The sequence below is a fragment of the Brassica napus genome, chromosome A9 (genome assembly GCF_020379485.1).
Source record: "Brassica napus cultivar Da-Ae chromosome A9, Da-Ae, whole genome shotgun sequence".
In the NCBI taxonomy this organism is placed as follows: domain Eukaryota; kingdom Viridiplantae; phylum Streptophyta; class Magnoliopsida; order Brassicales; family Brassicaceae; genus Brassica; species Brassica napus.
This window is the reverse complement of record NC_063442.1, coordinates 25,427,059-25,570,938: the sequence shown is the minus strand read 5'-3', so window position 1 is coordinate 25,570,938 and position 143,880 is coordinate 25,427,059. Positions and strand designations below refer to the sequence as shown.

The 143,880-nt window shown below is 34.8% G+C and overlaps 11 protein-coding genes, 3 long non-coding RNA genes and 1 other non-coding gene across 26 annotated transcripts; 7 read left to right on the top strand and 8 right to left on the bottom strand.

Annotated features, from left to right (window-relative positions):
• Positions 1–1,096: 1,096 nt before the first annotated feature.
• LOC125578764 lies at positions 1,097–1,202 on the top strand. Its single transcript, XR_007316847.1, has one exon. It is a non-coding gene; the product is annotated as a small nucleolar RNA R71 (small nucleolar RNA).
• Positions 1,203–20,192: 18,990 nt separating this feature from the next.
• Positions 20,193–21,120, bottom strand: LOC106441555 (uncharacterized mitochondrial protein AtMg00810-like). The gene is made up of 2 exons (XM_013883361.2): positions 20,433–21,120; positions 20,193–20,341 (listed from the first exon to the last, which is right to left on the bottom strand). Exons 1-2 carry the CDS (start codon positions 21,118–21,120, stop codon positions 20,193–20,195), a joined length of 837 nt encoding a protein of 278 aa, XP_013738815.2.
• Positions 21,121–23,771: 2,651 nt separating this feature from the next.
• LOC106441561 (putative F-box protein At1g46984) lies at positions 23,772–27,541 on the bottom strand. The gene has a single exon (XM_048739048.1). The coding sequence runs from the start codon at positions 26,560–26,562 to the stop codon at positions 25,372–25,374; it is 1,191 nt and encodes a 396-aa protein (XP_048595005.1). The 5' UTR covers positions 26,563–27,541; the 3' UTR covers positions 23,772–25,371.
• Positions 27,542–35,915: 8,374 nt separating this feature from the next.
• Positions 35,916–42,299, bottom strand: LOC106441562 (putative F-box protein At1g46984). Its single transcript, XM_048739047.1, has one exon. The coding sequence runs from the start codon at positions 38,009–38,011 to the stop codon at positions 36,821–36,823; it is 1,191 nt and encodes a 396-aa protein (XP_048595004.1). The 5' UTR covers positions 38,012–42,299; the 3' UTR covers positions 35,916–36,820.
• Positions 42,300–43,735: 1,436 nt separating this feature from the next.
• Positions 43,736–46,745, bottom strand: LOC106441563. Its single transcript, XM_048740470.1, has 6 exons — positions 46,257–46,745; positions 45,938–46,075; positions 45,230–45,855; positions 44,860–45,147; positions 44,675–44,780; positions 43,736–44,245 (listed from the first exon to the last, which is right to left on the bottom strand). Exons 1-6 carry the CDS (start codon positions 46,743–46,745, stop codon positions 43,736–43,738), a joined length of 2,157 nt encoding a protein of 718 aa, XP_048596427.1.
• A 2,390-nt stretch (positions 46,746–49,135) lies between these two features.
• LOC106443233 lies at positions 49,136–52,257 on the top strand. Of its 2 annotated transcripts, none has more exons than XR_007316005.1 (3): positions 49,136–50,958; positions 51,084–51,767; positions 51,848–52,257. It is a non-coding gene; the product is annotated as an uncharacterized LOC106443233 (long non-coding RNA). The 2 variants fall into 2 exon arrangements; XR_002653862.2 differs by having other exon boundaries at positions 49,138–50,958; positions 51,032–51,767.
• Positions 52,258–53,742: 1,485 nt separating this feature from the next.
• Positions 53,743–56,978, bottom strand: LOC106435208 (alpha/beta hydrolase domain-containing protein 17B-like). Of its 2 annotated transcripts, none has more exons than XM_013876078.3 (5): positions 56,372–56,978; positions 55,259–55,295; positions 54,805–55,041; positions 54,553–54,600; positions 53,743–54,476 (listed from the first exon to the last, which is right to left on the bottom strand). In XM_013876078.3, exons 1-5 carry the CDS (start codon positions 56,692–56,694, stop codon positions 53,886–53,888), a joined length of 1,236 nt encoding a protein of 411 aa, XP_013731532.2. In that variant the 5' UTR covers positions 56,695–56,978; the 3' UTR covers positions 53,743–53,885. The 2 variants fall into 2 exon arrangements, with proteins under 2 accessions (XP_013731532.2, XP_013731536.2); XM_013876082.3 differs by having other exon boundaries at positions 55,264–55,295; positions 56,372–56,450.
• A 23,802-nt stretch (positions 56,979–80,780) lies between these two features.
• LOC106435222 (glycerol-3-phosphate acyltransferase, chloroplastic-like) lies at positions 80,781–84,732 on the bottom strand. 3 transcript variants are annotated; one of them, XR_007316003.1, is made up of 14 exons: positions 84,375–84,729; positions 83,946–84,043; positions 83,755–83,841; positions 83,567–83,664; positions 83,407–83,464; positions 83,215–83,316; positions 83,075–83,136; positions 82,854–82,964; positions 82,692–82,770; positions 82,486–82,605; positions 82,292–82,405; positions 82,041–82,191; positions 81,864–81,949; positions 80,781–80,939 (listed from the first exon to the last, which is right to left on the bottom strand). XR_007316003.1 is itself a non-coding variant. In XM_048739045.1 (13 exons), the coding sequence occupies exons 1-12, from the start codon at positions 84,640–84,642 to the stop codon at positions 82,057–82,059; spliced, it is 1,332 nt and encodes a 443-aa protein (XP_048595002.1). In that variant the 5' UTR covers positions 84,643–84,732; the 3' UTR covers positions 81,679–81,949; positions 82,041–82,056. The 3 variants fall into 3 exon arrangements, 1 of the variants encoding a protein (XP_048595002.1); XR_007316004.1 differs by lacking the exon at positions 80,781–80,939 and adding an exon at positions 81,331–81,602 and having other exon boundaries at positions 84,375–84,730; XM_048739045.1 differs by lacking the exon at positions 80,781–80,939 and having other exon boundaries at positions 81,679–81,949; positions 84,375–84,732.
• Positions 84,733–86,132: 1,400 nt separating this feature from the next.
• On the bottom strand, positions 86,133–87,922 carry LOC106435230 (dolichyl-diphosphooligosaccharide--protein glycosyltransferase subunit DAD1). 2 transcript variants are annotated; one of them, XM_013876104.3, is made up of 5 exons: positions 87,695–87,922; positions 87,573–87,620; positions 86,985–87,072; positions 86,852–86,895; positions 86,133–86,369 (listed from the first exon to the last, which is right to left on the bottom strand). In XM_013876104.3, the coding sequence occupies exons 1-5, from the start codon at positions 87,776–87,778 to the stop codon at positions 86,286–86,288; spliced, it is 348 nt and encodes a 115-aa protein (XP_013731558.1). In that variant the 5' UTR covers positions 87,779–87,922; the 3' UTR covers positions 86,133–86,285. The 2 variants fall into 2 exon arrangements, with proteins under 2 accessions (XP_013731558.1, XP_013731554.2); XM_013876100.3 differs by lacking the exon at positions 86,133–86,369 and having other exon boundaries at positions 86,488–86,895; positions 87,695–87,872.
• Positions 87,923–87,976: 54 nt separating this feature from the next.
• Positions 87,977–89,770, top strand: BNAA09G24540D (uncharacterized protein At1g32220, chloroplastic). Its single transcript, XM_048739046.1, has 7 exons — positions 87,977–88,231; positions 88,378–88,456; positions 88,546–88,634; positions 88,721–88,776; positions 88,848–88,994; positions 89,085–89,210; positions 89,299–89,770. The coding sequence occupies exons 1-7, from the start codon at positions 88,143–88,145 to the stop codon at positions 89,586–89,588; spliced, it is 876 nt and encodes a 291-aa protein (XP_048595003.1). The 5' UTR covers positions 87,977–88,142; the 3' UTR covers positions 89,589–89,770.
• A 16,217-nt stretch (positions 89,771–105,987) lies between these two features.
• Positions 105,988–110,481, top strand: LOC125577590 (zinc finger MYM-type protein 1-like). Its single transcript, XM_048739044.1, has one exon. The coding sequence runs from the start codon at positions 108,066–108,068 to the stop codon at positions 110,397–110,399; it is 2,334 nt and encodes a 777-aa protein (XP_048595001.1). The 5' UTR covers positions 105,988–108,065; the 3' UTR covers positions 110,400–110,481.
• Positions 110,482–116,192: 5,711 nt separating this feature from the next.
• Positions 116,193–117,985, bottom strand: LOC125577589. Its single transcript, XR_007316002.1, has 3 exons — positions 116,843–117,985; positions 116,612–116,701; positions 116,193–116,519 (listed from the first exon to the last, which is right to left on the bottom strand). It is a non-coding gene; the product is annotated as an uncharacterized LOC125577589 (long non-coding RNA).
• Positions 117,986–123,744: 5,759 nt separating this feature from the next.
• On the top strand, positions 123,745–127,532 carry LOC106435255 (inactive poly [ADP-ribose] polymerase RCD1). 7 transcript variants are annotated; one of them, XM_013876121.3, is made up of 8 exons: positions 123,746–124,046; positions 124,200–124,327; positions 124,686–125,857; positions 125,964–126,211; positions 126,546–126,628; positions 126,722–126,880; positions 126,961–127,056; positions 127,144–127,532. In XM_013876121.3, exons 3-8 carry the CDS (start codon positions 124,797–124,799, stop codon positions 127,204–127,206), a joined length of 1,710 nt encoding a protein of 569 aa, XP_013731575.2. In that variant the 5' UTR covers positions 123,746–124,046; positions 124,200–124,327; positions 124,686–124,796; the 3' UTR covers positions 127,207–127,532. The 7 variants fall into 7 exon arrangements, 5 of the variants coding, with proteins under 5 accessions (XP_013731575.2, XP_013731589.2, XP_048594998.1 ...); XM_013876135.3 differs by having other exon boundaries at positions 123,747–124,046; positions 126,546–126,616; XM_048739041.1 differs by having other exon boundaries at positions 123,786–124,046; positions 124,442–125,857; positions 126,546–126,616.
• Positions 127,533–128,408: 876 nt separating this feature from the next.
• On the top strand, positions 128,409–129,146 carry LOC106441564. The gene has a single exon (XM_013883367.2). It carries the CDS (start codon positions 128,409–128,411, stop codon positions 129,144–129,146), a length of 738 nt encoding a protein of 245 aa, XP_013738821.2.
• Positions 129,147–130,431: 1,285 nt separating this feature from the next.
• LOC106443234 lies at positions 130,432–138,099 on the top strand. The gene is made up of 5 exons (XR_001287984.3): positions 130,432–131,758; positions 131,951–132,034; positions 136,842–136,933; positions 137,039–137,119; positions 137,226–138,099. It is a non-coding gene; the product is annotated as an uncharacterized LOC106443234 (long non-coding RNA).
• The last annotated feature ends 5,781 nt before the right edge of the window (positions 138,100–143,880 follow it).

Sequence of the window (143,880 nt, the reverse complement as noted above, 5' to 3'; positions counted from 1 at the left end):
TCGATGGGAGGTGTGTTGTGACTATCGACGTCGGACTCACTCTGTCGATCGATGGTCGGCTCAACCGATCGATCGATGGTTGGCTCAACCGATCGATCGATTTTATCATAGAAAGGGGAGGGTGGGTGAGGATGCTTAGCTGTAAATTCTTCATGAGCTAGAATTCGAACGCATTGCATTCAGTCGATTTAGCAGACGACGTCGATCGATGACTGGAGTATTTCGTCCATCGATTTTCATCATGGTCTGTCGATCGATGCGAGTTCATCGACATCGGTCGACACCATTGGGATCCGCCGAGACTCATGGAGCTTTTGATTTCGAAGTCTCCTTCCTCAAGCTTTTCATTTCTCACCACCTGCCAGAAATCATCATCTATGATGGCATTTACGTGGTGTTTCCCTTTATCAGCTCCTGCCTCTCTAGCGAAAGCTTCTTGCCTCTTTATAGTCTCCCCGTCTGAATTACTTGGGTTTCAATTTTTCTCACCTGAGTCCTTAAGGTCTCGATTTTGGTGCTCAGATTGTTGTAGGCGGAGTCTATTTTACCGTTGAAATCCACGGTGATTTGTTGTTGTCCCAACAGTACTCGATCAAGCATTTCTTCGATCTTGCTTTCCTGAGTCTGGGGTGGTGCATTTTGGTAGTAAGAGTTCGAGTAGCTTTTGCTGTTGTTGAAGGGTTTTTGAAATTGTGAACTTTGGTTACTTCTTTGACCATTTCCAAAGAAGCTTCTGTTTCCGCCCTGGTTTCCAAATTTCTGGAATCCGGTACCTCCTATGTAGTTCACATTTTCTTCTCCTTCCGTATCTGCTACTTCTCCTTTAGCTGAACTGACTTGCTTCCCAAGAAGCTCGTGCACCACATCTAACTTAGCTCTTACTTCGTCCATCTGTTCCTTCCCGATAGAGGCTACAAACTTCTTCCGTTCAGAGTCAGTGTTTTTGGTGCTGCTGCTCTTAGCAAGGTTTTCGATAAGTCTCACAGCTTCCAACGGATTCCGAGTAGTGAAGTTTCCTTCACTCGCCGTATCAAGAGCCATTTGATACTGTATGGCGAGACCTCGGAAGAAAGTTCTTAGCAGCTGCACTTCGTTAAATCCGTGGTGTGGACAGTCTCGCTGGAAGAACCTAAATCTAATCCACGCATCTTTGAAGGACTCCCCAGCCTCCTGCGAGAATGTGGAAATTTTGTTCCGAAGTTCTTCAGTGCGCGCCTCATCGAAGAAGTTTCGTAAGAAAGCATTCTTGATGTCGGCCCATGATGTTAAAGATCCTGTGGGTTGCTGCCTAAGCCAGTGTATCGCTTCTCCATTCAGCGTGTATCTGAAGAGCTTGCACACTAGGTAATCTTCGGGGACTCCTTCCACCCGAATAGCAGCGATTAGATCCTTGAACCGTTCCAGATGGTCCATAGGATGCTCGTGCGGTAACCCAGAGTAGGGTATCTGCGACACTAGAGTGTAGTATTGAGGCTTCAGCTCGAAATTCTGCTTCTGGATCTCCGGAAATCGAATAGCTGATCTGTTGGAATAGTACTCATCTGGGTGATTGTAGTCGGCCAGTGGTTTCGATCGAGCGTCCTCATCTACAGGTTGAGCAGCTCCTGTAGCATCAGCATCAGGGATTGCAGTCCCCTGAGCATCTATTTTCTGACCTGTTGCATTACGCAGATGACCGGTCTGGTCATACAGGTTTCCGTTCTCGTCCTATGTTAGAATAATAATGTTTACCATTTTTGACGACACGGTATCGATCGACGTATGTGGTGTAGTATCGATCGTTGTCGAACGATTGGCATCGATCGACGATGATGGTCTGGTGTCGGTCGACGGTTGGTTGTGCGTATCGATCGACGACGAAGTTGTTGCGTCAAGCGATGTGGAACGTTGACCTCTACGGATGGTGCGTTCCAAATGAGCAGGATCGTCTGAGAACATCAAGTCTTTCTCCTTGTTGCTTCTGGTACCGTTGGGCATGCACCTGAAAAGACAAGAAAAATATTATTAGAAAGGGGGTAGATAAAAGAATAAGACTCAATAAAACTAAATCTAATTGCGATTAAAGCTCCCCGGCAACGGCGCCAAATTTGATACCACTCAAATTACCATAAGGAGTGTTACTCTCATCAAAAGAGGTTCAGATGTAGTACTTAGGGATCGAATCCACAAGGAGCTAGGGAACAATTAAATCTAGTGTTTATTAATTCTAAGGGTTTGTAAATGTTTAAATGAAATAGCAATAGTAACAAGCGAGTAAAGAATAAATGTAACTTGGTTGAAAATGAAATTAGATGCAGGACCACTATTCAGGTGTTAGAGATTATAATACCTATAGATGCCTATTTGTTGCATGCATGATATATTAGAGCTCAATCGCTTAACTCAGTGATCAGCTGTCGCATGTTTCACTGGTTAACATACTAGATCTCGTGTCTCAACGGTTAGTATGTCGACAACGAGAGAGTGTCGATCGATGGTCTATTAAGACGTCGACCGATACACCTTTGCCAACGTCGATCGATAGTCAGTTGAGGACATCGATCGACGGGTTCTAGCCAGGCCTATGCGCGAGTATGATATGCCCTATTAAGATACTAAATTGGCGGTTAGCCCTCTCTAGCAGTCCTAATATGATAGATAGATGTCAGGATGGGATAACAAGGGTGCTTGAGTATGCAATCCTATGATCAAGTTCTAGTTAGCAAGGCTAAAACAAGCAATGAATACAAATCTATCATGAATATCACAACAACGCAGATCTATAGTTTGGGGCTAATCTCACAAACCTATATGAACCCTGGATCTAATAATTGAACTACTCAGACATAGCAAAGCAATTCATAACAATAAAGATATAGAAACTCATAGTATAGATGAAAAGAAGTGAAAACAAGGAGTTCTAATCACAAGTGATCTTCTCTCCAAAACTCTCTTCTCTCTCTCTCAAAATGAAACTTGTAACAAAACTCTCTCTTCTGCCGTCAAAACACTTAGGCAATATATAATCTACTAGGTTAAAAACTCGTCAGGGCATTTTGATAATTTGGCTTGGCCTTGGGTTTTAAGTCTGCTGAATCCAAATGTCGCGTGTCTGATGTCTCGACATCGATCGATGGTACTTGTATACATCGATCGATATTAATCTTCATCTGTCGAGGCATCTCCTGGTATCGACTGACAGCACTGATGTGCATCGATCGATTGTTCTTCCTCTCGTCGACCTCTACGTGGTCAGCTCGGGTGAAATGTCCTTTAAGCTCCAAAATGCTCCAAAGTCATAGCTTTACTCCGAAATGCACCTGAACCTGAAAACATACCTAGAAGAGTAGAAAACATAGATATATATAGTAAAATACTTATATACCATTGATGAAAATGGGTCAAATCCAAGGTATATCAGTCACTCAAAGACATAACACCGTATGAGGCGTTTCACGGCAAGAAACCCAATATAAGTCATCTGCGTATTTTCGGCTGCATCGGTTATGCAAATGTAGAAACACCACACTTAAATAAACTTGACGACATGTCAAGTATACTGGTTCATCTAGGTACGAAGCCCTGGTCAAAAGGATAGTGTATGCTTGATACTAAGACTCGTAAGGTTATAATAAGTCGAGATGTGAACTTTGATGAATCTAAAGACTGGAACTGGAGTCAAAATCTCGATGAACATACCAGAGTGGGAAGCCTTACGATCACGCTTGGTGAATTTGAGAATCACGGTATACAAGTTGATGAAGTTCGTGATAAGAAGATCGATGAGAAACGAGAACATACATTAATAAATACTGAAGATGATGAAGGAGAAGATGCAACTAGAGAGATCATCGAAGAAGTAGAAGAAGAAGAGATTACTTCGACCTTAAGAATATCACAGAGAGAAACAAAAATGCCTTGATGATTATATATTACTCTTCAAAGAAGAAGAAGAAGAAGAAGAGCAGCTACTTATGTTAATAAACTGCGAACCTCAAAGCTATGAAGAAGCACAAGAGTTAAAAGAATGGAATACAGCTTGTGAAAAAGAGATTGCATCAATAGTGATGAATGGAATGTGGAAACTTATGGATCTCCCACACGGAGTCAAACCATCGGCCTAAGTGGGTGTTTAAACTGAAAAGAAATTCAAATGGTAGTATCAACAAGTATAAGGTGTGTCTCGTGGCAAAGGATTATATGCAACAATATGGCATAGAGTTTGATGAAGTCTTTGCACCAGTAGCCAGGATTGAAACAATTCGACTTCTTATCAGTCTAGCAGCTTCGAGAGGATGGAAAATTCATCACCTTGACGTTAAGACAGTGTTTCTTCATGGAGAGTTAAAGAGAACGGTTTATGTTACACAACCTGAAGGCTTTATTGTTGAGGGATCTGAAGGGAAAGTTTACAGGTTAAAGAAAGCCTTATATGGTCTTAGACAGGCACCTAGAGCATGAAACAACAAATTAAATCAGATACTAAAGGAGCAGCAATTCAGAAATTGTTCAAAGGAGCAGTCGGTTTATAGAAAGATGGTAAATGGAAATCTACTTCTTCTTGCGGTATATTTTGATGATCTATTCCTAACTGGCATAAGTGTGAGTGTCCTTTATGAGTTCAAGGAAGATATGTCATGTAAATTTGAGATGAGTGTCATTGGAAAGTTATCGTATTATATCGGAATTGAGGTTTAATAACATGAGGGAGGAATAACTTTAAATCAAAGACGCTACGCCTTAATAATCTTGGAGGAAGCAGCGATAAAGAACAACAACTCATGTCACATACCAATGGATGCAGGACTTAAGCTGTCGAAGGCTGTTCATGAGAAAGAGATCGATGCAACGATTTATAGATGAAACGTCGGGTGTTTGCGGTACTTGCTCCATACTCGACCAGAATTATCATACAATGTGGGTGTCTTAAGAAGGTACATCCAGTCACCATGAGAGTCACATGGAGCAGCTATGAAGAAATGCTTAAGGTATCTATTGAGTACAACTACTTACGGCATAACGTTTCATCGCAGCAACTCAAAACCAATGAAGATAATAGGATACAGTGACAGCATTCATAATATTGATCCTGGTGATGGTAGGACCACCACCGGACATATATTCTACATTGGTGATAGTCCTATTACTTAGTGCTTACAAAAATAGGAGACAGTGGCATTATCCTCATGCGAAGCCGAGTTCATGGCCGGGACAGAAGCAGCCCGACAAGCCATATGGCTACAAGATTTGCTCATCAAAGTTATGAGAGATACTGGTGAGAAAGCGGTTATCGGGATTGATAACCAGTCGGCAATTGCTTTGACAAGGAACCTTTGTGTTTTATGGTAGAAATAAACACATTCACACTCGATATCCTTTCATAAGAGAATGCATAGAGAATGAGCAAATATAAGTAGAGCATGTTCCTAGACATGAACAGAAGGCGGATATCTTGACAGAGGCACTTGGAAGAAAAAAATTTAAGGAGATGAGAGATCTCATTGGAGTTCAAGATGTGTTGATAAAAGACTTCAAGCTTAAGGGGGATAATGTTAGATTAAGCTTGAAGGTTACTTGAGCTGCAAGTTTATCATAATCCTACAGAGTTATGGAATTATGAATATGTTTAGGATTTATCTATATATATTACCTATTAGGATTACGAGTTACAAAATCTCTATATAAGTAGATGCAAACATGTTGCATAACTTAAGAGTTTAGAGCTTGTTTTTGAGTGCTTAAGATTTTGAGTTATTTTCCTTAAGAGATTAATAAAGAGATTTATTCTTTATTGTGATTCATATTCAACCTTTGAAGTTCTATAGATCTCCCCCTCCCACATCTAAACTGGTATATAAAGGGGTTAGAAATCCTTTTTGAACAAAAAAGATTCATTAATGTAGTGGCCAAAACCACCCACTAAAATTTTCTGATAAACACCCCAAGAAAAAGCCTGAAAAATCAGAAACCGCGGTGAACACAATAGTTACTAAGCAAAGGAAATGGAAAAGTGTAAATGAAAAATCGACAAGGAAATCGCACTCAGAGCCATTTTCTCCATGATTTGAATATTCAGTATTTTTTTTTATATTTGCAAAAAATAGGGGGAAAAGTATTAAAATGCTAAAATATTTTTCTTATTTAAAATTTAAAATAATATATTTTCTAAAAATCCTGATTGAAATAAACCTATAATTTTGAGAGTCTAGACATATTTTTAATGAAATATTGTGATATCATTTAAAATTATAAGAAAACAACTATAATAGTTATAAATGAGATATATCAATACTATTAAAACTGAAGAGCCTTTTTTGAGATACCCTCCTGTTTTAACAATATTTACAAGACACTGCCACTATAAAATTTTTAAGCTATGATTTTAATTAGATTCTGTATTTTTTGAATTCTTTTTTATTTTAACAGCAAAAATCCTTTTATTTTAAAAACAATATTTACGTTTAATTAACTATGTCTTCCTATCAAAACATAATGTATCATTACGTATCAACAGCTACGTTAAAAACAAACTTCAATTGCTACAACACACATTTTTATTTCTTAGACAGTCTATGTACCAAATCTTTGTATATTGATAATAATGTTCTATTGACACCGAAGTGAATTCTGCAAGCTGCTAAATAAAACAATACATTCTGTTAATATCAGTGTATCATCGACCATTTATCACTTCTAATCAATGTTTTGGTTACAAACAATTGCACCAAAAAAACATACATGTTGCATTATTCAAAATATATAAAAAATCTATCATTTTAATTTCAAGATTCGTTTTTATATATTTGTAAGCTAGCATTTTTATATGTATAGTAAGAGATACAAACGAACCCATAGCCCCGAATCCTTTTTTATATTTTAATTTATTAAAATAAGCAATGTCATGATACCATCTTTTTTCAAATCAATCACCATAAATATCTATTCCAATAAATAAAAACGCAAATTTAAGCAAATAAACTAATCAAAACAATAAACTTTTACATAATAAATACACATAATTAGAATCCTAAAACCTAAACCACCGTCCAATATAGTCGACCAAATTATTGGATTATAAAGCTTTTCAAATCAATAACAAAAAAATATAAACCACTAAATCAAAAGCTAAAATTTGGCAAAAAAACTAGATTTTCGGAAGTTCCATACATAACCATATCCAATATACTAGATCATAAATACCAATCTTTTTCAAATCAATAACCATAAATACCTATACCATTAAATAAAAAGCTAAAATTTAAGCAAATAAACTAAATTTCAGAAGTTGCTTCATGTTTTCTTACTTGCAAAAAATAAACCGTAATCTAATTATATGTGATTTCTTACTTGCAAAAAAAAACTCACACGGTAAATATTCCAATTTCAAACTTAAAATATAAAACCACCAAATCTGAAATTTTTTTAAACTCTAATAAAATATATTCTGTTTCAAAAATATTTTGTTAATCAATAAAGAAGTATATGCCAAGTAATATTATTTATTCACCAATTACCAATTATTAACAAACCCTTAAACCTCCTACCGAAATATCCGCCATCCTAACAAATTTACTGCCAAATAACGACATTCACTTATTTTAATAACATAACTAAGATATTCTAAAGCGATTTACATTGTTATTATGTGGGAGAAAACTAAACTAAAAATAATCCGAATATTCTTTCAAAACCTATCTATTGTAAGCTATATATAACTACCGTAGTCAAACAATCATCCCCACACACAAAATTTCTTTTTGCTCTTCGAAAACTTAAAGAAACGCAAAGAATGAAGAAAATTTATTACCTTTCAAAACTGAAACCTAACATAACTGATTGGTACATCCAATTGAAAGTAATCCACACCTGGGAGCAAATAAACTCGAAATTTGGTGAAACGTATTCGTTGACAAGAAGGTAAACTGAAAAATGCATAGTCTACTCAATTATATTGTTTCAGGTACATCTTGATTTTTTTCTCTGTGTATAGGTGTGGATTTGGTTACTTGGTTGGACTTAGCCTCATAACTTTCATCATCATACGTGTAGACTTTGACTGTAAGATTACGAAAAAAACATTAGTTAAATTTAGATTTTACAAATATTAAATATATTATAGTTATTGTAAGCGTTGAAATTTTTATGCAATTGTATGAAAACTTATCTTTTCTCAGGTTTGTTGCTTTGTGATATTGGTTAGAGTCACATGAATAAAGCTCTGACTATACAAATGTCACTGCACGGCCTGCACATGAGTAAATATATTAAAATTTCAAACAAAAATGAGTAAGATCAATCAAAGATCATATACCACCATTTCAATATGAACGGAAATATATTATAACAATTTGTTTGGAAAGATGTGAGAAAAGTGGAAGACTCATCGCTCGACATGAAACAAATTCCAAAAATAGTTAAAAAAACTTTAGATATTTATTTTTTAGTGTTTAACTACACTGGATTAACCAACTATATAACGAGTAAGAGAAATATTTGAAAGTCTATTGACCTGAAGTGATTGATGTTTCTTGATCCTTTAACTTGAGTTCTTCGTTTTGTCTTGAGGGATACTTTTTCAGATCTTCTTCAGACATATACGAGACAAACAGAACTAACCGATTAATCGGATCATTCATTGGATTCGACATGCAATCCTTAACTGAAAAAATGATTTTTAGATCGTAAGTAATGGTATCGATGAGCCTATGATATATTAATCAAAGAAAAATAAGTTATTGGAGATATACCTTCAACCATCTGTGTTGATGGATCATGTTTCATCATGTTATCGAAACATTTTGAGAGAGAGAGAGATGAACGCCTTTTTCTGAGGAAGCTTATTCTGGAAAGGAAAAAAGACAGGTCGTTCTTCTGTCAGTTGGTAGTGATGAACCATGGGCCTGAGTGATATTGAAAAATATCAACATAAATTATAAACCCAACTTACACTAACATTTTATTATTCTCATTTTGAGTTTCAGTTTTTAAAACCCAGTTGTATTCGATTAGTTTTTATTTTTAAACATAAAAATGGAACTTCTTTGTTTAATATTAATCAGGCCCAAGGAGTTTTTAAACAATTTTAAAATAATTATCAGAATGGTCAACATATCTAGAATGTTTTTTCCCTTATATTAATTTTAATTAAGAGCATTTTAAAATTGCAAAAGTATTGTTTTAAAAAAATACAATCATCTTTTGTTTAATAAAATTATATGGAATAAAGTATAAGTTTTGTATAATGATCAACAATTATTTTAAATTGCAATTCATTTTCTTCCGACAGAAAAATACAAGTAGCAAAATTTTAACTTAGTTAGATTTTATTATAGACAAATTAATATTTCATTTATACATTTGTCCTTAACAATTATTAAAAATCAGTTATTTATCAAATGCAAAACATATTTTAGAAACAAATTTAAACCTCGACATATAAATAGAGAACTTAGCGGTACTCTATTTTCCCGTATAGATCAGATCCAGCCGGATAAAGCCTCTCTTCGGAACAAGTCAGACCCGCCTACCACTTGATCTTAGAAGATGGGCATCGTAAAAAAATAGAGAACTGAATGGGTACACAAATATCCAAAACTAACCAAACCGAAGTCGAGCCCAAATTCATAAATAATCAAACGATTTTTATCACTCAAACCGAACAACCATAAACCACAACTGAACCGAAATCAAACTGAAAACTCAAAAAATAAAAATGAAAACGAACCTAAAATCAATACAACAAGACTAAATTTATAACTCAAAACAAACAAGCGGGTAAATAAATGTAAAAACAAAAACTAATTCACAAAAATAGTCCCGCGCTTTCAAAGCGCGGGTCAAAATCTAGTTATATTGTTATAACAAAAGTTGGATAGATAAGTAACATAAGAAAATACAGATAAGTTTCACATAACTTATTCGTTTATATACGTTTTTTTCATCAACTGGACAGACTCAAATAAGACTGTGCAATCAAAACCGAGAGCTATGCTTCCATATGAACGACAACTGGAGAGACTGTCTGCCTTCTTGTTCTGCGTTCGTGGTAATGAATGAGCTCAGGATGAGTGAAGCTTCTTCTCAGGAGCTTGATGCCTTCTAGATAACTTGCAAAAATTGGTCATTCCTCTTGTTCCGAAACCATCTTCACCAATTGTGAGCAATCCATTGCAAAAGTAACATGATATTGCCGTAAATTCGTTTATATACGTTAAAACAGAGAAACAACAAACAAATTAAAACAAACTGCTAAAAATAGTCATCATTAACTTTACTATATATATCACCAAGACTAACACAATATTACCACACAATCATCTTTTCAGGATCAAAATTATACTACACTGTAATACTCATTTCATATTTGTTCTACTAAAATACATTATGACGACTCAAACTTTAAAAGTAGCATGCACTATTTTTATGATTGTAGCTATATGTACAGTGATGCTTTCAACACAAAATTCTCCTTCAGCCAGAGTTGAAAAATGTGTCAAACACTGCATCCCGAACCAGTGTATGAAAGTAGCCAAAAAAGCTGATCTGACTATTTGTGAAGAATCTTGCAAAAGGTTTTGCAACAAACAAGTACCAAGTCATGAATAATATATTGTTCCTATGGGTGGTGGTTTCATCTGCAACTATTTCTGGAAGTGTGTTTCGTAAATATGTTCAAATTTGTAAATTACTATTATTTGCGTATTCTTATATATTCAATATATTTTCATATATAAAGTTGGGTTTTCTTCCTTTCTAGGCTGTTCACGTAGGCGGACACATCACCAATTCGAGTCTTGAGAAGTCGACACGTGTCCGCGTCCAAAACATTGCGTTTCTTTAACTTGGAGTTGGAGATCGTGTAGGCTTTTGGTGTAACTCATAAACATGCGAAAATATTGTCGTGTGGGCTTTAGATCAATTTAAAAATAACACTTTTAACAGTATACTATTTATATTTAGTAAACAAATAATGTCGTGTTCTTTGTCTTATGAATACGTCATAAAAATAGCTCTTATCATATTGTTGATATTCAATCCGATAATTCCGGTATGAAAAATTAATATAAATCAACAGAACCGAGTATGATGATTTTAATTGGATTTACATGTGTCGAAAATACAATAAAATATTGTTTTTAATTTCAATGTGTAAAATAGCCCGTAAAAACCAAAAAAATAGATGAACCAATAGGTTTATAGTATATTAGGGATCGTACATGTAAAATGTATAATATTATATAGTGAATACAAAATTGAATTTACTAATTTTATATACATATACTGAGCATTTAACATATGAATAATGTTTTAGCAAAAAAAAAAACATAGGAATAATTATTTTTTTACCCACTTACATCAGTTTATTTTTAAGGTCAATGATTTCACGATAAATAGTGCTCCTATGATTATTTTCTTTATCCATTTACATCAATTTATTTTTTAAGGTCCATGATTTCACGATAAATAGAGCTTCTAACATCTTCTTTTTTTCATACAATCGCGCAAACATATTATTATATATTACTCCTACTTAACTATTTGAATAAACGAACACTATGATATTTGAAATTTTTTAACGATTCCCTTTGTACGGTAAACGGTTTTATTTCAAAGTATTAATAAACCAATGCAAAAATATATTTTGCAAGATAATTACACGCATCTGTAGCATATGCTCTTTATTACATACGAACATGGATTCTATAAAAACTTTCATGCAGTATTATCATTTAATTTAAATGTATTGTTAATTCATAACGCAAGTTTCCACAATATTAATAACTTCTAAATTAATAGTAAAACCTATCTAATAAATTCTAAACTTATTTAATAACGATAAACAATATTCAATTTAAAGAGTGGCATGGAAATTGAATTATGACTCTCATTAGGAGAAAACTATCATATTTTAATTAAAAATACAAAGACCAAGATACTCACAACATAAGGTTGTTTTGGCTTAGATAATATAAGCTTTTCTTTAACATATTCCTCTGGCATGATCATTGTATAATTATATGCGGCCATGATTAATCTTATTATATTAGATTGTTCTTCATAGAATAATGAAAGTTATTGTCATTTTAATTCAGTCCAAATTTTTTTTATTAAATATAACAACATTATATCCGAATTTTATTTATTTATTTTTGTTTATAATATCATTTTCAATCTACAATTTTTTTTAAAAAAAAGCTTCATAAAATTAATGTAAATTCATATGGGGGCAGCGCTGGTAGCATGATGGATCTGGGATTTCACGGCCTTACTTCTGCTGCAGTTTTAGTTATGTAATCGCGAAGGTTGCGTATGTCCGATTTTTTTTGCCAGCAGATTCATATGGGGGCAGCCTGTCGGCGTTTGCTGCAAGTGATCGCGGTTTGTTTTTCGGCTAACTCTTCATGTTCGACCCAATAGAGGTTTTCCTCTTCTTCCGTCATAGGTTTATCAAACGGATAATCTTCCTGAGCCGATCGGCTTCTAGTTCTTCTTGGATGTATGTTAGCGTCCTCTTCTGTATCGTTGGAGACGTCGCTGGGATCCAAGTCGACATGCTCGACTTCATCGACCTCTGTGTCCTTTGCAGGAGATAGAGGGTTTTTAGAGTTCAGTTTCTCAGCAGGAGATGTTTTCACTGGGATTTTGACCCGAAGGACGTTCCTGTGATGTTCCAGGCCTGTCGAGTAGAGTTGCGAAGTCGAGTTTTCTTCCACGGATTTTTGGAGATCCGTGAGGGAGGACTGCACGGGTTCTTGTCGTTAAGGTTTCGACCTTTTTCATCAAGGCAACCACGAGCTTGTCCTGTTCTTCTGACCTCTTTTCGTAGGCAGAGAACATTTTTTTGAACTTCTCGAGCGTTGCGTTGGCCGCGGACACGGCTGCTACTGGAGTGTTTTGATTGTCGTTGCTTCCTCTGTTGAGAGGAGTCTGCATGTTATTTGTGTTGTCGGTTGACATGTTTGGTTGAGCGTGTTGTGGCAGAGAGTTAGATTGATTTGTACCCCCTTCTTCTAGCGCCAAACTGTGGGAACCGAAATTCGTACTGTCGATTTCCATTTAAATAAGGAAAGTTAGGAAAACCCTAATTTCCCAGAGGTCTCAGATATCTGCTAAAGCACACGCCAAGCAATCAGAACAAGAAATAAAAACAAGAAAAATAAGAAATCGTAAAGAGAGCAAAATAGATCTTATTCCGAATTCGAGTTTGAGCGTTACAACAAAGTAAGAGCCTGGGCTAAGAGAGCTGTCGGCGAGATTCGTAGTTCTAAAACCCTAAGACTGCAAGACCTAATTGAGTCGCAGCTCGAATAACAAAAACAAAAAATTGCCAAAAATTGCTTTAAGTGCTAAGTTTGCTCTGAAAAAGTTCTCTCTTTGTGCCTCTCTCCTAGGACTCCTTATATACTCCTCCAAGGTCGGTTTTAGCTTTTCCCTTCCTGCCCTTAAGCCGTCTTAAACAAAAAATGGAGATATTCTGTTTTTCTGATTGTCATGTTTATCCGCGGAAACTTAACATTTTTCTCCGCGAAAACTTATCTTTTATAAACGGCCATAACATCTACGGGCTCATTCTTAAATAATTGTAAGTGGGCTTGTAGTCACGTTTTAGACCTCGTTTGGCCGTCTTTCGACATGAAACGTTATTTACGATTTTCTTTTCGATAAAAACAAGTTCTTGTGCTTTTATCGTAAAGTTTCAACAGTTATTCTGATTGGAATAATGTTAGGAAAGGTATGACTGCGACACACGGGAGCTAGCATTGAGGAACATATGAGAATGCACGGTCTTGGGACATACCCGTTGATCGATGTCTGAGACAGTTCGGTCGCTACGTAGCGACCATATCCGTGATGGATCGGTCGCTACGTAGCGACCAAACGAATGGCTTGGTCGGTTGCATGGTCCGGTCGCTACGTAGCAACCGACTCGTACGTGGTCCGGTCGCTACGTAGCGACCAACTAGATGGCTTGGCCGGTCGCTACGTAACGACCGCCCGGATGGCTTGGTCGGTCGCTACGCAGCGACCAACTCGTGCGCGGTTCGGTCGCTACGTAGCGACCGACTCGTGCGCGGGCCGGTCGCTCCGTAACGACCGACCGAGTGGCTTGGTCGGTCGCTACGTAGCGACCGACTCGTTTGCGAGTCGATCGCTTCGTGGCGACCTTGTTTGGATCCTTTTCCGACGTTTCATAAACGTGTTCTTGGTCTACGAGTGTTTAGTTTCAATGAATGAACCAAGATTAGTGTAATATTTCGCCGCAAGATTCTTCGTAAAAATAATCTTTTCGAAGAATACTTTTCGTAAAAACGTTTACGTTGATTTTTATGGATATTTGGATGTAACTTCGTCGTGTCCGTTTTTGGTCCCAACAATGATTTCACTAAGAATTCAAACACAATATATGAATTTGTTTTTTTTCAAAGTTTGAATATTTTTTTGCATTGTGTTATATATATTTTATGCATTAGTTAGACATCTGAATTTTTTTTTTGGCCATTTCCCCACAAAATAACAGTTGTATTTAGAGTTTGAATATAAAATCAATTATAAATAATTTATTTTGATAATTGAAATAACTGATTTTCAACTTCAAGATACATGCTTGTATCATTTCTGCAACGTTTTGATTTCCAAGGTATGATGATGCATGTGGAGAGATTATTTTAAAAAATAAATATTGATGCAATTTTCACCAAAGTACATTTATTTTGTTGCCTAATAAATGAGTTAAATATGTCTGAGTTGAAGAAATTTAAGAATAAATGGCATATCATGAAGTCATTTCGTGTGAGGGAGGATAAAACATATATATGAAGGTCACATGGTCATCGCAAAGTCCATAAATAAGTTTTTAGGCCTTAGAAAATAATGCATTGGCCAAAAAGTATGCATCAGGCCTATGGATGGTGCAGTTGGGATGTTATGAACGACATAAGATATAGTCTCGGGTGACGGCCTGTGCAACGAAGGCGGTTTGTGAGCGGAGGTGAGTGTAACATCCCGATATTTAGAAAAATAGTGATTCATGTAGAGAAATTTTTAATTTATTTGACTGTCTATATTTCAAAATGCATTTATCTTTTCGGTCACTCTTTTGTAGAAAATTTCATATTTGTGTATGCTTGAGTTTGAGCAATCATAGTATGAGTAACTTTTCATGAAGTAATTTTTGGTATGTGTGAGCGACTGCAAAATAAGAAAAATATCATGTAAGTAATTTTTGGTAGGTGTGAGCGACTGCAAAATAAGAAAAATATCATGTAGTGATTATCGAGGTTGTAAATAGGTCTTTACTCTTCTAAATTAACACCATGGTAGTCAGACAAGGGTGTTGTCCATGGGTAGAGAGCATCTTTGGGCCCACACTGTATGTGGTACCGTAACCAAATCTATATATGTATGGATTCATGTGGGGCGACATCATCACGGTGAATGTTTTTTTTTGCTATGTGAATGAGGGTGATTCTAATGTCCCGATTTTTAGAATAAGGTGATACATTTCAAGAGACTTAATTAAAGATAGTTGATTTGGCAGTTTATGTCAGTAAAGTGTTTATCATTTGATCATTTATTTGAAGAGAACTTTATAGTTACATGTACTCCAGCTGCAGTAATATAAAGATGGGTGACTCACTAGGAACAGATTCGGTTGATTCGTAAGAATTTTAGATAAAACAAAGCATTATGAAAAGGTTGTGGCAAACTAACTAAATTTGCTGATGCAAAAATAATACCATGGGTTGCTTGGAAGTGATTAATGTATCTAGACAAGGAAGGGAGAAAAAGATTTGAGATCTTGAGATATTTAATGATGTATCCGGATCCTATAAAACCAAAACCCCTTATTTTCAAAACTCTGGAAGGCTCGTTATTTCAGTAATGCCTAAGTCTTAGAAGCAAACACCAAAATAGAACCAGTCTTGTGGTTGGTCATCAATCTTAGCATGGTTAAGGCTCCTAAGGAAGGGACTACACTTCATTTCCAATCAATCTATATGAGGATCATTGGTTACCAGCCACACCACCACCAAGGAACAACGATTTCATAACAAGAGAATATATGTTTCTTTCCTTATTCAAATGACATTATTATGAAAGCGGGAGATTCTCTCATAGTTAAAGATATGGATGTAATGGCTAGTTTACATTTAACACATGAATCACATCCATACAAGGTCATCTGGTGTTATGATAAAACATGAGATTTCTCTGGTTACTCAGGCTATAGAGTAGCGACAGAGTTAACTAGGCGTCCAGTATATCCATTGAGGTTGCAATTACTACCAAAATTGAAACATTTTATTTAGAGGATTTTATCATCTGCTTTAGGGATGCAACGAGATTGAATACAAGAGGAATTTAAATGGACAAAACTTGTTATGCTGCTAAAGAAAACATCAACCACTTTTTCACTTGTCCAATTTTGGAAACTACATGGAGGTATTATCATACTGTGAATGTCTTTGTAACCGTATCAGGCAACTTGGGGCACATGCAGGGGCGAAGCCACCTTATACTCTATGGGTGCATGTGCACCCGTAATAATATCTATCTTTCAAATTTAGTGAGAAAAAATAATATAGATTTGGTAGATCTGATGGTAAAACATAGGTTCTGCACCTTCTTACAACCCAGGTTCAATCTCTTCTTATATCTTCCTTTCTTTTGTAATTAATAGTGCACCCACTATACAAAAGTCCTAGCTTCGCCCCTGGGCACATGTAGGTTATGTCATAAACTTCCAACTGACCTACGAGAGTGAAGAACAACGTAATATTTTCTTTTGGTTGAGTGAATAATATGGAAATCAAAAAGCAACCAGATTTTTAAATAACAATATGTCAATTTGTAAGGTTGTCAATGGAGAGGAATTGTTAAAAGCAACTGTGAGGGTCAGATATGACACATGTCAGAGAAATCCCTTGGAAACATTCTACCGATGGACTCCTAAAGTGTAATTTTCATGCAGCATACATTACAAAAAAACAAACTATTCTCAACGACCATATCCATCAGAAAGTTTTTGGGAATGGTCTTTCCCGACAGATTTTGATGAACAATGTTTTTTAACGTTTACTGTAAAAAAAAACGTTTACGGTCGTCGAACTTTTCATTTGGGATCTGTCGGGAATTACCCGTCGCAACCTTTTTGTAAATTTCTCGTCGATAATTCACTGAAAAAAATTCCATTAGAAATTGTCGGAAATATTTGAAAATCTACAAAATCTAGTAAATTTCAAAACATTTTAAATTTTTAATTTTGTTTAAAATAATAAAATTAAAAAAAATACCAAAAATGTATAAAATTTTCAAAAACCTTTTTAATAATAAAAATAAACCTTTTTAAAATATACAAATAGCAGTAATTATATATAAATTCCTAATCTAACAACCTAATCTAACAAATACAGTTTAACATATCCTAAACTAACAAAATTTTGAAACAAATATTTGCCAAGTTTGAAAAAAAAAAAACAAAACCAAGAAGTTTTGTAAAACGTTTTTTTATAATAAAATATTCATATAATGTGAACTCTATTTTTTTTTTGAAAAACGTTTATAAATTTATAAGAATATAAATACGTTTTAAAAATGTTTTTAGTGACATAAATGTTTTAAAATAGAAAAACATGTTTTTATCTATATATACGTTTTTAGTATTTCACACACACAATCAGTAATCCAAAAACTAATATCCAAATCCTTAAAAAAACATTCAATCCTAAAACTAACAACCAAATCCCTAAAACTATCATCTAAATCCCTAAAACTAAAATTTAAATCCCAATAGTCAACAACCTAATATAAAATAAGTTAACAATCTAACCTAAATAAAAACTTACCTGATAGAAGGGTAAGGAAGAAAGAGAGGTAATTTTGAGTGTGTTATTGAAGAGAGAGGTTGTGGCAGACTAAATTTTCTGATGCGAAAATAATTACATGGCTTGCATGGAAGCGATTTGTGTATCCATATAAGGAAGGGAGAAAAAGATACGAGATCTTGAGATATTTAATGATTTTTTTTGTTAGCAAGATAAGCATGGCGGATCCTTTAAAACCCAAACCCCTTATTTTCAAGACTCTTGAAGGCTCCTAATTGAAATAACGCCTATGTCTTAGAAGCGACACAAGAATAGGACCAGTCTTATAGTTATGGTTGGTCATTAATCTTAGCATGGTTAGATCGCTCCTAAAGAAGAATACACTTCATTTCCAATCAATCTATATGAGGATCATTGCTTACTAGCCACACCACCACCAAAGAACAAGGTTTCATAACAAGAGAACATTTTGCTTGCCTTATTCAAAGGACATTATTATGAAAATGGGAGATTCTCTGATATTTAAAGATTGGGATTTAATGGCTAGTTTACGTTTAACACATGAATCACATCCATACAAGGTGTCATCTGGTGTTATGATAAAACATGAGATTACTATGGTAACTCAGGCTATAGAGTAGCGACAGAGTTAACTAGGTGTCCAGTATATCCATTGAGGTTGCAATTACTACCTAAATTGAACATTTTATTTAAAGGGTTTTATCATCTGCCTTAGGGATGCAACAAGATTGAATACAAGAGGAATTCAAATGGATAAAACTTGTCAACTTGTTTTTCTGCTAAACATCAACTACTTTTTCACTTGTCCAATTTTGGAAACTACATGGAGGTTTTCTCATACTGTGAACCTTATCAGGCAACTTGGAGCACAATGTAGGTCATATCCTAAACTTCCAACTAACCTATGAAAGTGAAGAACAACATAAAAGTTTCTTTTGGTTGAGTGAATAATACGTAAATCTGTTAAGAGATGTAAGGTTGTCAATGGAGAGGTGTATGAATGGTTAAACGCAACTGTCAGCGTCCCATATGACACATGTCTAAATCATCTCTTGGAAACGTCCTACCCATGGACTTCTAAAGTAAAATATTTTTATGCAACATACATTACAAGAAAATAAGCTATTCTCGACAAAGATATCCATCGGAAAGTCTTTGGGATGGTCTTTCCCGACAGATTTTGATGAACACGTATCTTCAAAAATTCACGATACTGTTAACCAAAGAATTTTCAACGTTTACGGTCATTGAACTTTTCATTGAGGAATTTCAGGTGGCCACCTTGTCGAGAATTCACTGGAAAACTTCATTAGAAATTTGTTAGAATGTTTAAAAATTTACAAAAACTTTAATAAATTCAAAACATTTTTAATTTTAAGCTTTATTTAAAATAATAAAATTTAAAATATACCAAAATCTATAAAAATATATAAAAAAATTAATTATAAAAGTAAAGAATCTTAAATATACAAATAACAGAGATTATATCTAAATTCCCAATCTAACAACATAATGTAGCAAAACCTAATTTAACATTTCATAAATTAACACAATTTTAAAATAAATAAATAAATACTAAAAATAAACTATTTAAAAAAAAAATATTTTTAAAATTTAAAAGTTGTATAAAACGTTTTAAAAAAATAGAAATTGTTTACCAAATTTGTAAAAAAAAGGTTTTGTGAAACGTTTTTTATAATAAAAATATTCTTAAAATATGAAATCTGATTTGAATTGAAAAAAAAGTTTATAAATTTGTAAAAAAATAAATAATTTTGAAAATGTTTTGTTAATTGCTTAAATGTTTTAGATTCAAAAAATCATGTTTTTAACACTGGATAATACACATTACATCACATAATTTAATTCTATTACATATGATGATCAACTACTTGCAACATATTCAATACTAATGAACAATTATACGGATAATGATTCCACAATGAAGCTTTCCCTAAAACACTTGGATCGATGAAATGTTTTGCATGTATGACATCTTTGATGGACATGCTCTCTCTGCAGCATATGACCACAATGAACGGCTCTGCCTGCAGTACTCTGGAACCTCCGATAAACTTTTGCATCCAAAAATCTGCAAGAAAATCTGCGATAAACATATGCACAACTAAGAACTCTCTTAATAAGAATCACTCTCTTATTAATCTCTTAAGGAAACTCACTCAAAACCTTAAGCTCTCTCAATCACAAAACTCTTATTTTATGTCACACTTTGATATCTCTATATATATAAGAATATAAAGTCCTAAACACACTAGATAATAATGTTTAGATAACTCCTAAACACTTAAGGACTTTCCTATTTCCTATTCCAAAACTCGGTAGGAAATATATAGCTTGTTGCTTACGTTATTTCAAGCTTGGTCCAACATTCTTCCCCTCAACCTCAAGCTTGAAATCTCCAATATTCAACTCTTGAACCCCAATGAAGCTTCTCATCTCTTTATACTTCAGCTTGCCAAGGGACTTAGTTAGTATATCGGCCTTTTGTTCCGTACCTGGTACATGATCCACTTCTACTTAATTGTTCTCTACACATTCTCTTATGAAATGAAACCTACGGTGTATGTGTTTGCTCTTTTCTGCGACCATGAAATATTGGATTCTTGGTGAGTGCTATAGCCGACTTGTTATCGATTCGGAGAGTCACCTTTTCACATCTACTTCCGGTTACTTCAGCTAGAAGGTCTTGGAGCCAGATTGCTTGCTTTGCCGCTTCTGTAGCAGCCATAAATTCTGCTTCACACGACGAGAGATCCACTGTTTCTTGCTTTTGTGAACACCAAGTAATAGGGCACTTCTCAAGGTAGAATATGTGACCGGTTGTACTCCTCCCATCATCTTCATCAGCATTATGACTACTGTCACTGTATCCTATCAGGCTCATGCCATCAGCTCGTTCATATGACAAACCATACGACAATGTGCCTCGTAGGTACTGCAACACTTGTTTGAGCAACACATTGTGAGACTCTCTCGGTTCATGCATGTATCGACTAAGCATACCCAGAACAAAGGAAAGATCACGCCGTGTAAGGAGGAGGTACCTCAGACAACCAATGCTTCTTCTATACTCCTTCTCACCAACGTGTTTCTCGTTTAATCCCCTAGACATCTTCACATTCAGTTCCATCGGTATTTGACATGAATTGCGATCACCCATTCTTGCTTCTTCAACTAGCTTGGACACATATCTTGCTTGGGACAATGTTATACCATCTGAGTGTTGCGTTACCTCAATACCAAGATAGTATCTTAGCTTTCCAAGATCACTCATATCAAAGTTTGTAGCCTCTCCTCCTTAAAATCATGTATCATCTCTAGACTTGAACGCGTTACAAGAAGGTCATCCACATAGACTGCAACAATCAATAGATGATCATTCTCCTTTCTTCGATAAAGAGACGCCTCCTTAGAACACTTAACGAAGCCAAGCCCTCGTAATATGCTGTTGAGCTTGATGTTCCAAGCTCTAGGGGCTTGCTTAAGCCCATAAAGTGCCTTGTTCAGTTTATACACCTTGTCTTCTCTTCCTTTAACCTCAAACCCTTTTGGTTGCCTCACATATACTTCTTCTTTGAGCTCTCCATGAAAAAACGCGGTCTTGACATCGAGATGATGAACCTGCCAATGATTTGTGGCCGCAAGAGAAAGGATGAATTGTATCATTTCAATTCGTACCACCGGCGCAAACACCTCATCATAGTCTATGCCGTGTCTTTGTACATATCCTTTAGATACTAGTCTTGCCTTGAACTTGATTATGCTTCCATCAGGGTTTCTTTTGATCTTGAAAACCAACTTTAGTCCGATAGCTTTAGCTCCTAGTGGTAACTCGACCAAGTCCCACATTTTGTTCTTTACTATGGACTCAATCTCATCCTCACACGCTACCACCCATTCTCTGTGAGCTTTAGCTTCTTCAAAATCCCAAGGTTCTTCAATGATCATGATCAATATTCTTTCGCATTCAATCTCAGCAAGACAGATATACTCACTAAGGTAATCTTGTTTTCTTCTAACTCTATCTGATCGTCTAGGACCGTCTTCTTCGTCATCAACCTCATCTTCTGTTTCGCTTTTCTCCTTACTTTTCTCGGCTTCAGCATGACTCTCTGGTTCGTTCATAACTCGAACTGAACCGTTGCCTTCTCCTTCTCAATCATCAACCTCATCTCCTCTACTTACGTGATCTCCAAGTCTCTCAAAAATGTAGGTTAAGCATTCCAGAGTTAATATCTTCCTTTTTGTTCCAGTTCCAGCCTTGCTCCTCATCACATATTACATCCCTACTAACAACTATTCTTTGTTTAGTTGGATCAAAGAGACGATATGCCTTAGAACCTGGTTCGGTTCCAAGATGAACAAGAAGTTTTGATCTATCGTCTAGCTTCTTTCTCCCAGCTGCTTCTGTTCTCGCATATCCTAAGCACCCAAAGACACGAATGTGCCCAAGGTTAGGTTTTCTTTGTCGCAAAGCTTCATATGGCGTCTGTGGAGGAATTAGTGACCTTGTCGCCACGCGATTTATAAGATAAATTGCATGTCTTATATCTTCTCCCCATAGATAGTTAGGCATATCTTTATGGTTAAGAATGCTTCTTGTCATCTCTAATAACGTCCTATTACGCCTTTCTACGACTCCGTTTTTTTGCGGCAAATATTGGTCTGTAAGATGTCTCTTGATGCCATTGATCTCACAGAAATTTTGAAATTCTTTTGATATAAATTCTCCTCCTCTATCTGTCCGGAATGTTAGAATCTTGGTTCTTGTTTCTTGCTCGGCTTGTGCCTTGAATATTTTGAACTTATGAAACGCTTCGTTCTTCTCTTTTAGTAGAATGCTCCACATGTAGCGAGAGTAATCATCAATGATCACGAACACGTAACTCTTGTGTGCTGGTGTAGATGGTTTAATTGGCCCGCAAAGGTCTCCGTGTACCAGCTCAAGAGGTTGTGTAGCTCTGTATGTGCTTGCCTGAGGGAAGCTTTGTCGTGTCTGTTTGCCTCGCAGACAGGAACCGCACGTGTCTTTCTCTATGAACATCTTTGGTAGGCCAACTACAACCTCCTTGTTAGCCATCAACTTCATAGTCTCGACATTGACATGTCCCAGTCGGGAGTGCCATTTATTTCCTTCATCCGAGCCTATCAGTTGAAGACACTTGATGCTATCCACGTCTATGGTCACCTTATATAACCAATTCCTGGATCTCTTAGTTTTCACTATTAAATTGCCGTTTCGATCATATATTATTAGGTGATCATCTTTCATAGTAACTTCACACCATGCTTCAGTGGCCTGTCCAAACTTATAATATTGCTCTTTAAATCAGGAATAATGTATATGTTATTAAGAACCTTCTTGTCGCCATTCTTGAGTAAGAAATGTATTGAGCCTTTTCCTTGTATCTCTATTCGAGAATCATCACTGAATTTTACCATTCCTTTGATTGTTTCATCGAGCTCAAAGAAGAATAACCGATTCCCACTCATATGATTGCTGGCTCCATTGTCAAGGTACCATAAGTCGAGTGAATCTTGATCACTTTCAAACGAACTTGGCTCGACCTTTTGTTCGTTTAAGAACACCACTTCATGTAACATCAAATTATCAGCCACTTATGTATCCTCTTCCTTCTTCTCTGTTATTTCCTGAAGAAGCTTAAGTAGCCTATCTGGACAATCCGTCGCATAATGCCCTAGCTTATCACACCTTTAACACATTATCTTGGAGTCATCTCGCTCTTGTCTATACCACGGACCATGGCGACCACGACCTCTACATCTCCAGTACGATCGACCACCGTATCCTCTTCCTCGTCCTCTGTTTCTTCAGTGATTCTCTTGAGGACGCGAATCAGAATTCGCAAACATAAGCTTGCGTTGATCATCCGTTTCTTCTTCCTCTTCTTCTTCACCAATTCTCTCTTCATATGCTTTTAGCCTCCCAACAATATCCTCAAAACTTGTGATATTAAGATCAAGTACTTGTTCAAGTGCTGCAATAATATGTATATAACGCTTTCGTGGTAGACTTTTCAGAAACTTCTTAACAAGTTTTGGTTCATCAATGACTTCTCCAAGTGCAATTGATTTCGAAGAGATTTCTGAAAGTTTTCCCACAAACGCATCAATCGTATCTGATTCCTTCATCTTGATTCTGTCAAATTCAGCCATTAGCGTTTGTTATCTCGCCTCCTTAACCCTATCAGCTCCAACATGTCTAGCTTGTATGGCTTCCCACACGGCCTTTGTGGTATCAAGGTCTCCAAGTTTTAGAATTGGTGCTTCTGGTATAGATTGGAACAACAACGCAATCGCCATATTGTTTTTGTCTTCGTCCTTTGTTCCAGACTCTATAACCTCCCACACCTTGTTTACCTTGAGTGCAATCTTCATCCGTATGGCCCATACTGTGTAGTTTGCAGAATCAAGCATGGGACACTTAATTGAAGATGGTCCTATCTATTTCAATTTCATCATGACCTCGTCTTTCTTGTTGTCGCTCATGGTGTGTATCTGATCACAATAACTCTCGCTTTTTCGCACCTAAAGCTCTGATACCAAATATTGAAACTCGATCTCAAGAACACAACTAAGAACTCTCTTAATAAGAATCACTCTCTTAAGAAAACTCACTCAAAACCTTAAGCTCTCTCAATCACAAAACTCTTATTTTATGTCACACTTTGACATCTCCATATATATAAGAATATAAAGTCCTAGACACACTAGATAATAATGTTTAGATAACTCCTAAACACTTAAGGACTTTCCTATTTCCTATTCCATAACTCGGTAGGAAATAGATAGCTTGTTGCTTAAGTTATTTCAAGCTTGGTCCAACATTTATCACGTATCTGCACTGTACTGTTATTTTTCGGGTTGTAGAGCAATTTTACTTGTACAAGTGAGTCCTACAAATAATAACTTGTCTGCACAACCACATTCCTTTGGAAAAGTGGCAAAACTTAGATAAACTTCAACCATTCTTGCTTTTCGGCATCGTCAAAACCTCACAGCTCACGATGATTTTGGTGTTGGAGCTAATCTTTTTGTAAGTTATATCTAATACTCCATCTGTTTCATTTTAAGTGTCACTTTGGGTTTGTGCACACAGATTAAGGAAACAATTAATTTTGTATACTTCATATATAAAAACACAATTATTTATACACCTAACCATATTTCAACCAATAGAAAATTAATTGTTAAATAAAACTAATAAATTTTGCATTCAAAGTTGAAAACAACACTTATTTTGTAACGAAACAATTTCTCTACAACGACACATAATATGAAACGGAGAGAGTATCTGTTACTCAAGCTTTAGAAATCTTTAAGTGATATAAATGCATAAAACAGAAGTAGCACAAATAAATCAATGTCGCTGATAATTAGAAACAAAACAAATCCATAAGAAAGAAAATTAAACCACAAGATTCAGAAATGGTCTAGGCATCAGACTTCAGCAAAAATAAATATAAAAACAAAGAGAGCAAAGACCCCGCGATCAGCCACGGATTTATTGCCGAAACATCAGATTCTCAACATGGTTTGGGAAGGTGAAGACTTCACCATGGTGTGCAGCTGGATCCATAAAGACCTTCTCTTCAATTCCTTGGATCTCAACTCTTCTAACACTCTTTCTCTCCACATTGTAATAGTAAACATAGAATGGTTTCTTCCAACGCCACTGCGCCCAAACAACTTCACCTGTATCAGTTCCCCAGACTGATTTTATGTTCCAGAAAATCATATCTGGGAAATACAAGATATGCTTTGTCCATTTCCCTTTCTCGGTATCATCTAGAACCCATAACTGATTATTGTCACTATAATCACGGACTAAGACACCTAATTTTCCCTTGTAGTTTATCAACGTCCAAAAGTTGAAATCTATATGTATAAACCTAAACTTTTCAGACTTAACATTAAAGCATGCTATCACGTTAATAAAGTTGTTATGAGCTGCATAATACAATATCCCGTTGATGCATATCCCCTTTCTGTAGTTCTGAGGAAAATGGGGAAACTCACATTCTATCTTTCTCCATGATGGGTTTCCTTTCCCTAGCGTCAAGACGTGATGTTCTCTGGAGTTTATTTGTCTTCTATACTTTGTTACGGTCATGCACAAAACCTTGAATTGCTTCTCGATAGGATCATACCCAAGGAAGCTTCTTAACTCATTATTCTTAGCTCTCACTTTAGGTAGAGGTATTTTCTGACCCGTGCTAGGGTTACATAGCACAGGAACCCTTTCCATCTTTCCCTTTAGCATCTGCTTTTCGTAAAGATAGACAAAACCGTTGGCGGATAGACAAACTTCTTTGTACCAATCTCCAGAGACACCCATATGATAATCCGGTGCTACAACACTTATGTTCTCATTAAAATGAAGCTGAGGGGATGAAAAGAAGTGCCACTTGCCTTTGAATTCAAACGTGAACAAAAGTTGTGGCCGAGTGGATGAACTCGTCAGGAACGATTTTGCGAAATGTGGACTGCAAAGTATGGAATCCCATTCCTTCGAGACACATCGACATAGTGCAATGGCTTTTGCTGGTAGTCTCTTGAGGATCTCGATGATGAGATCGATGGGAAGCGTCTCCGAGTTTCCTCCTACATACGTTGAAGAGTTTTTTGATGATTGTATGTGGCCTTTGATGATTTTAAGGTGTTTCACCGGATTGTTGTATTTCTCTAGGCTCATGACGATTTTTGCTATGGTCTGGGAATGCAGATAGCTAAGACAACAGGAGGTAATATACTATAGGCTTATCGAAATACATATCCTGATATTTTACATTATATTTTTAAAATCTTTAGTTTCCTTTTCTTTTTAATATGGAATCTTAAGTATCCTATTGTGTCTTTTATTTTTCCACCATTCATGAACCAAAATTTGAATTCATATGGCAACAAATATTCTTTTTAGTACCATAATCTTATTAAGATGTTGAATTCTCTACTTGTTAGTAAAAAGAAAATTACATTTTAGGGGTCAACTGATTCATCCCCTAAACCCAAAAAACTCAGGTTTTCTTGTGAAATACCAAATAGTGATAATCTCAGTAATTGTTCCTATGATTTAATTCATTATCGAATCCATATCCATATAAAATTATCATCATTAACCGATAACAGTTGACTTATCTTCTTAGTACATTAATAAACCAATGACTTTTACTGTGATGACGATAAGACTGGGAGAAAGAGGTGAGTGGAGGATTGGCACTGAAAATGGATTTAGCGGGGGTTGGAAGATTGGTGGATGCCGATTTGAAAATATGCTATCAAAGTTGATGAAAGACGGAAAAAAAATATTCTCGAAGTGAAGGACCTTGTATATAAGAGCGGTGGGCTTCTGTGGAGGATCCGACGTCGATAAAGGATGAGAAAAGAAGGATAAACTAAGACATCATTATCTGGAAATTGTTGGGGTCAAAATCGGTAATGACGAAATCAATGTCCAAAAGTTCTCGAGAAACCTTTTTGTGAAAAAAATAAAAATATGGAAAACTAAAACTTCATATTTTTAAGAATATTTGCGCGACAATGTCCTCGGAAGGGATCATTCAATCTCTCGAATAGATGTTTCCAAAGCATCAAGACAAGCAAACCAGCATCGTACGACCTGCCATCGGGCAAATTGGATAAGCCAAGTCCAAATCACCATTGAGAGTTCCGGAGACGAGAATGCGTGGTTTGGGACTGACACAACTCGCCCACGTCCAATCCAACTCGCCATTGGGCGAGTTGGATGCATCATGTCCAACTTGCCCGATGTCGAGTTGGATCAGCCTTGTCCAGTTCGCCATTAAGTGAGTTGGATCAGTCCCACACCATGCATTCTCGTCTCCGAAACTCCCTCTTTCGGGTCTCGGTCAAACTGTCTCTTGTTTCGTCCCGATCGGAGTTACCGTTAAAACTTTACGATAAAACGACGAAGACTTATTTTCTCATATAAGTTCGGATCGATCGTATAAAATGATAACGCTTAGCTTAATATAATGGTTATCTGAGATATACTACTGATTTCCGCTATCTCGTAAAATCGACGTCGTACTAAAGGCAAATTCGGAGATAAATGTCAAGTTTCAAGGGATAATCATCAAGATCGGAAAAAATGGAATATTCCTGCGAGAAGATAAACTCTGCCCAAGGGCAGAAAAGGAAAGCCCAGACCGACCTAGAAGGAGTATATAAGGGACACGAAAGCGACAGGCGCAAGAAAGAACTTTTACACACACAGCAAACTTAGCACTTAGAGCAATATTAGGCAATTTTCTGTTTTTGTTATCGAGCTGCGACTCAACTAGGTTTCAAGTCTTAGGTGGTTAGAACTAGGAACTCGCCAACAGCTCTTGCGACCAAGGTTTTACCTGTTGTGAACGCTTATACACAAATTTGGAATAAGATCTTCTTTGCTCTCTTTTTACTTTATTCAAGTTATCATTTTCGTCTGTTTATGTTATCTGATTGCTTGACGTTTGGCTTAGCAGAAATCCGGGACCTCTGGGAAATTTAGGGTTTCCTAACTTTCCTTATTTTATGGAAATCGACGGTGCGAATTTCGGCTCCCAGAGAAATCTTGGGTTTTAACTCTTTTTAACAGTGTTCTTCTCCAGGTGGAAGAGCAATATCAATTGTATACAAAGTATAACTTGCTCTGACAAACCATATTCTTTCAAAAAGGTGGCAATACGTAGATAAGCTTCGGTCACTCTTGCTTCTTGGCATGGTCAAAAACTCACAGCTCACAAGGAGTAAGATGATAGAGCTCATCTCTCTATGTAAGATCTGTTTCTCAAGTCTACGTAATATTTATGTGATATGAATGGATAAAAAGCAGTACTAGCACGAAAATATTAATGAGATCAATGTCGCAAAGATTTATGAAACAAACAAAAAAATCAATAAGAATAGATCTTAAGAGCATGTCCATCTGTGGGATGGACAAGAGTTTCTCAACTCTTAGAAAAAAAAATGTCAAAAGCGAAGAGAAACTGTCAAAAAGTATCTAGAGATGTTTTTAGAACTCTATTTGAAACTGCTTTGTCAAATGTCATTACAGGATTAGTTAGATTTCTGCTATCACTTAAATTTTAAGTCAATAATCTATTTAAATCAAAATTGTTATTATTATAAATTTTAGATACATATTTACGTTTCTAAACTGTTAGATATGTTTTTAGGACAACCTTAACAGCAGTATTTAACCAGTATCTATGTATTAAACAAATTAAAAAATTGTTAAAGGTGGAGAGAGAACAAAAATAAATTCTCTGTTTACATCCTCAACAAAAAAAAATTGCGATACTTTGACATTGTGTGTCATTCCATAATTGGTTTTACTTTCTTTATCTGTTTTAAAATTTAACCATTAACTGAATTATAGTAAGATATTAATATTTTACATGTTAGATACCCTTGTTAGAGCAGCTCCAACCATAATATTTGGAAGGAGTTCTAAAACTTAGGCCCTGTTCGTTTGCTCACCTAGGTGATCCATCTGGGTGAAGATGCAAATTGATGTTCGTTTAGTGCATTATAATACTACATCCAGATGGATCACCCAGCTGAATTTTTAAAAACTCATCTCAAATTCTCACCTAAATGAAGGTGAGTCTTGATAGTGCATCTGGATGCAGATGCATCTAGTTCAGTCCAAAATGATAAACGACAAAAATGACCTTTTAAAATCAAAATATTATTTTCAAACCGTAAATTCAATTTTTTTTGCATATACTTTTTCCACTATAACCAAAAAATACATTTTCTCGGAAAAACGGAAAACACACTTTCCCGCCAAAACCACAAGATGCATTTTTCCGCAAAAAACATAAAACACATTTCCATTAAAACACATTTTTTCGACTAAACCAGTAAAACCACACTTTTCGACCAAAACCCAAAAAACGCATATTCCTGTCAAAACCGGAAACAACACATTTTCTCGCCAAAACAAAAAAAAATGCATTTTTTCGCTAAAACCGAAAAACACAATTTTCTCGCCAAAACCGGAAAACAGAATTTTCCTGCCAAAACTGAAAAACGGAATTTTCCCACCAAAACCAGAAAACGGAATTTTCCCACCAAAACCGGAAAAACGCATTTTCCCGCCAAAATTGAAAAACACATTTTTCCCGCCAAAACCGGAAAAACGTATTTCCCGCTAAAATCGGAAAACGTATTTTCCCGCTAAAACCAGAAAAACACATTTTCCGCCAAAACCGGAAAAATGTATTTTCCAGCCAAAACCGGAAAAATATATTTTTCCGCCAAAACCGGAAAAATATATTTTCCCGCCAAAACCGGAAAAAAATTATTTTCCCGCCAAAACCGGAAAAATGAATTTTCCCGCCAAAACCGAAAAATGTGTTTTTCCGCCAAAACCGGAAAAATGCATTTTCTCGCCAAAACCGGAAAAATGTATTTTCCCGCCAAAACCGGAAAAATGCATTTTCCCGCCAAAACCGGAAAAATGCATTTTTCCGCCAAAACCGGAAAATGTATTTTCCCGCCAAAACCGCAAAAATAACTTTTCCCGCCAAAACCGGAAAATGTATTTTCCCGCCAAAACCGCAAAAATAACTTTTACCGCCAAAACTGGAAAAATGCATTTTCCCGCCAAAACCGGAAAATGTATTTTCCCGTCAAAACCGCAAAAATAACTTTCCCGCCAAAACCGGAAAATGTATTTTCCCGCCAAAACCGCAAAAATAACTTTTTCCGCCACAATCATGAAAAAAAACTTTTCCCGTCAAAAACACTTTTCGCGCCAAAACTACAATACACACTTTTTCTGTCCAAACCGCAAAAACGTATTTTTCCGCCAAACCCATAAAACATATTTTTCCGCCAAAACCATAAAAATGCACTTTTTCGCGAAAAACACATATTTCCTCAAAAACCGCAAAAATATTTTCGGCCAAAACCGTAAAAATGCTATTTTTCCGCCGAAACGTAATAAATTATATTTTAGTCATCTTATTAACAAGTCCACCTGGATGCAGATGGAAGTTAAAAAATGAAAAGCAAACGAACATAGTTGCATTCAGATGATTCATCTGAATGCATGAACGAAGTGAAGAAACGAACAACACCCAGATGGAGCATCTGGATGAGACATCTAGATGGATTATCTGGATGCATCTTCGAGGTGTACAAACGAATAGGACCTTAAAAGAAAAGATAAAATCAGAAAAATAAGAGGGAAAGTTAGAAAAAGTTCTCAAAAGTAAGACTTTTTAGGACCTCTTAGGAAACTAAAGCAAGAGATGTCACTTTTCTAATTTTTTAAAAGTTCTAAAAATAAATATATAATTACATGATTAGCATACTAATATATATTTTTTTCTTTTAGAACCCTTCAGCACTTCCACCGTATATGTTGCTCTTAATATACTTATGGTTGGACATGCTCTTAGACTTCAACAAAAAAAAATTAAAGTAAAATAAATACTGTGATCAGCTACGGATTTATTGCCGCATCATCAGATTCTCAACATGGTTTGTGAAGATGAAAATTGGTTCAAGGGCATCTCGACACATCAATTTCTCTTCAATTCCTTTGATCTCAATGCTTCTAACATTCTGTCTCTCCACATTGTAGTAGAAAACATAAAATTGATAGGTCCAAGGACTTGGCGCCCAAACAATTTCGCCCGTATCAGTTTCTCAGATTGATCTTTTGGCCATGAAAGCTCAAACTGGCAAACAAAAACTATGCTTTGACCATTTATTGCTCTTGTTATAATAAACGTCACCATCATCAAAGACTAGGGCACCTAACTGTCTCTTGTAGTTTATCAACATCAAGAAGCTAATCAACACAGAGCTCTCTTCCTCTATTTGTAAAAACCTAAATTTCTCAGACTTAACATCAAAGCATGCTATCACGTAAGTTAACTTGTTAAGAGAAATGTAACACAAAATCCCGTTGACGTATATCCCGTTTTGGTGCGCCTCAGGAAAATGCAGAAACCCAATTTCAATCTTTCTCCACAATAGTTTTCATTTCCCTAACGTCAAGACTTTTACTTTGATGATGATAAGGATAAGACTGGGAGGAGGAGGTCAGTGTAGGATTGGCGCTAAAAAAGGAATTAGTGGTGTTTGGAAGATTCATATTAATGAAGATTGGTGGATGCCATGAAATTAAATCGCCCTCGGAGGGAAGGAACATTGGAGTGGATATAAGATAGAAGTAGCATGAAAAAAGTCAATGTCGCTGATAATTAATAAAGAGAACAAATCCATAAGCAAGAAAATTAAACCGCAAGATTCAGAAAGGGTCTAGGTTTTTGACTTCAGCAAAAATAAATATTAAAAAAAAAAGAATAGCAAAACCTTATCGTCAATTCCTTGGATATAAACTCTTCTAACACTCTGTCTCTCCACATTGTAATAGTAAACATAGCATGGTTTTATCTAAGGCCATTGCGCCCAAACAATTTCACCCATATCAGTTCCCCAGACTAATTTTATGTTCCAGATAACCATATCTGGGAAATACAAGAAATGCTTTGACCAATTCCCTTTCTCGGTATCATCTAGAACCCGTAACTGATTATTGTACCTAAAACTATCATTGGAGTGGATATAAGATAGAAGTAGCATGAAAAAAGTCAATGTCGCTGATAATTAAGAAAGAGAACAAATCCATAAGCAAGAAAATTAAACCGCAAGATTCAGAAAGGGTCTAGGTTTTTGACTTCAGCAAAAATAAATATTAAAAAAAAGAATAGCAAAGACCTTATCGTCAATTCCTTGGATATAAACTCTTCTAACACTCTGTCTCTCCACATTGTAATAGTAAACATAGCATGGTTTTATCCAAGGCCATTGCGCCCAAACAATTTCACCCGTATCAGTTCCCCAGACTGATTTTATGTTCCAGATAACCATATCTGGGAAATACAAGAAATGCTTTGACCAATTCCCTTTCTCGGTAAAAAAAAAAGAATAGCAAAGACCTTATCGTCAATTCCTTGGATATAAACTCTTCTAACACTCTGTCTCTTTACATTGTAATAGTAAACATAGCATGGTTTTATCCAAGGCCATTGTGCCCAAACAATTTCACCCGTATCAGTTCCCCAGACTGATTTTATGTTCCATAAAACTATATCTGGGAAATACAAGAAATGCTTTGACCAATTCCCTTTCTTGGTATCATCTAGAACCCGTAACTGATTATTGTACCTAAAACTATCATCTAAATCCCTAAAACTAACATTCAATCCTAAAACTAACATCCAAATCCCTAAAACTATCATCTAAATCCCTAAAACTAACATTCAAATCTCTAAATCCAACAAACTAACATAAAAATAATTTAACAATCTAATCTAAATACAAAAACTTACCTGATAGAAGGATAGGGAAGAAAGAGAGGTAATTTTGAGTGTGTTATTGAAGAGAGAGGCCTTTGCGCCCAAACAATTTCACCCGTATCAGTTCCCCAGACTGATTTTATGTTCCATAAAACCATAACTGGGAAATACAAGAAATGCTTTGACCAATTCCCTTTCTCGGTATCATCTAGAACCCGTAACTGATTATTGTACCTAAAACTATCATCTAAATCCCTAAAACTAACATTCAATCCTAAAACAAACATCCAAATCCCTAAAAGTATCATCTAAATCCCTAAAACTAACATTCAAATCCCTCAATCCAACAAACTAACATAAAAATAATTTAACAATCTAATCTAAATACAAAAACTTACCTGATAGAAGGATAGGGAAGAAAAAGAGGTAATTTCGAGTGTGTTATTGGAGAGAGAGAGAGAGAGAGAGAGAGAGAGAGAGAGAGAGAGAGAGAGAGAGAGAGAGAGAGAGAGAGAGAGAGAGAGAGAGAGACAGAGAGAGAGAGAGAGAGAGAGAGAGAGAGAGAGAGAGAGAGAGAGAGAGAAGAGAGAGAGAGAGAGAGAGAAGAGAGAGATCTAGAGAGAAGATCTCTCTCTCTCTAGATCTCTCTCTCGAGAGATCTCTCTCTCTCTCTCTCTTCCTCTCTCTCTCTCTCTCTCTCTCTCTCTCTCTCTCTCTTCTCTCTCTCTCTCTCTCTCTCTCTCTCTCTCTCTCTCTCTCTCTCTCTCTCTCTCTCTCTCTCTCTCTCTCTCTCTCTCTCTCTCTCTCGCTCCTCTCCTCTCTCTCTCTCTCTCTCTCTCTCTCTCTCCTCTCTCTCTCTCTCTCTCTCTCTCTCTCTCTCCTCTCTCTCTCTCTCTCTCCTCTCCTCTCTTCTCTCTCTCTCTCTCTCTCTCTCTCTAGAGAGAGAGAGAGAATCGAATGGGGGAAGGAAAAGAGATCCGAAAATTTAACTTTAAAATTTTTTGATGGACCTGCATCCGTTGGGAAGCCATCATGAATTTTTGCTTTATGATGTCCTCAAAAATATTCCCGATTTCTTTTTCAGCTAAATTTTGAGATTACAAATGGATTCTCGACATAAGACATATTCCCTCGCGAAATCATCGACAATTTTATTTTCAGCCAACAAGACCATAAACCTTGAATCATCAAATATTCATCCAAATTTCTTGAAGGATTTACGATAAATTTCTGATGGATTCCCGAAGACTTCATGATTAGGGTTACCAAACACAAAGAAAAACATATCAAAAATATATGTATACAATATACATAAACACATCAACGATATCCGTATACATACGGATTTCTGACGAATTCCCAAAAATGTCTGATACATTTCCAAAAAAAAATCCTTTAAATTTAATATAATTATATATTTATTTAATTCTATTGAGAATTCTTCAAAAATGTCCGATGGATTCCCGATTAATTTATTAAACTAATATTTAATTAATTCCATCGAGACTCCGTCAAAATATCCACGAGAATTTGTTTGAAATTTTCGTGAATTACCAATAGCTTCATGTTGAATTAAAGAAATGCTCATCTTTATTAAACTCGTCGAAATCCATCGAAATTTTCTGAGGATTTCCGTTAAAGTTTTTTTCTTGGAAATTCAGAAATGCGTTGGAAATTCCTGACATATTTAATTCCATCAAAAAAATCTGTCAAAACTTCCTATGTTTTTTGTAGTGATACCACAACTCCAATAAACTTGTAACTTGAGGATGAATATTACAAGAAGATTTGGGAATAGCTAGATTTTGGTTCAGCAAACTTAAGAATTGCACTTTCTCCATTTGAAGCCGGATCCAATAATTTTTTTTGTAGCAATTTAAATACGTTGAAGGAGACTAACAAAATCTGGTATAGAGTATCAATACTAGGTGAAAAGATTTCAACATCGAGAATGTTTGCAGAGATACTAAAAGCAGTGGTCTTGAAAGTCACCGATAAATTCATTTACACATATATCACTCCAATCAAATGAGGTTGCACATCATTTTGCGTAAAAATATCATTCAACCAATTGTTTCCATTCAAATTGTAATTTCCATGTTATATTTAATCTGTAAATTTTATCATGATTATGAAACTTCACAGTTCATCTAATATATAAGTTTCTTCGTAAAAAATACGAAACTTGATTGTTTGTTTCATTACTCAATTCCTTATACAATATTTACTTTACTTATTTAATTAGAAATTTTATGTAATGTTTCTTATGCATCATATATTTTTGATTTGTATTTTTTTTACACTTGCTCGGTCTTTTTTTGGAGAAAAAACTTGATCGATCAAATTTAAACATTGTATATTCTTTGGCTTTAATGATTTTTTTGTTGACGTATTTCACATTCGAACAACATATGTGGCTATTAAAGTTTGACTTATAATCGTTATACAACTTCTGGGTTCTGGTAAATTGGTATTAGAAATCAGATTTCTCAGAGTCAGAAAACAATCGTCTTTCGTCGTTCACATGGATGCAGAGTTACCAGTTTGGTTCGCAGAGTCTATATGAGTCTGTTTGTTGATGACAAAAAAAAAAAAAAAAAAAAGAAATCAGATTTCTCTATTTTGAGAATAAGATATATATATATATATATATATATAAAAAAAAAAAACATTTCAAATAAGAAATATGAATAGTGTTTGTACAAGGTGAAATCTTGGATAATTTTTGGAAATATTTTTCAAAAGTTTTGAAGTTAATAAACATTGATGGGATTTTATATTTTTGGTTAGGGTTTAAGTTGTTTATGATGTTTGCATTATAATCTAGATTCCAAGAGATTAAATTACGTTATTAAAGGATTATGATTTAGGTTCATATATACCGATGACAAAACTTTTCTTTTGGGATGTCATTATTATTTATGTCTATGTTTCAGTTTTTAAAAATAAGTTTTCTTTATCTTTGGCATACTATAAGTAGTTTAGGCATTGTTGGAAAAAAACCTAAAAATTGTAAAAATATATGAGTACATTTTTTGTTGCCTTTACTCAATTTTATGTACAATGTTTCTTTTACTTTACAGCTGAAATTAGTTATATTTGAAAGTACATTATTTGTTGAATTACTGATCTATGATCAAGTAGCCAAGGTCAAAGTTTCAATATGACTACTGAAAGAGAAGACCAAACTAAGACTTTATCACGTATCTGCACAGTACTGTTCGTTTCCTGGTTGTAGAGCAATTTTACTTGAACAAGTGAGTCCTACAAGTAATAACTTGTCTGCACAACCACATTCCTCTGGAAAAGTGGCAAAAATTAGATAAACTTCAACCATTCTTGCTTTTCGGCATCGTCAAAACCTCACAGCTCACGATGATTTTGGTGTTGGAGCTAATATTTTTGTATGTTAATCTAATATCTGTTACTCAAGCTTTAGAAAACTTTTAAGTGATATACATGCATAAAACAGAAGTAGCACGAATAGATGAATGTCGCTGATAATTAGAAACAAAACAAATCCATAAGAAAGAAAATTAAACCACAAGATTCAAAATGGTCTAGGCAATAGACTTCAGGAAAAATAAATATTAAAAAAAGAGAGCAAAGACCCCGCGATCAGCCACGGATTTATTGCCGAAACATCAGATTCTCAACATGGTTTGGGAAGGTGAAGACTTCACCATGGTGTGCAGCTGGATCCATAAAGACCTTCTCTTCAATTCCTTGGATCTCAACTCTTCTAACACTCTTTCTCTCCACATTGTAAAAGTAAACATAGAATGGTTTCTTCCAATGCCACTGCGCCCAAACAACTTCACCTGTATCAGTTCCCCAGACTGATTTTATGTTCCAGAAAATCATATCTGGGAAATACAAGATATGCTTCGACCATTTCCCTTTCTCAGTATCATCTAGAACCCATAATTGATTATTGTCACTATAATCACGGACTAAGACACCTAACTTTCCCTTGTAGTTTATCAACGTCCAAAAGTTGAAATCAATTTGTATAAACCTAAACTTTTCAGACTTAACATTAAAGCATGCTATCACGTTAATAAAGTTGTTATGAGCTGCATAATACAATATCCCGTTGATGCATATCCCCTTTCTGTAGTTCTGAGGAAAATGGGGAAACTCACATTCTAGCTTTCTCCATGATGGGTTTCCTTTCCCTAGCGTCAAGATGTGATGTTCTCTGGAGTTTATTTGTCTTCTATACTTTGTTACGGTCATGCACAAAAACTTGAATTGCTTCTCAATAGGATCATACCCAAGAAAGCTTCTTAACTCATTATTCTTAGCTCTCACTTTAGGTAGAGGTATTTTCTGACCCGTGCTAGGGTTACATAGCACAGGAACCCTTTCCATCTTTCCCTTTAGCATCTGCTTTTCGTAAAGATAGACAAAACCGTTGGTGGATAGACAAACTTCTTTGTACCAATCTCCAGAGACACCCATATGATAATCCGGTGCTACAACACTTATGTTCTCATTAAAATGAAGCTGAGGGGATGAAAAGAAGTGCCACTTGCCTTTGAATTCAAACGTGAACAAAAGTTGTGGCCGAGTGGATGAACTCGTCAGGAACGATTTTGCGAAATGTGGACTGCAAAGTATGGAATCCCATTCCTTCGAGACACATCGACATAGTGCAATGGCTTTTGCTGGTAGTCTCTTGAGGATCTCGATGATGAGATCGATGGGAAGCGTCTCCGAGTTTCCTCCTACATACGTTGAAGAGTTTTTTGATGATTGTATGTGGCCTTTGATGATTTTAAGGTGTTTCACCGGATTGTTGTATTTCTCTAGGCTCATGACGATTTTTGCTATGGTCTGGGAATGCAGATAGCTAAGACAACAGGAGGTAATATACTATAGGCTTATCGAAATACATATCCTGATATTTTACATTATATTTTTAAAATCTTTAGTTTCCTTTTCTTTTTAATATGGAATCTTAAGTATCCTATTGTGTCTTTTATTTTTCCACCATTCATGAACCAAAATTTGAATTCATATGGCAACAAATATTCTTTTTAGTACCATAATCTTATTAAGATGTTGAATTCTCTACTTGTTAGTAAAAAGAAAATTACATTTTAGGGGTCAACTGATTCATCCCCTAAACCCAAAAAACTCAGGTTTTCTTGTGAAATACCAAATAGTGATAATCTCAGTAATCGTTCCTATGATTTAATTCATTATCGAATCCATATCCATATAAAATTATCATCATTAACCGATAACAGTTGACTTATCTTCTTAGAACATTAATAAACCATTGACTTTTACTGTGATGACGATAAGTCTGGGAGAAAGAGGTGAGTGGAGGATTGGCACTGAAAATGGATTTAGCGGGGGTTGGAAGATTCAGAAAGAAGATTGGTGGATGCCGATTTGAAAATATGCTATCAAAGTTGATGATAGACGGAAAAAAATTATCCTCGGAGTGAAGGACCTTGTATATAAGAGCGGTGGGCTTCTGTTGAGGATCCGACGTCGATAAAGGATGAGAAAAGAAGGATAAACTAAGACATCATCATCTGGAAATTGTTGGGGTCAAAATCGGTAATGACGAAATCAATGTCAAAAAGTTCTCGAGAAACCTTTTTGTAAAAAATTAAAAATATGGAAAACTAAAACTTCGTATTTTTAAGAGTATTTGCAAGACAAGGTCCTCGGAAGAGATCATTTAATCTCTCGAATAGATGTTGCCAAAGCATCAAGACAAGCAAACCAGCATCGTACGACCCGCCATCGGGCAAATTGGATTAGCCAAGTCCAAATCACCATTGAGAGTTCCGGAGACGACAATGCATGGTGTGGGACTGACCCAACTCGCCCACGTCCAATCCAACTCGCCATTGGGCGAGTTGGATGCATCATGTCCAACTTGCCCGACGGCGAGTTGGATCAGTCTTGTCCAATTCGCCATTAAGTGAGTTGGATCAGTCCCACACCATGCATTCTCATCTCCAAAACTCCCTCTTTCGGGTCTCGGTCAAACTGTCTCTTGTCTCGTCCCGATCGGAGTTACCGTTAAAACTTTACGATAAAAACGACGAAGACTTATTTTCTCATATAAGTTCGGATCGATCGTATAAAATGATAACGCTTAGCTTAATATAATGGTTATCTGAGATATACTACTGATTTCCGCTATCTCGTAAAATCGACGTCGTACTAAAGGCAAATTCGGAGATAAATGTCAAGTTTCAAGGGATAATCATCAAGATCGGAAAAAATGGAATATTCATGCGATAAGATAAACTCGGCCCAAGGGCAGAAAAGGAAAGCCCAGACTTACCTAGAAGGAGTATATAAGGGACACGAAAGCGACAGGCGCAAGAGAGAACTTTTACACACACAGCAAACTTAGCACTTAGAGCAATATTAGGCAATTTTCTGTTTTTTTTATCGAGCTGCGACTCAACTAGATTTTTAAGTCTTAGGTGGTTAGAACTAGGAACTCGCCAACAGCTCTTACGACCAAGGTTTTACCTGTTGTAAACGCTTATACACAAATTTGGAATAAGATCTTCTTTGCTCTCTTTTTACTTTATTCAAGTTATCATTTTCGTCTGTTTATTTATCTGATTGCTTGACGTTTGGCTTAGCAGAAATCCGGGACCTTTGGGAAATTTAGGGTTTCCTAACTTTCCTAATTTTATGGAAATCGACGGTGCGAATTTCGGCTCCCAGAGAAATCTTGGGTTTTAACTCTTTTTAACAGTGTTCTTCTCCAGGTGGAAGAGCAATATCAATTGTATACAAAGTATAACTTGCTCTGACAAACCATATTCTTTCAAAAAGGTGGCAATACGTAGATAAGCTTCGGTCACTCTTGCTTCTTGGCATGGTCAAAAACTCACAGCTCACAAGGAGTAAGATGATAGAGCTCATCTCTCTATGTAAGTTCTGTTTCTCAAGTCTACGTAATCTTTATGTGATATGAATGAATAAAAAGCAGTACTAGCATGAAAATATAATGAGATCAATGTCGCAAAGATTTATGAAACAAACAGAAAATCAATAAGAATAAATCTTAAGAGCATGTCCATCAGTGGGATGGACGTGAGTTTCTCAACTCTTAGAAGAAAAAAAAAATGAGAGAGACTGTCAAAAAGTATCTAGAGATGTTTTTAGAACTCTATTTGAAACTGCTTTGTCAAATGTCATTATAGGATTAGTTAGATTTCTGCTATCACTTAAATTTTAAGTCGATAATCTATTTAAATCAAAAAATTTATTATTATAAATTTTAGATACATATTTACGTTTCTAATCATTTAGATATGTTCTTACGACAGCCTTAACAGCAGTATATAACCAGTATCTATGTATTAAAAAAAATTAAAAAATTGTTAAAGGTAGAGAGAGAACAAAAATAAATTTCCTTTTTACATCCTCAACAAAAAAAATTACGAAACTTTGACATTATGTGTCATTCCATAATTGGTTTTACTTTCTTTATCTGTTTTAAAATTTAACCATTAACTGAATTATAGTAAAATATTAATATTTTACATGTTAGATACCCTTGTTAGAGCAGCTCCAACCATAATATTTGGAAGGAGTTCTAAGACTTGAAAGAAAAGATAAAATCAGAAAAATAAGAGGGAGAGTTAGAAAAAGTTCTCAAAAGTAAGACTTTTTAGGACCTCTTAGGAAACTAAAGCAAGAGATGTCACTTTTCTAATTTTTTAAAAGTTCTAAAAATAAATATATAATTACATGATTAGCATACTAATATATATTTTTTTCTTTTAGAACCCTTCAGCACTTCCACCATATATGTTGCTCTTAATATACTTATGGTTGGACATGCTCTTAGACTTCAGAAAAAAAAAATTAAAGTAAAATAAATACCGTGATCAGCTACGGATTTATTGCCGCATCATCAGATTCTCAACATGGTTTGTGAAGATGAAAATTGGTTCAAGGGCATCTCGACACATCAATTTCTCTTCAATTCCTTTGATCTCAATGCTTCTAACATTCTGTCTCTCCACATTGTAGTAGAAAACATAAAATTGATAGGTCCAAGGACTTGGCGCCCAAACAATTTCGCCCGTATCAGTTTCTCAGATTGATCTTTTGGCCATGAAAGCTCAAACTGGCAAACAAAAACTACGCTTTGACCATTTATTGCTCTTGTTATAATAAACGTCACCATCATCAAAGACAAGGGCACCTAACTGTCTCTTGTAGTTTATCAACATCAAGAAGCTAATCAACACAGAGCTCTCTTCCTCTATTTATAAAAACCTAAATTTCTCAGACTTAACATCAAAGCATGCTATAACGTAAGTTAACTTGTTAAGAGAAATGTAACACAAAATCCCGTTGATGTATATCCCGTTTTGGTTCGTCTCAGGAAAATGCAGAAACCCAATTTCAATCTTTCTCCACAATATTTTCATTTCCCTAACGTCAGTCAAGACTTTTATTTTGATGATGACAAAGGAATTAGTGGTGTTTGGAAGATTCATATCGAATATTGGTGGATGCCATGAAATTAAATCGACCTCGGAGTGAAGGAACATTGGAGTGGATATAAGATAAAAGTAGCATGAAAAAAATCAATGTCGCTGATAATTAAGAAAGAGAACAAATCCATAAGCAAGAAAATTAAACCGCAAGATTCAGAAAGGGTCTAGGTTTTTGACTTCAGCAAAAATAAATATTTAAAAAAAAAGAATAGCAAAGACCTTATCGTCAATTCCTTGGATATAAACTCTTCTAACACTCTGTCTCTCCACATTGTAATAGTAAACATAGCATGGTTTTATCCAAGGCCATTTCACCCAAACAATTTCACACGTATCAGTTCCCCAGACTGATTTTATGTTCCAGAAATGCTTTGACCAATTCCCTTTCTCGGTATCATCTAAAACCCGTAACTGATTATTGTACCTAAAACTATCATCTAAATCCCTAAAACTAACATTCAATCCTAAAACTAACATCCAAAACTATCATCTAAATCCCTAAAACTAACATTCAAATCCCTAAATCCAACAAACTAACATAAAAATAATTTAACAATCTAAGCTAAATAGAAAAACTTACCTGATAGAAGGATAGGGAAGAAAGAGGGGTAATTTTGAGTGTGTTATTGAAGAGAGAGAGAGAGAGAGAGAGAGAGAGAGAGAGAGAGAGAGAGAGAGTATCGAATGGGAGAAGGAAAAGAGATCGGAAAAATTAACTTTTAATATTTTTGATAGACCCGCATCCGTTGGGAATCCATCATGAATTTTTGCTTTATGATGTTCTCAAAAATATTCCCGCTTTCTTTTCCAGCTAAATTTTTGAGATTACAGATGGATTCTCGACATAAGACATATTCCCTCGCGAAATCATCGAAAATATTATTTTCAGCCAACAATACCATAAACCTTGAATCCACTACAGGAAATGTGGGTAGTAATAGCGGACGGAAAACGCTATGAGTCATGTATAATAGTGTTTCCTTGTCTGCTCTGACAGCGCCCGTTATAATAGGTTCGACCCTTTTAATAGCTGTTTTTCTTTGTGCTATAATTAAGCGTACAACAATAGCGCGTTTATGTTGGCAAATGTTAATATTTATAATAATGTTACAGGAAATGTGGGTAGTAATAGCGGACGGAAAACGCTATGAGTCATGTATAATAGCGTTTCCTTGTCGGCTCTGACAGCGCCCGTTATAATAGGTCCGACCCTTTTAATAGCGGTTTTTCTTTGTGCTATAATTAAACGTACAACAATAGCGCGTTTATGTTGGCAAATGTTAATATTTATAATAATGTTGTACCAATGTTATTAAAACCTAATAATTTGATTTTCCCAATAACAAAGATAGCAAATGTTTCTGATGGGGGAAGGAAAAGAGATCGGAAAATTTAACTTTTAATATTTTTGATAGACCCGCATCTGTTGGGAATCCATCATGAATTTTTGCTTTATGATGTTCTCAAAAATATTCCCACTTTCTTTTCCAGCTAATTTTTTGAGATTACAGATGGATTCTCGACATAAGACATTCCCTCACGAAATCATCGAAAATATTATTTTCAGCCAACAATACCATAAGCCTTGAATCCACTACAGGAAATGTGAGTAGTAATAGCGGACGGAAAACGCTATGAGTCATGTATAATATTGTTTCCTTGTCCGCTCTGACAGCGCCCGTTATAATAGGTCCGACCCTTTTAATAGCAGTTTCTCTTTGTGCTATAATTAAGCGTACAACAATAGCGCGTTTCTTTTCGCAATTGTTAATATTTATAATAACGTTGTACAAATGTTATTAAAACCTAATAATTTTATTTTCCCAATAACAAAGATAGCAAATGTTTAGTGTTATTAATTAGTTTTTAAATAATCAGAAAATTTATTAATAATAATTATGAATTGATTTTTTGTGATAATTAATTCAAAAATTTGTAATAAAAAGAATTTAAATTATTAAAAATCCAAAACACTATATAATTATTTAAAAACCCATAATACAACAATATCACATTCATACAAACCATCACACAAACATACAACCTATCAATCTACCACTAATAAACCTTCACAGTCAGCCCTAACATAAACACTATCATCATCCGAAGCTTCATCACCCATATCATCAACTTCTTGGACACGCAAAGGTGCACCACCTAAATCCTCTTCTGTTTCCAACTCATGATAACCTCTAGGTGGTGCTCTCATAACAACATACCAATTTGAATGATCATCCTCCCTAGAGTAGAAAACCTGTTTCGCTTGAGAAGGTAGAATGAATGGATATTTCAAATAGGCTGCTTGGTTCATATGAAGGTTAACAAGAGTGAAGCCATCTTCTTCCTTCACACCATTCCATGTGTTTGCCCAGTTGCATCTAAACAATGGCACTTTGAACATGTGATAGTCGATGAGTAAAATCTCCTTTATCACTCCATGGTATGTAAGCATATCAGCGGCCTGTCTCATATCTCGAGCACTTGATCTACACATGCTAAAGGCTTCATAGGTTACTCCACTGTTTTGTGTCTTCAGCTTGACCGCATCAGTATGAAACTGTTGCCCATTAATGATGAATCCTTTATGTCCTAAAGCAACATTTCTTGGTCCAAATGCCAACCACCTTATCTCCTTAGAATGACTATCCGTTGAGTTTTAATGAATCTGCCGCAGGAAATCAGAACATGATCATGAAGCCAGAGGTCGTAAAATGATAATCAAAACATTATAATATGTACCACGAAACCAATCATCAATCTACAAGCTAACCAGTCATCAAAATACTAAAATCCAGACAAGTTCATCAAGCTACAAGCTAATCAGTCATCAAGACACAAGCTAGCCAGTCATCAAAATACTAAAATCTGGACATGTTCTTCAATCCACAAGCTAACCAATCATCAAGATACAAGCTAACCAGTCATCAAAATATAAGCTAACCAGTATTTACAATAATAATCAAGAAAAGAAGATGGAGTTGGAAACCTTATTTTTAAGCCATTCTGCAAAGTGCTCAGTATGGTTTCTCCATAACAAAGTTTCATTTCTAGCAAATCGAGCATCCTTAACTTGTAACTCTTCCAAATGCATCCTGATTTTAAATTAAACAACAGTATATGAAAATGAAATTATAAGTAAAAATAGTAGATGAAACATAGAGAATAACTTACTCAAGAAAGGGATCCAAAGATGCCATGTTCATTAGCACATAACGATGTGCAATGTCTCTATCTTTATCTGAAAGGGCAACCTCTATACCCTTATGCAGAGGTTGGCCTTCAACCACCATTCTGTCAGCCTCAACATCTTCATTACGATTAACTGCTTCTTGAACTGGTACTGAATCTTTAAGGAACTCTAAACAAAATGCAACGCATTCTCCAGCTAAATACGCCTCAGCCATACATGCTTCTGGCCTTGCATAATTCTTAACAAAAGTCTTTAGTGTTTTCATGTACCTATAACTCAAGTCAGGAAATATGAATTAGTCAAACATCATTGCGGGAAATACATATATTGAAGCAAATGAGTACATCAAACCTTTCGAAGGGATACATCCCGCAGAAGTGTACTGGTCCTCCCAAGCGTATCTCTTTTGATAGATGTATTGGAAGGTGGAACATGATATCAAAAAGGGCTGGAGGGAAGAAGCGCTCCAGTTGACACATTGTTTCCACAAACTCTGTCTCCATGGATATAAGTTTCTCCGGGTCAATGATGCGCTGACACAACCTGTTTAAGTAACTGCATAATCTATTTATGGCTATCCTAGGACCCCTATGTAACAACCCTCTTAATGCAGCTGGTAACAAGTTATGTACTAGGACATGATGATCATGCGACTTTAAACTACCAATATTTGGAGGGTTAACTGAAACACTATTCGCAATATTGCCACAATAACCATCAGGACCTCTACACTTAGCTAACCTTTGGCAGAAAATGGTCTTCTCTTTCTTCGATAACCAGTAGGCAGCAGGAGGTAAGTATGTTTTCTTTCCCCTCACTTCTGTGTGCAAGTGCTTTCGGATTCCAATATCTTCTAAGTCTTTTCTTGATTTCAACCCATCTCTTGACTTCGCACTTTGCATCAAGAGAGACAATAAAGCATCCGATACATTCTTTTCTACGTGCATAACATCAATATTGTGACGAACAAGCAAATCCTAACACATTAAACAAGAAACTGTTAGGCATATTCATATACAACAATCACATAATATAGGTCAGTTAATTACTATACTTTACATTCCAGTAAGGTAGTTCAAAGAATATTGATCTCTTCTTCCACCGCCATAGTTCATTTGATTCTTCACACTCTTCTTCTTGAACCCTCTCATCATCTTCCAACTCTGGTCTTTTCCTTTTTTTTCCTTCTCTAGAGGTCTACCAAAATCATTCCTAAAAGCTTGTAGTGTCTCATATATCTCAGGCCCAGTTTGTATCCTATTTGCATTCCCTTCCTCCACAGTGTTGTCAAACCAAGTTTTTTTTATATCTGTAACGAGGGCCAGGCGAACTTGCAGCTAAACTTAAACCACCTTGCAGGTGTATCCTTTCCACATACAATGCAGGCTTGTTTCCCCTTTACTTTACATCCAGACAGTGTTCCTAAGGCTGGATAGTCACTGATACTCCAAAGCAGCAAGGCTCTGAGTTTGAAATTCTCCTTCGCAAATGAGTCGTACACTTCAATACCCTCAGCCCACAAATCTTTTAGATCGTCTATCAGTGGTGCTAGGTAAACATCTATGTTATTACCATGAGCTGTTGGACCAGGGATTAACAATGTCAACATTATATTCTCAGCCTTCATACACATGGTTGGAGACGTGTTATAGTTCACTAACAACACTGGCCATGTGTTGTGATTGGTGTTTTGCATGGAGAAAGGGTTCATCCCATATGTAGAAATCCCAAGTCGAAAATTCCTTGGATCAGCAGCAAAGTCTGGCCATTTATCATTCACGAGTGCCCAAGAAATAGAATCAACGGGGTGTTGCATTGTACCATCTTCAGTGGCATTGGTATAGTGCCAACGCAGATCTTCAGCCATCCTTTTTGATCTAAACATCCTCCTAAATATGTCCTTGATTGGAAAATATCTAAGGAACTTTGCTGGAATTCCGACTTTTATCTCATTACTGTGCTTATCCATTTCTCATCTTGAAACTTTGCATTTTGGACAGCTTTCTAGGTTCTCATACTCCTTCCTATACAGTATGCAAACATTCTTGCAAGCATGAATATTGTCGTAGCCAAACCCAAAGAACTTCAGAAATTTCTTGATTGCAGCTAAACTCTTGGGAAGGACATTGTCTTCAGGTAGCAAATCCTCAAGTAAAACCAACAGCTGATCAAAGTAGTTCTCCGACACACCACTTTCAATATCATTTTTATAGTGACCAAAATTGCGAAATCAAGACAATTAGGGCATTGGGTATACGTTTGTACTTTAGGGTTTAGGGTTTTCACTTTAGGGTATAGGGTTTTAATTTTTGGTCTTATCGTTTATGGTTTTAATTTTTAAAGCTTATGTTTCAACGTAAAATTATGCACTTTAGGCTAAGGGATCATAATATTACACATAATATTTGTTTTTGTTTGTTAACCATAACATAATATTACACATTATTTAACCGAGCATATAAGTACTTAAACATTCTATCACATACTAGAAATACATAACCGACATAACAACTTGAAAACTGTTTCAGATGACAAGTTTTAGACGAACTTGATTTTGTCATTTGGCCATGCCACAACCGAACCTATTGCATCAGACATGTATCCATTTATTTTCTAATGCTTTGCAGCCAGTTGGTAAATCTGTTATGTACCATGTATAATTTTGCATGATAGAATCAAATTCACTCCTGACAGCTTCGTTCCAAAATGGAGCTTCTGGTGAAGCCATGGCTTCTACCAAAGTTTTTGAAACATTTTCGACTAAAAATGCCATTAGAAAATCTTCACCAAAAGATTTTTCCTTTCGAGCTCTTTTGCTTCTTCGAGGTTCATCTTTTTCTTCATTTTCGGAAATATTATTTATAGAAATCTCGAAGTTTATCTTAGTTTCTGAGTTCTTGTCATTGTCTCTTTCTTCTCGAGTTCGTTTTGAACCTTGTTTTTCTTTATATGGAAAAATATTTTCGGAAAAAAATGCATTTCTTGATTCCATGACTGTTTTTTCATGGCTGTCTGAAATTTCAGATTTATGTACTAGAAATCGATATGCATTACTATAATCTTCATATCCGATGAAAATGCAATCCACAGTTTTAGGTCCAATAGTGATTTTTTTTTGTGGCGGTACCGCAACTTTTGCCAAGCACCCCCACACTTTGAGGTATTTATACGAAGGTAAATTACCTTTCCATAATTCATATAGAGTTTTTCCAGTTACTTTGTGTAGAATTTTGTCGAGGATATAATTAGTGGTGAGCAACACTTCCCCCCCCCCTCCCACATGTTTTGGAGTAACCCAGATTCCTGCAACATTGTATTCATCATCTCTTTTAGGGTTCGATTTTTGCGTTCGGCAACTCCATTAGATTCTGGTGAGTAAGGAGCTGTAGTTTGATCGATTATTCCATGTTCTTTACAAAATGCATTAAATGGACCATCATACTCACCTCCTTTATTACTTCTAACTACTTTAATAGTTGTTTTGAGCTGATTTTCGACCTCGAGTTTAAATTCTTTGAATTTTTCTAAGGTTTCATCTTTTCTATGTAATAAATATACATAATAATATTTTGTGCAGTCATCTATGAAGGTCACAAAGTACTTTTTCCCACCTCTAGTTTGTATGTATTTTAAATCACATAAATCGGTGTGAATTAAATCTAGAGGTTTGTTAGTTCTTTCAACACGAGGTGATAGCGTTTTTGTGAGCTTAGCCTTTACGCATACTTCACATTTTTGTTTACTTGTTTTGCATTTAAGAATTAGATTTAAATTCATTAATCTTTGTATAGATTTGTAGTTTACATGGCCTAATCTTTCATGCCATATATTAAAAGAGTCAACCAAATAAGCAACTGGCTTTTTTTTATTTATTGAAACTTTTGGAGCTACAACTTTCGGAGGGACTGTCATTACATTCATCTTGACAAGTCCATCCTTAACATACCCCTTTCCCAAATACATCTCATTCTTCTTAATCACGAGCTTGTCCGCCTCAGGACTTGTGGCGAATCCATTCTTGCTGAGCAAGGTTCCCGAGACCAAGTTCTTCTTGTCAGGCACATGCTTCACATTCGTCTGACTGACTTCACGTCCAGATGTCATCCTCAGAATCACATTGCCGTGGCCTTCAATCTTGGAGACTGCAGTGTTTCCCATGAACAACTTCTCCTGCGTCTTGCTTTTCTGATAAGTGCTGAACATCGCTCTATCAGTGCAAATGTGGGTGGTTGCTCATGTGTTATGCCACCATTCCTTGGGGTTGTTGCCTTCAACCATGTTGGCCTCAGTCACCATTGCAACGAGATCCTCCTCAGTGAGATTCGCTTGATGTTTCTTATCTCTGATCTTCCTGCGACACTCAGCAGTCTTGTGTCCCACTTTGTGGCAGTAGTGACACTTCCCCTTGAATATCTCCACATTCGCATTGATTTCAATGCCTTTGTTCTTGAAGTTTTATCCAAAAGCCTTCAGGGCTTCAGCAGTTTTGGAAGGCTTGGCAAGAGAATGGGCGTGTGTCTTTCCTTTGCCTTTGTGCTCAGCCATATTGACACTGTGCTCGTTAGCAGTGACCTTGTCAGCAGTTCGGTTTATGGATTCCATCTAAAGCCTCATTATGAGCTCCTCGAGCCCTGGCCCATCTTTTTCTTTTTGTGCTTCAAGTAGTTCTTGAAATCTGCATAGCTTTGAGGAAGCTTTTCAATGAAGCTGAGAATTGTGAATGTCTCGCAGATGGACATTCCTTCAGCAGCGATTTCATGGCAAATGAGCTGAAACGCTTCCACCTGATCCATGATGGGTTTTGAATCCACCATTTTGAAGTCGTAGAATTTTAAGACCACATACTTTTGGCAGCCAGCGTCCTCACCTCTGTACTTCTTATCTAGGGATCTCCACAGCTCTTTCGCACTGGGAATGTCACAGTAGACTCGGTACAATGGGTCAATGAGACGACCTAAAATGTCTAAAAATAATCTTATTGGACCGGGGACCCTCCACCAAGACCCACGCCCACGCTTGAGCCGAGCCGGCCGGATGGCGGCGGCACGTGCGTGGGGAGAAATCCTATCCCCTGAAGCCGTTTAAGCAATGATAGTAAAGGAACATATATATATTGCTCCATTTTTCTCTTGCCAGGCGACGTGGGACTTTGCTCCACTTCTTCGTTCATTTAACTTAAGCAAACAATGTTTTTTTATTAAAAACCTGTAGGTCCATTTCGTTTTCACATTTGACCATTTATTATTTAAGCCAATAGGTTAAATAATTAGGTGCAACATCATGTGCTTTTATGGTTGTCATCAATGCTTCAACCTCCATTATATTACGGTTTGAAAGTATCAGGTAGGCACTGCCGCATGGACCTCAGACTTTCTTGAGTCCATTGTTTCCTTATGGGCCTAAAGGACACTAGACCGGGTTCTCAGACCGGGTATGTAGGCGGAGTGAAATTCTCCAACAATAGCCCCACCTCCCCTCCGAAGTTCGGCGTGACTCAGGTCGTCAGACAGGTTGTGGGTGTTGATTCCGACGTGGGTGATGTATTTGAGACTGGTGGTCTATGTGTTTCAAGGTCCAGTTCGAGATTCTGGTTTGGCGAATTAATTACACGATTTGGTTGATGTAAATCAACGGATTTGATTTTCCCCCTTAGAAAGTGGTTGTAACGTGGCAATCATTTCTTTTTGCGGTTCCCAATTTTCAGAATATAAACTTTATGTCTTCTTTTTTGTTTGTCACTTGCATTTGCTAGAGAAAACTGAAAATTGTTGTTCCTAATTTTCAGAATGTAAACTTTATGTCACTCTCTATTGTGCGGCACTGTTCTTGTCCGGTTTCCTTCTTGATTTTCTGTTTGATTTTACTTTTTATGTCATAATTGTTGTTTTCAAGTTTCACCTTTGGTATCTTGCTCTGATTTGCCATAATCGCCGTCTTCTTCGTTGAGACTTATTGTTTTGTGAATACGATTGCTAGGATTTTATGACGCGAGTGCTTGCTCTGATGATCAATTTTGTTGCTTATCTTATGTTTTTTTGTAGCCGAGCCAGTAGAATCTTCGTATTTCGTATCTGTCTTTGGTGAGTTTTTTTTTCTGCTTGTCTATTGTTTTGTGTTTCTGACCTTACAAGTATTTTATTTTTTTGGTTTTAGTTTCTATTTTGTCATTATGCGTACAACTGTTACAATCTCCAACCTTGTTCAGAAGGCGGCTGAATCTGCCAAAGAGAGAGAGAGAGAGAGAGGGGAAAAGGTAAAAGCTGCTCGGGAAGCGGCAGCTCAAGAGTTTCACTTTTAATATGGAAGTTCGGGAGGCAGTTCCTGAAACAATTCATGTCATGGTCCCTCCTTATGAAGCCGCTAAGCTTAGTTCTTCGGTACAGGCCGTCATGGGAAGTTGTGACAGACGCGGCTTTGATGCCACCTCCGGTTCCTCTGACCCTTCTTGTTTTAAGGTTTGTTGTCGATATCTGTGGCGAGAGAGGCTGGTTTAAAACGACTGGTCGTCCTCCGGACGAGAAAGATATATTACTCAGCTCAGAGATCTTCGATGGATTCTCCTGCAAATACAATGGATAGTTCCGATAAGGGGTGCCGGTTGATTTTGGAGACAAACTCTAGAAAGCGCTCTGCTCCTAGTTCCGGAATCGGGATCTCGTTGTCTTCAAAAGGCCTGGGGCGGACGATGGGCCGAGCTCTCGACCTTCTGCGTCGAAAGGGCGAGTATGCTTTTTCCTTCGAGTTTTTAGACAACATTCATCTTGCTAATGATGGGAAAGCTTGCTCGCGTCTCCATTGTGAGATCTGCCTCGCTGGTGATCTTAGTTTTCCAGAGAAGATATTTGTTGGGAATGACATTTACGAAAGTGTATACCGATATAATGTTTTGGTAAGGGCTTTAATCTTCTCGAGGTTATTTGGTGAGGCTATGCACTTTTCGTGTTGATTTTATTACTGATTTTTGTTTAGTTTATTTGTTGCATATGGGCTGGGTGATTCGCAACCTGGCATTCTACGAGTACAAGATCCGAGAGGTTCGAGTTAAGGTCGTCATTGCGGAGAAAGAAGCCCTTCAATGTAAAGATGCATTGAAGGCGGAGCAAGCCAAAACCCAGAAAGTGCTCGTGCTAGGACTTTGTTAAGTTAGTTTTTGCATTGTGCTAGGGAAACGGCTTATTCATGACCACACTACGAAGACGGAGAAAATACATACCCAAACTACATTAACGTGCCAAAATATTTTCAAACTATATAAAAATTCGAATTGCTTACATAAACTCACAATTAATAACTAAAACATGCCTCATAACTGACACATGTCAGTCCTTTCTAAAATGTGTTGATTTATTTTTTTAATTATTATATTTTATTCTTTATCATTTTAGTTGTTAGTAAAGTGCCTCAAATAATTAAAATCATCAAGTTGGCTTATTTATAATTTCAAATTTTAAAATATATTTTAATATATGGTGATATATAAAATAAAAATATGTTTTTATCAAATAAATTAGATTTAATAATATAAATATATTATTATTATTTCATATTAAAATATTTGATACAAAAAAAACTTTTAATCATTAGAAAACAACATAAAAACAGTATCATAGTTTAGAGCCTAATTTAATCTCATTAAAGTTCTTAAATTTTATAAAATAATTTTCTATATTTTCTTAGATTATTCTAATTGCAAATGCTATTATGTGCTTGTGTGATATATATATAATATAAATAAAATTACTTATTTATCAAAACTAATATTAATTACGCTAGGCGTAACGCGTGCGCTTGACCCTAACCTATCACTGAATCAATTATCCGGTAATTATACGAGGATTAATCGAGGAATAGTTTTGTAAACTTTTTGTGTATTATTAATATTACATATTATTTTTGTAGCAAAATAACAATAATTTAATATGGTATAGTGGTTTTGCGATATTTTTTTTCTTGAGATGCTGCGTTCGTAACTATATTTGGTTAACTAGCCATTCTTTTTTTTATTAAGTAAGGGTAATATTATTAAACATCTCTACTATGGAATAAAATTTCTAAACTCAAATTTCTAAAGACTATTTTTAGTTATGTTGATTAAAATTTGAATGACTATATTTTTAATGAAAATCTTATATAAATGTAAATTGAGTGGTATTTCTTGTAAATATTACATATGAATAAGATTATCTATAATTAATGCTCATGATTTAATAAGGTAAATAGCATACTTTAATAACTAAATTAATTAATATTTGTATATGATAACTATCTAAATTTCAACTAAATAACTAAATTTAGTATTTAAATTTAATTAAAATCAGGTCAAAAAATAAAATTGTACTTTTCAAATTAAAAATATAAATACAATGAATTTGATTAGTTAAGTTATTTAAGGCGTATTAACAAAAAATAAGAATTATAGGGTCTAAACTACAAAAAATTAAAATAAAAAGTAGTCCAAATCATCCTATAACCGGCTATATGCATGTTTTACCTATGTTTTATGAGTTTAAGTATGTCATTTAAATTTTTATTTAGTTTAGGTATGTTTTGGCCCGTTAATATAGTTTGAGTATGTATTTTCTCCGTCTTCGTAGTGTCGGTATGAATAAGTTGTTTTCCCAATTGTGCTATCTCAGCTGCTCAATCTGTATTTGTATTGAATCTATCACCTGCTTTTGGATGTGTTTTGCCAGCAAGTTTTGGCCAATGATAGAATTTTTATATCTTTTTCCATTTCAAAACAGAGGACGTTATAGTTTATATGTTGTGCTAAACCATGAATAACTTTACATGTTACAGAAGACACTACTTATCTTCAAGAATGACTAACATGATATTGGATTTGTACTAAGATTCAAGATTTCATTTTATCAACTTTTTCCTCATGAAATATTTTGTTTCTCAATATGATAATAGAACTTTTCGCCTGAAAACTCAGTCTCTTCCCATAAATGTGTTGTACCGAATCTTTGAACAGAATCTATACAAAAATATCGAAATACCAATATTACCCTTCACGCTTGGCCACCGTAGTTTCTCCTCCTCTCGTCTTTAACTCCTTCCTCTTCCCTCCGCCGCAACAACAGAGCCAGCTAAAGCAACCGGCACAGCAACAACTCCGACAACACTCGGACTCGGAGCACTTTAGACATTTCCAACAAGAGCATTTCGGATACGTAGGCTTCCCAAAGCAGTTGCAGCATTTGAACTTGGGACAGCAACAACCAACACAGCTCGGTTTCTTACAGCAAGAGAAACATCCTTTCAAAGACAGACACTCACACTTGCAACAACCGCATTCACCGCAATCGCAACTAGGTTTGGGACACGAAGGGCATTTTGGTCTACATAGTTTGAAACTACAACATCCTTTGGATTCATCTCGCCTACGGATCTCTTGCCAAATCTTCTTGAGACGAGACTTAGTGGTTGTATTCTCCATGTCTTGTATAAACCGATAGAGATGTCTAATGTAGTCCGGATAGATCTCGAGGTTGCAATGTCCACCACCTTTAATCCAAAGCGGTTCGTATGGTTCTTTCGCCATTTTCCATAGCCTGTTTCCGTGCAGCCAGTTTACAACATCATCTTCTGTTCCCTGCGTAACGTTAAGTAGTAATAAGATCAATAACGTTTCACCTTCTTGATATAAACAAGAGACAGATTCTGCTTACGTGTATGACAAGAACCGGGCATTTGACCTTCTTGATCTTTTTTACGTTCTGCCATTAAACAAGAAGAATCAGTAAAAGGACAAATACTAGAACCACCCAAGACCGGTTAGCTTCCAAATTAGCCATCGCCACTTCTACAACGGCTAGATTCCAAGTTAGCCACTAACATAGGCTATCTAAACTCAATCTACATGTCATATGCTAAATGTGGTTCATGTAACAATATCAGATTAAAGCGAAAGGGATGTTTACCGGATAAATATCACAACAAAACTTGAACTTGACATGACATAGAACACGAAGACCAGAGAGAATGCCGCTATGAAGAACCACACCTCTAAGCCGAGGAAGCTTAGAGGCAAGGTGCAGCGTCGGTCCACTACCAACGGATTGACCATACAAAATCAGATCTTCTTGTCCAACACCATATTCGGTCTGCAAACACTCGTAAACCGCCTCTATATCCGCATATGTATCATACTCACTCGGCTGTAAGCACAATTTTTATAAACCACAATTAGTCACAAAATGTGTAATCAAAATATTCAAATATACGCTTGATCAACCATTCCATTAAAGATAAAGAAACATTCTGAGGCTCTAGGAGATTGATGCAGAACATCCCAACAACCTAACTACATAAACATTTATGTTCTTGAGCTTAAAATTATTCAAAAAATAATAATAAAGGAGACGCATTACATACCTTACCGGTAGAGGCTCCGTAGCCCGAATAGTCATACCTGAAAATTATAACAAAAAATAAATTAAAAACTCTGAGGAACGAAACTATAAATGAATCATCATAAATTGACCTTTATTGACTACTCGAATAAAAAGTTACACCTTATAGTAAATACTCCTTCAGTTTCATATTGTTAATAGTTTTAGGAAAAGTTTTTTGTTTCAAAATGTAAGTATTTTTCATATTTCTAGGTAATTTTTACATTTATTGAATAAAACCAATCAAATTAAATAGACTTATTTTTTATTGAATAAATTATATCTAACCTATTTATTATTTTCAAAACATAATAATTTTCTTAATCTTTGTGTTTTTAGCCAAAGCTACTTATATTATGAAACAGAAAGAGTACTATTTACCAAACATAAATTAAAAAAGGCAAACTATAAATGAACCATCATAAATTAACCCTTATTGACTACTCGAATAAAAAGTTTTTTTTTGGGTAAAATGTTAAGTTACTCGAATAAAAAGTTACACCTTATAGTACATACTATTTACCGACCCATCTTCCGATTTGAATCAAACGTTCTAAAAGAGTGACTACAAACTAATGGTGGTAGGTGAGAAACTCTAATTAAATTTCTGGGGTAAACAAAAGGTCATAATCAAAGAAAAAAACGCCAAAAGAAAACACTAAACATTTTACAAAAAAATGAGAAAAATATACTCTAAAAGAAAATTTGTCGGAAACATCACCAAATCTGAGCTTTTTAAGCAACGAGACAACAACCCATTTCCCAAAAGCGTGAGCTTTCTCAAGAGATGTAACGACAACACAAAATCTTATTGAAGGAGTAACCAAAAAAAAAAGTAGAAACATGTACTAAATATTTTTTTTAAAATCAAAAGACAAATTAAAAAAATAAGAAAAAGTATACTTAGTTTAATTATAGTTAAACTGATATTAAAAAAAAAAAACTGTCTACATACACAGAACTTGTAAGCCTTAAATATATAAACAATTCAAAAAAAAAAAAACTTATTAAGCCATTAGTAGTAAGATATTAGATAAACACAGAAACGACAACGTATTGTGAAGAGTATGAACATCTGAGAGAAAGACAGACAGACCCCATAAGATTAACTCGGAGATTGACTTTGAGTTGAACGAAGAGATCAACGAGTTGTCCCAAATCTGCAGCATTTCCATGTGAATAGAGAAGTGTGAGCCTCGCGTTTGGGTTTCTCAGGTAGAAAGCTGCCACTTTGTTTCCGCGTCTCGTCTTCACCACTCTAACGTCGATAGATGAGTCTCCGGCGGCGGGAAAAGTGGAGGAGGAGGAAGCGGAGACGGCGGAGAGTTTTCCATCGGGGTTTTTGGTAAGGTGGTAGGTGGGAGGAGAAGGAGGGAAAAAGGCGAACTTGGCGGCGAGGTGAGAGAACATGCACCCCATTTATTCACGGCGGAGAATACAAAGCTGTGTGCATATCAGTCCACCGTTAGAGAGAGAAACATGTGAGGAGAGAGATGGAAACACGGAGTGCAGAGAGACTGAAATAAAAAGACTACAAGAGGGAGATGAAGGAGAAGTAAGAGGGAGAAAGAGAGGAATGCTCTGAATATGAAAGAGAACAGCGGAAGAGGGAGAGATGTGTGTGTGAGAGAGAGAGCGTGTGAGAGTGAACGTGCGTTTCCTAGGTAATTGGTTAGTGCTCTGTCTTACTGTTTCTTCTTCATTTCTGTTTTTACTATTTCTTTCACTATTTATTAATTCACGATAATATATTTTCTCAATATAATTTTTCTATATGGTTATAATTTTTTATTACCATTTGCCAACCGTAAAATTTATGGATATTTTAGCAAAAAGTGGCAATGGCCTTCACTTCATTGCTTTGCCGGCTTCCGCAAGCATTCTTTTATGGTTTTTTTTTAACATTACATTCTTTTATGGTTTGCCAATCTGTTTTTATTAACACTATTTTAACTAATTTTCTTGAAAATTTTCTTTTAAACTAATTTTAGGGAAATTCTATAAAAATACCCTAACTTAATTTCATTAAACCTTTTAATACCAAAATATTTCTACAACCCAGTTTAATACCTCAACTAATTATTTTGTTCATTTTAATACATACTTTTAAAATTGTGCACATTTTAGTACCCAAATTTTGTTTATTTTAATTAAATACTAATGAATTTCAAACAAAATTTAAAAAGTCTCTAAAATTTACAAAAAAAAAATCAGGAAATCATAGTTTTTCAAATTTTGAGAAATAAAGTAACCAAATTGTGTATAACCTTAAATCCTGAAATAAAATTTATAAGTTTTAAATATTAAATTTAGTTTGTTTCTGAAATATGAAACAAATTTATTTTTTCCTTCACAATTAATTTTTTTAATTTTAAAAATTTCTCCCTAATTTATTTACATTCTTTCCTAAATTTTAAAATAAAATTTTATATTTTTTTCTTAGATTTGGAGATTTTTTAAATTTCATTTGAAATTTATTAATATTTTTAATTAAAATAAACAAATTTTGGATATTAAAAGGTACAATTTTAGAAGTTTGTGTATTATAATATACAAAATAATTAGTTGGGGTATTAAACTGAGTAACAAAAAAGTTTAAGTATTAAAAGGTTTAATGAAATTTAGTTGGAATTTTACTCTTTTTTCTTTTAAGTAACTATGCTATTTTGAGAATCAGACTCAAATGATCTGCAATAGCGCCAGAAAAAAAAAAAAAAAAACGGTCTTTGCGTAAAAATTATATGTGATTCTTCTTGTTATGCTAACATTATGTTGGCGAACTATATCATGAAAACAAAGTGAGCTTCTTTCATGTCTTAGCTTAGCTGACAGCTTTATGTTTCCATACTGAAAAATATACTATTCTTGTCATACTATAGAATAATAATAAAATTGCTATGTAATACAACTGGATAAAAATAAACGAGGAAAATATACAAAAAGTAGCATATCAGTGGTGAACTAATCTAATTATGTACAACTCTGTTTTTTTTTTTTTTGGTTCAAAATACAACTCTGTTATTTCTTTGCCACTTCAAACGAAACATCTCAAAATATAATCGTCGAAACAAAACAATATTTCAAAATTATAAAATAAATTATTTGCAGTTAATATATATAAGTTGCATATTTCTAAGACAACTCTATGCGTGGAACCTTTTTCAACTTTAGTATGACATACACAATACAAATATGTTCAAAAAATGATTTTTTTTCTTAAGTGACTTTCATATTAAATTAAAGAAAACAAAGTTTACAAAGGGAAACAAATCAACAAACTAAATTTAGAACAAAAACAAGGGTATTAAAAGAGAATAAAGGAAGAAGGTCACAATGGTTTTTAAGACCATGGAAGTGGAAAAAAATTGTGCAACAGCATAGAGGATGCACCTTTAAACCACAACCCAGGGCGCCACCAAACTCAAACCAGGATCTGATGCAGAGCTATGCTTGTCCTTAGCCTATTTGATGACTTCTCAAGATAACATCCAGTGTGATTTTTTAAGACTATTATGGTAACAAGCATTACGCTCTTGCCAGATAGCATAGATAAACTCATGCCATAGTTGAAGCACATCCACCAATTGAGCATGAGTAATAGAAACATAAAATAACTATTGAAGCACAAATTCCCATTGAACATGAGGGATAGTAAAACCAAATACACCAATAGCAGCTTTCCAGACAAGATAGGAGTATGGGCATAGGAACAACAAATGGTCCCTTGATTCGGGAGCACTTCTACAGAGAAGACGGCAGTTCTTCAGATCATATCCCCAAGGTAGTAAGCGGTCCATAGTCGGATTGCGGTTCAGAATGAACAACCATGAAGTAATCCTATGCTTAGAAATAATAGCTTGATTCCAAATTAATTTCGCCGAAGAAACTTGTGGTTTAACCATCTAATCGATGGTCAAATTGCCTTGGTAGAGAATTTCGTGCAAATTCGGTCTCAAACTTTCCATATAACCGCATCTGACCCACGAGAAGGAGCGAATGAAGTGAGATAAACGTGAAGATTTATCTGTCTTTCAGACCTAGCTGGCCGTAAACTCCAAGAAGAATCGTGAGTGATAGACGAAACCAGAGAATCTAGAGGAATGTCCAAATCTGCAGGTCCCACAGGGCCCAAGTAATCAATCAAGACACCAAAGGCGTCCAAGGGTCAAACCAAAAGAAAGTTTCTTCTCCTCCACGCACCATGATACATAGAAAAAGACAAAGCTATAGGCCGGAGCTTTAACAACCTTCGCAAAGTCCATGTAATGGAATAGTTTCGCGAGTTAAGAGACCAGAAAGAACCTCCCTATATGTATTTGCCCAAACCCAAGCAACCCATATAGAATCGGCTCATAAATAAAGCATCCAAATCAACTTGATACCAAAATAGTGTGTTCCAAGATGAGAGTCCCATGATGCCTAGACCTCCTTCATTTTTAGGGAATCATACTTTTACCTCTATATTTAGAGATAGAAATAACAATTCTCTACATTTTCTCCTATAAATATAAAAACTCTGTTATATAGGCATACATTGGAGCAAATCCACTTCAATAATAGAATTTCTCTATTTTAGGAGAAAACATATAGATGAAAATAAAAGTGGATTGTAGATGGTCTAAGTCGTCTATTGTTTTACAGTTATTCAGTATGACAACTTCGGACAAGTAAACTCGTATTATACTATGTTACTATGCACAATGGTCGATTTCCAAAATGATATTATTATGGTTAATGTAAGTTCAAATAAAAATCCAGTGCAATGACATTTAACCAAGATTGTGTGGGTGTACACATACCGAATTAAACCGAGATTGTTGGGTTTTTATAACAATGACATTGACAGGTTTATGCTTAAAGAAGAATGTTTTGACGATATTAATGGTTGTGAGTGATTGTCAAGGTAAATTTATGATATTAATTGGCATATATTTTGCAATTTATGTTATGGCAATATATTAATTGATGAGTGATTTGCAAGGTAAATATAACCATTTATTCTCATATTTTTCGAAGATATTATGCAACTCGAATTAGGTATATCACATATTTGGGAAGATTGGGGTGAAGACCATATGTTTGTGGAAGCATTATTATGCTGCTGGTAACCTAACGATTGAGATGGTTCTAATCAACTCTAACGTAGACACCCTTTGATCTTCATCTTACTATATTATATAAACTTTCGCATGCTTTTGATTTCATTAACCGGACAAACTAAATATGGATTTAGAATGATAATTATATTTTAGGAGATTAAAAATCAAAAAACCAATTTAAAACCGAACCGATATTCAGATTAACAGATCTAATGTCTTCTTATTTTAAAAAATAATGAATTAATAATCTCATATCGCACAAAGCGTAGATTATTACTTAGTCATATATTATAACAATAACCATAACAAACCTGATTACTTTAACCAACTAGACATCACAATAGAAACAAACTAATTAAGCTAAATGTAAAAAAACTGATAGTAATTAAAATTTTAGATCATATATGATCAACATTTATATCTTTTGATCTACTTTAGTCAAATTATAATACATTAGCAATCCAAGATTTACTTCAATAGAATATATAATTATTTGTCTTGATTTGATGAAAAAAAATATTTACTGCGTTTTAACGCGGATTGGATCTTAGTATTCTTTTATAATTGATGTCGTAGTAAATAAACTCGCTGGTTAAAATAGCAAACTAGCTTATATTGTTGCTAGTTTGATGATATAAACCGAGTGACAGCCCCACATTATTAATGTTATCTGAAGAGAAGCATGTAACGGGACCTTTCATCGTTCACCTATCCTCCAGACACATGCAATAAGTGCATGTTTTTGTCTTTCTCATTACAATAATAATGAAATAAATCCATCCAAGCAAAACTAGTTATTGTACAACTTTACAATCATATATAGTTTGATGGAAGCTACTAATTAAACAGTTCAATTCAATTTTGTGTAGGACTTATATACTCAGTTTTTGTAACATATTCTGTAACATTAGAAGTTGATAGTTCATGCGTTGATACTACATTCTGGAAGACAATAAACATACTATCCGATACTTCAATTCCAAGTTCGAAGAAGAAAAAATTAATACTAATGAATAAAACTTGGACATGTCACCGATCACCATGAAGGATCGACGGAGACGCGTGGGATTAACGAGGAGCTGCAGCGCGTGGATTTTGAAAGATGAAACAAGTGTTCAATTTGGAGTGTTGGGATGTTGTTTGACTTCGGGGCAAAGAAGAGGAGAGATCTCTATGACTCGGGTCTTGTAGGTTAGGTCCCACCACCACAAGCTTATCAGTTTGCTTACTATTTTAGATTTTGTACAAATCTGTTTCTCTTTTGTGGTCCTCTCCTTGTTTTCCCACTCTTGCTATGCCACGTGATACACTCTATTCAGCTCATTTAATTTTAAAGTGCAAATCGTTTTTAAATAACTTTAAATTTTGGCCTTGGTCACTCTTTTTTTCTCGTCTCTAAACATGTTGTGGACAGTGGAGTCGCAAACACAAATGGAAATGAAGTGTATATTTGGGTGACTAGTCTGTAGTGGATTATAATAGGGTATAGGAATCGTAAGTATTATTAACAGAGGAAAGCTCTGATATATACAGAGTATATCATGTACAAGAAAGGAAGTTTAGAATATACGACATTATGGACAAGAATATGAACGTTAGTGATTGATCTACTTTCTATATCTAATATGCCCCCTCAAGATGGACCGCCATTGGTGAGTCCAATCTTGATGCACAAGCTGTTGAAGCGTGGACGTGGAAGAGGTTTAGTGAGGGCGTCAGCGAGCTGGTCTGCAGATGAGACGTGTGAGACGCGCAGATGACCAGACTGAACATGATTTCGGACAAAATGATAATCAAGTGCCAAATGCTTCATTCTAGAGTGAAAAACCGGGTTGGCAGCTAGGTAGGTTGCTCCAATATTATCACAGTATATTGTAGGTTTGATTGTGCTGCGGAGACCAAGTTCACTGAGCAGAGAGATCAACCAACACACCTCGGCTGTTGTTGAAGCAATCGAGCGATATTCTGCTTCTGTTGAAGACCTTGCAACTCCTGTTTGCTTCTTTGATGACCATGCAATAGGATGTCTCCCGTAGTAGACAATGTAAGCTCCAGTGGACGTGTAATCGTCCTTATTGCCAGCCCAATCAGCGTCAGTGAAGGCATGAAGAGATGGAATGTTGTGACGCGGAAAGAAGACACCTTGAGAGATGGTTCCGGATAAGTAGCGCAAGATTCTTTTGACTGCTGTCCAGTGCTCATCTGTGGGTTGATGCATGTACTGAGACATTCTGTTGACCGCAAAGGAAATGTCTGGTCTTGTTAGAGACAAGTATTGAAGACTTCCAACGACTGCTCTAAACTGTTTAGGATCATCAAGCGGGTGGCCAGACTTGAGCGTGAGCTGCTCGGTGGAACACATCGGTGTAGCTACTATCTTGGCATTAGTCATGTTGTTCCGGTGAAGTAAATCTGCAATGTAACGTTTTTGTGTAAGTAACAGACCAGTAGATGTATGAGTTGCTTCAATACCAAGAAAATATGATAAACTGCCAAGATCTTTAAGAGAAAAACGCTGAGAGAAGGATTGAACAAATCTGTTTATGTGATCAGTGTTATTGCCGGTGAGAATGATATCATCAACGTAGACCAGCATGTACATCAAGACTCCATTGGAGTTGTAGATGAAAAGACTTGCATCCGCATATGAGTTCCTGAAACCACAAGAGAGAAGATAAGTTTTAAGTTCATTATACCAAGCCCGTGGGGCTTGTTTTAAACCATATACAGCTTTTCGTAGTTTGCAGACAGCAGTGGGATTATCCTTGTCTACGAAGCCTGGTGGCTGCATCATGTAAACTTCATCAGTAAGATGTCCCTGCAAGAAAGCATGGTTAACATCAAATTGTCTCATTTGCCAGTTGCTAGACACGGCAACACTGAGAACAAGTCGGATGGTTGCTGGTTTCACGACTGGACTAAAAGTGTCATGATAATCAAGCCCTGGTCGCTGACTGAAACCTTTAGCTACAAGCCTCGCTTTGTAACGTTGGACAGATCCATCAGCATTCCGTTTGATAGTAAATATCCATCGACACCCAACAATATTGTGTGCAACAACAGAGGAGACTAGAACCCACGTTCTGTTCTCTAGTTGAGCATTTATTTCCTCAGCCATTGCTTTGCGCCACCGAGGATCTTTGAGAGCTTCTGCTACAGATGTGGGAATTTTGTCCAGGAGAGGGGTGACTGTGGTGCATAGATTAAGTTTGTTGACTGGTTTTCTCTGGCGAGTGGATACTCTAGTTGGAGCCGGTGGTGGAGTTGTGGTGTTCGGAACCGATGTGGCTTCAGTATTGACTGCAGCGGTTGGTGATGACGTAGAGGGGATAGGTGCTTGTTGCTGGGTCGTGACAATGATAGGAGAGGTGGTCGCACTTGGCAATGATTGAGCTGAAGCTGGATCAGGCTGTTCAGGTTGATTTGTTGCAACCGCTGGAGAAGTTGTGGTCTGAGCAGGAGAGGTTCGTAACGGTATCACCGTCACTGCTGGCATTGCCGAGGTTGGTGCATCTGCTGTATCATCATCACTAGAAGAAGTAGTTAGAGGGTTAGGCAAAGCAAAGGGATAGACATACTCATGAAAGACAACATGCCTAGATGTGTAGATACGAGAAGTGGTTCTATCTAAACAGAAATAAGCACTTTGGGTTGTTGAGTAGCCAAGAAAGACACATGGTGTGGACCTCGGATCTAGTTTATGAGAAGCATATGGTCTTAACCATGGAAAACATAAGCATCCAAAGATACGAAGTTTTGAAAAATTAGGAGTTTGCCCAAAAAGTATTTGAAAAGGAGATTTTAAAGAAAGGTTTGGAGTGGGCATTCGGTTTATAAGATATACAGCCGTTGCTAAAGCATAAGTCCAATATGACTTAGGCATGGAAGCATGAGACAGCAATGATAAGCCAGTTTCGACAATATGCCTATGGCGTCGTTCAGCTATACCATTGTGTTCCGGCGTATGAGGAGGAGTTGTAAAATGTGAAATTCCATGAATTGATAAAAAGGATTTTAAAGCAATGAACTCTCCCCCATTATCTGTATAAAGAGTTCTCAGCTTGGTTTGAAATCGATTTTCAACCAATGCTTTGAATCTCGTAAAAACATCAAGAACCTGAGATTTTTGTTTTAACGGATAAAGCCACGTATATCGGGTAAAATGATCAACAAAAATTACATAGTACTTGAAACCATCTATAGAAATCAATGGAGAGGACCACACATCAGAGAAAACTATATCTAATGGACAAGTAGAGACAAGAGTAGAAGTTGCAAAAGGTAGTTTATGCATTTTATTAATTGAACAAGCAGTGCAAGGTTTGTTTAATAAAGCCTTAGAGGAAATCGGCAAATCATAAGAAGAAACCATAGTTTGAAGAATAGAAAAAGCAGGGTGGCCTAATCTAGAGTGCCAATCAGATAGAGTAGTTCTAATAGCCGAAGCATAAGACAGAGAAGGAGGCTTGGCATGATTCCGACAGGGCCACTGGTACATTCCATCTTTAGGTGTTCCTTGAAGACGAAGCACCCCCGTAGTCAGATCTTGGACCTGGAAATATGTTGGCGTAAAGGTTACAGAAACATTATTAGCTGAACATAACTGAAAAACTGAGATGAGATTCTTATCTAAGGATGGAACATAGAGAACATTATTTAATAAAAAAGGATGTTTGAGTGAGGGAAGAGATAAAGAACCAGTATGAGAGATGGATAGACCAGAACCATCTCCAAGTAAGACATCATCGCCTCCATTGTAAGGAGCATGTAAGGACAAATTCGCAAGGTCTGATGTCATGTGGTGGGATGCACCAGAATCTAGTAACCATGTAGATGTGTCGCCTGTCATCATGGCTGCATTTGCCCGAGGATGCCACTGCTGTTGTTGGTGTGGTTGATACGCGTTTCCATATGGCATGTTCTGCCAATGTTGTTGTTGATTTGATTGTTGCTGTTGAGATCCACCACGTATGATTCTGAACTCTGGACAGTTTTTGGCAGTGTGACCTTGTGTCCCACATGCTTGACATCTTCCAAGATATGGCTTGGACTGGCGATTGTTGTTGTTGAAGTTTCGGTTGTTGTTGTTGTAGAACCGCGGGTTGTTGTTTCTTTGGTGTGGACGCCAAGTGTTCTGTTGTGCCTGAGTTTGAGTTGCATTAGCAGTGATGGGAGTTTGTGTCGCTGCAGCTGGTTCCTTGCAAAGGATCATGGCCTCACGATTGAGTAAGCGTTCGTGGAGTTCATGAAAAGCTATTGGCGTATCACGGCCGTTGACTGCGTCAATCTCTGGTTTGTATTCTTCACCCAAGCCAGCAAGTATTTGCTCGGTTAGATCTTCAGGATCCAGAGGCTTCCCGAGAAGAGCTAAGTCATCTGCTTTGGTTTTGATGGAACGAAGATACTCAGTAATGGTGCTTGTACCTTTAACAGTAGTACGGATCTGATGCTTTAATTGTTGTATGTGCCCTCTGGTGGGTTTTCCGAATGTTGTTGCCAAGATTTTCCACACTTCAGATGTGGTAGTCGCCATGGAAACCAGAGGTTGGATCGGTAATGAGATGGATCCAATGATGGCACTGTAGAGAAGACGATCTTGTCGTCGCCATGGAGCATAATCCGGGTTAGTTGTTGTTTGTCCATCGATGAGGATGGTAGGTGTTGGAGTGATAGTTGTTTCATCGATGAAACCATGAAGCTCGTGTCCCTCAAGTAAAGCTTTGACTTGTCTGCTCCACATGATGTAGTTGAGATTGGATAGCTTGGTAATGTTCGACATGTTGATGGAGAGAAGAGTTGAAGCAGGATCGCTAGCATTGTAAACAGAGGTGGAAACAGAGACATGATTAGAAACAGAGAGCAAAAAGAAAACAGAGAGGAGATTGTAGAAGAAGAAAGAACAGAGAAGAAGAGGTGTGGGCGGCGGAAAAAAAAAAAAAAAAAAAAATCAAGAGCCTTGCTCTGATACCATAATAGGGTATAGGAATCGTAAGTATTATTAACAGAGGAAAGCTCTGATATATACAGAGTATATCATGTACAAGAAAGGAAGTTTAGAATATACGACATTATGGACAAGAATATGAACGTTAGTGATTGATCTACTTTCTATATCTAATAGATTAACAAGTAGAAACAACAAAGCAACTGTAACATCATAGTATAAGATTAGACTACAAAGGATAATATATCACCATGATGAAGTATATATTACTATATATTCACTTTTACCAACAAAAAAAGTATATGTATTCATTTAAAATGGTAGAAATAGAAGTGAAAACAAATGTGTGGAGATTAACTGAAATAAATATTGGGACCAAAAAAATCTGAATGTTTGGTTATAGTTTACTAATATTGAATTAACAAATAGTATATCAAGAAAGGGCACTAAGGCTAATCAATTTTATCAGTACATATTTCAATATTTTAGAAAGTTAAAATTGATAATGATAAGTAATTATTAGGGACTTCATGAAATAAAAAGATGCCAGATGGTGGAAAGCACAATTACTAATCCAACGCAAATTAAGTGGAATGTTATACAAATAAGAAACATATTCTCACTTAATTACCGTACTATTATTTGATCAAATCATGCTTTATATACTGATTAGAGCATATATCATAATTATGTTTACAACAGTCTTTATAAATTTTCAAAAACGGTGGCCGAGATTGAGACAGTCCTGAACTTTACATATTTTGTTTACATCAATAATCATCTGAAAAAACGCAACAAAATCGATGTTCGATGTACTAAAACCATCTCTGATGGCTTTCTATTTTCTTCTTCTATAATTTAAACCAAAATAAAATAACTCTCTTATAAAATAATTTTTGTACCAGTAATATTACTATATAATATAGTTATTTTATTATTAAATAGAATATAGAAGAATATCTGTAAAAGTATAATAAAATGTGATATTATTCTATATTCCACAATATAATAGAGTAATTTTATTATAAAATAATATTATTAAAATTAAAATTATTTTATTTTAGTGTAAATAATAGAAAAAATAATAGTGTATCATTGGAGATGCTCTGATAAATTATCAAATAATAAACCTTAGTTTTCTAATACGTAAACAGTTTATAATTATTTCAAATTTACCCTAAAACGGTAATTTCCTTATGTCGATATTCATTTATTTGAAGATCAAAGCATCAGGTTATGCGAAACTTCATTAGTAATAATAAGTATCTGGTAATTTTATTAATAGTAACTTAATGCTTTTCTAACTATTTTAACATTCGTTCTAAAAAAAACTATTTTAGCATTAGTAAACTTATTTGTTAGTTATTTCTCTTAGATTGATTGGTATAAGGGGTTATCAAAGTGCTGGTTAATACCAATGCTAAAATTGTGGATTTATATATTACATGTACATTATTCTCTCTATTTGCCAAGTAATGTTGATCTACAATTTATAGAAATAAATTATATAATGCATTCATTTTAACCATAGCATATTTTTATAGTTTCATAAAAGTATGTCAAAATTGTAAAGAAAAACTCTTTAAAATAAATAAAGTATACAATTTTATTAAATTAATTACAGAAATGAAACCATAAGTTTTGACCCAAGGTCAAGAAACTAGAAAATAACTACTCTGTAATTGACATATAGAGGAAACTTGGAATGTTTGAAATACCAAAATTGCAAAAAAAAAAAAAAACATTTCAAAACAACATAACAACTCATTTGTAATACATACATATGTTATCTAATCGCATTTGAAGCGCTTTCTCATTTACATGGAGAATGGTTGCACTTGCATCCAAACTACATTACTGTTTATAACTTTGTTTAACCCCATCAAAACTTAAATGCATCGCTGCCACAGTTAAATCAAAATAACACTTTTGTAAATAAAATCACACTAAGTGTGTAGTGTTATTTTGAACCTAATAGCTCTTGTGTATTGTTGTATAGTACTTTATTAATAACTCAAAAAACAGAATTAAATTTTACTCTATTAGCTAAAATATAATAATAAGTAAAATGTGAGATAATACATATACAACTTTAAATCACATAACTATTAGGCCATCTTTAACCAAACACCAAAACATTAAATTTGATGTAATTTTATCTCTAACAAAACATCAATTGATACAATCCCACTAATTACATAAAATTTGGTATACCACTACATCAAATTTAATGTAATTTTATCTCTAACAAAACATCAATTGATACAATCCCACCAATTAAATAAAAATTGGTATAGCACTATTCATCACATCAAATTTGATGTAATTTTATCTCTAACAAAACATCAATTGGTACAATCCCACCAATTACATAAAATTTGGTATAGCACTATTTATCACATCAAATCTTTAAAATGCATATTTTATTATGTTTCATTTAATAAGATTTTTCAAGTACTATCAAATTTGTAATTAAACATAAATATATTGTATTATTTTTATTTTTAATTTATTTTCACATAATTAAAATTTTAAATTAAAATTTTTATTTATAAAATAAATCAGTAAATGACTATTATAATTTATCACTCACAAATATTAAAAATATAAATTATAATCTAGATGTGATAACAAAACTATTCATCAATTATAAATAAGAAAAAAATTAAAAATTTACACTGAAAACATTAAATAATATATAATATTACTCATGGTATAAAATTTGATGTCATTGTTAGAGATGTCAAAAGAATTTGACACCAAAACACCACAACAATGTTATTTTTGGAGATGTTTTTTAGCAAAAAGAAGTCAGCAGCTATGTAAAAATGAGAGTATTTATGTAAAATTAGATTTAGTGTATTTAAGATTCTAAATTTCTAATTATGGTTCCTGAAGAAAAAAACATAATTATGGTCATATTGAATAATATATTTTCTCCGTTTATAAATAAGTGTTATTCTGATAGTTTTCACACAGATTAAAAAAGTGGCGAAAATATTGTAAGTTGTTATTAATTATCTGACAAATAATAATATTTCAGATAAATAAAATTATTTATAAAACCAATACAGTTTCAATTAATTTTCAACTGAAAATAAATACAATTTACATTTGAATTATAAAACGATATTTTTTGTAACAAGAAAAAAAAATAAAATAAAATTTATGAGTAATTAGTTGTCTGAGAAGGCTTAAACGTCACGCTTCTCCTTGCAACGTGGATTCTAACATCGATGCAGTTGTTTTTTCAAAGAATAATCTGCAAATACACAAACACAAACAGACTAAATAAATTAACCAATCGATAAACGAGTTAATAAATACTTCCAATTTTAAAACTGACAAAAGACTATAAACAAATTTATACAAAGGGCTGAGAATGTGAAACGATTCGTGAGCCACGTGCGATGAAAATCGCATTAATTTAAGGAACTGTGTACAAGATTAAATAGGAAATTAATTGGGTTGCATGCCCTTCGCTGGGACTCGTGCACCCAAAATTTCTACACGCCAATCGCCATGATTTATCGCCAAAGACGAGAGGACAAAACAAAGGTAGCTTCCTTTTTTTCAAAAACAAAGTTTTTTTCATTGAAAAAGAAATTCAAAATCAACTAAACTTCAAAAACAAAGTTAGCTATTTAATTTACACACAAGCAACGTTAAAAAGAAAACCTTAAAATTGTTGTTTCAAACAAATCAGATCTAGCTAAAACGTATATACCTTTTTCTTAGCAAGACAAATTAACCAAAATCACTATAGTTTTAAATTGTTGTCAAGAATAACACCTTTTGCTTACATAAAACGAAAGAAAACAAATAAAAAGGAATCATTTTTGTTTCTTGAGGTTGACACAAAAGGGTTGATTGCACTCGTGATAAGAGCATCTCCAAAAAGGAACTCTATTTTGAAGTTTCCAAAACTCTATATTTGAAGTTTCAATGTATTCATCTCCAAAAGTAAAACTTCAAACCTAACTTCAAAATTATTTATATTTTACACTATAGTCCTTATATTTGTCATAATTGATGTAAATTCATAAAACTTCTATAAATAACTAATACATATATATAAATATTACAAAAATATTAATTAAAAAAATTACACTAAAATATAAAATTATAAATAAAAGTACATAATTAAATATTAAACTGCAAATAAATACTACATTATTCCATAAAATTATTTTCGTAATGCTCTCATATATGATTAACTAGTGCATTTCTTATACCCGCTGATAGTTTGATATCATCAAATGAAAAAATCTTTGATCTTTTAAACGAAAGTACAACAAGCAGGAAAAAATGTCATGAGATGATTGAATTACGACTGCAAAATAAAGCAAAAAAATTAGCTTTTAAAGAAGTAAAAGAGAAAAATAAAATATTTCAAAAAAAACTTAGCTTCTATCGATGATACTAATATTCATGAATACATTCGATCTGAACAAGAAAAAATCGTACGAAAAGGCGTCAAGAGCAACAACAACAGTCATCTTCGGTTACACAAAATTTGTTTGGACAATATTTTGGAGATTTGGGAGGTTTTGGAGAAAATTTACCAAACTATTAGTGTTGTTATAATATTTAAATTTGAGTAATAATTATGTTTTCATGTGTCTTTTTAATAAGTTTTTATTATGGTTTTTTGTAATATTCTTGTTGTTTAATTCTAGTTTTAAAATATGATAAATCTTGTTTTAAAATTTTTATTTAATTTCATGTGTAAAACTTAAATTTATAAAACAAATTTAAAATATTTATGAGATATAAAAGTTTTAAGGATTAAAAAAATAAACAAAAAAATATTTAAGAATTATAAATATGATCTATAATTGTAAGGACCAAAATGCAAATAAAAAGATGAAACTTCAAATTTGAAGTTTTGAAAAGTGAAACTCTATATTTGAAGTTTCACTCTTCAAAACTTCAAATTTGAAGTTTTGAAGTTTCTTTTTGGAGAGCAAAAAACTCTATATTTGGAATTATAGAATTTCTTTTGGAGATGCTCTAAGTGATAACCATTTGTGGATATTGGGCAGAGTAAGGTGAAAACCACAGTAACTTTTCACTTACCTGCTCAATATTATTGCACTGGAGAATCATAATGGAATAGTGGAACCGAACGAAACGGGTAGAGTCATGGATCCTTATAATCATTTAACGAAAACATTTGGAAGTGTTTTTTTTCTTTTGCTATCTAGAAATGTAAATATTATTATCAAGATAATGAACAAGAGATTACAAGGGACAATACAAGCAGTGAACCTTGAGAATCCGGGAAGCTTGAAGAAAAGCACACAAATTTGTACAAACTCCCAAAAAAAAAAGACAAAAAAAAGATTTGTATAAACAAAAAGGAATTGTTGAAAGTGTATTTTAAATCCGACGCGGTTGTTGTGTCACAGTGGTTCCAAATATCTTTGATCCAAGACCGAATTTGAGATTTTAGGAGGTTGAAACATTTTTAAGAACTGTAGTAAAAATCTTTTTTCAAAACTTGGAGACATATACCTATTGTAAAAGCCTTCCAAAAATTTTGGGAACCAAAACCAATGTTTTACTGACATGGGTCCTATCCGGCTCTGGCTATATCTGAGGTGGTTGTTGTGTCACGGTGGTCTCTGACAGTGCTTCTATCTCTGGCTTCATCGCTCTGATCTGTGGGGTTAGGTTCGACTTTTGTTACCCCAAACCGACTTCGGTTTTTTTCGCAGATCCACAGCGGTTCAATTTTCTCCGATCTCGCGGCGTGTCGGTGGAAGGTTCCCAGTGACGAGATACAACATAGAAGGTGAATTAAACCTCAGATCTGAACCGTTGGATCCCTCCGCTATTATCAATGCTCGTTTCAAGGACTACATGTAAACTTAGGGTTAGGGTTTTTCTGGTAGCGGTGGAGGCGAGACTGTTTAAGTGTACAACCTAGGTCAATCCACTTGCCATTTCTGAACCGGTGAAACCGTTATATATGTTGTGTTTCTTCTACTGCTGCGCTTCTTTCTCTCTTTTTGTGTGTTAGTGGCGATGGCTGTCTTACTCTCTGCTTCTTCTTGTGTAGATCGGTTGTCTTCTCTCGGTGGAAATCGCTCAGCTACTTGGCGTAGCTCTTTGGATTCCTATCTGGCGGTGGGCTTAGTCGACATGGCCTTTTGGTTCCGGCTAACCCGGTTTGGATGAGACCGATTTCTTTTGATTTATTATGGTTTTTTGTTATTTTCTTTTATATTCCAGTTGTCTTATGTAAAAAAAAAATTAATACGAAGAACCTTTAAAAAGTATTTTAAATAGTAAATTTTTCATACTAAATTTACAGTTATTTCAACTTTGTAATAAAACTAGTTGTAACATGAATTGTCATTTTGTATACCCTCTTTACAAAAATTAAGAACTTTTTCTCACAATTGTTTTTCTCTCATCAAGAACACATCCTTTGAGTTTCAGCTCTAACAAATTTTATAACACCATTATTTATTTGATTTTTCATTTAGTTTTTTTTTTTGTTTTTTTTTTCCTTTTCTCTCACCAATCTCTTAGAGGCCTTTGTATGTGTTAGCATAAATTTAGCTATATATACAGTAAACAAATGAATATATATATAATTAAAATTGATAAAAAAAACTAAATGATTGACCATTTAAATTACAGTATTTATTTATTTATACAACTAAAGTCCTAAATTTTATGAACATGAAAAAATGAGAATATAATATGAGAGACAAAAAGAGATTTCTAATATTTTTTTCTTAAGAAAATTAAATAAAACTAAAAGTAAAACGAATGAAATAGTGATATTCAAACATTGATTATGAAATATTAATTTTAATAACAACTGAAAACATATTAATTATGTGTTAGATTTTTTAGGACCGAGTTTTGAAGTTAACCTCGGTTACCGGTTTCAGCCGGTTTCACCATTTTTCTCAAATATGGGTTTTAAATTGAACCAGACTTAGCTTTTTCAACTAGTAACGGTCGGAACAGTTCGACTGGCCGGTCTGGTTTTCAAAATACTGATCTTGACATAGAAAAATTATTTGTTTGTTAGGTTAAAATTATGTTGTCTAATTGTATCTTGTATCATGTTAAAAAATATATTTATATGCTTTCTCTCTTTTTGGTATTTGTTTATGAAGATATTATACCATAATGTACTATTATTTATAAAGTGGATTAAATAGATTTTCATGTTCTTTTTTATTTTAGATAATTTTGTATATTTTCATGTTTTCGATAATTTTAACTAATAGTATTGTTTGATTTTGCTTATTTGTCATGTTCTTCATGATTTTAGGTAATTTTGTTTATCTGTCATGTTTCCAATAATTTTAGTTAATAGTTTTACTAATTTGTAATATTTTTAATTGCTTTTACTCTTGTTACGAAACTCGCTAGGGTGCGACCGACCCGGGCCTTGAAAACAATTGGGGAGTACGCAGGGATGTTATTATCGTTATTATCGGTGTTTTTTATATAGAATATAAATAGTAAATACAAACAATGAATCGATGTAGTCCAGCGACTAATGGTATCAGAACGCGGTTCGACGACCCATTAGTTCTTTTTTTGTTTGTTAATGAAGGGTATAGAAGTCATGTTCTCTTCATCTTCCTCATTGAACCTGCAACCCTAATATCCGATGTTTCAGATTTTTCAACATAATTCTTTAATTTTCCGGTAGTTCGCGTCGTTTAACATTTTTTTCTTTGTTATTCAAAATCCAAATATTTTTTCCCCAATTTTATGGCCAAATAACATAGAATCGCCAAGGTCAAGGTTTGTGGAATGCTTTTTCGCCGCGTAATTGGCTAAAATCGTCGCATTTTAGAACAAGGCTTTTTTACCTAAATCATTAGTTTTAGTTATCTATATTATTATATAATATTATTTGTGAAATATTTTTTTACGTTCGAATTCTCATGTTAAAATTTAAACAGGTTAAAGTCTTTGTACTTTTAATGAATATTTAAATTTATTTATATATAGTTTTAAATAGAATATACAAATTAATACATATAAACCATTATTTATTATATAATTTTAAAAGGGTTTAATATTAATCTACGTAGTGTTTTTTTCTTAGTTTTGGTTTAAAAATATTATTCCAAACATACGAAAGTTCTACATATGCTCTTTATCGTTTTTTGACATATTTATTGTTTTCTGAGAATCTCTTTATCGTTTATTTAATTTTACTTTTCATAAGTTCTTTTTTTTTTGGAACACAACTTTTCATAAGTTCAATTGCAGAAATATGAATGTTTTTTAATAGGCATGGTTATTATTTGAACATACGTTTTACTAGATAATAATTATGTATTAAGCTATAGTTTAGCAAATTAGTTTATTACATAACAATAAGCTATTGTATATCAAATTTTCATTTAAACTATCCATAATTATCGTAAATCACAAAATAAAAGCGATCAAAAATAGTATATAACATACCTATAAAAGCATATCCAACCCACCTCTATAATAGAAATCTCTAAAATAAAAGAAAAAAATAAAGATGAAATTTTTGCTCCACTATGTTTTTCTATAATAAATATAGAGATAAAAATAACATTCTTCTATTTATAGAAGCAAATATAACAATTCTCTACCATAGAAGAACACATTAGATCAAAAACTTTATCTCTAATTTTTTTGGGGAATTTTCATGTCAAAGTAGTACCATTATTTATGTTTACCATCAGTAAAGAGACATTTTCAAAATACATTTTTCATTAAGAGGCAAAAAACTCTTATATTATTACTCAATATATAATAAATAATAATTTAAATAAATAGTTTTTTAAACATAAAGAAAATTAAATAAATAAATAAAAAATAAAAATAAAAAAAATTTAAAATTTATAAATGTTTTTGAATTATAATTTTTCAAATTCAAACTTTTTTTTATAAATTGTTTTTTTTTTAATTTTTTTCGAATTTGTTTTTCAAATTTTCTTTTTAAAACTATTTTTAATTAATTTAATTTTTTTTAATATATTTATTAGAACCCTAAACGCTACATTCCAAAAATTCTATCCCACCATTTAACTCTGAACCCTAAATGGCTAAATCTATATTAGTTAACCATATGGTTATAAATGTCTTTTTTCCTTTTTTTAAAAGTGAGAGCAAAACTAGTTAAGACAAACATGAAAAATGTTACTAAGAATGTGGTATTTTTGGTAATTTTTCATTTTTTTTTCTATTTTAGAGATCTCTATTATAGAAATGAGTTGGAGATGGTCTAAACAGATGCAAGGTTTAATCAATTCTCAATATAATACATTCACACTTTTATTTTTTTTTCATTCTTTATAAAATACAAAATTTCTTTGATTTTCCAAGTCAATTGTACTACCTTTAACCCAGTAGTTATATATCATTTTATTCTATTTATACTATTATTTTCAGAGAGTTTTTTTTTGCTTGAACTTTAAGTTAAAAATTAGAATAGCCAAAATGTTTGGTAATTTAATAAATAACTAAATTTACTAATATTTAATTAATCATAAATTAAAAGAAAACATTCAAAATATTTTGATAATTATCTTTATCTAAAAGTATTTACAGTTTATCCAAAAATATTTCCTATCATAACTTTTTTAAATTTAAGAAAACAGATATAAATATCTATATATATATTTCTTCAGTTAAAAGAAAAAAGTAGTTTTTTGAATAATATAAAACATTAATATTTTTTGATAATACATACTTATGCATGATAGATAAATATTATCATCTTATCATTTTATTGAGCTTAACATTAGGTACATTCACGTTACATAAAAACGGAAGCACACATAAACATTAATAAAATAAAGTACATTATATACTATTTTAAAATAATAATTGTAAAACTTAATTATATTTGTGTTTTGATAAATTTAATTTACTTCACTTGTAGTACATATTTGATACATATACCATTTTAGTTTGAGAAAATTACAGTCAAAGACATTTTTTCACTTTAAAATTTCACTTTCAGACGCATAGTTTGAAGAGCTTACTAACATACCCTTTAACCAAATTGGTCTCTTTAAAGTAAGAAAACAATTATTTTTTTATCAAAAGAAAACAATCTTTTATATATTACTTTTTTCTAGTAAAAACAAACTAGAAATTTTTTTTTCTAACCAATCACATCTGACAAATTTCTTTTTTTTTTTCATTTCACTGAAACCATCTTTATCTCTTTGGTATCACCTAAAACATTTATATTTCTTCCTAGAAAATAATTGTTTATCTCTTTGGTAAAACTCTATTTTTTAAGTTCCAATTCATATTAAATTCTAGTGTCAACGTAAATTTATCTTTTTCATGTGGTATATTTCTTTTTTTTTCATCTGGTATATTTGTAACGAACCGTAATTTTTGTCGTGTAAGGTTTGTTTAGTTGGAATCCTTCTAATTTGCTTATTGTTTCACATATTTAGTACTTTCAATTGATTTACTTTTTTCTCGGATCTAGATTTTTCTAATATATTTAGCTGATGACATCCACAACTCGGAATACAACTCGTACACAAACGGCATTCACACCTTAGCATCTACAACTCGTCGTCCACAAATTCACATATCCACAATATGTACAACTAGTCGTCCATAACTTCTTCCAAAATTCGTCCATCCTGAATATCAGTTTATTCTCCTCCAATCCATGAAATTAATCACATATCATTACACATTAAGGTCATAAACTGAAACATCCACAACTTATCTTTATATACTTTTTGTCCACAACTCATCTGTCCACTACTTTCTTGTCCATCAATTACTTGTACACACAGAACTTGTCCACAACAACAATGTCCATATCGCACATTCTTCTTTATTGTTGAAGTTTTTTCCAGAAGTTAGATTTTTTAATTACTAAAATATATCAATATGCATATTTGTCCATATGGATGTCAAAATATAGAAACAAAAAAATTACAATTGATTATAGCAACTATATTTGTTTTTGTATTTTTAAATTTGAAATTCAAACAATTTCAGATTGATGGGGTGGATGAATAATAATAAAACAAAAGGAATTTTAATATAACATATATTATCCAGCGTTGAATATAATTTTTCTATGTAGATCTGATGGCTTAGATTTAAACTCATCAACATTTTTCATCTAACTATTAAATGCCCATTTAAATTTATTTATTTACGGTCACTTTCTCATTAGTCTGAATTGTTTGTGAGCATATATCATGTCACGAACATGGCATTTTCGTCATCTTTTACCTAAACAGATGCATAAATTTTTCTTCAAGTGAAATATGTCTTTATATGTAAAAGAAAAGTCAAATGTGTCTTATATGGTAACTCACTCTTTTAGTTTTGGTTTACGCGTCACAAATACATTTGGATGTGATAGACATTATAGAGACTATATAAATTATATATATATATATATATATATGTGAATATTTTCATGTTTATTTTGATAAAAAATTTGTCAAACATAAAATTTTTGATACTTAAGTTATTAGTAAATATTTCAACACACGACTGTTTTCACATTTATTTTACGTAATAATATTTTTTATGATGTGATAAAAAATTTCGTCATATATAAAAATTTTGACGTTTAATTTATTACTAAATATTTTGAATAAATAAACAGTAACTTATTATGAAGATCTTGTAACTGGTAATATATTTACTTATAATGATATAAAATATTATATCTAGATATGCGGACAAAACATATAATATTTTTATTATTATTTTCTTTTTTTGTAAACTGTTTTTTTATTTATTATTTACCGGAGGTTTTGGTGAAGCTTTAGTATCCCCTGTTGGTTTTATATCCACAAATCATGATTTTATCAATTAATTAACTTTTTAAAGGACTTCTCAATAAAATTGGATGAAAGAAAGAAAAACTTATTACTTTTCTAAATGATAGACTGTTGTTGTTGTATCAAGATTGGTTTCTAGGTTATACACTGATTAATGTTAATACATTATAAGTTTCAATATATATTAATTAATAATATATATTGAACTATTGTAAGTTCATACCCATGGAAAATGTTTAGTAAAAAAGTTATGATTTATAACTAACTCCATTATATATTAATTGAGTAGCATTACAACCTTTGAGTATAGCCTCGTGTCATCACTATGATGATTATTAGAATTCTTAAAAAAATATGTTGGTACATCTAAATACATATTATACTTTTTATTAAATTAACTATCAAATTGATTAGAAGTGCATAAAATAATATTCTCTATTTTTCTTTAAATAAAAGTTACAAATTACCTAATATGATTAACATATATACAACAATTAATAATTTTGAATAATAAAGATTTGATAATAGTTTTTGTATCCTCCATCATATTTTGTTTATATATTATTAAAAAATTAAACAATCACATTAACCATATAATATAAAAATATATATATATTTTCTTATATGTTATATTTTAAATTTTTTAAAATGACTATAAAGTACCAAAACTTTTAAAAGTTCTATAATGAAATTTTGTATCATTTAATAGATATTCATATATATATATATATATTATTTAAATTAAGCATACTATATAAAATACATAAATATGTTAATTTGAAATTTTCATTGAAAAAGTATTGAGAGCTGAATATTTTAATTTTGAAATTTGCATTGAATTTTTAAAAATGATTCTAAATTACTAAAACTATTAAAAATCTCACATTGAAAATTTTGTGATCAATGGTTTAATGTTTTTTGTTACAGCAAATATAAAAATGTTAATAAAATTATATGAGTAGAAACTAAGTAACTTTAATTGAATATTCATATTAAAATATACTTTAAGAGGATTTTGGAAATAAAGTATTAGAGATTAAATATTTTTGACCTGATTTTGGAAATGCTTTAAGAGGATTTAGGAAATAAAATAATAGAAATTAAGTAAATCAAATTGGTTATTTGAGAATCTTAGTAAAATATGAAAGGTCGTATTATTTCAAAAAAAAAAATCTATTTGTAGCTATAGTTAGACTATTTTTAAATGTGAGTAGTTAGAAATAGTATAAGTTAATAGAATTATAGAAATTATAGTTAAAAAAAATATTCTACCTAGAATCAATTTGGATCCAATTTTATGATTTTGTTTTAATAGATTGTAAATATTAAGATATATGTGATGTAAATAAGATAAACCAAAACCATTTTGAACAGATAAAATGGTAAATACATTTTTTTTAGAAAGATCGGTGAACACACATTCCCCTTCTATATCATATTAAAAATATATCACATTATTATTAGTGTAAATGTTTTTGTGTAATTAAAAGAAATGTACAACAGAAAAACAAACAAAATATACATAATATGCCATTCAAGATTTATACATGCTTTAAACAATAAAAAATATTTACACAAACAATCTAAATGCTTAATTTGAAAACAATAACTATTGTAATCTATCTATATAAAAATATGTTCGCCTCTCTCCTATGATGCCACGTCATCAAGTCATGCGTTATGGAGGTGACACGTGTCCCATTTTATATTTGGGTCAAAATAAAACAAAAAGATCTCAAAGGTAATTGAACCCATCACCTCCAGCACTGGTAATTTCTCTTAGAACCACTAGGCTAAAGTCACTTTTTATAAATATGTGGCCGCGAAAATACTTATTATCATGTCGGCTGGAAGCCCATACTTCTTTTGCTTGTGTTCAGGACCGGCACTGAACTGACGTCAAGATGAAGATCATGAAGTTAAATTTTTTGCTCAAAACAGTTTTGCAATGTTTTCAACCTTTATAACTTGATGCATATAATATATATCAAAATACATTTGTTGTACACGCTTTTATTAGTTTTGCTTTTAAAAGAAAGTATTTGCAGTTATAAATGTTTTGTGCCAGTGAAGTAATGATTGAAAAACCTCTATACATATGTCATTTTAAAATAACACCCAACTTCTATATATAGTCAATACATATGTCCATGTTATATTCTAGACTAAATATTTTCTATTTAAAAAATATAGAAAACATTTTTTTTAGTCTACAAGCAAATGTTGTAAAGCAAGTATGCATTATACAAAATAATATATATTTAAAATCCATACGCAAAAACATAAAAGTTGATATATGCCTCTTTCTGACATATGCACACTCCACTATGAATAAGAATAAAAAAAAACAGTATTGTCATCAAACTTTATCACAAATCCACATTTGTACATCTATAATTATGAGTTGGACAATTAGTTAATTTGATACAATACCAAAGCAAGAATAATTGAAAGACAACTATACCACCGCATACTAATAAGTAACACATAACAGATAACCAAATTCTTGAATCTTAAAACAAATTTCGACACAAGCATTTAGTGAATATCAAATTAACTAATATCCCGCCCGTAGGGCGGGCGGACCCTAGTTGTATAAATTTAAGTTTCAATCCTGCGCATGGTGCGGATTATCACCTAGTATTAATTACTTTAAATTCATGTAAAAACTTTGGAAAACAGTCAATTATTCATTAAAACAGAATTAAGTATATTCTGTGTGTGTTTCTACAATTCAGAAACTTATGTATCTACTTCATATTAGTTAAAATCTCACAATTAGCTTGAATACGAGCTCCGTCTTCGGTCTGTTTTATAAAGACTTATCTGCGTTGGAGTTTAAATCAAAGAAAAAACCATAAAGAAGAATAAGGTACGATAGCGAATCAAATAAACTGGCATATGTATGCAGAAAAACAAGGAAAAGAAGAGACAGATTTGATAGTTGTTATTATTCATTGATCACACGATTCTTTTTATTTCACATTTATATCATCTCCAAATTGAACTAATATCACATCAACTTGATAAAAGAAAATTGGAATGATTATAATGATGAGAAAAAGTTGTAAACCAAAACGTTAAAGAATTATTAATTAATTTTGGATCACTAATGAACAGTGAAAGAAAGTGGTAATTGTTGACTAAAACAGATTATTTGAGTGGTGTTGTCGCTTTCAATTATAATCCGTAATTACTGAAATGAACAGAATCCAAGTTTGAATATTCGCTAGTGTAATATCGCCGGCCAATGTCAATGGGAAAATAAAGTAATGTTTTCAGGTAACACACTGATATTACTTTTATGAGCTTGAGTGTTTCTTTCTGAAAATCAGAAAGTGAGAGAGGAGACACGTGATATAGAGACAGAAGCCTGAGACTTTTGTGACATTAAGATCCAAACAGACCGGACACATCCACTCTGTCAACTTGCCAAGTAACCAGATAGTACAACACACACTCTCCCTACGTGGTCTTAGTCTCTTAGAGCTAATAAAGACAACAACAAAATTGTTTCTACGTGGTCTTAAAGTTAATAAAGATCACAACAAAATTGTTTCATTAGTTAACTGAGAATATAAATAAATTTATTTGATTTAGTGGCGGATTCATATATATATATTTAAAAACAAAAAATAAAAATACAAGAAAACAAGTTTTAGTTTGTTTTGGTCACTGTAAAGTCCACAAATCTGAAATGGAAAAAAAAATCATATCGCATAAGCCTAGCAAGAGTATGCAAAAGAGTACCTGTTTCTTTGTTTCTGGGATGACAGGCTTTGGAATATAATTTTTGAAGATGGCGTGGGAGAATATGTTTCCATAGATTGTGCATCCTGCAGATACAGGAACGATCTTGTTCTTGTATGGGTTTTTTTCTTATATACAATTACAAACTTGTTGAGACAAAAAGGTTTATGGGCTAACCCTAAAAACTGAGAGACTAATTCCAGGGTTGTGACAAGGACACCGTGGAAGTTGATGCTTCTATTCCTCTTCCGTGATTGATTGCAGAGTTTAGAGTCTTGTATTGTTCATTGACCGACTTGTGCATAGCTTGGCTGTATGCTTCTTTCGCCTGCCAAACAATAAGAAGAAAGTAAAGAGATATTCATGAACTGAATGGTGAGATAGAGACAATGGACTTTGATTTTGCTGATTTGAGTAATATACAAGACCTCGTTAGGGTTGTTGCAATCTGCCGTGACATCTGAGAAACTGATCTCAGGAGCTATTGATAGTCCGGTACCATGAAACCCAACTAATCTTTTCTCCCCAATTTCTTTCTCAACCTGTAGATGCAAACTGAGGTGATGAGAGGAAAGAAAAACAGAGAAAACACAAAACGGATAAATGAGAGCGCTAACAATACTTTGGGTGGAGGAGGCATGATGTCATAGCAAAGCAAAGACATTGGATAGATGTGTCCAGGAGCACCAGAATGTTCAACCAGTCTTCTCATGTTGTCCACCGACGAAGGATCAAAGGGTGCCTGAACATATTTTTATTTTAGATCAGTATCTTATGATATCCACCAGACACAGATAAGATCTCTGCATTTACAGTAGGCAGACTTACAGGAAACCATTCTCCAGTAGAAGGATCCGGGCGGTCCCTTCCACCGCTTGGTGCAATCCATATAAGTTGAGAGCCAGACCTACAGTGCGGTTCATGCTACATTTAGCAGAATAAAATCAACCTAATTCCTTTTATATTCCAAAGTCTATAGTTCTAATAGACCTTAGCAGTTTAGCCATCTCCTTTAAGCTTCGTGTGTTTGCTTTTCTTTTCATATCAACAAGCTCAGGATCATCGTTCATGTGCTTTTTCGAGTAAACACATATGAGATTCCTGAAAGAAAAGCAGGAGAAAAAACCCAGAAGTCGTCAATAAAAGTTTACTTATATTACACTTCAAGCCCATCATGAAGCAGAGCATTGTCAAAAGAAAGGTTGAGATACCTTCCCATACTGAACGGCTTACATAGAGGATCAGTGATGACTCTATCACCAGCCACACATTTCTGGAGCAAAGAAAAGAAGAAGGGATAAGTATATAGAGAGAGTAGTGTAATAGCTCAGAAGAAGGTTGGAAGGCTTACGATGTTCTCTCCTATGTATGGACACTGTGCTTCAAGTAAGAGTGAAATGACAGCTGGATCAGCTTCACTTTGATGATTTGATATTAGCACAATATTGTGTCCCTGAAATCAACCAATTAAAACATTGAGGTCCAAGATAGAAAGGAATTCAACTACTGATGGAGGGGAGGCAACATGTTGTGTTCAATTAACCTGCCGAATCTTGTCTTCAAGCTCAGAGAAAAGAGAAACATTTCCAACGTAAGAATTTCTGCAATGAAAAATAAGTTAAGGAGGTGTTAGAAGAAGAAGAAGAACACTTGATGCATGGCAAGAACAAGAAGAATGATAGATGAATAATGTCAGAGCTTACTTGAAATCAATGAGGGGACGGATGTATGTATGAACAAACTGGTAGTAGTCAAATGGTTCTCTGATAGCTTTATGATAAGGATTGAAAGTAAAAGGATGCTGAAAAAAGAGAGAGAGAGAGAAGGATTATAGACAATGTTTGTTGTAGAGAAACCATTAGAAGCGAATAGATAGATGGAGAAGAAGTACCTCGACACCAAGAAGCATGCGATCAAAAGCAACAGACATGTTGGATATAACAGTGTGAGCTGCCCTGGGAGCTCCACTACTCAACACCTAAAAAAGCATCAATAACAGTTTATTGCAATTGAGCAGACACACAAGTCGTACAAAAAACAAAAGGGAATGGTTTAGGTTTAGAGAGAATATATTAAATTAACAGCATTTTTGTAGTTGCAGAATAACTCTTCCATCCCTGAAGCAACATTGGGAGGCAATCTTCCAGCTTCTATTTCCTTCCTTAAACCAGAGATAAGATCTGAAAATGCAAAAGGAGTAGAGTTAACAAAGGCGTTGTTGCTACACTATAATAACCATTGCACGAGACACTCTTTAGGTGACTATGGTTGGAAAAGCTCTCTAGCGTGACTCAGTGTTTGTTTATACATGATCATAAGCAAAATGCAAGAGAATAGGAGAAGAGAAGAACCGTAAGCAGCGAAGAAGAGCTCAATTCAATAACATTATCTAGTCAAAGTCTAAATACGATTTCGCCTATTAATATGAGAGCACAAGCAATCAACCTCCCTATTTCTACCGCAAGCGAAAGTACGGAGTCAATTTCAAATGAGAAGAAGAAGACTAACAACCTTCTTCAGTTCGTGCATCCAAGAAGGTACGGGAATGGTTGAGCTCAGTCGGCGTCGTATTACTGAAAGAAGAAGTGGTAGCAGCGACGACTGATTCCTTATCCTGAACAAGCTCTGACATGGCTCTGACACTGAGGGCACAACGAAGAGGAAGCTTCTTGAAGCCGCGAAGAGAAACGAGCGAAAACCTAGGGGAGGAAGTTACGGTTGCAGCAGCAGCAGCAGCAACGGCAATGGACGAGGAAAATGTGAGAGGCATTAGTGTCATTAAATCGTGTGTGTGCGTAGGGGGGAGATGACTTCTTCACCTTTTTATTTTTCTTTTTTTAATTTATCCTAGGAGGACTGGACTTCTCTTCATCCTTCCCCTATTTATTTTCCACGGTCTTATACCAAATTAAAAACAAATAATAAATCTGTTATTTTTCCACTATTATTAGCAGTTGCGTGAGTAAAATTTTATTTGGCTCTGTGTGAGTTAATTTCTAGTTACAGTGTATTTATCTGAACAACTCACATGATTAATGGTAATATTTGGTTTTATCCCCAAAAAACAACAACTCACATGATTAAATTAAAACTCCGAATGGTAACTGCGGTTTGGTTTGAGCGGTGCGGAACAAGCGGTTTAACTGCGGTGCGGTTTTAACAGTTATAAAAACGTATAGATATATAATCAGAGGCGGAGGCAGTGAAGAAGAAGTGGGGTCAGCTGACCCCACTATTTTTTTAAATATATTTGTTTTTGTTTAAGAAAAAAAATATTGACTTCATTAAAATATAAAATTTGACCCCACAAAAGATATAATCCTACTAAAATAATTACAATACATTAAAAATTAAAGTTATAATTTGTAGTTTTTAATGGTTTATAAATTATCTTTTGAAAAAAAAATTATGACTCCGGTATAAAAAATTTCTGGCTCCGCCACTGTATATAATATATATAGAGATTTTTGTTACTGTTAACTGTGGTGCGGGGCTGGGCGGTTCGTAACATTCGAATTCGAAGCCTAAGTGTGTGTACATGATGTAAGCATAATTATAAACTACTTAAAATGTGGAAACAGGGTCAAGATGACCTCTTCTTTAAATGTTTGCCCTTTGTTTCTTGAACAAGTCATATTTATTTGCGTACACATTGTGATAACGACATTTTAAATATAAATTATTTTACGTCAAAAACAAACCATCACGTAAATTTTACAACAATCACGTAGATCTCTAATTTAATGAATTCTCGCAACCAAATTTGATTAAATAAACTATATACGTCTTATTTTTCCTTAGTTGTGTCAGTGGTTCAATTTGCTGGCTTTCTTCATGTAAATCAAGAAGAGAGTTATTTGACGAAATCATGTCTGTGTAGAGACGTAACGATAATTAAAAACAATGTGAAAAATATAAAGTCTAAACGGTAGTTAATTGACAAAACAAGATATTGTTATGGTTCAAAGTCTGAGACGTGTCAATAATAACAATCTTCAAGTCTAAACGGTAGTTAATTGACAAAACAAGATATTGTAAAACAATATGTACATTTTTTTCATATATTCATATTTTCAAACGAGTAGATAAGTTTCAATTATTTTAAGATTCCCTCTTTTCTTATCAAAAGTGTCGGTCAGTGAATTTGTTGTTGTGTGCCCTGAACGGCACAGAGGCCACACCAACTTGAAGATTGTTATTATTGACACGTCTCAGACTATGACTGGTCCGGATATAGGCGGACCAATTCGAGTCCAGGGTCCCCATCAGTGCACGAAACAGTGTTTATTGGAGAGCCGAAAAAGTTTTGATTCTTTTGACAAAAATATAAAATTATCTCAAAACTACAAGTTCTGATTCCAAAGTGACATCTAAGAAACTCCATAACATGAAAGCAACCTCTGGAAGATAGGAGAGGAAAACCTATCCGAGGAAGTTGATGATCACCAGGTGGAGGACCAAGTTGCAGAGTACAAAATCTGCAAATGCTCGTTCTGGTGCCAAATCCTGTAAGAGTGATCCAAGTAAGAGCCAAGAGGTGGGTGATTCTTGATAACTATAATAAATGCAATGCATTGCAGGAACCTAATGATGAATATAATGACAATATTGATTGCGTTGGCTGTTGGGAAAAGAGACCAATTGATTCCCATCCCATGTTCACAGGTTATTTTCAACATCTATATATAAATAAAGATGATGTATATTTCTTCAATGCAATCGATGTACAAAGACCTAGAAACAATGCATAGTGACGAGAATCTAACTCTCCCGCAAACCCCAACCCCTAAAATATTCTCCAAATGCCTAAACTGCTATCACAAACATAGCCACAATCCCGCGTAGGTTTGTTACAACTGTTTTGTGCTACACTAACGAGAACACCTTCTCATTATACAATTCGACTGTGTAACTAAGGTATATGTTTGAGTTTGGATTGTAATGATATAAATGAAATTATCATATAAATTTTGTTCTGAAATAAATACCTTGAATTCCTTGTTTTCTTTGTTCACTTGAATCCGGAGGCAAACTATAAACAAGAAAACAAAGAAGTTAGTTAGTTTCATAAAATTCACAAGGTACATGTATTCTTATGTTGCCCAAAATGCTAAAACTTACCAGCAAGAACTGCCGTCCCGACACAAGAGAGTACTCCAGACAGGAATGAATTAAACGGAAATGATCCCACCAAAGCCATATAAGCCACCTGTTGAGTCAAAAAAAAAAAACATTAAGAGAAAGCTCACACTCACTTGCTAGGTGCTCAATCTTTCGGCAAATTCCACAGCTAGTAAACTAAAGAAAATGATTTAAATGCTACACATGCGGTAAGTAGAGAGAAGTCAAATTACTTATCCATGATCTTTTCTCTGCTAATCAAGACACAAAGCGCAAGAGACGTTTCATTCTCTCAGATGATTGGAATATACATCATACTTTACCATTTCATTCGAGTTTAAGTGAAACAAGAGACTGATGCGTAACCCATTTGCACAACAAACAATGCATTGCAATTTAAAGTTATAGGTGGGTTCATAAGCAGATTCTTAGATCTAAATCAATTACCTATCCAACAATATCTGATCATGAAAAAAAAAAACATATCGGGACAATCTAAACTTAGTAAAACAGATCCATAAGCAATCTAAAGAAACGACTCGAGAATCGCAGATCCAGAAGCTATAATTCGAATAAGGTAAAGAGTACCTGAATCAGAGCAGTGAAGACAGCGAAAACAACGTACAAGTCGATGATCTGCCAAATAAAGGACGAAGAAGGACATTCAATATTCAACCCGATTCGCCAAAAAAAATAAAGAAAGTGCGAACCTTCAGATTAGTTGGAGTAGCAGAATAAGCGGAGTGAAGAGAACGGAATAGATCCTGAGCATCCTTACTTGTCGACTTCACCATTCTTCTCAATGACCAAACCTACAACACACAAATCTATCTCTCTCTTTCTTCACGAGTCTCTTGAAGACTTATCACTCTCCTAATCTTCACGGCGTCGTTTTGTAAGTGGGCCGTTCTTTCTCTTCTTTGGGCCTTGTTTAATATCCTCAACAAGCGTCTGTTTCATAAAACGGATTTAAACCAAATAAAATAGAAATATAAATTATTTTTTTCTCGCTTCAATTCCGCCGCGTCAGTTGTTGTAACCCACACACACTTTTCTCGCTTCTGCCGTCTTGTCTGTCTCTCCACCGATTTTCAGACACTAGTTTCTGTCCGAAAGAGTTTCTTTTCCCCGTTATTATTTAAACTACAAAATCGAATAATGTCATCGTTTCTCAGTTTCCCGGCCATTTCACCTCTCCCATCTGCTTCCTCCGGCGCTTCATTTCGTCATCGCTCTTTATCTCCCCGGTCATCCTCTCTCTCTTTATCATCTATGTTTGTTCTTTGAGTGGTTCTATGAAAAAGACTGATTCTTTTGGACAACATATACTAATGAGAACTTGGCCCTCCTTATACTGTGAAATGAAGCTTTTTGTGTGTATCTGTTTTTACAGATTGTTCAAGCCTTGTGTTAAGTGCAGCTATGCAGAAGCAGCTCCAATTGACATTGTAGCAGATGTCAGATCTGAAAGGGTACGGAAAGAGCAAGATAATACTTGTGTGTATATAATAAGAATATTTTATGTTTCAGTTAAGAAGGTGTTTTTTTTCTCTTTAGTTAGGTTGTAGTTCTTGGAGGTAATGGTTTCGTTGGCTCAGCTATCTGCAAAGAAGCAATCTCCAAGGGAATCGAGGTTGTTAGTGTCAGCAGGTAAAACAAAAAAGAGAGTAGAAATACAGTGATGGCATCAAAATCTTTACCTTTTTGACCCTATCAACCTCGATTGATTTCTTTAGGTCTGGTCGTCCTAGCTTGCAAGATTCATGGTTGGATCAGGTTACATGGGTTACTGGTAAGTACTTTTGCTTCATTAGATTGTACATACCCAAGTTTGGTTTCTTAATGTGGTGTCCTCTTATGTAGGTGATGTTTTCTATTTGAACTGGGATGAAGTACTTCTCGGTGCCACTGCTGTAGTTTCGACCATTGGTGGTTTTGGAAATGAAGAACAGATGAAAAGAATCAATGGTGAAGCAAACGTTATCGCTGTGAATGCTGCTAAGGATTTCGGTTAAGTATCTCTATTATAGCTTAAAATTTGAGTTAAGTATGTCTCCATGTTTTTTTTTCTTCATTTTAATATCTTTTTAATGTGTGTAGGGGTTCCTAAGTTTGTCTTGATCACTGTTCACGACTACAATCTTCCACCATTTGTTCTATCCAGCGGTTACTTCACCGGAAAACGTAGCGCAGAGGCAGAACTCCTCTCCAAATATCCCAACTCCGGTAAAAAGATAGATCCAGCTCACCTTCTTGATTTCGGTTTAGTGTAAAACACTACTCTTATCAGAAACTTAACCATATCTCTTTGTAGGAGTTGTGCTGAGACCAGGTTTCATATATGGGAAAAGAAAAGTGAACGGATTTGAGGTCCCGCTTGATCTGGTCGGGGAGCCACTAGACAAAATCTACGATGCTGCAGAGCGGTTCATTAGACCGTTGAGGTCTCTCCCTGCGTCTGATCTCATCTTGGCTCCACCGGTTAAAGTCGATGATCTAGCACTTGCTGTGATTAACGCCCTTAAAGATGACGATGTCTTTGGCATTTTCACTATTGAACAAATAAAAGAAGCAGCTTCAAAAATGAGAGCCTTGAGCTACTAAATAGCTTCTTCTGTTCCTCTCCTTTTGCATAATTTGTAACCGTATATATATTTGCTTGTTCCCCGACGAGCAATCGTAAAATTTCGGGACCGGAGATTTCTCTATTAACTAGGCCTTGTCCGCGTTACCGCGTAAATGATATCATAAGAAAATTCATAAGTTAATTTATATGTTTTATCTTATTGTATGTTTTATCTCACATTGGGTAATTTTACAATATTCTGATCGTGACATAGTAGCAACAGTAAATTCACTGTGAAACTGCAGTTACTAACTACTAATAGAGTTACTGGTAATTTATTGAATGCGTTCAAAGTTGTTTATAGTGTGTTGAGCTAAATATATTTTTTGAATGTTTAAAGTTGTTTTTTTTTTTTTTTTTTGGCAACCAGTGACTATTCTATTACTCAAACTTGAGGTGGTCTAGGTAACCAGACCGAAATAGAACAACCAACAAAACACAATGATCTATGAAAAGAACGGGCATTCCTAGCTAGCGAATCAGCAATTCCATTTTGCACCCTTGGGAAGTATTGAATTTTGAAGTCTGGGAAGCACATCTTAAGAATCTGAATGACCTCCAGCTCTGTTGAGAAATTTGGCCATGCCTGTGGGTCAGTCACCATTGCAATCAGGTCCTTGCAATCCGTTCTAAATTTCTGACATGTGGAGTGTTGTAGCATGCTCTCCATTGCCCATCTTAATGCTTCCAGTTCAGAGTGTAGTGACGTCTCGCGCCTCCTTACGTTCCTTGTTCCCATTAGTTGTATCTTCCCTCTGTCATCCTTCCATACCCATCCAATCCCACTGAATTGATCCATAGAGGTCCATGAACCATCCACCATACAAATGTTCTCCAAGCTTAAGGCTTGTGTCTCCTCAATCATGTGTGTCTGTGGAGGAGTAGGTGTAGAATCCTTTGCACTATACCATGCCTGGCATTCACTCTCTTCATATCTGACTAATTCCAAGGGATCTCTATCTATGCCTCTGAATAGCTTATCGTTCCTCGCTTTCCAAATGTACCAAATTATCCAAGGATATGGGTCTCTGTCGTTATGTGGTTCCATAATACTATTCTTCCTCCAAAAAAGATAATCCATGTTGGCGTAGATACTCGAAGTAGGAAAAGTCTGAGAGCTCGATGGTGTTGATGACAGTGCCCATGCTTGTACTGCCGGTGGGCACTCAAAGATCGCATGAGTAGCCGTCTCTTCCGACTCTCCACATCTTGAGCAGTAGAGTTATCACATCGCATATTGCGACGTACCAGATTTCTTATGACAGCTACGTGCCCAGAAATAAGTTGCCAAATAAGATGACAAATCTTTTGTGGTGCATTGACTTTCCAAGCAAAGGCTTGAAGCTTGGTTATACTGGGCTCAACAACTTCTTTTTCCTCCACATTTCTCAGAATATTTGTCGCTACCCAATATCCAGATTTGACAGTATATTGTCCATTTTTGGTATAGCTCCAGCAAAAAGTATCACTTCGATGAGTAGAGCTTATGGCAAGACTCTGAATCATCGATATATCCTCTTGGTCGACATATTGTTCCATTATGCGAATATCCCACTCCTTTGTTTCAAAATCAATAAGATTACTGACTAACATGTTTGGACAGAATGTTTAAAGTTGTTTATAAGTGTACTATAAGCTGACTTTAGGGATATTTGGTTCGATTTAAAGCGTGTGAAAATTAGATCAAATGCGTCAGCATTGACTTGGTCGAATTTGGAGGAGATAAAGATTAATGATGGTTTCTGGTAGGAAAGGCAATGTAAGAGTTGGACCACGGGCCTGGCCCGTAAAAACTTGCTGCAGAGTGGAATTGAAATAGGTTTTAGTAGGTCCGAAAAAAGCGGGTCTCGCGAGATGGGACTTTGAGAGATCGGACCGAATGCAGGATGTGCCATAGGTTGACTTGCAGGAAATTGAATACCCGCAACCTAATCCTCATTTATGTCTTCACCTGCAAAAATGAAAGAGATAGAGAAGGTAAAGAAGGTGATTCGGTCTTAGATGTTCGCCGACGACCTATGGAGCTCCGGTGGCGGCGATTTGAGGGTCGGTGATGCTTCCAGACTCCCATGTGTCTTCCATCTCCAACAGTGGAGTTTCTTTAAGCCATCGGGAGAAACCTTTGAACTCACTTTCCGCAGAAGACGAAGATTCAGCTCCAGCAATGGGTTCTTCAGCGATGGTGACTGCATGCCTGTCACAGGTAAAGAAAGATCAATCTTGGTTTGTTGTTGTTTTATATGTTCTCGGGTCTAACACTCTAACTCTTTATTTCAGGTGGGTTCTCTTCTTCTTTTAGAGTTTATATACTTGACTGCTTCGATCCACCACCAGAGCTTTTATTCTTCTAAGATCCACCGCCAGAGCTTCTATTCTTCTAAGATCCACCACCGAAGCTTCGACTTAGCTGCATGCATGGTCGTCTTCATCTCTAGTTCAATCCTCACGTACTGATGTGTACTGATGTGTATTGATGCGCCATGAAGCATCTGAAGCGTCCTCAGCCATGTCTTGAAGCGTACTGGAGCTATATATCCGTTTGTAATCCATTGTCCGCGGACCGACCCGCGAAGGCCTACATGTTTTGCGGTACGGGTTTGTTTAGCCATTCTGAAGACCGCAGCCCGCGTGGGACATGCTCGCTGTGACCCGCTCGACGATGAACCAGCTGCAGTTTGGGACGAGACTGGAGAACCCAATTGCCATCTCTTATTTCCGGCTACAACCTTTCATCCGGTATGGACCTTTGTCTGGATTTTCCTTGGATTTAAGGTGCATTGGAAGCACATACTCCTTCTGTTTCTCAAAAGAATATGATTTTAATTTTTTTACTTTCTTTATAAAAAAACATCATTTTATATTTAACCATAAAAAACAACATTTTATATTTGCAATACATAATTTATACAAACCAAAGGTTGTGGCCATTGTTGCAGCTAAGGCCCTGTTCGTTTTGACATCACCGCGACTAAAAATTAGTCATGATTTTCTTCTTTACTGGTTTCCGGAGTTTAAAACAAAATACACATAAACAAAATAATGAAAGGAATTCAGTGTTTCTGTTTTCGCTAAAAAGAGCGACCTTATTCATATGTTCTCTCTCTTCCTATTGACAAGAAACACAAAAATTCCTTCACCTCATATTTTATTGAAACATTTACACTATCAGACACTTTCCTACTTTATATTACAGTATCAGACACTTTCCTATACTGAGACACTTTCCCTAACAGCTCTTGTCCCATCTAGTTTGTTTCCTAACAAACATATTCCCTTTTTCGTTACAGTCCAAGTGCTCAGCTTCTTCCCATTTGTCATTTAGGCGGGATTAAACCCTAGCCGTCGATTTAGCATTTTAGTCAATGGCTTAGATTTTCTTACCCAGATCTAGACAAGACACATTACTTTCTCTAAATATCTTCTTTAAACATCAACCATTAGATCAAACCTAGTACATTGAACGGCCGAGATTTGTTGCCGCAGAACCACCATCTTCTTGGTACCTTTTGTCGTTCTTTCTAAGAACATCTTCAGCTTTACCTCATTCTGTCTTCAGAAACTAAGAACATCATCAATCCCCTGAAAGGGGAATCTTCTTATCTGTACGACAAGTCGAGCTTGGTTAGCTAACTCACCACTTTTTTTAGGTCTTCTTATCACGTTATCTCCGACTAAAGGAATATTTATCCTATTTGTTGCAGGCAACTACCATGGCCGACCACTGTATGATCATTGCCGGCGAATGGAAGACCTCCGGCGACGGTAGCTGGAACTTCTCCATCGACAAACACCAAATGTCGAGGATCCTCACCCTTAGCCCCTCCATGACGTTGCTAGAACTTCAAAACAATGTCTTGGACGAGTTTTTCCCTCACACCCAAACCCGCCCAGAAGCCTCTTTGAGCTACTGGCCTCCGAACTCCAAAGAACTGGCAACTGGGATCTCAACCCACCTGTCATGCTCACACACGATGGTTCTGTTTCTTTCTTCTACCGGCATTTCGAGGTACAGAAAGCCATGAACTTGTTTGTGACGTTCAACCATCTGTCTGACCCCGTCCACACGAGTCAAGTTGCTGAAAATCTATTCCCATTCACCACTCCCGACCAGCCTATCACCAAACCCCCCCATCTACTCAACCGTTATTCTGGTCCTCGTCCTCCAACATCCGGACTATCCCCGCCATCTAAATTTCCTTGCTTTTCCCTTTTCCCTGATGGTGATTTATTTGGAGCCAGTCCTTCTAAGCCATCTAACACAACCAACAGCCCTCACTCAACTCCTTCAAAGACCCGGCGTTTCTCGCTTATTGATGAGACTGTTCTTTGTAGCGATGATATGCTAGAAGAGATGTTCAAATCAGACTCCGACAACATCCCCGATAGTTGGCGAACAGAAGCTGAGGAGGAGGAGGTTATCGGTCCTGACAGTCCCCTTCCTCCAGGCTTTGAAGAAGTTCAACCACGCGGTTATGACCACGAGTTTTGGGACCCTTTGATTGCAAAACATCTCGGTGGATCTGATGCGGAACAGGTGTTTGCCGGCATTGATGTTCCCAAAACGGCTCCATACAATGTCGACAACACCTATGCCTCCACTGAAACATCACCCGCAGTGCCACCAACCACCCAGAAGCCTGATCCTGAAGACCCTACCTCAGACCATCACAGCTTCACCCATGTATACCCTAATCCGATGGACACAAGCACACCTCAATCAGTTCCCTCAACCACCACACCACACCGGAGGTATCCACATGGACAACCCGCTACACCTTCAGCCGGAGCACAACGCCAGACAAATCCACATGGACAATCTAATTTTATTCCCACCGGTGTACACAAGTCATCTACTCCACATGTACACCCAACCTCAAATCCGTGTACACCCACACCTCGTTCCAACAATCATCCCCCCCAAGTCCCTCCTTCCACTCCGCCGCCGCGCGAGACCAGGCCACTCTCAGAGATCAGTGATGAGGAATTCGACGTCCCACCACTCTTTGACGATCTTTCATACGAATCTGAGGATGTTCCTGACTTGAATTGGGAGGACAGCTGCGAGGAACCATTTGTGGGGAAACTGTATGCAACTAAGCAGGATTGTCAGATTGGCCTTGCTATCTATGCAATCAAGGAGCGGTTCTACTTCAGGCAAACCCGCACCACAAGGCATTCCTTTGTGCTTAGTTGCCATGATACTAAGTGCGATTGGCGCATACTGGCGAAGGAGCTAACCAATTGTGGTTACTACACAATCAAGAAGGCCCAGCTTGATCACACCTGCACCATCGAGACACGCAACCTATACAGGAAGAAGGCCACATCCAAAGTCCTTGCCCACATATACCGCTCTCGCTACACTGAACCCATCAATGGACCTAAGTCACTTCAGCTTCAGCAGATGATATTGGAAGACCTTCGCATCGACGCTTCCTACATGAAATGCCACAGGACCAAAGAACAGGCAGTGGATAGCACTGTTGGAAATGCTGAGGATTCATTCCTCAACATCGCTTCCTACTTTGAGAGGCTCAAAGCTACGAACCCAGGGACAGTTACTGCTATTGAGACCGAGCCCGACATTGAAGGCAACACCCGTTTCCTCTATGGATTCCTTGCCTTTGGTGCTTCTATACAGGGGTTTAGACGCCTACGCAAGGTTCTTATTATTGATGGGACACACCTTTCCGGGAAATATAAGGGGGTACTACTCACGGCTAGTGGTCAAGACGGAAACTTCCAAGTCTTCCCTCTTGCTTTTGCTGTTGTTGATGGGGAAACAGAACATGCCTGGACCTGGTTCCTCACCAAGCTTGAACGGATCATTGCAGACTCAAATTCACTCACCATCATATCTGATCGTCACTTATGTCTCATCAAAGCCAAGCTTGCAGTCTTCCCCAAGGCACATCATGGAGCATGCATAGTCCACTTAATGCGCAACGTTATCTCACGGTTCAAGAACAAAGGTCTTGCAAAGATGGTATGTGAGGCAGCATTCTCTTACCGGCGCAAGGATTTCGATCTCAACTTCACCAAAATCAGGCAGGCCAATGGGGAATGTGCCACCTACCTTGAAGGGATCGGGACTTCAAAGTGGTCTAGGACTTACTTCCAAGGAGATCGTTACAACCTACTAACCAGCAACACTGCAGAGCAGCTCAACAACGCTCTCAAGAAATCCAGATCTTCACCCATAATTGAGTTATTCATGTTCATCCAGCGCATGTTGACTCGCTGGTTCTCTGCTAGAAGGACTAAATCCGCCAAGTGTAGGGGTTTTGTAACACCAGAGGTTGAAAAGGTTATGCAGACACATATCAGGCTCACCAAAGGCAGCAAGATAGCTAACATCAACACCTGGAGCTACCAAGTTAGAGGCCTTTTCGGGCATTCCAACACTGTCTCTTTAGAAAACAAAGTCTGCACCTGCCAGGTCTTCCAGAAGCTTAAAATCCCATGCGGTCACGCTCTTCTAGCTGCTGATTCCATCGGTCTCCCCTATGTTCAGCTTTTTGGTGATTGCAACAAGACACAGACATGGATTGAAACATACGCTGGGGTTATCTACCCTGACGCTCCCATTGGAGACTTCCCCATCCCAGAAACAATCACTTCTGTGACGTTGTTCCCCCCTCTGACTCGTCGTCCATCTGGACGCCCAAAAGAAAACCGCATCGCCTCTACCGGCGAGATACCGGTAACAAAAACAATTTACTCCCTTATGTTAGACACATACTATAACTCTCCTCTCTTTTAATGGCAGGCACCCAAGAAGAAAAAACTTGTCCCTAACAAATGCGGACGTTGTGGAGGCACGGGTCACAACCGGACCAACTGTGTTCTACCTATCTGAATGTGGTGAATACTATATCCACGAGTGTTCTCTCATGGATAGCGAATTCACCATCCTTTTGTTTTTTGCTTTATCAAGCATTTTCACATGTAATAACTTTATCTAGCATGTGATGCTACCAACGTATGTACTGTCCCTTTTTGGATTGTCTACCTTTGTTGTTTCGGATTATCTGTATGCGTTTTGGGGGTGCTTATCGACTTTTCCACGCGTACAGTCAATTCTGTTTTGTCCATCTGTACACCCGGCATTCCTAGACCAAAAAAATTGTCTTCCAACCAACGTATCTTCTTAACTTTTACCATACTAACTACAAACAACTGATTCATCCTAACATTTATACTTGTATAACATCAATTTCAGACATGTCTACACCCACTACAATCGTATTCACATAAACATAAAAACAATCTTTTGGTTCTACGTTGTACACGTGAACAATCACTCTAATATGTATCCACATGTACAACCACTCTAATATGTATCCACAACACTAACCCCCAAAAACTAATTTTCCTACAAAGTTCATACTAACACCTTTACATGTTAAACATCATTACAATCTTCGGTGTTATCTTCTACACGTGAACAAGTAATCCAACATGTATCCACATGTACAATCTTTGCAAATTTTGTTCTGTACAAAACTTCAGAGTTATCTTGTACACGTGAAATTCCGTAATATGTATCCACATGTACAACCACTCTAGTATGTATCCACAACACTAACCCCCAAAAACTAATTTTCGTACAAAGTTAATACTAACACCTTTACATGTTAAACATCATTACAATCTTCGGTGTTATCTTGTACACTTGAACAAGTACTCCAATATGTATCCACATGTACAATCTATGCAAATTTTGTTCTGTACAAATCTTCGGAGTTATCTTGTACACGTGCACAAGCACTCCAATATGTATCCACATGTACAATCTTTGCAAATTTGGTTGTCTACAAATCGCTAACCCACACTAACTAATTTTGGTACAAAGTTCATCCTCACATCTTTACATGTTAAACATCATTGTACCAGCAACACATACGTTCAAAATATACGAAAACCCTTGCTCCCCTTACGATTTAACTCAATACAAGCAGAAACATAACCCACGATTCACAAAACCTCAAAACGTTAGTATATATTCACATGTAAAACTGCATTAAGCCGTGTTTCACAAAAACAAAAGACAAAATCAGAAACATAAACCGGGAATCACATAACCATAAAAAATCAGCAACATTTGTATCCACATGTACAACTTGGTCGGACATTTGTTCTACGCAAATGCCTAGCACCATATATAACAACATCGACCTTGCAACTACAACTTATGACACAAACCAACAAGTCTCACAACGTGAATATCTTTTCACATGTTAAACTGCATTAAGCCGTGTTTCACAAAAACATAAGAAAAACTATCGGCTTATTCTTAGTACACGTGAACAACGCTTCCTATACGTATCCACATGTACGTCCAGGTTCTCAACAATATATTCTCATATCCACATGTACACGTTTGCGCATTGGGTCATTCAGCCTAAGAAGCAAACAACGCAATTCACCTTCATTACGTTAATATAATACAAACACAGCATACTTCTTAAAACACGTTCAATACATAACCCTAAGTTTCACTTATATTACGTTCACGTCCACAAAACACACCGAGACCTTAAAAAAAACAAAGACAACATCCAAAACACAACATCCAACAATACATAAACTCTCACATTCACTGGTTCACCTCTCCCACATACACAGGCAAAACCCAGTCCTTGTACAAATCCATAGCCCACTGCTTCCTCATTATGTCCACCAACTCGTCTGTCAAGCCATCCATTCTTGGGTTTGGGTTCCCCAAAGCATGCATCTCCATGAATTTGACTGCTACAGGTCCGCAATCTCCACTGCGGCGGTTCTCGTAAGCCCCACCCATTCTTTCAACCGTAAAAGGATCCAAAGTATACGATCCATCTCCAGGTGGGGGACAAACATTAGCAACCATGTAGGGGAGCATCTTCGACACAGTTCCCATTATACCCCACACAACTGACATGTCTTTCAGCCCTGGGTTTGGGTCCAACACCAACACACGCCAATCTTTCAGGCTGATGCATAAACCAACCCAGTGGTTTCCATCCCAAATCATGGGAGCATACAACGTATCAACATCAGCTCCCCACCTTCTCCCTTCCTTAGTTAAAAACCCTGAAAGCCGCCCATCGCCCAACACCCTTCCCCTGTTACCCCTCGCTGCGTTGAAAGACCGGGCCTTGCCTTGCAAATGTCCAACAAACCATGGCGGTAGAAACAGGCACCGCCTTTCTTTTAGTTTCTCCTCATGTCGCTTAGCTACGTACTCCACCAAAACTTCGATATGCTGTATCCACATAGACAATAAGCTACACCAAACAACCAAAAAAAAAAAAAAATATTTAGGCACAATACCTGAGTCGATACCCATTTTTGGGGGACAGCAAGATCAAGGAAAAATTCATTATCCAAATCAAATTTCCCCGCATTCAAATGCAACCTGGCAACAAAAGAAACACACATCAGTCCAAATCCACTATCATCACAACATATTTCCCAGCAATCAGAGGCACTTACACTTTAGGGTTCTCCGACAACACAGTCTCGAAAAAACCCTGGTCTACATCTTCCACAGTCGGAACAAACTTCTCCATTGTAAAGGACTCCTTAGCCAACAGCAAGGCTGCCAACTCCGCCTCCCTCTCCACTGGTTTATGTTTCTCGCTCCTCTGGCAAGGCGAAGAGTCGCTTAACTCCATCAATTGGTTCTCTCCATTTCCATCGCTATCCGAAGCTGTTCCCTGCGAACACCCAATAATATAACTATCATCCCACAACCTTTGGTGTACACACGAACAAATCTACTAGTTGTACATATGTACAACTCTACTACTTGTACACCCGTACAAGCGTCCAATACAGTGCAAAATCACAAATATGATATAGTTGTACACACAAACAATCGAAAACCCTCATGTCCAAACCTGCTCTTCGGCTGTTTTATTTTGAACCTTTTTGTCCGCTTCTAAGCCAGAACCCAATGACCCATCTCTAGAATCTAAAACTGCAACACCCTACATACCCCATCAAAAGAGAAAACGAAGTGTCAAATGTAGATACATGTTCAATGGTATTTAAATAAATAAAAACCAATTAAGCTCACCGTATCCATTGGGTTGTCGAGTACGTCATTCTCACCGTCACCATCCGCTTCTTCATCACCACTAAGGACATGTCCGTTCTACACAAAAACACACGTGCAAAACAAATTAAATGAAACAACTCAAAACCATATAAACATTTTAACAATGGCCGCAATTTATCATCAAAGTTATTTTTTACCTTCACGCTAGGCAAACCCATCCTATCGCCATCCCCTGTTGAATTGCCCTCACCTTCCATTCTCTGTGGACAAACATAATCAAAGTAAAGCTCCACTTTACTTGCACAGTTGTACAAACTAGTTCGCTTGTCCATATGTACCAGGTTTTAATTATTACCTTTACATCAATGGCATTCGTTGCTTCCGGAGACTCCGAACCCTTGCCAACCTCTTCCTCAGGCATCTCAGTCACCTCACGGGTTATAACACCCACCAGCCTATTCAATTCCCCAAAATCCTGTCAAACCATGTAAAACATATTAGAGAAACAAAAAAAACACAAAGGCAAGTATAACACGAAAGAAAATTACCACTTCTGTCCCGCAAGGGCCATCAGACCCAGATATCCCCTTATTAGCAACCACATCACTCTCCTGCTCAACATAAGATAACGGGTAAGCGTTGCCAACAACCAGCCCCCCAGTTTTGCTGCCTACCTCATCCTCAGTTACGTAGAATGTGTTGCTCCCACTACCATATAATACAACGTGTGGCTTCTCTGTTTTTTCCCCCTTCTTAGTATATAGCAAGGGAACACCATCTCCTTCCTTCAAGCTTTTTTCACCAACGGGGTCTTCACCCTCCTGTGCCCCCGCTAACGAATCCAAATCCTCCATGCGGTCCTCATCACCGTCATGGTCGCTTCTACCAAAAAGATTGCCTACCTCCAAAGAAACACCGCTCTTCTTTCTCCGACGTAACGATCCCAATTTAGCAGTTGAAAACTTTCCACCCGATTTGGACTTATACTTCTTCAGCATCCTCCCTTGCTTCTCTACAACCTTGTTTAGCTTTTCAAGCTCTTTTTTAAGGCCCTCAACAACACCAACCAAAGCCTCGTACTTATCTTCCCCAACCTCAGCTTTCCGGGTAAAGTATCTGCTTAGCCTCCTCTGTTTCATCAAAGCCCCTGCCTCCTGTTTGTGCGTTAGTTTCCGGATTTTCCGTTTAACCTCTGCAACAACTGGGTCGTGGACATAGAGTGGTTCTTTAGCATCACCACCGCCCCACTCCCCTTTTTGAAAATTGTACCCCTTCTTCAAAAGCTCAACCATATACGTCACTTTCCGGTCAGAGATTTCACAATCAAACACACCCCATCCATCATCTCTGTCCTCATCAACCTCCATCATTGGCAGAACCGTCAACTACATCAAAAACATTGCAACATGTTAGAGTCTATACTTTACCAATTGTCCACAACTACAACAGGCGCATGACTTAGTCCTAATTTTTAATTGTCCACAAAAAAGGATTAACAAAAAATATCCATACGTACACTGCCACAAGCTTATCCATACGTACTACTTAACCCTCACATATCCACATGGACCATCATTTCTAACCCTACTACACTTGTCAGCATGTACAAGCAAGAATCAATTGACTACCAAATGCCTGTACTGACCTTTGGATTATGCTCCGCCGCAAGGACATCAGTGAGGACGAGCCCCGTATGTGTTGGCAACTTGTCCCCAACATAGCTCAATAGCGTTACACTATCGTCGCCTCCTAAGCGGTCTAGCAAAGCAGGGATGGCTTCAAAAGCCCACAGCTGCAGCGCAAGCGGGAAACCCAACAGGAATTTGCTCTCCTGCCGTAAAAGGGAACAGAAAAGCCCCTCTGGGTCATCGCACTTTCCTAAAACCTTCTTTGGCGGTATCATGGTGCTAATTGTCCACCAAAACGACTCACGCCCCCACTGAAAAGCGAAAAACTTGTCTAACTTCTCCACCAATTTAACATATTTCAGCGTCGGTTTCGGCTTCTGCGTTTTAGGCATCAGCACACCATCAACAATGATGATCAAACATAGACGGAGCTTCTTCCCCGGAGACATACTGTCTTCAGTTACCACCATGGCGGCAAGATCATCTAAATTGAGATTGCGCCTCCCCCCAAACAACTTATCCCAGTAAGCATAGTCGGTTTTCTTTGCCTTCAGTTTGTCATCTACCTCGTACCCCGCTTCAAACTCTCCACAAGTAAGCCGGTAACATGGGCAAATTCAGGAAGCCCGAAACGTATCGGGAAACCACCAAATACAGGCCACATCTCAAACCTTTTTTTCGTCACCAACTGTCTAGAAAGCAGACCATGCACCATTTTCCCAGAAAAAGCGCACCTCCTTACCGGCAACCTAAATAGCGAACCAAAACAGGAACACAATACCCTCTCCATCTCCTCAGAACCTTCAAGGACATCCCTCACCAGCAGCAGATACTCGAGCGATGCGTAACAGTTGTTCCGGTTGCTAGGGTATCGGTCGGTGGCGAAGAGCCGAGATGGAAGTCTATCGTTCACCGCCACAACATCTGCCGGCGCGGTACCTGAACCACAATGAACCATTTAAACCGGATAAGCTTCAAGAAACATTGACAAAAAGAACATATACAAAGAAAAATCACCGTCATCGATCGCTTTCCCAGCTCTCTTTCTCTTCGTCGACATACCCTCACTTCGTCTCCCTCTGCAACCGTCGTTGCTCCGCAGTTTTTCCGTCATCAATGTCGCCGGCGGTTACAAGATCGAGAGGTAGAAACCGTAAAGAGCAGAAAGTTTACAGTTTCACCTTTTCACGGGCCCTAGGTGAGAAAATAAAACGATGATAACTGCTCCCTTTAAATCCGCCAATCACAATCCACCAGTTTCGAATTTCGAAACCGCAAACCAGAGTAACCAGAATTGTATGTCCAGTTACAAAAAAACCCTCGACTGATTAACCTTTTTTAAGGGCATCCACGTCTTTAGCCACAACATTGTGTGTTGGGAGCAATAAGTGTCTATACATGTAATAAATTGACAACAAGTGTCTATATATGAAAATCACTCTATTTTATTTTTCCTTTATAGTTCCGTCTTTGTTCTTTTAATTTTGATCGCTCGTCCCTAACAGGATGATCTCAAAACAAACTTGGCCTAATTTTAACTTCCATTCTTCTCCGTTCTCTCTCAACAATCTTTTACTTAGACTTTTGAAACCTTTCCTTGCTTGTAATAAGTAATCTACTTTCTGTTGAAACATTTGAGTTTTTTTAACATTCACTAGAAAGTCTAGTTTTTTGTTGCAACAAGTAGGTAGATCATTACTACTTTATTTTAATATTTATTTTCTTATTATTCTCACTTTTTACAAGATTGTGAAGCGGTGGTTACTCAAACATGAACCAAGATAAGGTTTATAATAAGAGCACTAGATTAAGACTCGTGCCTTGCGCGGGATGAGCATTATATATATAAATTATTTTATGTATTTTATGTTTTTATATATTATAAAATAATAAATATATATTGAATAATTAAAAGTCAGTAACTATTACATATATAATTAAATTTGTGCAAACATATAAATCAATTTTATTAATCCAAACAATATTTTTTTCTATTCGATAAGATATATAATTAAATTTAAATGATATTAACATTCATAGTCTTTTTTTAATATTTATGTCTATTAAATGATTCTTTCTATTCATAAGGTTTTTTTGATCATTTGTATCTTTTATAGCAAAAAATTTAAATTACTGAACAAAATTTTTATTGTGGGTTTAATAGTTTTTGTAATTTTTAATTTTTTAAAAATTAAGTTGTCAATGTTTGTTCAAAGCTTTTATCAAAAACAATTGTTCAAACTAAATTTAAAAATTAAATATTTATGTATTTTATATGGTATATAGTTTAATTTAAAACAATATATATATATATATATAAATACATATATATATATATATATATTAATCTTAATAGTTAATTAAATTAGACTTTTTACTTATATGATTTTGTAATCATTTGTATTTTGTTATAACAACAATTTAAAATCATGGACCATAAAATTTGAATGTGAGACTTTTAAGAATTTTAGTAATTTATAGTCGTTTTTAAAAATTAAAAATATAACCTATATTAAAAATCTTAATTTTGTTATATGGTTAATATAGTTGCTTAATTTATTTTTACAATTTAAAATTTAACAAATATGGTAGAAGATACACTAATTTTTATTAAATATTTATTATTCAAAGTCATTAATTGTCATATATAGTTAAGCCACATTTGGCAGTTCCGTAACTTTTATTTAAGTAAATAATAAAGAACATTAATAATGAATTTATTGTTAGTTTAATAAAAATTTATTATATAATTAGATGGACCAACTTATTTTCCTAGTGATTCTAAAAATCATCTTTGTGATGGCACATGGTTACAAAAAGAACATGACTACAAAAAGAAGTAGCAATGTTTCTCAATTAATATATAAGAGATATACAAATAGATTATTCTGCAAGCTTTGAAAATGATTAAGGTATATATTAAATAATCTCTTTTTGTATCTTGATTTTTCATATGAAAAAGAGTTTCCAAAACTATTTCAGCCTTTTCAACACCATGAATTATGGAGTACTTTCACTTAGATTCGCCATGCGAATTTGAAAGGTTTAACATTGTTGAGATTAGATTACTGATTTTAGTTATAGAATCCATAGTTTTGGTGAAAGATAAGTAAAGAAGCTGAAATTTTCTTGAATGGTTAGTAGAGTGATTATTTCGACCAAAAAAAAAAGGGTTAGTAGAGTGATTATGTCTATGTATAAAGGCTTCAAGCGTAGGTTTAAGGGTTTCAAATATTTTAGGGTATATAAAAATATTTACAAATCTTTGTTTGTTACAACAATACAACTGTTAAAATATTATTTAAATGCACAATATGATATTATAAATATTTAGATTCAAGTATTTCGGAAAATTTCTATTTTTTTATCATCCGCATAAACAAATTTGATTTAGACTTTATTAACCAAACAAGGAATTCTACGTTAATAAAAATTAAATATGGTGGTTGACTACAAGCACCTGGTGCAAGAGTGTATGTCCTTGTGTTCTGAGTCCGTGACTGATGTGAAGCTTTCCTTCAGTCGTTGGATTCCTTCTAGGTATGTTACAAACGCAAACTATTTTTCTGGTTCCAAAACCATCTTCACTAATTGTGAACAATCAGTTGCAAATGTTACAAAAAATTGCCTAAGGTTTTCATACACTCTATTGCCCAAATTTAAGTTTCCATTTCCACGTGAAATTGTTAAAGAATAATTAGATTTTATTTATCAACTAACCGTAATTATTTCCATTTCAAATAGTTTTCAACTGTAAAAATCTTCTTTAAATGCACGGTAATGATATTATAAATATTTAGATTCATATCATATTCATTTCAAAATATGATACCATACATGTCTATAAGTATTTTTATTGTCAAAAAAGTTAAACTATTTTATTTGGAAATATAATAATAACATATTGTTTATATCTTTCAGTTATTCAAGATTTTTTTTCATCTGAATCTGCTTAAAATAATAAAATATTTTGTTTGAATGTCTTTTTGGCATATATACTTGCAATAAATGCAAGAATCCAGAATTTTGTTCATCTGAATTTGCTAACAATAATAAAATATTTTTTAATGTCTTTTTGGTATATAATATTCTTACATATATTGTCACCAATAAATGCAATAATCGGGGATTTTTTGTTCCATCTGAATAAAAAAATATTTGTTTTTCATATCTTCATGGCATATGTTATTGCATATGTTGTTAATGTAAATTAGATAGAAAGGGTAACCAGGCAGTTTCATATTCTTGCATATATTGATACAATAAATTATTTTAAAATCATAACCTAACAATTTAATTAAAAGAATATCATTTTATTTTATAAAATATACCGAAACCACGAGTAGAGTACAATTAATGATAACCTTCTAATCAAAACCCTAAACCCTGATAATTATACACTGAATGAGAAAAAACTGTGATAAATATAACTAATAAAATTAGAAATTTTTGTGTTACTATTTCATTTCACTGTTTATATATATGCCTTCGCATTTTTTAAAGATAATTTCATAAAGCATAGATTTACCTTTCATCCTACTTTTATTTCCTATAAAAATACAATAAAATGTATAAAGTATAATAGTATTTTAAAATGTATTATTAAAATTATTTCATGCAATAATTTCATAAAAAGAACAATATTATATTTTTCAAAGTAGAAGACACATAATCCTTTTCTAATACTAAAATAGACTAAATAATTAATTAGGTTAGATAACAATGTGTATAGTTAATAGTAACTAATGTAGTAAAAATTGTGTAAGGCTTAAATTTTTTTAAATATTATACATGACTAACAGTTAAATGTGATTATGTTTTAATAGTACTGATAAATATAATGAATAACGTTTAAAAAATAATAATGAAAAGATCTCTATACAATCCCTTATATATTAAAAAGTTTCATTGTCATTTAATGGTTTCACACTATATTGGACACGTGACATCTTCACATTAATTTGAAAATACGGACGTTGGCGGGTCACCTTGATAGAGCTCTTCACAATTATGTTTCCTATTTTGATTACAATTAAACACAAGGAAGTCATATCCTTTAGCTCATACAAAAGGATATGACGCAAAGCTCATTTAGCTCATACCAAGTCGCAGATCATCTGGCTCAAATTGAACTAATTTTTTTCATAACACTTGATAACTTCATTATGGTAAAGAAGACATCTCAATCTCGATTAAAGGTACGAGAGAGAGGAGAGAAATTGAGTCTTAAAAAAGGCCGAAACATATAAAACAACAACAGATATAAAGAGCTCAAAACATAGTGCTTTATTAAAAATAAAACAGAGGCCATCACACCTCAAGAGAGCCTACTACGTTAAAAGGCTTCGAGGAGTCTCAGTCGGGTGCAACATCTACAGTTTCTTCTTATTGGATTGATTGGTTCAACCATGACGGACCAATACACACTATATACGACTGATAACATGATCTGGTGGAAGTCACTGTGGTGGTGGTGCGGTCTGGGTGTTCTAGAGATGGGCGTTCAGAGGGCATTTCTAGAGATGGAGTGTTGCAAAGCACTCAACTGCCCAAAAAAACTTAGAAGGTCTGCCTCTAAAGCGTACGATACCCAATGATACTTTTGAGAAAGCTCGACGGCCATAAACAACATGTTGTTCCTTGTGATCGTGTTACTAGCCATGGTACTCCACATTTCACATTAGTGTTTATCCAAGACTAGCTACTATGAATTTAACAAAATAGTGACATGGTTTTCGCCATCCTACGAGCGATGAGAGACAAGAGCTTACCTGCTGCTCCCCGATTTTGTTATATTGAATTTGCTTCCATCCAGACTTCAGCATCTCTCCTTCGCAGCAACCGCAAATAAAGACATCTAATAAATGAAGTTCTCGACAACTATGTCAGTGCAAGATTTCGATGATGTTATAGCTGATGATCCTAAGTGCATTATTTTGTTGATGTTATACAAAACTTGGCTTATGTCAGCTAAGAAGTCAAGTTCTCGCGACAGAGGGCACAATTGTTTGTGTCACAGCTTATGATAGTATGTGCAAGATTTTGTTGATTTTATACATTTTAGAGTTCGGTACAGAGGCGGAGGTACGTTGTGGGTTGGGGGGGCAATTGCCTACCATGAAAATATTAAAATTAGTTTAGTTTTATAACAAATTGAAGTTATGCCCATGTTGTTATATTATTTCTTTGCCCCCTATACTCTAAATAATTACCATAACTAAAAATATTCTAATTCATATAAATATAAAACAAAAGTTTTTATATCTACAATCTCATATTTTAGTGAATTGGGCTTTATTTAGTTTAGCAGATCTAATCCATTTTAAATAAAAACAGTTTTTATTAAATAAATAGAAAATATGGATATTTGTTTTAGGAAAATCAACTAGGTCTACGTCTTCTCAACTTCTTCTGTCGTCTTCTTCCCCTGCAATTTTTTTCCACCGGCTAGAATCACTCGCGAAATTTTCTGTCCATGTAAGTTTTTTTTTTCTATTTATTTAATTAGTTTATATGATTATATCTATTTTAAATGTTTGTTTGATTCTCTTTTTATTGCTTTCTATCCCAAAATTGTCTAATGATATGCTTTAAGGTTGTGACTTGTGATGTTAATGTAGAATAATTTTAGACTCATCCAATATTATTATATATGATTTTGATTTTAACGTGAAAAACTGATTAGCTAAATATGATGAATTGTGTTTAGTTTAGTAACATGTTAAAAGTCTTAATGTAATTGACTTTATAATAATATACTATTTCTACTGATTTGCAGATAAATGGAGCGATATTATAACAAAACGAGTGCTTCAGATTCTAAAAGAAATTTGGATAAATTGGATAACTCTGATGATTTGGATTCTTTGCCATGGGATCCAGCTGAAAGAAAAAAGATATCGCAGTATCTTCCGAATCAAAAAGACGAAGTAAGGCGGAAATATTTAACTAGAGGTCCTTGTCAGCCCTATGGTCATGTTTTTCAAAAGAAGAAGTTTGGAACAACAATGAGGCGGTTTAATCCAGCTTGGTTTGAGAAGTATGGTAATTGGCTAGAGTACAGCGTCTCCAAAGATAAAGCATTCTGTTTGTGTTGCTATTTGTTCAGAGATGACATACCAAAACAAGGTGGAAATTATGCTTTTGTGACTGAAGGTTTTTCTTGTTGGAAAAAACCCGAGGCTTTATCTGAGCATGTAGGTGGAATTAATAGCTTTCATAATATTGCTGTTAAGAGATGTGATGATTTGATGAATCAAGGTCAGTCAATTGTGCATGCTTTTTATAAGCAAGACGATGTGGTGAAAAATGAATATCGCATCCGGTTAAATGCTTCAGTTGATGCTTCTAGGTACTTGTTACGACAAGGATTACCTTTCCGCGGTCATGATGAAGGAAAAGATTCTGCTAATAAAGGAAACTTTGTAGAGCTTTTGAAGTATACAGGAGAACAAAATGACGCTGTAAGTAAGGTTATTTTGGAGAACGCTCCAAAAAATAATCAGATGGTTTCTCAAGTGATTCAGAAAGATATTGTACATTGTTTTGCTCAAGAAGTACTGAAATCTATCATGGAAGAAATCGATCATGGAGTGTTCGGTTTGATGGTCGATGAGTCTGCAGATGTTTCTAACAAAGAGCAAATGGCTGTTGTCTTTCGGTTTGTTGATAAAAGTGGATTAGTTAAAGAGAGATTTGTGGGAGTTACTCATGTAAAAGAAACGTCTTCTTTATCTCTGAAATCTGCAGTTGATGACTTGTTTGCAAAACATGGATTGAGCCTAAAACAGTTGAGAGGACAAGGTTATGATGGAGCAAGCAATATGAAGGGACAGTTTAATGGGCTGAGAGCATTGGTTGCTAGAGAAAATAGTTCAGCCTATTATGTACATTGTTTTGCTCATCAACTTCAGCTAGTTGTGGTGGCAGTTGCGAAAAAGAGCTTTGAAGTTAGTAATTTTTTTGACATGGTTTCGACTTTGCTGAATGTGGTTGTGGCTTCTTGCAAGAGGAAAGATACACTTCTTGATATGAATCGGAAGAGGGTGGAGGAAGGGATTGACAGTGGTGACATTAACACTGGAACGGGACAAAATCAAGAGATTTCTCTTCCAAGGCCTGGAAATACTCGTTGGGGTTCTCATTATAAGACTTTGCTGCGTCTGGTTGAGTTGTTTCCTTCAGTCATTGAAATCCTTGAAAGTGTTCAAGATGAAGGCGCTGATGACTCAAAAAGATGTCAAGCATATGGTCTTCTCAAGTATTTTCACACATTCGATTGTGTGTTCTATTTGCAGTTGATGCTGTTTATTTTGGGAGTAACTGAGAATCTGTCAATGGCTTTGCAAATGAAGAATCAAGATATTTCAAATGCCATGTCACTTGTAGATTCAACTAAACGTGAGTTGCAAAAATTTCGAGAAGATGGATGGGATTTGCTAATCGGTAAAGTTTCATCATTCTGCGAAAAGAATAAAGCTACTATGCTTGTGATGGATGAAGAATTTGTGGATTTACGGAGGCCAAGGAAAAAAACTGGTGTAACCAATCTGCATCATTACAAGGTTAATTGTTTCTACGCTGTTATGGATTTGCAACTTCAAGAGCTTAATGATCGATTTACTGAGGTAAACACTGATTTGCTTATTTGCATGGCTTCTTTAAGTCCTGCCAATTCCTTCCGTGAGTTTGATAAGTCTAAGCTTTTGAGATTGGTTAAGTTCTATCCTGATGATTTTAGTTTTGGAGAGTGTCTATCTATGGAACACCATCTTGGAATCTACATTGATAATATAAAAAACGATGAACGGTTTAAGAATTTGAAGAATCTTGGAGATCTTTCTCGTCTGCTGGTGGAAACAAAAAAGCACCTTGTACATCCTTTAGTTTATAGGCTCTTGAAGTTGGTTTTAACATTGCCTGTTGCTACTGCAAGTGTTGAAAGGTGCTTTTCTGCAATGAAATTAGTGAAGACAGCTACACGTAACCGAATTGGAGATGAGTTTCTAAGTGATTGTTTAGTATGTTATATTGAAAAGGAGTTGTTTGAATCTGTTACAAACGAAACAGTGGTGAAGCGATTTCAATCCATGAGAGAGCGTAGGATCCATTTGTAATGATTTGTACGGTTTTATGACAATGGTTTTTATATTTTATCTAGTAGTTTTTATTTATGCCCCTGATACATATAGTTTCTAGATCCGCCACTGGTTCGGTATTTGAGGCTGCTTATTCATGCATGCAATATTTTGTCGTAGATGAAATTTGGATTATTATGGTTAAGCCTACTAAACCCGAATTACAAAACCATTTTTTGCAATACCGAAGAGAACCACTGCGTGTGTGTTTTGACAATATTTTACTACATTGAGTGATTTGCAAGGTCGATTAATGATAGTGGATTTGCATATATTTCACATCTTTGATTATGGAAATATATATGTCGAAGTGTGATGAGCAAGGTAAAAATATATGACATTTAATTCATATTTATCGGAGATACAACTTGACATTAATAAGGTTTATTAGACCTATATAAGACTCATTTTCCCATACTCGATGTCCATTAAAATCAAATTGTTTTACTTTATAAATTATATTAAATTCAGGGAATAAAAAATTAAATTAAATAAAATAACTATTTTATATAAATTCTATAAAAATACTATTTATAAAATTTAAAATTTTAAACTTAATAAACACAAATTTTTATGATTATAAATATACAACTTTCTATATGATGTCTAACATATATGAAAATTCAAACATCACAAATAATATTCTATTATCTTATATAAAATACATAATCTTAAAATGTCACCAATATTGTTTGTACAAACAACACAAATATATTAGATGTCCTTTTTCTTCAGTTATTATTTAGATTTAATTTGATTTTGCATTAATTTATAAATTCTAAAATGAAACCATTGGTTCGACATCAAAACAGTCTAAAATGCTTATAAGACTTAGGTGCAATTGTGTGTTGAAAATATTATTTCAACAGTTGACTAGGTGCAACGGTTCGTTTCATTAGGAGTTTAAAATGAGCTAGCACACAACTGATTGAAAAGTTAAACCCATGGAATTTGGGTGAGGAGGAGAGAAACTCTCGACGTGGCGTTATCTCATTGGTGACATTTTAAGATTAAACATGTTGGCTGTGGTGCTAATGACTTTTTTTTATTGGTGACATTTTAAGATTATGTACAATTAATATTGTTTGTACAAACAATAAAAAAACTTAAACACAGCCAATATAAACTTTTTGAGGAAAGAGACTCGAGACGTGGTGCTAATGATTTTTTTGATTGGCTGTGTTAAAGTTTTGTTTTCTTCAACATTATTTGATTCAATTTTTGTATATTAAATTATTAATTTAAAAAAAAATAACAAAATTTATCATTTCATGCTCTACAAATAGAGACTTGTTTCATTATATTTGGACAGAGAAAAAAATCATCGTTAGCATCTCATAAACTCTCGTTTCTATATTTTTCTATCTTCATTGAAAAATGGTATAACCAAGCGAGGATGGCCCAATGGTTTTGAGGGAGCTTTGGCCCCAATACGGATCCGGGTTCGAATCCCGATGGCCACCGTCGATTAAAATGGGGTGAAAAGGTGGCCTTCCAGGATGCCTTCTGCGGAGGTGTACTTAGGCGCTAATCGGGTTCTTTCTGGGTGTCCGGATTACCTAGATTTTCAGAAAAAAAAAGAAAAAAAAGAGGATTCCAACAAAAACCCTTATAATACTACCCAAAACTTTTTATACTATCCTTTCAACTATCCAAATCCCAACAATTATCTACTTCAAAATCAGTCACCCAATCAACCCGAAAACATACTAAATTATGTTTTCCACCAAGTTTCTTCATGCCGTCAGCTGTTCCAAACTATTATCAATATTACGGTTTGCTGATGTCATATTCATCTCAACCACCCGCTTATTCTTCTATTCCGACGTATAATGAAGTTGCTCTGGATGTTGGAGCAACTGAATTTTCCGAATTTTCTACACAAATGAGTCTTGGTGGTATAAGTGGGGTTAATGAAGCCACTCTTGGTGCAGACACTTCAACTCTTGCTACCCGAAAAAACACCAAATGGACCACTGAGCAAAATTTGTTGCTATTGAGTGAGTGAATCAAATATGGAACATACATTATTGTTGGTAGAAACTAGAGTAGCGAATAAACGTTCTAGATCGTTTACTAGTGTTCGATGATGTTGAACAAGGAAATACTCCAAGAGTGAACTTCTTCGTGAACCAATGACCTTACAATACGGCGTACTATATGGCTGTCAGTATCTATCCTTCTTATCCTACTTTCGTCAAATTGATTAGGCTTCCTCAAAGTGAACTAGACAAGTTATTTGCACAAGTTCAGGATGGATGTCAGAAGGACATTGAACGTGCATTCGAAGTGCTGCAGACTCGATTTAAAAGCATTCGCTAACCAGCTCGCTTGTGGGACATTTCCTATTTGGCTATCATAATGAGGTCATGTATCATATTGCATAATATGATTGTTGAGGATGAATGAGATACATATTATCAACACTGGACCAATTATGATCAAAATGAGGCAAGTGGGTCTAACGCACCGCAACCATTCTCGACTGAAGTGCTACCTGCATTTGCAAATCACGTGCGTGCTAGATCTGAGTTGCGTGATTCAGATGTGCATCACGAATTGCAAGCAGATCTAGCCAAACACATATGGCAAAAATTCAGAATGTTCCATGGTTAGAAAGATTTTTAAGTGTGTGAGTTGAGTTTATTGTATTAATTATGATATGTGTGTTTATTATTTGTGTTGTGTGCTTATTAATGTATTGTATTAAATTTTAAGTTTTTTGTAATTTTATTTTTTAATAATAACTCTCTATATTTCTCGTCTTTAATACTTTTTTTAATCAAATTATAAAAATAAAAAAATATTTAATCATTTATTTAGCTCTTATGTATTGTAATTTAATTTAAACTAAAAATTATTATATTTACAAATCCAAAAATATAGAACAAAATAAAAATATGAAAATAAAAATGGTAGGGTATTTAATTTTATAAATAAACTATTATAAAATATAAAAAATGAGTGGGTGTTGAATTATTAAGTGGAAGAGAGATAGACTGATGTGAAAGAAAGAGAAGATGATGAGAAATGTGTTGTGTACTGAAACTATTGTATATAGTCTAAAATAAAAACAAAAAAAAAATATTTTCGGGTTTATCACCAAAAAAACGAAAAACTTCACTCATTTTTATTGAACAAAACAAAATAAATATCAATTTAGAATGATACTTATATTTTAGGAGACTAAAACAAAAAAAACGTAAAAACCGAACGATATTCCGATTAAACATAACTAATGTCTTCTTATCTTAATAATCTCACCTCGCGAAAGGCATAAGTTATTACCTGGTAAAATATTGTTTACCAAACGTTTTTTGGCCTTTTAAGTGATGTTTACTTTCACGTATTTTCCTCTCAACTCTTTCAAGACTGGACCTAGATCTAGAAGGAGCTCTGACTTCTGGCGTCTCGCCGGCCTCCTGAGGATGCTCCATGTCACCTATTTCTTTTTATTCGTTTATCGTCTATGCGCTGCGCTAACGGAATTAGTGGTCCGCCGGAAACATAACCCTTTCTTCTCCTTCATGTTTAAAACCATGTATGGTGGTCCTCTTCGTAGAAGCCGAGGCTCTGGTGGCTCATATGAAGATGGTTGTTGATCTCTTTTAAAGGACAGTAAAAGTACACTGGATTTTGCTAGTTAGCTATCGGGGCCAGCGTTTTTTCAATACTGTGGCTGTGGGAGTTTCCTATGTCGACAAGCCTAGTTTGGGGATGGCTGTTCTCTAAAATGGTGTCTCCCTCTTAGACGTGGAAGCTTTCCTTGGTCGCTTGAAGCTAAGGTCTGTGCGCGGTGCTCAAAAGTGTGTATGATGGCGAGGCAACACTAAGCTTGGCGAAAGAAGGTTTGAGAATCGATTTTTCTATGGACTTCAGTGTTTAGGGCTGCGGGATACCTCCAAAATTGGCTGTTGCTCTGAAGATACTCTCCTCTGAGCTTCTTCTCCTTAAAAGTTTAAATTTCGATATAGATATGTGTTGAATTTTATTATCAACTAGTGGTTTGCCCGCCCTACGGGCGGGATATTGTTTCAATTATTTACGTGTCGTATTTTATTGTATTTTAAATATAATTCAATTTTCTTGTGTTAAAAACAATATCAAGTTGGTCTATAATATTAAAATTTTTATATTACAATATATGATTTTTAGAGCATTTTCTAACTTGTGTTTAGAAAGAATGTCAAATATGAGAAAATTTTCCTCCTTTAAGATGTTTTTGTGTAAATCTACGTCATACTTATATAGCATGCCTTCTATTAGTTTTCTCGGTTTCAAAATGTCTTTGGTTGGTTTGTATTGTTGGGACAAAAAAATAACTAAATCATTTTCTGACCTTGCAATCAGAACTAAGATTAAACTGATTTTTTTTTGTTTATGATTTTTGATTACCCACATACAACTAATGGTCGTTGTCTCGTTGATAATGTTTGTAAGTTTCAAATATGGTTTTTGAATTCCTTGTAGTTGTAAGTTGATAGGTATATTATTTTTTTGTTTTTTCACATGTTGATTTCTTTTTCATTCGGAAGTTTTCTACCTCTAATAAATCCATGCAAAACATTGCAACTAAAATTTTATAAAGCCATTTATGATCTGCGTGCAACTTGTAATATTTTTAAGAATCAGTTTCTAACATAGATGTTTCCAATGTTTTAGTTCCTAAAAAACTTATAAATGATTCTAGAGGTAATAATAATATGGCTGTTTATATTAGAAACAAATCATTAACAATAAAAACTCATAACAGTAGCCTATCTATAGACTTTTTGGTATTTTTACATAATTTATTCGTAACAAAATGTATTGAAGTTTGATGTAAATTTTCTGTAAATATAGCTGTTAATGGTGATGAAGGCTTAAAAACTTTATAAGATATTCTAATACATATTTTACTACCTAGATTTAAAGTGTTCTTTGCTAATTGCTATATATTTTTGTACTTTTTTTCTAAAATGTTGATTGTAAATTAATTTTGATTGATTAAAACATATTAAGAAACTTAAATTTTGGTTTAATTTGATCTGTATTTAATTTGACTGTAAAATATAGAAGTTCAGTTTTCTATTGAAATGGTTAAGCTTAGCTTAATATTTATAGCCTAATTATATACAGATTTGTTTTTCAAAAGAAAATTATATACATATATAAGCACTAATATTTTATTTGATATATGTGCAATTTTTAATAGATCTACCAATGGCCAAAAAGTTCTATATTTTTTCAAGTCTTGTGGATCTATTATTCATAAATAAATTAATATTATACTGAATATACTTTAATGAATTTTTATATTAGTAACATAAGTGTATTACTCATGAATGGTAGAAAGCATAATTTTTATATATAATTGGATTAGTTTTATCAAATTTGAATAGTATTTAAATATTTTCTCTTTTGGTAAGATTTATTCTCTGTTGTAGGAGTCATATTGTGAATGGGTTTTGTGGTTTCACGCAGAAAAAAAACTAATCGTCGTATGTGTGCCAATCCCAAGACATAATCTTCCTGGATAGAGATATGGCTTCATAATGATTTAGTAAAGGAAATGGCCTCATCTTGTCGAAAAGAAACCTATGTTGTTTTTGTTACTTAACATTCGTCAAAGCCTTAATTTTATATTTAATAGGTTTCTTCCTTGTTTTATAGATTCTTAGTACAATGAAATTTGTGTTTATATTGCACACTTCTCCGAAGTCATTAGAGTTTTCTTGGTTTTTTTTCTAATAAAAAGGTTTGATGCTTTATAAATAGCTTTCATGTGGGACAGAGTAGATTACCTTTTTAGTTCATTTCAGTTTGAATTAAAAAGAAAGGTTTTGAGAATGATGTCTTCAAGGGTAGATCATCTACAAAAATTCCAAAACCTAAAGGTCTCTTTGGTGTCGGTACCATCGACAAAAACCAAGAAAAACAGTCGACATTCTCAGAGCTGGAGAAGCTTCATGAAGAAGTCAACAGTAAAGTAACTGCAGTCTATGTCCACCAGCTGCAGTGTTGCCTTCTTTACTTCCCTCCTGTACTTTTTTCCAACACTCCATGGTCGCATTTGTCACATCCACTCTCAGAGTATCATTAAGGACAGTCCATAGGAAACTACATGGTTTAAGGAATGGAATATGAAAAAGAAAAGAGTATGATAGCGTAAACATTTTCTTTGGAATGTAAACTGTCGCAATGACGTTTACCTTATTCTCGTAGTCCACTAACCTGAGAGAGAAAGTGATTCACTTTTCAAGGTTCGAAGCAATAACATTCGTCTCCTAAAAACACCACACCTATACCACAACTTCAGAAAATTAGAACTAAAAAAATTACTAAGATAAATGGTTCATTCTCTATTCAATATTCAAAGTGTTCATCAAATGGTAAGATATACTGAAAGTTTGGAGAAAACTTGGTAATAAAAAAGAACAGACCTCCGGTGATCATAGAATTCAGTAATTTACGGTGGCGAGGCCTAAAAATTTCTGGGAATCAATCAACAAAGGAGACCAATTAAGATCTGGCTCAAATGCAATCATCTGGTACTTCGGAGCACTCAGTCTGCAACAACAAAAAAACAAAAAAAAAAAAAAACAAAAGTGAAAGCAGAAAAGTTTTCAATGAAAAAGTAAGAGGTGTAATGATCGGCTTCGACGTGACTTTCTGAAGCATTGCAAGTCTCTCGAACTCTGGAGGGTGCTGGAAAGATAAGGTAGTGGCATCGACGAAGGTTTTTAAGGAGCAATTGGTTCATTCGTCATGAAATTGATTTCACATTGAGGGGAGAAGAAAGATGAATCTGGCCAAACCATGCCGCCAGAGTGGTCTACTTATAGGAAGGAGATTGTGAAGAAGTTGAAGAGGACGGAGATGGTGAAGTAATGAGATGTAGTGGGGGTCGAGTTAACTAAGATTGAATGCGAATGTTAATGGCCTCACATAGATACAGGAGAGCAGGAGACGTTACATGAGTTACAGGAGAAGGAAATAGGAGAAGACGATATTCGACGGCGTGGATCCAAACCCTAATCTCAAACGGGTTTTTAATATCATTAAAGCCCAATAATTTATGAGAAATGACCCAATAAATCACAGACTTCAACTTTTACGGAAAAGCTTCATGTAGAAAAACAAAAGAAGCGCCTGTTGCTCGCCACGTGTCATCAAAAGGAGCAGGGTATGCTGAGGTGGACGCATTCTGCTCAAATTTATTAATATAGATACTATTAAAAGGGAAGGAGTCCTAAAAATCTACTTAAAACAAGTCATAGTTGGACCATTTCATTTAACTAGAATTCCTATTATTTCTCATACTACTAACTTCATTATTCTTCACTAAAGACAAATTAGTCATAAAAATGATACTAACCTAATTCTCTACATATACATTTACTATATACACATTATTCCATCATAATTATTTTGTGTTATTATTAAATAATGTCCACCCTGTATTTGTAATGGTTACTTGTGATTTATTTAATAGTAAATATCTTTGGAGACTATAAACATAATACAATATCCATTGTAAAAAAAATTGCATCTTTTACAGAGATCAACCATTATTTTATACCAACCTTATTAACTAAACTGATCTCATTAACCATGTTATATAAGCTCTGTTCGTTTCATCACTGCTGCGTCCAGCGGCAGCGTCCATCAGTATTACTAGAGCGACAATAAATTAAACGATACCGAGGATGGTGTGAGTTTAAAAAGTGTTGCCGCAACGGTGAAAAGAGTCACCGCAATGAGACGCGACTGACGCTGGAATTTTAAGCGGTCAATTATAGCTCGGAAACTGCCGCTGCGTCTATTATATTAACACCGGCGCGTCATTATTTCCGATGTTTTGTGTATAAAGCAACAAAAGTAGAGTGTATTTTCTAGACGCTGAAAGCTGCCGCTGCGTTTACAAAAAGAACAGGGTTATATATGAACACTTCAGCATTATCATTCACAAACTAAAGGTTGTTTGTCACAACTTAATATTCCAAATTGGTTGTATTATTTAATACCAAACCAGTTCTTATACGAATCCATATATAAGGGTGGGCACTTTACTCGATATCCGAAGTGGCACCCGAACCCGATCCGAAAAATCCGAACCGAAATCCGAACCGAAGTAGCAAAATACCCGAACGGGTATTGAATAAGGAGAGATTGGATACCCGAACCCGAACGGATAATACCCGAACCCGAATGGATATCCGAAGATAACCGAACATATGTATAATTAACCTTATATTTCTAGTTTATATCTCTCATTTTATATAAAATATTTATATTGATACTACATATACTTTAAGTTCATATGATATACATACAATTACGAAAAAAATGATTTGCTACTCACTTAAAATGCATGTCAAGTTTTTATTTCAAAAATTAGCAAAACATTACATCCAAAATTAAAAAAAAAACTAAATTATTGGCTTTTTAGTTTTAAAATGTTATGTTCAAATCTATTAACCATTCAATCTATTAAAAATAAAAAAATTAGTTAACTGAAAGTTATATTTTTAAATACAACAAACTTGAGAAATAAAAATTTTAATTTTTTTTTCAAAATCTAAATATCCGAACCCGATCCAAAATAACCGAATCCGAACTAAAAATACCCGAACCCGACCCAAAGTATAGAAATACCCGAACGGGTTCTAGACCTCTATACCGAAATACCCGAAAATCCGAAATACCCGATCCGAACCCGAACGGGTACCCGAACGCCCACCCCTAGACCATATATATGATTGTAGTCTACATAAAACCGGTTCAATCTTTCCATCTGCTATATTTTCAGAAAATGGCTATTTATCTTTGGTTCTGTTAAATATTTAGTCTAACTAATTATAAATCGGTTAGTGATAACTTCTAAAAACTTTGAAAACACATATTTATGTATTAACACTATATCGATACTTTAAAATAGGTTAGCAGTAGAATTGTGTTTTTGAACAAAATTTACTTATTTTAAAACATAATATTATTTTGAAAATAGTTTTGATACTATGTGTTATATTAAACATAGTTATATATATATATATATTAAATAAATAATTATATACATAATTTATACTTTTGGTTAACTAAATTATTTATCAACCAAATAAAAATATTCAGGTAATTCAAGTTTTCGGGTTATCCGGTTTATAAATATAATTTTATGATATTTGGTTATTTAAAATTGAATGTAATTAATATTTTTAAATATATAATTTTTATTTGAAAATTCAGGTACTCATTTGGTTCTTGGTTTGGTTTCAATTTTTCAGTCATAGATATATGGTTTGCTCTATTATTTATGCAATTCAGTTCAATTTTGGTTTTTCAGTTTAGTACGGATTAGTCTGTGTTTTTGGATAAATGTGCTCAAACTTATACATTATCTTATATAGAAATTTGTTTAAAATATATTTAATTACAAAAACAAACTCGCGCTTTTCAAGCGCGGGTCAAAATCTAGTTTTATGTATTAAAAGTTGAACTAGTATTTTTAGATTTAGATTAGTTATTCTACAGTAACTTTTAATTTTTAATAATTTTAGTTTTTTCTATTAATTACATTCATGGTTATCTCACGTTTGCTTTGTCTCGGTTAATAAAGCATTTTCAATATTTTATAAAGCTGTTTACTAGTTAGTCAATTTATAAATTATTATTTCCAATTAAATTAGGGATCTGAAATTATTTCTATAATTTTAACTGTTAATTCTCTTTGGCAACTAAAAGTTTTTCATACATAAAATTATATGTAAATATATATATATATATATATATGACCTTTTGTTAGAATATGTATTACTGTATTTCCTTAATTTTATTTTAATTAATATAATACATTTTAATTTTAATTAGTTATTAAATTTATAATAAATGTTATTATATTTATATTCATTTTTAAAATAGTATATACTGCAATTTGTACTAGGCATGGCATTTGGAGTCCCAATCGGGTTTCAGTTTTTTTCAATAAAATTTTGATTTTTCGGGTTTATCAAAATCAGTCCTATTCAGGTTATATTGAAAGTTTGGTTCGGGTTCTATTGGGTTCGGTCAGGGTTAGTAAGTCTTTAAGAAGTACAACCCGATGTACTTTCAGGCTCGGGTCCCAATTGGTTATTCAGTTTAAAGGTAACTGATTTTTGCTCACTTTGTAACCAAAACATAAAAGTTGCAATCTAAAATTTCAAAACAACAACTAAATTAGTATCTTTCTATTTTTAAAATTTTATCTTCAAACCTATTAATAGTTTAATATTTTAAAAATTAGAAAACCAGTTAAGTTAAAAGTATATTTTAAATATAAAAACTTAAACAATAAATAGTTTATTTATTTTTTCTTCAAAATTTTAATACCCGAAACCGATCCAAAATATCCAAACCTGAACATAAAATACCCGCACCCGACCCAAAGTATAGAAATACTCGAATGGTTTCTATACTTTTATAATGAAATACCCAAAAATCCTAAATACCCGATACAGACCCGAACGGGTATCCGAACGCCCACCTCTACGATATATGATCATTTCTATCTTGTTTGAACAAAAATAAATTAAACCATTGATAACAAAATTTTCAATGTAGGACTTTTACCATTTTTAGTAATTTATAGTCGCTTTTAAAAATTCAAAATATAACATATAAGAAAAAAACTAATTTTTTTATTATATGCTTAATGTAATTGTTTAATTTATTTTAATAATATAAAATTATACAAAAAAGAGAGAGGATATAAAAAATGTTATCAAATATGTATTATTCATAATCATTAATTATCATATATATGATAATCACATTAGGTAATTATGTAGCTTATATTTAAAGAAAGAAAAAATATTCTTTTGTACACTATTAATTGATTTGATAATTAATTTAATAAAAATTATAGTATATGTTTATATGAACCAACTTTTTTTTTCTAAAAATTCTAAGAATCATCTTCGTGATGACACATGGCTACAAAAACATGTTGTAATGTTTCAGGATTAATATATAGGAGATACAATATATCATGATTTCCTTATTTTTAAGAGTAACGAGGAAACATTTTACAAATATTTTGAAGAGTAATGAGGACTTCTTTTAAACTAAAAACTTTTAGATTACTTAATAAAAATATAAAAAAGTCATAAGTTCAAATCATGTACTCTTCAAAATAAGGACATCATGAGATTTTTTTTCCAGCAATTTAAACAAACTCATGTAGAGTCTGCAAACCAAATTGCTAGTTTTGCATCCATATGGACAACAAACGATAGTTGCTTTATTGCACTGTGTGCGAGACTATCAGTCATTTTATTATGTGTTCGTGGAATATGAATGAGCTTCGAGCCGTTGAAACTTCTCTTCAAATCATTTTATGTCTTCCAAATAAGGACATCAAGTGATCAATACTATTAAATTAGGAACATGTCCAGTTGATATTAGTTCAGTCCAACAATTATTCACTCATAACCTACTTAAAAAAAAATAAACCAACTCTTTTATAACCACATCTAAACATATTGAGTATATTGCAACCTCTTCTTTCTTTCCTATATTCATGGAACCCATGACTCCCTCTTTTTATGGACAATAAGAACCCGTAACTCCATCTAAACATCTTATGTGAACTTATAATTTATGTATTTCATTTTAAAATTGTTGTGTTTCATTAACCAATGTAGATGATGTAAAAATTATATTTTATTCTCAGTGTAGAGATTTTGGACGGGGGTGGTTCGTCGTGACTTTTTTCTACTCAGTCAAAAACACAGAGTGTTGAATTTTTTCTGTATAGTGTTAGTTTGTGTAAAATCCTACTTATTCTTAATTGTTTGTGTTTTTTTTGTTTATAAATTTAAGAACTACGAAGAAAAAATGATGAAACAAACTGAAAAAAAGAGAGAAGGAGCGGCTAAATTAAGTTTACATGGAGAGAGAGAAATAAAAGACTTTTTAATGTGCTTTGAATTTTCTAATTTCTTATTGGAAAATACGAACATCATAATGAAAAAGAGATATAGATCAACCTGAGTTGGACGAAATTTTGGTTGTTTAGCGAATCCCAGTATTTCATTAAATAATGAACAACTTTTCAGTTGCTCATATAATCAATACATTTTACATTGAAAGCAAATAATATAAATCCACTTTGCAAGCCCAGTAAAATTTTATTTTTATTATATAATCAAAAATCCAAAAAAAAATGTATAGATGTAATAAAATAAAAAATATGAAAACTTGCAATTTATAGAAATAAAAGTATTTAAAAAAAAGAAAATAGGTTTTCAAAACTAAAAAAACACATTTTGATTATAAAAGAATATGGGTTGATGTAAATAATAAAATTGCTTAATAATTACACAAGAATTTGGCATAATAAGACATTTAATTTATGAAACAGTTTTTAAAAATTTAAAATGTTAAAAATGAAATTAATACACTTACGATAAAAGTATAAAATTAATATACTTACAATGTGTGTATATATATATATATATATTTAACAGAATATATTAAAATTATTTTTTCACATTTTTCAAAAACATTGTTCATTCTTCGGGGCGGGTTGTGGCATGTTGGATTAATACTGATTTTTGAATATAACACTTTAAGAATTGTTCGGGTATATAGTTTAGGTCTAATAGAATACAAGAATTGATTTTGCTGTCGATTCCAAAATTAGTTTTCTTATACGAATATTTTTGACTAATTATGTTAGGTAACTATTAAGAAAATAAAATATGTTACAGACTTAGAGGAATAAAGTTTAAAAATAATTTCTGAAATATATATAGCACAGTGTATAGTTATGCAACTTGACATATTTAATGCAACTACCAAAAATTAAATTAAATTAAACTAAATTACGATTAAACTCAAATATGATTACAAAAACAAAAACATAAATATAAATATTAAATGTTTCAAAAAATAAAAACAAAAATATATCCGCCTTTCAAAGGGCGGGTCAGAATCTAGTTAGTTTGTTATGTCGTTTTTTCAGATTTTTGGTATTTTTTCCTGTGTTAGGACTATTCTGTTCTCACTCCAATTGCTGAGACAAATTAATATAATATATATTTTTTTTAATTGTTTCTTCAATCCATAGTTATCCTCGGTTCCAGTGGGCCCCCCTTTACCCATCGCTTCGCAATCTCATCATGGTTCGTCTCCGTCTAAACGTTGTTATATTATTTCAATAATCGTATAAGTTTGTCCGGTTACATTATATGATAATTTTTCTACATCCATGACGAATATATTCCATTTATTTATTCGACCGCATCTATCTCCGTGTGTTGACCGCCTCATCAATACATGACCACCCAATCATATTTCGACGGTCACATTTAATACATGACCGATATGTTATTTTAAAGAAACCCAAATGATTTGCTTTTTGGCCAAGCAATTTTTGGTCAGGAAAGGAAGACTCAGAGGGCTTGGCCGACTTAAAAGCTTCTTTTTCTTCTCCTTATCGCCGAATATAATGAGTCTCTTCAGCCTCAGAAACAGTTTCTTCTTCTCCTCCTCGTCGCCGGCTTAGGGTTTTCTTCTCTATAAAGCTCATCATCACCTTCTCTAATCGTAGCTTTTTGCAGAAAACCCTTGCCGCCGCCTCAGCGATCGATCTGAACACTTCATCAGGTTAATTTCTTTTCTTTTTTGGTTCAGTCATAAACTCATCGCATGTCTTGTCTTCGATTGGATTTTAAAGGTGTTTTCCGGTAGATCGGCTTAGATTCGTATGATTCCGAGACGCTTTGAGTCGTTTGTGTTGAATTGATTGACTTGTTGCAGGATCTTTCTTACCGACGGCTGTATAAATCGACGGTGGCGTTTGTTTCTTCTCTGATTGTGTTTATTTCTATGACAAAGAAGATGAACACACTTGTATCTACCCACCAGACTCTAACTGTTACCGTTGGGTGAGTTTCAAACTCATGGTTGAGTTCGCAGATCTTGGATGTTTTAATTGATTTAGACTATGTGTGTTTACATGTAAATGTTGTAATTTTTCTTTCTTATTTCTTTTCTTGTAGAAAGTAAGGATTGTCTTTGTAACACACTTGTTTTTGAATGAGTACGCTGCTCGTGACTTTGCTGACTGATGTAAACTGTAGCAAATGTCCCTTGTTACGATAGATATACCATGATGGTTGTCGTCTCCTAAATTTATGCTCTGATTTTTTATCTTGTTAACTGTGAGATAGTGTTTAATGGAGGAACTTGTAACTTGTAATATTGTTGTTTAGTATCTTATGCATTTCCGTTTCTTTTGTGCAGTGCTCTTTAATGCTGTCGGCAAGGCACCATCTTTAGGACTGATAGCGAGTTAAGAGTTACAGTTGACTTTTTCTTTCAAGGTTATAGGTTTAGCATTGTTAATAGCTAGAAATGGAAACGAAGATCGTCAAGGTGTTGGATAGTAGACGCGAAGATGGTTCCGGTAAAAAGAGGAAACGCGCAGCAAGCTATGCTGCATATGTTACTGGTGTGTCGTGTGCAAACCTGCAAGATGTTCCCCCACCGAACCCGCAGAGCCAAGTTCCCGACAAAAGAAGGAAATTGGAAGGTGCTTACGAGAATCTGTCTGGGAAGTCGCTGGTCAGATACTACTCTTATTTTAAGAAGACCGGAATTGCAAAGCGTGTTATGATCTACGAGAAGGGTGACTGGAATGATTTGCCTGATCCTGTTATATGTGCAATCCGAAATGAGTTAAATGAAAAGAGGGCTGCAATTGAGTTCGAGTGGTGTGGTCAACATTTTCTTTTGGATTTCTTGCACATGCATAGGCTAGATTTGGAAACAGGGGCGAAAACTCCGCTTGCATGGATCGACATTGGAGGCAAATGTTTCTTCCCTGAAATTTACGAGAGTGACGAAAGGAACGATTGCTGCAATCACAAGTGCGTGGAATATTCAAAACAATATGTCCCGCATGATATCAAGTTGCGCCTTGAGATTGATGTTAATGCTGGGGAGCCGAGGTTGAATTTGGAGGAGTGCAGTGATGAATCTGGTGACAGTATGGATGATGATCCAGCCGAGGATAGCTGCAGCCGCAGGATTGAACCTGCTGTTTCGAAATGGGATGAGACGGATGCTATAGCAGTCTCTGGTGTCAAGCCTGCTGGAGCCGAAGGCCTTGATAAAGATGCAGTAAAAAAGATGTTTGCAGTAGGTACAGCTTCTCTAGGCCATGTAGCGGTGCTAGACGTGGGCCGTTTTTCCAGTGAGATTGCGGAAGCTCGCCTAGAGCTTTTCCAGAAGCAGGTTGAGATCACCAAGAAACATCGAGGGGACGCAAACGTTAGATACGCATGGCTTCCTGCAAAGAGGGAAGTTCTATCTGGGATTATGATGCAGGGACTTGGAGTTGGGGGAGCATTTATTCGAAAGTCCATGTATGGTGTTGGGATACATTTAACTGCTGCAGACTGCCCTTACTTCAGGTTTCCCTTTCCCTGCCTCATATTAGTTTCTTCTATTGTATTTTTAGTTCGTGTATTTTAAGCTCCTACCTCCAATAGATATCTTTGCTGAAAAGCTTGTTTACAGTGCGAGGTACTGTGATATTGACGAAAATGGAGTACGGTACATGGTTTTGTGCCGTATAATAATGGGGAACATGGAGCTTCTTCGTGGTGATAAAGCACAGTTTTTCTCTGGTGGAGAAGAGTATGACAATGGAGTCGATGATGTCGAGAATCCGAAAAATTACATTGTCTGGAACATCAATATGAATACCCATATATTCCCTGAATATGTTGTTAGGTTCAAGCTGTCTGTTCCTCACAATGCTGAAGGTGATTAGTTTGTTCCCTTTTCATTCCTCACATATGAACTTGTTCAACAAATTAAAATCATAACTGATGACGCATTGAAAGGGAGACAGCTTATAGATCTGGCTGAAGCTCAGGTCTCAACCGATAAAATTATAAAGAATAAAAAAAGGATCCCGTGTGTGATAAAACCTAACGACCTCCGGTGTTATTAAACACGTTTGGTTTCAAGAGACACGTCTTTGATTGAATCATCCGGGGGTCGGATGGAGATACTCACGGTTTAATGGGTATTTCGATCCATTAAATTCTGTTTTGTGCAATATAAGAAGTCGATGACATACACTGGTTCCTGCAGGTGATATGGTTGCTAGGCATGATAACTCAGGTGTCACTTTGGAAGGACCCAAGGATCTTCCTCCCCCGCAGGTAGACTCAAACGTCAGTTTGCTCCTTTGATTATTTTTCTTTTGTATGAGATCTTGTCACCAAAGGAATTGAACATCTATACATCGGTTGTTTGGTTGTAAACAGGGGCCTGAAAGAGGTTCAGGGAGCGCAAACAGTGTGGGTTCGAGCACTACGAAACCCAAATCTCCTTGGATGCCGTTTCCTACTCTGTTTGCAGCAATCTCACCCAAGATTGCAGAGAAGGACATGTGTTTCATCAATGCTGACTACCAACAACTGAGGGTAGAAATCTGATCTGAGCTAGTTTGCCATGATACATTTTGAGAAGTGCATGAGAGTTGAAGAAAAAAAATTTTATGCAGGAAAAGAAGATGACGCGAGGAGAGTTTGTGAGGAAGCTGCGGGGAATAGTAGGAGATGATCTGCTTAGGTCCACAATAACAGCTCTTCAAAACCAGGCAAGTTAGTTGGTAGTAGTAGAGATTTTGTTATAGAAAGTGTTCTAAGTCATAAAGCTAACAAAACGAGAGTTTGTTTGACGTCAGCCAAAGTTGAATAAGGAGATTCCTGGAAGCGACGAGGAAGGTGCAGGTGGGTTTGTAAAGTAAAAGTGGGAATGTGATAATGACGACGAATGTCAAAAGGAAGCTGCTTTATATCTATCTACCCTGCCTTTGTGGTTCTCCTTTTGACTTTTATAATATAAAATCTTTTGAGTATATTAGTAGACTTTTGGGTCTGGTGGTAAGAGTTGAATGTGCCGACTATTCTGTCGTGGAAAAATCCTTCTTAAAAGTCTGTTGATGACGTTGGGTCTTTTTCTTTTATTAGCTGCAAAACATTGTTGAACCTTGAAGAAAACGTGGTCGTTGAGTCTATTGTGAAACTTGCTACTTTTTTTTTTGTCATATCTACTTGAGATTGTCTCTCACGATTTTCGGTTGTTAAAGAGACTTGTGCTCGCACACCCGCAACAGCACTCGTATATTGTTGGGCTCTAGCGTTGTGGTAGTAGATCTAGGTCCAGTTTTCTTCTAGCTCGTGACCAAAGCCAGCCAAGAGGTACAATCTTGGCGTGTACTTGTATATTTACGTAAAGCACAACTTCAATGTGAAGCAACTATTGCTCCTCGTGGAAGTGCGTAAACAAGGGAATGAGTAAAATATAAGATGATGAACGCACGACAAAACAGAGTCGGTCAATAATATTTATCTGATAATAATGACAATGACTCGAATTTCTAGTTTGTAAGCAATTTATTGTTACCTTTGTTATTGACTTGGGGGTTGCATAACATTTCTTATGGTTCTTTATTTGTTCCTCCTTGTTCAAGTTGTGTTTTACATAATATCTTATGCACCTCTGTTTTAGAGTGTTCGGCAACTAATAGACTAAAGCTAAGTGACTTTTTCAAAATGACCAAGTCAAAGACGTCTGTTTTTCTTAACAATGGACAGCCTGAGTTTGGATATTTGTAAACTTAAATGTGAAGGAGGGCTGGGAATTAGAGCTTTAAAGGAAGTGAATAAGGTTGCTGGTCTGAAATTAATATGGAGGTTGTTAACAGGGGATTTTCTTTGGGGGAAGTGGATCAAAAATAACTTACTAAAGAGGAAATGTTTCTGGGAAGTGAAGAAGAATACTCAGGCTGGATCTTGGATGTGGAGGAAATTATTGAAGTAAAGAGATATAGCTAAGAGGTTCTATAAGAAGAAGATAGGAAATGGCAGAAGCACTTCCTTTTGGTATGAGAATTGGTCTTCTAAAGAGATTTTATTTGAGAGGTTGGGTGAAAGATGAGCTCTGGTCATGGGAATAAGAAATGAAGCAACAGTGGAAGAAGCAGTGCTTAAAGCTAGAAGAAGAAGGCATCGAAATACGTTGCTAACTGAAGTGGAGGCAGAGCTGACTAAAGTAGAAGAGAAGATATGCAAAAATTCAGAAGATGTGTGTCTATGGAAATATAAATCAGGATTTAAAGAGAAATTTTCAACTCGGGAGACCTGGGAGTTACTAAGAGAGGAACATACTCATTGTAGTTGGGGGAGAGGTATATGGTTCGCGCAAGCCACTCCTAAGTTTGCTTTCTTGACTTGGCTAGCAATGCTTAACAGACTTGCAACTATGGATAGAATTGAGAAATGGAGTCAAGGTGTGGATGTTACATGTGTTCTTTGCAAGAGTGCTGGAGAATCCCGCAATCACTTGTTCTTTGAATGCTCATACACGTCTCAGCTTTGGGAGCATCTTGTAAAGGGGATTCTGGGAAGAGATTTTACTACAGACTGGTCGGAAGTTGTGGTGTTGTTATCACGGGTTGATAATGACAAGAAGAGATCTTTCTGTACTCGATATGCTTTCCAAGCTATTGTGCACACAGTATGGATGGAGAGAAACAAAATAAGACATGGTGAGAAACCTTTACCTCTGGAAGTAATGAAGAAGCGGATTGACAAAGGAGTTAGGAACAAGCTAAGCATAATGAGATTGAAAGGAGGAAAGGGTATGGAGAATGCTCTTCAATATTGGTTTAGTACAAGAGTGTAGAAAATTAATCTTTAGAAGTATAAGTTGCAAAAGATTAGGATTTTCCTATTAAGGTCTACGCTTGATGTAAAAAGGCTTTTTTGATGAATATAAATTTAACATTCATTCAAAAAAAAAAAAAAGAGAATCATGTAATGAAAAATCTGCAAAAAGAAGATAAATTAGTGAGAAGACATAAGAAAAAGTGAGAAATGAATATAAAGTTAAGATTAGAGAGAGGTTGGAGAGTTTCAGAATGAGAATTATTAAATTTTTGTTGCAGTCATTTGAGAAGAAGAAAAAAAATATGTAAATTTTCTTTATATATGGAGATAAAAATTCCAATTAGGCTAAATATTTTCGACCCAGAAGTCTTCTAGAAGACTTATGAAAAATTCATGGAATACTCATGGAAGACTTATGTAAGACTCATGGAAGACTTATGGAAGACTCATGTAAGACTTATGTAAGACTTATGGAAGACTTTGATTTATGCGGGAAACTTAAATTATTTTAAAATTTAGGCAGGAACCCTAAATTTTACTTTAATTTAGGCGGGATGTGTCAGAAGACTTCTTTTTAAGTTTTATGTGAGTCTTCTAGACTCTAAAATCAAATAACTATGAAAAAAAACCTTTTTAAACTTAAAAAAACTTAGAAAGTGTTTAAATCAAATTATTAGATAGTTACTAAACATATATAGGTCAATTTAAAAAAGGAAAAAAAATGAAGAAAAAATTTCAAATCTAACCCTAAAGATACCAACAATACTATAACATATGTTACCAAACCCTAAACCAGTGACTCATGAATCAATCTACATTCACTCATCTATGTTGAAAATAATTCAATTTCTGATAAACTAAATTTACATCATTGAAAAATATATATTATTACATGATTTCAAATTTTAACCCATGAAAATATTTTTTATAAAAATTTCAAATTATGGAAGACTCTTGGAAGACTTATGGAAGACTCCTAGAAGACTTATGGAAGACTCCTGGAAGACTTATGGAAGACTTTGATTGAGGCGGAAAACCTAAATTATTCCAAAATTTAGGCGGGAACCATAAATTCTACTAAAATTTAGGCAGGATGTGTCTGAAGACTTCTTTTTAAGTCTTCTGTGAGTCTTCCAGACCCTAAAATCAATCAACTATGCAAAAAAAAAAAAAACACTTTCTTAAACTTAAAAAAAAACTTAGAAAGTGTTTAAATCAAGTTTTTAGATAGTTACTAAACATATATGAGTCAATTTGAAAAAGAAAAAAAATGAAGGTAAGATTTCAGAATCTAACCCTAAGGATACATACAATACTATATCATATGTTAACAAACCCTAAACCAATGACTCATGAGCCAATATACACGTGGCAGGAGCAGAGTCAGTCAAATCGTCTGCAGGTACATAAACTGCTTGAATAGAGGTTATTTACAAATTTATTTTCCAAAAATTTTTAATTTCATTCACTCATCTATGTTGAAAATAATTCAATTTCAGTTGAACTAAATTTAAATCATCGAAAAATATTTATTATTACATGATTTCAATTTTTTACCCATCAAAATATTTTTATAAAATTATAAAATTATTTTTAAGATCTACTGAACTAGAAGCCTTACAAAGAAGTCATCCTAGAGAAGATATTGTTAATATCTATCTATCTATCTATCTATCTATCTATCTATCTATCTATCTATCTATCTATCTATCTATCTATCTATCTATCTATCTATCTATCTATCTATCTATCTATCTATCTATCTATCTATCTATCTATCTATCTATCTATCTATCTATCTATATATTACTATAAAGTAGTGTTTGCTTCACTCTAATGAAACCTCATCAGATTCCAGCTAGATAAGTCAAGTCTTCTGGTCGTGACACGTGTCCCGCTTTTCCCGAAACACATCACTTCATTTATTCAGAATTCGGATGGGCTTAGCAATCGAGTGGGCTTTTGTTATAAAGCGTATATCTTCAGGGTTTTGGGCTAATAATTTTGTATGTGGTAGGCAGCCCCATGGCCTGTTATCGGGAACCCTAATGCAAAAACATCAGTCTTCATCTTCAACCATTTCTAGGGTTCTTAACGTTTTGCAACTTCTGATTTTTAAAACCGACCATGGCGTTTCGACTGGGTTACGGGAACCTATTAATCACGCCAGTATCTGGTCTAATCCTTCGTTCATATCGATTCCGCTGGAGTTCTTAGCACCGGCAATGGGAAACCTGAACCGTTACGGACTGTTCAATCGTCATCATTAGCGACCTTCTTATTCCTTCTCTCTCCCCCCCCCCACCCACTCCTTCTACAATTTCTCATTCACTGCATCATCTCTGCTCCCGGTGAATATGCATCCGGAAGAACACACTAAAATAAGAGGTAAACATTGATTGGTAGCATACTCGATCAAACGAGTTATCTTTTCGGCTACTACGATAGAGATAAGTTTTGATACCGTAAACTTGATCCTTTCATCCTTCCCAATCATAATAACTCTTACAACTTTCTTTGAGCATAATGGCGAACTCCTCTCTCCTCCTTTCTGACTTGAAGGTCGGGCATTCAAGCAGCTTTTTGATTACCATGGTGTTCAGCCATTGAATTTTGTTTTCATTAATGGTGAGTACTTATTGATTTGGTGATGAAACGCAAGCATATAATCATTGAATTCTTATCGGTTTAAAATTCTTTCAGACAATGATACTGATATCTTGATTTGATTTTTGGGTTGTTCTAAGTTTTGTTTATGTTTCTTCTTGGTGTTGGTCCATTGTGATTGAAGAAACAACTCAATTATGTTCTTCACTGCAGGATCTGAACTGCGGCAGTAGAATCTTCTTTTGGCTGTGTAAAAATCACACCTCCAAGCTAAGGAAGACAAATGACTGAAAACAGGTGTTTTGTGTAATATTCTTACCACGCTTTTCCTTAGTATTGGTTTGAAATCCCATAACGTTTTGGCCACAATCATACACTACTACTGGGATCAGAGTTTTATATTTTATAGTATTTATTTCCACTTCTTTTGTATTAGCCAAGTACAAGATGTGTTAGAGATAACCTTGAAGTTAACTTGGGAACCAAGTTACACTAAACCTATTCGAGTTATGTTTAGGTTAGGAAGTCCTAATGAGTTTAGGAACTTTAGATCTCTATATAAAAGGAGTTGCTGAGTTGTGGCAACACTTGTGAGCTTAGAGATTGTGTGTGACAGATTAAGGTTTTGAGATATTTTCCTTAAGGTTAATAAAGCGAGTTATACTTTATTAAGCGTTCATATACAATCATTAAACTTATATTTGGTATCAGAGCAAAATCAATTTAACAATCGACAGCCATGGGCGACATCACCACCATGACTACGACAAAGAAGGATGGAGGAGGAACATCTTCAATCAAATGCCCGATGCTAAACACAACTAACTATACGGTATGGGCTATACGAATGAAGATCTTACTCAAGGTTCACAAGGTTTGGGATGTTGTGGAGAATGAAGTACAGGAGAGCGATAAAAACGATATGGCAACAGCCTTAGTGTTTCAATCTATTCCAGAAGCTCTCATTCTCCAAGTTGGTGAGCTGGATACTGCAAAGAAAGTTTGGGATGCAATCAAAGCTCGTCACGTAGGAGCAGATAGGGTTAGGGAGGCACGCCTACAAACCCTAATGTCAGAGTTTGACAGATTAAAGATGAAAGAAACAGAGAAAATCGATGACTTCGTTGGCAAGTTATCCGAGATATCTTCAAAATCTGCGGCCTTAGGAGAAACGATGGATGAATCAAAGCTGGTAAAGAAATTTCTTCAAAGTCTTCCTAGAAAGAAGTACATACATATTGTTGCTTCTCTCGAGCAAGTCTTAGACCTAAAATCCACCAGCTTTGAGGACATCATAGGGCGCTTAAAGGCATATGAAGAAAGAGTTTGTGAAGATGATGATGATAATCAAGAGACTCAAGGGAAACTTATGTATGCAAATATGGAAACTCAATCTCAACGTGATTATCATGGAGATTACCGAGGAAGAGGTCGTGGAAACAGATTCGGTGGCAGAGGAAGAGGCCGAGGCAGAACGTATTGGGGAGATATATCGAAGATCATATGCTTTAGATGTGATAAGACTGGACACTTCGCTTCTTCCTGTCCGGATCGACTACTAAAGTTACAAGAAGCAACTGAAAATAAAGATGATGAGACACAAGAGGCAGACGGGTTGTTGATGCATGAGATCGTGTATTTGAATGAAAAAAACATGAGACCAAAGGAGTTTGAGTCAGGGAATGATGGAGATCGTATCTGGTATCTAGATAACGGTGCAAGCAATCATATGACAGGAAACCGAAGCTACTTCAACACACTTGATGAAACAATTACAGGCAAAGTACGTTTCGGTGACGATTCAAGGATCGACATTAAAGGCAAAGGAGACATTCTCTTCATCAGTCAAAACAAAGAGAAGAAGACTTTAGCTGATGTATACTTCATACCAGATTTAAGAAGCAACATTATCAGTCTTGGACAAGCTACGGAAGCTGGATGTGATGTGAGAATGAAAGAGAATTTTCTCACACTCCATGATAAAGATGGGAACATGATTGTAAAGGCAATAAGATCGAGGAACCGACTCTACAAAGTACTAATGGAGATAGATGAAGCTAAATGCCTACAATCACAAGTACAAGATGATCTCACGCAGTGGCACTCGAGGTTAGGGCATGTTGGAGCCGATACTTTGAAGCAAATGATAGGGAAAGAGCTGGTCAGAGGAATACCTAAGCTAAAAGTCGAGAAAGAAACCTGCGAATCGTGTTTGGTAGGGAAGCAAACAAGGCAACCTTTCCCAAAGGCAACCTCGTACCGAGCCGAGAAACTACTTGAACTAGTTCACGGCGACTTGTGTGGTCCTATCACACCACCAACCGCAGGAGGAAATCGTTACATATTTGTTCTTATCGACGATCATTCACGCTATATGTGGTCCATACTCTTGAAAACAAAGAGTGAAGCGTATGAGAAATTTAAACGTTTCAAAGCGATTGTTGAACAGGAGACAAGAGTATCGATCAAGGTCTTCAGAACAGACAGAGGTGGAGAGTTCACAAGCTCAGAATTCAATCAGTTCTGTGAGACATCAGGAATACAAAGGCATCTAACTGCTCCATACACGCCACAACAGAACGGGGTCGTAGAGAGGCGAAACCGGACGTTAATGGGGATGACGAGAAGTATTCTTAAACACATGGAAGTGCCAAATTATCTTTGGGGAGAGGCAGTAAGACACTCTACTTACTTGATAAATCGTGTAGCTACTAAGACGTTGATATCTCAGACTCCGTATGAAGCACTAAAAGGAAGAAAACCGAATGTGAAGCACTTAAAGATATTTGGTTGCATTGGCTACACTAAGACAGCGGCTACACACGTAGGAAAGCTAGACAGCAGATCACAAGCTCTTGTGCATCTAGGAACCGAACCCGGCTCGAAAGCTTACAGGATGTTTGATCCCGTGAGCAGAAGAATTGTTGTGAGCAGAGACGTCGTATTTGACGAAAGTAAAAGATGGAAGTGGAGCGATCCACAAGAAGATAGTGCTGAGAAGCCGGGAATGTTCGACGTATCATTTGGGGATTATGGAAATCATGGTATAGAAGACAACGAAGAAGCTAATACAGGCGAGGATCCTAATCATAGTCAAGAAGCTGAACATTCAGAGGAAGAAGCAGGAGAAGAAGAAACACAGCTGAGAAGATCAACTCGAATCACTAGAAGGCCAGCATACTTAGAGGATTATGTTTACTTTGCAGAAGAAGAAGGAGAACGGCTTCTACTCCTGTTGAATGAAGAACCGTGGGATTTTGCGGAAGCCATGGAAGAAAAGGTATGGCGCGACGCCTGTAAAGATGAGATAGAGTCGATCATCAAGAATGGAACGTGGAACCTTGTTGAGTTGCCAAAAGGAGCTAAACCAATAGGTTTAAAGTGGATTTTTAAAATAAAACGCAATGCAGATGGAAGCATCAACAAATACAAGTCAAGACTTGTCGCTAAAGGTTACATACAGCGACACGGGATTGATTTCGAAGAAGTATTTGCTCCTGTTGCACGTATTGAGACTGTGAGATTCATCATTGCGTTTGCAGCATCAAAAGGATGGCAAATCCACCATCTGGACGTAAAGACCGCTTTTCTTCACGGTGACCTAAAGGAGGACGTGTACGTAAAGCAACCTGAAGGTTTCGAAGTTAAAGGAAGCGAGGACAAGGTCTATAAACTGAAGAAAGCTTTATATGGTTTAAGACAAGCTCCAAGAGCTTGGAATGAGAAGTTAAACCAGGTTCTTGAAGGTTTAAAGTTTGAGAAGTGTTCGAAAGAACCTTCTTTATACCGAAGACAAGCAAAGGCAACAGTACTTATGGTGGCAGTGTATGTCGACGACCTACTTGTTACCGGTTCTGATGTTCACTCAATTGTCGAGTTTAAGAAAGAAATGTCATCTAACTTTGAGATGAGTGATCTAGGTCTTTTGACCTATTACTTAGGTATTGAAGTCAGTCAAGGCGAGAAGGGAATCATGCTGAAGCAGGAGAGATACGCAGGCAAGATCTTAAGTGAGACAGGTATGGGAGAGTGTAATGCCGTGCAGATTCCAATGGAGTTCGGACTTAAGCTCTCACGAGCAGAGGAGGAACAGAGCATCGACGCGACAGAGTTTAGAAAGACTATTGGTTGTCTGAGGTATTTACTGCACACACGACCTGATCTTACATTCTGCGTGGGAATGTTAAGTAGATATATGCATGATCCAAAAGGCTCGCATGGTGCTGCGCTCAAACAAGTCTTGAGGTATCTTAAAGGAACACTCTCGGTGGGTCTTATTTTCAAGAAGAATGCAGGAATAGAGTTGAGTGGTTACAGCGATTCAAGCCACAATATTGATGAGGATGATGGCAGGTCAACAACTGGTCACATTTTCTATTTGAATGAATGTCCGATCTCTTGGTGCTCTCAAAAGCAAGAGACAGTAGCTCTATCTTCATGCGAGGCAGAATTCATGGCTGCAACTGAAGCTGCCAAGCAAGCTATTTGGCTACAAGAACTCTTAGAAGAAGTCACTGGAGAACCGTGCAAGAAAGTTGTGATCAGACTCGATAACAAGTCTGCTATCGCACTAACGAAGAACCCAGTCTTCCATGGGCGAAGTAAGCACATTCATAAGCGTTATCATTTTATCAGAGAATGTGTCGAAAACAATCAAGTGGACGTTCAACACATTCCAGGCAGCGAACAGAAAGCGGATATTCTGACTAAAGCACTTGGAAGAATCAAGTTTAAAGAAATGAGAGATCTTGTTGGAGTTCAAGAGTTGAGAGATGTTAACTTCAAGCTTAAGGGGGAGAATGTTAGAGATAACCTTGAAGTTAACTTGGGAACCAAGTTACACTAAACCTATTCGAGTTATGTTTAGGTTAGGAAGTCCTAATGAGTTTAGGAACTTTAGATCTCTATATAAAAGGAGTTGCTGAGTTGTGGCAACACTTGTGAGCTTAGAGATTGTGTGTGACAGATTAAGGTTTTGAGATATTTTCCTTAAGGTTAATAAAGCGAGTTATACTTTATTAAGCGTTCATATACAATCATTAAACTTATAAGATGATGGTCTTATTCTACAAGAAGCTGATATATGTTTCTATTTCTCTTGCAGCAGGACGAGAATGCAATTGAAAATGAGGCGCCTCCTCCTCCACTCCCAAAACCTTTTTGCAAAACCTTGACCTTTCGGACACAAGTACACATGTTCGGTTTTGTGTGCTTAGATTGGTGTTTATATAAATCAAAACTTATTTTCCCATATTTTGTTCTAGGATTGTCTTTAATTGACCCTTTTGATTCTTCTTTCAGGATCTCCGGTCAATCACCTATCAAGGGTTGGTTGCAAAGGTTTTGCTTGCCAATGAGTGACGTTCCATACATATTTCAATGGTATAGGAAACAATTTATTGAGTATCTTTCTTTATTTATGTTCTGTGAATCTTTTATGTCATAAGTGTTCTATGATGGTTGATGTTTTTGATTTTGATATTTGCAGGTGAGCCACGAAGCTGTTTGCTTCATAGTGGATGGAGCATGTTTGTTTCGTTGATGTGAAGTATCTAATTCTTCTACAGAGGCGAGAATGTGGAATTACGTGAGAGGTGTAAGGCCACATAGAGTCTTTGATGAATAATACTCCATAAACATGAGATTTAAATGAGAGGTAATGCGGTTTTGAATTACTAAATCCACCTAAGAGGACAAATTACGTTGGTATTGTTGAGCTTGAAGGTGATGGTCTCAATTGGTATAAGGTGGAATTGGCCAACCGTGAATTATAATTTTAGGAATTAAGGGCAGATTCCTTGCTTGGTATGCACCAGGTCAAGAGTCAGTTGTTTCAGAAGAGATCGTGAAGAATGCACCAGTTCCTGCGATTTTTTATGAGAACTCTGTTGACCGTGTTGTGTTGATTGTGGAGGTTAAATAAGAGGCACTTCCTCAGATTCTTTTTTCTTCATCAGAAGCCTTGATAAGAAGGAACCCGTTCCTGAGATGATTCCAATGGCAGCTTAGTGATGCCCTTTACCAGAAGCATTAGAAACAGTTGAATCACTTGAAAAGTATTAAAGAGGACGAATTAAGTAAGAGGGAAGACTCAATGCAGAAAAATGTATCAACAGATCAGTTGCAGTCACCAATTTATATTAAAGTGAACAGGGGAGGAGCTTGATATTTTTGTAAACCATGGAGGCTCTATCATGGAGAATCAGGATGGTCTCTCAAGTGGCATATGGAGTTAGCTACACAGTGTCTTTATAATTAATCCAACTCTCAGAACAGATTTTTTTTATCAATCTCAAATTTTTTGTTATGCAGTTTTCTCTGTTTTTCAATAAATGTTAAGAGCTCTGCAAATCTTTCAAGAACACTTAGTAATTGTAAAGGAGAGTCATCTTATTCATGTTTGATATCGTGACAATATTTATAAACCAACTTCAATTTATAAAGTACCTTCTGCTAAAAACTTCATGCTAAAGTATAAGATGCATCATGAATAGTTATTCGATTGTTTCCTATAAATTTTGAGATCTGAGATTAATATGTAGTGTACAAATTAAATAGAATAAAAGTAATGACTGTGTTTGTTAAAATGTGTGAACATAAAAGAAAAACATATATAATTGTGGGATTATATTTACCATATGTTTAATGTGTCACTAAAATTTCTAAAATGGAAAAGTAAAATAAATAGATAAAATTGTTGTAAAACAATTATGAACCTTAATGCAATTTTTAGTTAAGATAAATTAAAAATTAAAAATAATTTTCTCATTACTTTATTCACGGGCGGGTTTACCCTAAATTTAAAATTTTTAATTAATTGTAATGAGAATCAAACTGAATAAAGAATAACAATCAATAAAATAATGATTCATACTAATATAGAACAAAACATTTAAAATGTAAACAAATATTAAACAAAAATAAAAAATATTAATTCTAATTATTTAAATTATTTTCAAACTATCATCCCGACCGTAGAGCAGACCGGTCCTAGTAAAGTATGTAATAAAGATAAGTATACTATGGTTTTAAAAACCAAAGTTTTGAAGGATTAATGTGGAGTTTAACCAAGAATCTAATTACCGTAAATACTATATAAATTAATAAAATTGAGATTATAGTATTTTATTAATTTATAGAAATATTAATTTTCATTTTTATGTTCAAATATTTTAAAGTAGTATTTATATTTTATGAGATTTGCTAAAATTTCTTTTTCATATGAATTTATATTTTTTATCATGTTACATTTCTCTGGAGTTTTTTTTAAAAATTAAAATGACTCATTTAACTTAATAACCATAAGACATTAGTAATTAGCAATCAATGCAAAATTTTATGATATTTGGAAAATCAATAAGATGACTGTAGTGTAGTTACCCTTTTGTCCAAATCGAGGTATGTTTAAAAATATTAAATTTATTAATAATATATTAATTATTAATTTGAGCGCATGTTTGTGTAGCAGTTAGATACTTAAGCTAGCATTGATTTAATCTTAATTATCACATATACCGTAGAATATAATAAATAGCCAGATATTTACATAAATATTTAAATTTATCAATTTAAAAATAAAGTGATTTAAAATGCATTTATCACTTTGCCAATAAATGACGAACTGTATAATGATATGTCAACACAATAAATAACAAATGAATGTTCGGTTAACTAAATTAACAACCAACTTGAGTTAAAACTATATATTAATACGAACTAACAAGTAAGCATATATTTAAAGAAGTGCAATTTGATGGTTCTAACAATCTTCATACTACAACTGCATAGGATTACATTAAATTAGGTGTAATTTTTAGATTTAGCCACTTAATTTAATGAATACTAGGTATATATAATAGCATAATTCAAATAACATAATTCTCCATTGCATCATATATGATATGAATGTGCTGATAATTTATCCAACAACCGGATAATACATGATAATTTGGACTGTTATAATAAAAGCAAGAAAATATTTTTTTGTTTATATTAATGTGAATGCGTATTATAACCAGACAATACATCTTGAGTTCGAGTTAGGTTATTATAAGAGATGGAATCATATGTACACGTGAATCTTAACCGAATATTACAATATTAATCCTGATAAAAGAATTAATAGCCAGAAAAACCATTTTATTAGCCGAGATTAATTAAAAGTCGGGTACTTCCACATAAACTAGTATATTTGAAGTATTTTAGATAACTAATAGTTCGAGATTAACGACATTCCAATGCTGAACTTCCCCTTGTTTTGAAGCCTGAAATAGCTTTTTCAATGCTTTGTCTCTCCCATTAGGTAACCTTCACTATTACCCAAAGGGTTTAACCTCATAAGTCAAAATAACAAAATACTTAAAGACCGCACAAAGCCTGCAATCATGATCACAAAGCCCGCACAAAGTTCAATCTTTGGCATATCAAAACTACAAGTTTTTAACATCCAAACATCAAAATGTTAAATAAAACATTGTAACAACAAATTTAAATAATCTAAATCATCATCACATTTAAACAAGAAAAAAAATATGATGAAACATAATAGAACATATTCTTGGGTTGTTTTTTTCGTTAACATAAGCTGGTCTATCGACATTAGGGAGGTGATACACGTGCATAGTCCAACTTGTTTTAATTCCTTTGGGTGCATTCCCAGCGTAAAATACAAGTGCTTTCTTTATACCTTACGTCTTGGGTTTACCGACTGGTTTATGTGCTCCAGTGACATTCCAATAACCGGTTCCTGCAGCACTAGTTTGGACGAGAATCATTTGGTATTTGCGGTCTCTAGGTGTGAAGAAGTACCACTCTTTCTCTCTGTACAGAGACATCTATAATAATTAAAATAAAACAAAAAAGAAACAGATTCCAGAATTTTCGAGAAATAGTTAGATCATCTTCAATGATTCAATCTATTTTTCACTCTAAAATAGAATAACTTTATAATAGAGTTGAGTTCTACTCCAGTGATACTCTATTTTAAAGTGAAAAATAGAGTGATGAGCAAACAAAAAATGGATTAATCTATAAATAAAGTAAACATATATTTTAACATATATTACTCTATTGTAGAGTAAAAAATAGAATTGGATTGGAGATCTTTTATTCTAAACTTTATTTTAGAGTGAAAAATAGAATGGGGTTAGGATGCCCATTAGATTTACCCAAAATCTCCCAAGGATTGAACTTGTAGAGATCAATTTAGACGATAAGCAGAGCTATGATCTGATTAGATGCTCATCTCCAACACAAGTAGAATCTCACAAGCTCTTCGTATTTTGGGTAGAATTAGAATCCTTCAGCTATGCCTTCCTTCTTCAAAATTCTTCTACAGCTTGATTTGAGTTCATTTGCTGAAGGATGGAATCGAGAAGATTTTGTAAGGATGAGAATTGCCACAATCTTTTTAGCTTTAGAGGTGATAGGATAGCTTATTGTAGCCTTACTAGGGTAATTTGTAGCCAATCCTAGCTTTATATATTGTTTATCAAAATGATAGACCTATGTAGAAAGCTAGAAGATCATGTATAATGGTTCTAACAATTCAACACCCTCTTTTTTATAACACTCCACATCATCTTCTCTCTCGTCCACCTGTTTATTTAACACTCACTTCATTTTAACCTCTACAATAGTTATGTTTAATATTCTACTATTTTTAATTCATATTGTTATCTTTTGTAATATAATAACTACATATGAATAATAATTTTTATGTAATCAACTTAAATAACTTAAATAGCATAAATTTTAGTTTATTTTATGTTAATATTCTTAACTAAATTTTAAAAAATAATATTGAATTAGTATTATTAAAAAAATAAAATTACAAAGTTATGGGATTGGTTGGAAGTTGGTTTTAAAATTGATAGTTTTTGGGATATGAGATGTTAAAAAGAAAATTAAAAGAATTTTGGGTGTTAAAAGGATTATTATTAAGATCTATTTAACACAAAAGACTTTAAAACATCAAAATAATTCATGCAGCATCGCTCGACAAACAGATCTCAAATCCGCATTGTTGGTCCTCACCTTCTTCGAAAGACGATCACATCCGTCACAGCCAGTAGGACTAGTCGGTTTCGTACTGGCAACACCGGCTGGTACGGCACTTTTGCAACTAATGAAACCGACATTGCCACCTGCCGCCTGAGGAAGACATGTATCTTCCCTCAGAACTTCGGTCAGGCATCACTAACCTCTTTGGAATGTATCCTATCCGATCCCCCAACATCGCATATGCTACGGATCGTCTTGGATTTACAAAATCTTGATCTTCTCCTAGTGGACATAGTTTGTGAGGCATTGCGAAAAGTAAAGAAAAGTGTAACTAATAAAAGGTTCAACCCTAGAATTTATATCAAAAATCCATGTATCTCGAAAAGATATCATTGAAAAGGATCATACGAGAGTAATACCCCACAAAGATTTAGACACATCTCAGTGTACTTATCCACACGAGAAAATAAAATATGGAGATTTGACAGACAAAAATTTCGTCCTTAACTATCTTGCAAGCCCATTAAAGACTAAGGAGACATCTGTTGGGCCCATATCTCCCATGGGCCTGCATAAATCTCATGAACGAAGTTCATATAGATGGTTGCACATCCCGAGATCGGCCTTAGTAAGAGGCAATGTCGTATATGTGAGTAATTAATCACGATGTAACTCTGTGAATCCGAGCCAACAAACATTATGATTAAACATGGATCTCGAACCCATTTTGGGTGGCACGTGAAATGCGGAGAGATCAAAGACGATGGGAGACCGATCTCGATCTCTAATTAAACCACGAGGTTGATGGTTGTCGAGTTTGCTGAAAGAATATATGATTCGTTCAACCGAGTAATGCTCCTGAGATCCGTAGAAGTAGTCCCCAAAATCATTGAAATCAAGCGAACAACAAGAGGAGAAGATATTGGAAGTTTCTAACGACTTAAGAAAGTATAAAAGGAAGACGAGAGAGAGAGATAGAGAGAGAGAGAGAGAGATAGAGAGAGAGAGAGAGAGAGAGAGAGAGAGAGAGAGAGAGAGAGAGAGAGAGAGAGAGAGAGAGAGAGAGAGAGAGAGAGAGAGAGAGAGAGAGAGAGAGAGAGAGAGAGAGAGAGAGAAGAAGGATATACATTTATTCACTGACAATCACACACACATTACCATCAAGCTCGAGCTCTCAACCCTAAACACTTTGATCTCGCTAGTTCTCTTTGTTCTTAGTTAATCTTCTTTTGATTGTCATTCATTTACCTTGTAAACCTTTAGACATCAATATATAAAATCAATTTTTGTCAACTTGAATCTGATTGAATCATTGTGTTATGACGATATTTTTTCCCACAAGTCTTCTTCCCTAATTAACAAATACATACACTACCAAATTCTTAGTGTGGGCTTTAAGACACACACTCAACTCTGGTCATTGTCACTAAGTTTTGGTTATCCTCATCCTTCTAGCGTCAAACTGTTAGGGTAAAATAAAGCAGGGTTCTTCGTGATACTTCGGTAACAATAAGTAACGCAAGAAGAATAGATCAAATATAATGTTTACTAGGTTAAGATCCGCGCCATGCGCGGACTGAGATTATGTATACACATAATTTTTACATATTAAAATTTATTTTGTGTTCATTTATATATTATGTACATAATTAAATTAGTTTAAGCACATAAAATCAAAATAATAAAATACCTCTTGTTTATTGACAATAATTTTTGGTAACTAAATCAAAACAATTATTTTATTTCTTTTATATGGTATATAATTAAATTTCAATGATTTTGAGATATATATAGTATATTTTAATATAAATATTTATTATCGGGACTTCTTACTCATATGATTTTATAAACATTTGTATATTTGCTTTAACAAAAAATTTAAACTATTAATCACAAAAAATTTAATGAGAGATTTTTTCAATGCAAATTTCAAATCAAAATATTAATGTCTCATTACGTTTTCAATGCAAATTTCAAAATTAACAAATTTGTATATTTTTATATGTTATATAATTTTATTTAAAAGATATTAAAATAGATAATATGAATATCTTTTTTTTTTTTGACAGCAAAAGAAACATCTACAGACTCATATTCATACGATTTTATGATCATTGGTATCTTATTATAACAAAAAAGGT

What these genes read in the sequence shown, in the direction of transcription:
- LOC106441555 (XM_013883361.2), bottom strand. Translation starts at nt 21,120, where the DNA reads ATGAGTGATCTTGGAAAGCTAAGATACTATCTTGGTATTGAGGTAACG. An exon ending in CAAGAATCCAATATTTCATG is followed by an intron (nt 20,342 to 20,432) that starts GTCGCAGAAAAG and finishes ATCATGTACCAG; the next exon opens with GTACGGAACAAAAGGCCGAT.
- LOC106441561 (XM_048739048.1), bottom strand. Translation starts at nt 26,562, where the DNA reads ATGAGCCTAGAGAAATACAACAATCCGGTGAAACACCTTAAAATCATC.
- LOC106441562 (XM_048739047.1), bottom strand. Translation starts at nt 38,011, where the DNA reads ATGAGCCTAGAGAAATACAACAATCCGGTGAAACACCTTAAAATCATC.
- LOC106441563 (XM_048740470.1), bottom strand. Translation starts at nt 46,745, where the DNA reads ATGGCTGAAGATCTGCGTTGGCACTATACCAATGCCACTGAAGATGGT. An exon ending in AGGGGAAACAAGCCTGCATT is followed by an intron (nt 46,076 to 46,256) that starts GTATGTGGAAAG and finishes TGATTTTGGTAG; the next exon opens with ACCTCTAGAGAAGGAAAAAA. An exon ending in TCTTTGGATCCCTTTCTTGA is followed by an intron (nt 44,781 to 44,859) that starts GTAAGTTATTCT and finishes ATTTAAAATCAG; the next exon opens with GATGCATTTGGAAGAGTTAC.
- LOC106435208 (XM_013876078.3), bottom strand. Translation starts at nt 56,694, where the DNA reads ATGGGGTGCATGTTCTCTCACCTCGCCGCCAAGTTCGCCTTTTTCCCT. An exon ending in CTCCGAGTTAATCTTATGGG is followed by an intron (nt 55,296 to 56,371) that starts GTCTGTCTGTCT and finishes TATAATTTTCAG; the next exon opens with GTATGACTATTCGGGCTACG. An exon ending in TTTGTTGTGATATTTATCCG is followed by an intron (nt 54,601 to 54,804) that starts GTAAACATCCCT and finishes GTTTAATGGCAG; the next exon opens with AACGTAAAAAAGATCAAGAA.
- LOC106435222 (XM_048739045.1), bottom strand. Translation starts at nt 84,642, where the DNA reads ATGACACTAATGCCTCTCACATTTTCCTCGTCCATTGCCGTTGCTGCT. An exon ending in CATACATAGGAGAGAACATC is followed by an intron (nt 83,137 to 83,214) that starts GTAAGCCTTCCA and finishes TCTTTGCTCCAG; the next exon opens with AAATGTGTGGCTGGTGATAG. An exon ending in CTACTGGAGAATGGTTTCCT is followed by an intron (nt 82,606 to 82,691) that starts GTAAGTCTGCCT and finishes AAATATGTTCAG; the next exon opens with GCACCCTTTGATCCTTCGTC.
- LOC106435230 (XM_013876100.3), bottom strand. Translation starts at nt 87,778, where the DNA reads ATGGTGAAGTCGACAAGTAAGGATGCTCAGGATCTATTCCGTTCTCTT. An exon ending in CTACTCCAACTAATCTGAAG is followed by an intron (nt 87,621 to 87,694) that starts GTTCGCACTTTC and finishes TTTATTTGGCAG; the next exon opens with ATCATCGACTTGTACGTTGT. An exon ending in CGGGACGGCAGTTCTTGCTG is followed by an intron (nt 86,896 to 86,984) that starts GTAAGTTTTAGC and finishes TCTTGTTTATAG; the next exon opens with TTTGCCTCCGGATTCAAGTG.
- BNAA09G24540D (XM_048739046.1), top strand. Translation starts at nt 88,143, where the DNA reads ATGTCATCGTTTCTCAGTTTCCCGGCCATTTCACCTCTCCCATCTGCT. An exon ending in CATCGCTCTTTATCTCCCCG is followed by an intron (nt 88,232 to 88,377) that starts GTCATCCTCTCT and finishes CTGTTTTTACAG; the next exon opens with ATTGTTCAAGCCTTGTGTTA. An exon ending in CAGATGTCAGATCTGAAAGG is followed by an intron (nt 88,457 to 88,545) that starts GTACGGAAAGAG and finishes CTCTTTAGTTAG; the next exon opens with GTTGTAGTTCTTGGAGGTAA.
- LOC125577590 (XM_048739044.1), top strand. Translation starts at nt 108,066, where the DNA reads ATGGAGCGATATTATAACAAAACGAGTGCTTCAGATTCTAAAAGAAAT.
- LOC106435255 (XM_013876121.3), top strand. Translation starts at nt 124,797, where the DNA reads ATGGAAACGAAGATCGTCAAGGTGTTGGATAGTAGACGCGAAGATGGT. An exon ending in GCAGACTGCCCTTACTTCAG is followed by an intron (nt 125,858 to 125,963) that starts GTTTCCCTTTCC and finishes GCTTGTTTACAG; the next exon opens with TGCGAGGTACTGTGATATTG. An exon ending in TAACAGCTCTTCAAAACCAG is followed by an intron (nt 127,057 to 127,143) that starts GCAAGTTAGTTG and finishes GTTTGACGTCAG; the next exon opens with CCAAAGTTGAATAAGGAGAT.
- LOC106441564 (XM_013883367.2), top strand. Translation starts at nt 128,409, where the DNA reads ATGGGAATAAGAAATGAAGCAACAGTGGAAGAAGCAGTGCTTAAAGCT.